The 139,974-nt window shown below is 50.5% G+C and overlaps 4 protein-coding genes and 1 long non-coding RNA gene across 17 annotated transcripts in view; all 5 read right to left on the bottom strand.

The window, feature by feature from the left end:
- LOC119234612 (anthrax toxin receptor-like) overlaps positions 1–13,153 on the bottom strand; it is a 20,528-nt gene extending 7,375 nt beyond the window's left edge. Inside the window, exons 1-11 of the mRNA XM_054690411.1 lie at positions 12,679–13,153; positions 10,456–10,527; positions 9,109–9,180; positions 8,059–8,140; positions 7,938–7,971; positions 6,880–6,959; positions 6,736–6,804; positions 6,126–6,206; positions 5,975–6,035; positions 1,852–1,950; positions 125–194 (exon numbers count right to left, since the gene is read on the bottom strand). Of these exons, the coding sequence (XP_054546386.1) occupies positions 125–194; positions 1,852–1,950; positions 5,975–6,035; positions 6,126–6,206; positions 6,736–6,804; positions 6,880–6,959; positions 7,938–7,971; positions 8,059–8,140; positions 9,109–9,180; positions 10,456–10,527; positions 12,679–12,956 (998 nt within the window). The 5' untranslated portion in view covers positions 12,957–13,153. The remainder of the gene's footprint in view (positions 1–124; positions 195–1,851; positions 1,951–5,974; positions 6,036–6,125; positions 6,207–6,735; positions 6,805–6,879; positions 6,960–7,937; positions 7,972–8,058; positions 8,141–9,108; positions 9,181–10,455; positions 10,528–12,678) is intronic.
- Positions 13,154–29,256: 16,103 nt separating this feature from the next.
- LOC129145004 (uncharacterized) lies at positions 29,257–50,117 on the bottom strand. Of its 3 annotated transcripts, XR_008549962.1 has the most exons (11): positions 49,653–50,117; positions 47,835–47,906; positions 39,514–39,585; positions 38,100–38,198; positions 36,340–36,409; positions 35,702–35,792; positions 34,617–34,733; positions 33,764–33,910; positions 31,638–32,807; positions 30,280–30,371; positions 29,257–29,583 (listed from the first exon to the last, which is right to left on the bottom strand). It is a non-coding gene; the product is annotated as an uncharacterized LOC129145004 (long non-coding RNA). The 3 variants fall into 3 exon arrangements; XR_008549961.1 differs by lacking the exon at positions 30,280–30,371; XR_008549963.1 differs by lacking the exons at positions 30,280–30,371; positions 47,835–47,906.
- A 3,287-nt stretch (positions 50,118–53,404) lies between these two features.
- Positions 53,405–78,754, bottom strand: LOC119234005 (anthrax toxin receptor-like). Of its 3 annotated transcripts, none has more exons than XM_054690326.1 (18): positions 78,525–78,754; positions 71,233–71,304; positions 69,899–69,970; positions 68,866–68,947; positions 68,743–68,776; positions 67,679–67,758; positions 67,535–67,603; positions 67,153–67,233; positions 67,001–67,061; positions 63,208–63,306; positions 60,506–60,575; positions 59,870–59,960; positions 58,780–58,896; positions 57,927–58,082; positions 56,929–56,940; positions 55,769–55,837; positions 54,390–54,482; positions 53,405–53,687 (listed from the first exon to the last, which is right to left on the bottom strand). In XM_054690326.1, exons 1-18 carry the CDS (start codon positions 78,545–78,547, stop codon positions 53,490–53,492), a joined length of 1,479 nt encoding a protein of 492 aa, XP_054546301.1. In that variant the 5' UTR covers positions 78,548–78,754; the 3' UTR covers positions 53,405–53,489. The 3 variants fall into 3 exon arrangements, with proteins under 3 accessions (XP_054546301.1, XP_037352646.1, XP_037352648.1); XM_037496749.2 differs by lacking the exon at positions 78,525–78,754 and adding an exon at positions 73,435–73,963; XM_037496751.2 differs by lacking the exons at positions 69,899–69,970; positions 71,233–71,304; positions 78,525–78,754 and adding an exon at positions 69,047–69,147.
- A 2,914-nt stretch (positions 78,755–81,668) lies between these two features.
- LOC119234007 (anthrax toxin receptor-like) lies at positions 81,669–96,432 on the bottom strand. 4 transcript variants are annotated; one of them, XR_008549960.1, is made up of 16 exons: positions 95,964–96,432; positions 94,093–94,164; positions 92,688–92,759; positions 91,655–91,736; positions 91,532–91,565; positions 90,469–90,548; positions 90,325–90,393; positions 89,942–90,022; positions 89,790–89,850; positions 88,077–88,146; positions 87,426–87,516; positions 86,345–86,461; positions 85,490–85,644; positions 84,065–84,130; positions 82,685–82,777; positions 81,669–81,998 (listed from the first exon to the last, which is right to left on the bottom strand). XR_008549960.1 is itself a non-coding variant. In XM_054690328.1 (13 exons), exons 1-13 carry the CDS (start codon positions 96,239–96,241, stop codon positions 85,615–85,617), a joined length of 1,137 nt encoding a protein of 378 aa, XP_054546303.1. In that variant the 5' UTR covers positions 96,242–96,432; the 3' UTR covers positions 84,700–85,614. The 4 variants fall into 4 exon arrangements, 3 of the variants coding, with proteins under 3 accessions (XP_054546303.1, XP_054546302.1, XP_054546304.1); XM_054690328.1 differs by lacking the exons at positions 81,669–81,998; positions 82,685–82,777; positions 84,065–84,130 and having other exon boundaries at positions 84,700–85,644; XM_054690327.1 differs by lacking the exons at positions 81,669–81,998; positions 82,685–82,777; positions 84,065–84,130; positions 85,490–85,644 and having other exon boundaries at positions 86,051–86,461.
- A 6,517-nt stretch (positions 96,433–102,949) lies between these two features.
- LOC119234004 (anthrax toxin receptor-like) lies at positions 102,950–123,553 on the bottom strand. Of its 6 annotated transcripts, none has more exons than XR_008549956.1 (18): positions 122,747–123,553; positions 120,535–120,606; positions 119,201–119,272; positions 118,153–118,234; positions 118,030–118,063; positions 116,970–117,049; positions 116,826–116,894; positions 116,215–116,295; positions 116,064–116,124; positions 111,938–112,036; positions 110,206–110,275; positions 109,568–109,658; positions 108,484–108,600; positions 107,632–107,778; positions 106,421–106,560; positions 104,991–105,463; positions 104,025–104,117; positions 102,950–103,332 (listed from the first exon to the last, which is right to left on the bottom strand). XR_008549956.1 is itself a non-coding variant. In XM_037496748.2 (15 exons), exons 1-15 carry the CDS (start codon positions 123,022–123,024, stop codon positions 106,486–106,488), a joined length of 1,428 nt encoding a protein of 475 aa, XP_037352645.2. In that variant the 5' UTR covers positions 123,025–123,553; the 3' UTR covers positions 105,853–106,485. The 6 variants fall into 6 exon arrangements, 1 of the variants encoding a protein (XP_037352645.2); XR_008549957.1 differs by having other exon boundaries at positions 105,392–105,463; XR_008549955.1 differs by having other exon boundaries at positions 104,025–105,463.
- Between the last annotated feature and the right edge of the window lie 16,421 nt (positions 123,554–139,974).

The following is a 139,974-nucleotide window of genomic DNA, read 5'->3' as shown; positions in this document are numbered from 1 at the left end:
ATGGGTTGGTCAGGACGATGCCCTGAAGCCTCCCAGAGCAAGTCACATGCTGCCCAGCAGAGGTGACCACACATTCTGCATCTCTTGGGGTCAAAATGCCTGCCTGTCCCAGAGTGGCACTTACTTGGCTGGTACCTCTATCTTCACCCCCGGACACTTTATGCTGGTGTCTTCCACCTGGGTGGCTTTTTTATCTAAAGCAAATGAGACAGGAAGAAAGTCAGTGGACGTGCCCATCCATCCCAGCTCCCGTCTTCCTGCCCTTGGCTGGTGCAGCTCTGCGTGGCAGATGCAGCCTCTCCTCTATGCCCTCTCAGCAGCTGCCCATACTAGCAAGGGCAATGACCTGCGTTCAGTGGGATCTGGCTCTCCAGGGCTTATGTTTGTGGGGCTGGCAGGAAAGCAGGCAATAAAACACAAACAAATGAATTTCCTAGAATTGAAATTATGACATAAATGTTCAAGGTTGGGACACGGAATGGAGGGATCAGGCAGGTGCTAGGAACAAGGTGATCTGTGCAGTCTCGATGAAAACTGAAATATTTATGCATTCAATGAATTCATGCTGGTATTTGTTTCAAAATATTGATTATCCTATTTTGGTAATTACTGATATGAAGAGATGCTGTTTCAAGTTCTTTTTTCAATAATTCTATTTTTTTTTAAATTTTTTGAACATTTACATTAAAATAAGTTATTTGTGAGGATGCTATTCAGGAGCTGAGTGTCATGAGTGAAAGCCAGGGTAAGGTCCAGGGCAGAGTGTTTTGCCCTGTGGGAACAGCAAGTGCAAGCCCCTGAGGTTGTCCTACCTGACCTTGTTGCATACGTAAGATTGAACGTGGAACAGAACTCTTGGTCCTAGAAGAGTTTGGGTTTTAATCTAACGACAATGAGTCTGTTGAGGGGTGAGCCATCTCAGCACAGGCTTTAGACCTCGAAGAAATAAGACCTACCCTGGACCGCATATGGGTATAAAAGCAAAGAGAGTTCAAGGATGCCATGCAGGTTTTGACCAGATTGACTGGGTGATGGTGATGCTATTTACCGACATAGGGAATTTCTGAGGATGGCTAGTGATTTTCTTCCTTTGCATTTGTTTACTGTTATTTTATTTGAGCATGGCAGTCACAAGACTCAAAAGAGCACCCTGAGTTGTGGATCCTGCTTACCTGAGTTCCAATTCTTTCTACCCCTGAACTGTGCGGAAGTGGTGAAGGCCCAGCTGCCATTGCAGTCTGACTTACCCCTCCACACACCCTGGTCAGCTCCACAGGGAGCCACTCCTCCATCATGGAGGAACACCCGATATCCATATGTCGCAGAGCTTACTTAGCGCAGCTGTTACATTGCTCCTGTTTCACGGTAGAGAAAATAGAGCAAGAAGGGAACTTTCACATGGTCAAGGGCACACAGGAATGTGTTCTGTGCCACATCTCAGGACCTGGATCTGGTGCTTGGCCGCCTCTCTCAATCGAAGGTGCATATACCCTCCTGGGAAAGCTACCAGTGCACCTGGCATGTACTCAGAGCCCAGGACTGCTATAAGTTCCACCTGGCCAACTCGTGAGATTGGGGTCCTTGTCTCTCAGGGAAAGTGAGAGATGAGGAAACCATAGGGGACGCAACTCTGAGGGAAGACCCTCCTCACAGGGAGCAGCCCTGAACCCAGACCCTTCGTGGCTCTGGGGATGGATGGATCCCACTCACGTCCCTCCTTCCACTCTCGGTGCTGCCTCTATCCTCCCAGCACCCATAGGGAATGGGCGTCAAGTGTTTGGAGGCATGGTGCCTGAGGGAGACAGCGTCTGTGGGAAATCTGTTACTTGTACAAATCAGAGAGGTACTTACCGAAAAATACGGTGTCACTTATTTGAATTCTGCAAAGAACTTCTTTTTTGTTTTTGGTGTTATGAAAACCTCTTCCAAAGATGCTTACATCATAGTTTCCTGCAAGGGCAACATCCAAAGATGTGTGTAAGGAGGGCTGAGCTGTGCTGTCAGCTGATCTCATACTATGGCAGTCTACCCCCAAATGGAGCCCCCAAGGGACTCCTGCAGGAGGCAGCTGTTCTGACCAATATCTGGGTGTCTCCTGAGGCTCACCTGGTGTTTCTGAGGGGCCACTGTGAGGAGGCTGGTGGAGCTCTTGGGTACTGTCCCCACAGCTGCTAACCAGCACAGCCCATTCAAGGCTCCACCTGGTTCCAACCATGAACAAACCCATCGTGGCTTTCCAGTCTCTAAGTCCTGAGGCTCCCTAAGGGGTGAGGCAGTGCTTTCCATCCTCTACCAGACTGCCACCATAAAGGAGAATGGAGAAAGACAGTACAGGCTGCACCACTCTGCCTCTTGCCTGAAGTGAGCAGACTGGTCTGGCTGCTTGTGAAATTATTTTACGTTTGGGGGTCTGTTTCTCTTCCCTATCTTTTTGTGTGCCTATGGCAGACTGAGGAGCTGAGGAATAAGGTGGGACCCCGGGGAGACAAGCCAGGAGCAGCTGATCCTGTACCAAAGAATACCCCTTCCCTTAGCTGTGAGGGAACAGGATTGTTGAACATGATTGTTCTTCCTCCACTTATTATTGATCCTCTGGGGCCTCCTCACTTCCCTGCCCAGGGATTCATGGAAAGCTCTTCCTTCTGCTGTGTGGGGAGTGACTTGCTAAGGGACATCTGTCCTACCCCTTGATTGGACACTGTGGATCCCCTCTCCTGGAACAAATACCAGGGGACACAGTGACGGCAGCTGTGGGTTTGGCTACAGGGATTTACACAAGATGCAGGGAAGGCCTTCTTGCTGTATGTCAAGGTCATTATTCTCCACTGGTGCCTCAGTCTCATGTCTAGCTAATTCCAGTGCCCTGAGCTTGATTTGCCCAGTTGATACAGTCAATTAATGGAGGAACCAATCAGTCCTAGAATTGCCAGCACCACCTTGAACTTGGCAGTTTGGATTTCTCTTGGATCAAGCCCTCCTCCAGCCATTATTAGTGTGATGGTTGTAAATTCTATGCTTTGAAGAAAATAGACTCTAGGGCTGTGGGCAAAAGTGTGCCTGCTGATTAGTTTTGTAGGCCTTCAAGTGTCTTCAAAAACAATGGGATTCCATGTTTGACTATCAGTACATTTCCCCTGAAATTTCAGATACAATTCTTTTCTGGAAAATAGAACACCTGTCATTGTTGCGTTTATGGTTTTGCATGTCAGTACGGCTGGGGATGGAGCGACTGCCCTCAGAGGCAGGCTCTCTCAGGGACCCATGCCCTGCCTGCCCTCCTCACACCACAGTCAGTCATCCTTGGACTGACATGGCCCACTCGTCTTGCTGATGTCCCTGTGTGGCCCCTGAGCATACCTGCTGGCAGTGTCCCTGTCCTAACAAGGGCCTGAACCACAAGGAGCAGGGGGAGTGCAGAGTCTTTGAAACAGAGAGAGCAGGAACGTCGGCTGAGTGTCCTGTGCTAAGAAATCAAGCATGCGGTACACTCAGGTGGGCTGATGTCCCGAAGCCTCAGGCCCTTTCCTACACAGAGTGGCTCAGTGCAACTTCTCTACCCACTTCTGCCAGGCTGCACCCTCACTGCTCACTCTTCAGCAGGGCCTGCCCACCGTGACAAGGCTGCATATTGAGCCTGGAAAGAGCAGTTGGGGTATCTCTGCCCACATCCTCATCCCCACATGCAGCCTGGCACAGCCTCTTTGGGAGAAAATCCACCTCTTGGCCCCCTTTGAATCTGTTCTCTCCTATTGTGGCTATTCTAATTCTGCCTCACCCCAGGAAAATTCTCTCAAGTGCCCACAGAGAGGTGCAAACCAGGACGTGCTTGGGGCAGGGACTGTGTCCCAACTTATCAGGAAATATCTGATTATCAATCTAGGACACCAAGGAAAGAGGTTTGTCTTTGCATGCTTTGAAAGGGTGGACAATCTAATGTTCCATATGCCCTCCTTTATTAAAAATGCCCTTTGGAAGTGTATGTAGATGGGAGGTAAGCATATAGGATCACCTATTCGTGGTCGTTATATTTGGTAGAGTTCCAATGGGAGAGAGTGGCGAGCAGCTGCCACCAGGATGCAGGGGACTGAGGGGCAGCTGTGATGGTGTGTCTTCACAGGGTCTGTGTTATGCAGTTGTGTGTGTGCATCTGTGAGACTCACACATAATATACCTGCGATGCGAAGATGGGTGCATTTCAAAAAGACAACTCGGGAAAATTGGTCCCTTGTTTATCATAATCAAAATGACAAAGTTGGGGGTAGAAGAGCCTGATGACTCTAATTTGCTTTGGAAACCTTCAAAAATAAGACGGATTGTTGGGAGTCAGAAAGAGAGAGAGGGAGCTAGATAGATAAGTGATAATCTGATAGCTGTTAATGGAGAAATCCAGTTAGAGGATCTCCTGTAGAATTGCTTCCATTTGCTGTAGGTTTGAAAACGTGCAGACAAAAAGATTCAAAGACAATTAGTTTGAATGAGAAAAGTAAGCCTTACAGTTAAGCAGTAGTCATGGTATTACTACTTGAGGAGTGAAGAATGAGAGGCATCTGGGCAGAGCGGGTGGCAGCAGTTGAGTAGAGGACAGTTTACAAGGACAGAGCAGGGATTGCTGGGCCAGGCTGGCAGGGAGTGTGGTGAGGGCTCCTGTCACCTTGGCTGGGTACGATTGGTCTCCGCACCGTCTGGGTTCACATGTTGCTCAGACACTCCTGCCTGGGTGTCTTTCTGGACATGCCCAGAGAAACCAGGCTGCCAGTTGCCTGCACGGGTGGGGACTTAAAACAAGGAAAGACCCATGTGTGCTGTGGGTGGTGGGGCAAGTGTGTTTCTAACCCAGCCCACTTGAGGCACTGCAGGTTACAGGTTCAGAGAAGTCAGGATGAGTCCTGGAGACTCTTCCATCCTGGAAGCTCTGTAGCCACGCCCTCCCCACCTGGGCAAGCATGGACAGAGGAGCCATGGTCAGTCATGGGAATATGAGCGCCACAACTCTTCCTTAAGTCTGCCTGCTTCTATTCTGAGCTGGTCCCTGCACAGTCCACTGGCCTCCCTCTCTCACGGAGCGGAGAGAGGGTATTGATCTTTTTGCCTCTTGGAGAGAGCAGAGGAGCTGGCAGATCTGGGTCCCTTGCTCCATGGGGCTGGCCATGGTCAGCAGAGCTCAGCTGAAACAGCCTTCTGTCTGTCCCGGGTGAGGGTGCTCCAGCCTTCCCGGCAAGGTCACAGAGGCAGAGCCAGCTGTCTGGGTCAGGATGTGGTGGGTCAGGCTGTGTGCTGTTCCCGGGAAGGGCGTGCTTACCCGAGGGGCTCAGCTGTGTACTCCAGGGCTGTGGCAGCACAACCTGCACTCAAAACCCTTACAGAGAGAGGCCTTGTCGCCTCAGGCGGTACCTGGACGTCCTCACTCTAATGCTGCGGGACCCTCTGGGGGAGCAGGCACCCTTGTCTTGGTCCAATTCTCAGGAGAGGCCTTCCTATTAAGCCTGAAGCTCATGTAGCTGGGAGTGATTGCGTGGAGGGACATTGCCCTCATTAGGACACTGGACATTGAAAATTTTCTTCATACACTGATGTTTCAACTCTATATCAGCCCTGTGCTTCTGGGGTGATCCCAAACTGGCTCTGAAATATTTTACTTGTCTGATGTTCTTCGGTTTCATTGCTACTGTATTATTTTTTCCTCGTTTTTAAATTAAACTTTTGATTTTGTGATTAAAAAAAGAATTATACAATCTTATTGTGCTAATCACTTCAAGTTTTATATGTCAAACCATAATGTGATATACCTTCACCTTACATAGAACTGTATGTCAACTCTAGCTCATGAATACTGGGAATAAGAGCATTTACACGTGTGTATGTATATCACACACTAAACGACACAATACACTACATCCATCACACACATCCAAGCACAATGTACAACACACACAAGCACACATGCTTCTGTTTAGAATAGAGACTCAGCTCTTACCTCCCACACAGTAATCTGTCGGTCCCACACTTGTCAGCTCAATGCAGGACTTAGTTGCGAGCTGAAACAGAGAGTTGTTCGGGTCAGGTAAGGTGAAGAGTGGGCATGGTAAGAGCCTCCTCATCCCACCCCCAAACCACCCCTCTCTCACTGAGTCAACGATGTTCCTGAGATCATAGACTCCACTGTCCACACCAACCACGTGCTCCTCGCTGTCTGCAATTGCCAGGAGCTACAAGGAGGAGCAGAAAACTTGGACCCACAGCAGGGGTGAGGACCAGCAGGACACCATCCCAGTGTTTGGGTTCAGGCTTCATGCTGTATGAGACTCAGTGCCCCACCCTATGCTATGGAGCAGCCGCTAGAGGGAGAAGACTCCTTAGCCAACCCACTTTACAGAGAAGGAGACTGAGTCTGGCTAAGCACTTTCCATCCTGGATTCTCACTGCCACAGATGGCAGATCCTGTTTCCTGGAGGCGAGTGCAGCTAATTCAATGGACAAGTTCATGCCTTTCCCGAGAGCAATGAGGAAGCAGTCTCACCAACAAAAACTGCTGACCTCACCAGCAGCCCAACTTTCTGGAATGGAAAGTTCTCCTACCTGTTCCCCAGGTGGGATCATAGAACACAGTTACTAATTTCTGCAGTGGTCACATGCTATCCAGATACTTGGGGTGAGTGGGTTAGAGAACCATCCTCTGGGGGTCCTGCCAAAGCTTTCTACAATGAGACTTCTCAGTTGGCTTCTGTTCTGAATTACCTGATTTTTCACGTAGTTGTTGACACCAACAACGTATACAGTCCCTCCCAGTCGTCGAGTCCTCTGAGCCTAAGACAAAGACCGTGTTAAGTGCAAATCACTAAACATGTGGAGCAAAGGCTGGTCAAGGTGGGCTGGACTCACTTCATTCTTGGTAGCCTCAAAGGACTCTGGCCAAAGTGCTCCATCAATTAGGGAGACAACCATGGAGTGCACTTTCTTTTCTGTGGGAGAAGCAGGAGGTCCTGGTCAGTAAAGGCGCCCAGAGTGACCTGCCACAGGTGTGAAGGCCATGCACTGCCCCAAGTTTCCTCTCCTGAGAGAGGCTGCCAGACCCCAACACCCCCGTTCCTGAGCACCCAGAGGGCTAAGGAGCAGCCGCTGGAGGGAGAAGACTCCTTCGCCAACCCACTTTACAGAGGAGGAGAATGAGCCTGGCTGAGGACTTTCCTTCCTGGATTCTCACTGCCACAGATGGCAGATCCTGTTTCCTGAGGGTGAGTCCAGCTAATTCAATGGGCAAGTTCATGCCTTTCCTGAGAGCAATGAGGAAGCAGCCTCACCAACAAAAACTTGTCCCTCAGGCTCAGAGCAGGCAGAGGCACTACTGCTGGCCCCTTGGGGCCCAGTCAGTCAGAAACAGGGAAGAGATATTTGGGGAGTGGACCTTGAGTCCAGATGTCAGCCTTTCCCCACAGTCTCCCACTTTCACCAGTTGTGCCTGAAGCATCCACCCTACAGACTCAATCCCAACAGAGAGGGTGCTGGGCTGACACAGCTGCTAGCCCTGGGGACACACAGGCCAGCAGGAGCGTCAGCAGAGGGAGACGATGAAGGGGAAGGAGGCAGCTCCGCCATGGGAACGCGGCAGAGTGTGGTCAGCAAGGGGAAAATCAAGAACTTTTATTCCATAAGCGGAGTCTTGTCTCCCCGAGGTGCCCCATGGCCTTTCTCCCTTTTCCACAAGCTCAATGTAGGTCAGGTGCCTCATACTTAATAAACACCAGGAATGTACACCCAGGAGCCCACAAGTCTCAGAATCATCCGGGAAGCTCAGTTTCCCCTCGTGCATGGATGAGGACTCTGGAGTACATATTGTCAGGAAACTTGCACAAGAGTCAGCTCCAAGTGGGGGCCACCAGACTGCTGTGCTTCGGCCGGACTGTCCAGGATCCGGCAGTTTCGAAGTCAGCAGAACTTACCTCCAGAGTTTGCTGTGGAGATCTGCTCATTGACCTGCAAAAACAGGAAGGCTTGTTGAGAGGACTCAGATATTCTGAGCACTTGCTAAAGCAGGATAAATTCTTAGAGCTCTGGCTGTACCGCTTTAAATCCTTCCTGCATGTTTGTGTTTCCGGTAGGCACTGTGTTGCGTAGTTTGTTGAGACCGTCTTCGATTAATTTTCTAAAAACAATAAAATGGGCGTATTGAGGTCGGAAGAAGGGTGGAGTGTTCAAAAAAAGCCCGATCTGTGCTGGCACATTCTGCACTGAGCAGACCGACCGGGACGAGGGAGGCGACTGTCAAGAAACCCAGCCATGGGCCTTTCGCCCACGGTCTTTGTAATTGATCCTGTCTGTACTCATCGCCATATCAGGTTCATCGACCAGCAGGCTTCATGGAGGGCCTGTCGGACCAGCAACAGGCAGAGTGGGGTGCAGTTGTGACTGCGCTAGTGTGAACCCGGAACTCACATTAGGACTGCCAGGACTGCCAGCACCTCAGGGATCCCCAGTGAGGCTCATCACCCTCTACCAGGCAAGGCTGAGTTTGGTAAGTGTCACCCTGGCAATACCCTTACCCTCTCCCTTCCTCCCTGCCCTGGACCGCTGAGGGTTACTTAGAACCCACAGCCTCCTTCCGATCAGGATTGTATCTGAAGGAAGCAGCAAAGCTGCTTTGAGTGCTGACTCCCTACTTCAGAGCTCCTGACAGGGAAGACCTAAGGCCAGGGAAGGGGCCATAAGGGCTGCCCATGCAGGCAGGGGAGCAGTGAGCTGCAGATGGCCACACTTTTGTCCTTTACTAGCTGCTGCTAAGGTAGATAGCAGGTGGGAGTGGGACACAGGTGGGGATGCAGCTCGGATCAGGCTGATCCAAATGAAGATCTGAGCCGGCACAGCAAACCTGGAGCGGCAGAGATTCTCTAGAAACACAGGGGCTGCCAGTGTCAGTGCCGGAATTATCAGAGAGGCTGGGAGTAGATATGGGGGCACAGGGTGGTCATTGAGCTGAAGCCGGCCCCTCCCAGGCAGCAAGCCTGTGGCCTCTGACTGAAACTCCGGACTCCTCTGCCGAGTTTTCCCATTGGCCTCCGTCTTCCCGCTCCCACCACCAGTAGGTCTGCCTTGAGGGAGTGAATCTGAACTTACTTGTCTGAGGTGAGCTTTAGGATGGTGTGGCCCCTTGTGGAGAAGGTGACGATCGAGACCCGCATGTTCGGACTGGGGAGGAAGCACGTGTACGTGAGAGTCATAAACAGAGGTTCAAATGACCCCATGAGCAGCCAGGGAGGGGACACCTGCCTGTCTTCACTTCCCTCTAGCCTGTGACCCCTTCCTGAGTCCCAGAAGTTACCATAAATTTAGTAAAGGATTCTGAGGCCAGCAAATGTGTGGCGATCCAGGGAGACTATCAGGGTGGTGTCCTGCTCTATCTATAGATCCCATCCTCTACCTTTCTCTCTCTCCCTCTCTCTCTCTCTCTCTCTCTCACACACACACACACAGAGGACACACACACACTCACACACAGACACATAAGTGCATGATTCATGCCACACACACACTTGGTGAAGGTCCCTATGCTTGCCCATGAGTAGCCTCCTTCTACTGAAACATTTTTGGAACCTCATGGCCCTTCCCTCCTGGTCTATGTTTCCTTCCTCCCCCCATCTAAGAGACACTATTGTTCCTTTTGCCACTCATTTACATACCTGTGTCCCTTTCCTCTCCCTGCCCACTGTCTTCTGGGTCACCGGCCCCCTTTGTCTGCTAGAGGATTGCTGTCCTAGTCCGTGATGAGCTCCATGTAATGGTAGCTCTGTTTCCCACTCATTTTACCCAGAATTATCAGATGTCTTGGAGCACAATCCTCATCACCCACACTCAGCCCAAGTGTCATTTGTTAATTCCTATTGCTCTCTGCAATCCCGACCCCTTGGTTTGGCTGTATGAGCCCTTTGGCCTTGACCCCAAGCTGTCCTGTCCCAGTCTCAATTGTACCCCTTTGTGAGTTAACAACTCTCTCCCCTAAACAGATCACTCCCTCTACAGGAAGTCTCCTTGATGCTTCTTGTTACCCTGTTTTTCCTCATTCTTAACAGTCCTAGTTCAAATGTCCATATCCTGGGGAAAAACATCCTTGAATTTTCTCTTGCTTTTTCTTTACAGTTGCCCTGAGGGTCCTTTGCCATTTTCTTTGGAACTATTTAAAAAAGTTCTTTTTTTACAGTGTTACTGGTTAGCTGGTTTCTAATCTGTGACATCCTCCAGTCAGTTAGTATTTCCTACACTGTGGCTTGACACCAAGACTGGAAAAATCTGAAGTCTACAGGACCTTTGGAGCCCATGGAAACCGAGTAAACTGCATTTTTGACTGGTTCAGAACTCCACCCGGGGCTTCATGCTGCTGATCCAAGATACCCATGCCCACTGGGTCTAAGCAAACAGGCTCTCTGCCTGGCATTGCAAACGCCCCACCACATGGAGAAGTCATACTTTTGAAACATTTTGAGGAAATCCTCTACGAAGTCGTATATAAATATCCAGTTGGTGTCCACACTTTCTGACCTGAAAATGAAAAATCAATGGAATAGGATGAATTCTTTGTGTTAGCAGAGTTTACCTGAAACCATCCAACAAGCTACTCCCACCCCACAATGCCAGCACACTGTCAGGATGGACGGCACCAATGGAATTTGTGTGCTTGCAACTGGGGGATTCAAGAATGAGACCCTGTGGAAGCAAACAAGGATGGTTGGTTGTGCCACACTAGTTCTAGATAAGACATGAAGGAGGATGCATTTCTGAAAAAAACCTCCTGCATTCTGTATCTGTGACTCTCCTGGTCCTTCGTGTCCTTGGAGAATCACCATGGCCAACTCTCTGCCTCTTTGTTACCAAGCAGCAAGAAAGGTGTCACTACAAGCCTGTTATGAGACACAAAGTCATAACCTGACAAGATCTCCAAGACGTGCAAGAGCTCTCTCTGAGCTGTGGGATCACAAGTGGAGAGGGTGGGAAGAAGCCTGGAGATTTTTGTAGTAACTTTATAACAGTGTTTGATTTTAAATTTGTGTTCAAGTATTTACTTGATAATTGTTAAAATAAAATTAAAAACAAATACTGGTTTCGTGGTGGGATGTGAACAAAAAGGCAGATTTCAAACTCCAAGTCCTAGTTTCTCAAAACAGAGAAACATTCCCCAGAGAAACATTCAACAAACAAGCAGCAGCTAGAAAGGGAAGCAGAATGTACATGAGGAAAGCCCAGTCTGCAAAGGTAGGCAGAAACAGAAGGAAAACAAAAGCTGTAATGTCAATTTGTTACATTTAGGAAATAATAATTTGTCAGTAGCACGTTCTTCCGTATCAGCAATCACTTATAAATATATTGATTTTAATCATATTTTAAATATATTGAATTCATCAAGCAAAGATAGCAGTGTGGTTAGGTGGACAGGTAAGGCCAGTTATGGATGGATTGCCTATAGATATGTATTTCACTTTAACGACAAACAGAGATGGAAAGTGAAGGGATGAAAGAAGATATTTCATATAGGGGAAATAAAACAATATTGGAGAGTCATAATAGACAAGATAGATGTCAAGCCACAATGTTCACATGAGTGAAAGTCATAGTGATAATGAGGTCATCACATCCCAAAGATACTAAAGTGCCCCCAACACCTGTGCACATAAGTATAACAGGTCTGAAGGGGAAAAAAATAACATATTTGTAGACAACTTCAATACCTGACTTTTCAGCAAGGATAAGTCATCCTGAGAGACTCTAGGATGTTGCCTTCAATTCTGTGACACTCTTCCTTCCTGGGAAATGGCATATACCTTCCCTGCTCTCCCCCAGGCCTGTCTGAGGATGGCACAGCAGGGAAAGGGCTTTGGAAACAGCCACGTGCTTCCATGAGGTCACCGACGTCATACCACGGCTACTACTGAAGAGGGGAAGTTAATTCTCAGCCCAGCAGAGGAGCTGGAAACCACCAAGACCGTGTCTCCAAGCCAGTGCCCCGGACCCCTTTCCTTGTTCAAGGTCATAAAGGCTTATATAGAGCCCAGCTTTCTCGGGACCACACCCAGAGAGCAAAGTGTTCAGAAAACACATGGATCGTAGAAGAAAGTAGCAAAAACAGGGGCCTCCCCGGTAGCGCAGCACTTGAGCGCTGGGTTGCGAAGCTGCCCGCAGCTTCTGCAGGGCAGATTCGATCCCCGGCTGCTCCCCAGCCACTGGAGAAGGGTCCCACATGGCGCGCAGACCTCTCCTGCTGCCCGCTGCTCCCCTCAGCAGTGTACTTTGTTCCTTCTGCCTGCTCTGCTCCCCACTCTGGCTCTGGTGAATTCTCTCACCCTCCCGTGCTTCTGCCTGTACCCAGTGTTTGTATAAATAAATAAATAAAAATAAATCTTTAAAAATAAATAAATAAACTTAAAAAAAAAAAGCTGGGATTTTCTAAAAAAAAAAAAAAATTAGCCAAAACACATAGATATCAAAGCAAAGATCTTTCTCTGCACTAAGGCTATAGAAGGCCCAGAGACAACTCAGCAGTCTTTCTGGAGTCCAGTAAAAATGGAGTGATTTGGGTTAGAAACAAAACAAAGCATAAAATGATAACCAAAAACTCAGGACATTATTAACAAGTGCTGAGAATGGAGCTCCCAGTAATGCCCCCCAAGTCTCTGGCCCGGTAGGAAGTCCACTCACTTGTCCAAGATTAAATAGAGGTCAAGATTGCTCTGGCAGGATTTCTTGTGATCTGCCAGCCTCTCCCTGGACCCGGTGTCCTGGCTTTGGCCCTGGCGGGTGCTCTCCCCATCCTGGTTGGTGTTGCTGGGGAGGCTACTCCTGGCCCGAGTGAGGTGGTGGAAATCTAGCCAGGTCGGGGCTCTGTGCTGGTATGCCCCACTGCTTGGCAGCAGAGGGGGCAAAACCAGCAAGAGGAGGAATGCAAGTCCAGGCACCCTGAGGCAGCTGCTTTCCATTTCCTTGGCAGCCCTGGAGGCTGCAAGGGACGCTAACCTCTTTAAGTCAGGCAAGCTGGGACCTACACTCTTTCAAGCAATGTACAGGGGCCTATACCCCTTTAATCAAGTCTTTCCTTTAATCAAGTAACAATAGCTTCTACTAGTAGACCTGCACTAAGGGCAGAGTAGGACTATACTGGGTGGAGACCCCACTGCCTGCCAGGGTGTCTCCCTGACACATAGAGACATAATGCCCTGTGCTGTGATGGACAGGGAGGTTGGCATGGCGACCCTGTGGTGGCTCATGCAGCCCTACGCACTGTCTTGCCTACTGACATTCCCAGGGAGGAGTCAGGGCATCTCTGAAGGGGCTGTGAGAAGAACCTCCATTTGTCCCTTATCCTGAGCCCTCACTGATGGCCATTAAAGTTCTCCAGGAAGCCCAGTCTTTGCAAACTGCCAGAGCATTTGGGTTGGCTCAGACAAGGACATTACTGTGGCTGAGGGGGTCATGGCTAGGAGACCAGAGTGTTATTATGGTCATTTGAGTGAAAACTGATGTCTTCTAGGGAGTTGGAGGATCTAAAATTGAAGAGAGTGATGCAATTTTGTTTGTTTATCCACTGATGTGAATCAACCACCCCAAACTTACTAAGTCAAATAAGAATCACTTTATCATGCTCATAGTTTGCATGGACCACAAATTGAGAGAGAACTCTACTGCCTCGGTTGCTCCATGGAAATCATTGGAACCCCCTGAACTTTCAATTTTATAATCGGCACCCCTTCTCCATTATCCCCAAATCTTCGTAACATTTGATTACAATCATATGGATATGTGTTCCCATTGAGGGAATGGGAACACAATCCAGACTCTCCCTATAAATGACCAAGTCAGTGTCTCCTCTAATTAGGTGTTCATGAAATTTCCCTAAGAGATCTTGACCTCTTTTGTCAAGTGCCTTCTCTGAATGCCTTATCATTTTGCTGCCATTGCTAATGATGTATAAAAAATACAGTTTTTAACCTACTCAAAATGGATTAAAGAACGAGACATAAGACCTGAAACCATAAAATATACAGAAGGAAATCTAGGTGAAACACTACATGACATGCACCTCAAGAGCATCTTTACAGACACATTACCCAAAGCGGTGATAGTGAAAGCAAAGGTAAACAGCTGGGACTACATCAAATTAAAGAGCTTCTGCACAGCAAAAGAGACAGTAACCAAAACAAAGAAAAACCCCACCGACTGGGAGAACATTTTTGCACACAACACTAATGATAAAGGACTGATCACAAAAATCTACAAAGAGCTGACTCATCAGCTCTCAACAAAAACAAAGTATATAATCCAGTCAAAAAATGGGTAGAACTAAAAAAAAAATCTCTCCAAAGATAAAATGCAAATGGTCACCAGGCATATGAAAAAGTGTTCAACATCACTTGGAATCAGGGAAATGCAAATCAAAACTACCATGAGATACCATCTTACACCAGTGAGAATGGCACATATTAAAAAAGCTAACAACAAATGTTGGCAAGATTGTGGAGAAAAAGGAACTCTCCTGCACTGCTGGTGGGAGTGCAAAATTGTTCAACAATTATGGAGGGCTGTGGAGATTCCTCAACCTACTAAAGACAGAGCTTCCATATGATCCAGCAATTTTACTCCTAGGTAAAAATTTACCCAAAGGACACAGAAAAATTAATTCCAAAGGGCACCTGCACCCTATGTTTATAGCAGCACTATTTACAATAGCGAAGCTATGGAAACAACCCAAATGCCCAAAAATAAATGGATCAAGAAGATGTGGTAAATGAAATATTACTCAGCAATCAAAAAAGATAAACACATGCAATTTGCGGCAACATGGATGGAGCTAGAAGGGTTCATGCTCACCGAAATAAGCCAAAGAGAAAAAGAAAAATACTGGATGGTCTCACTCATAGCAGGAATTTAGAAAATCTAAACAAGGGTCCAGGAAAAAGACTAATTATAATAAAGAAAAAATCAAAATCAACAAGCAACTATAAACCAGAGACACACTATGGGGGTGTTGTGGGGAGGCTGCCAGCAGTTTCCCATTTTTTTTTAAAGATTTATTCATTTATGCATACAAGAGCTGAGGTACAGGCCAGAGACATGGGGGTTGAGAGGATTCACCAAAGACAGAGTGGGGAACAGAACAGTCAGACTGACTGAAATACACTGCTGAGGGGAGCAGCGGCGAGACAGGAGAGGTCTGCTGCACCATGTGGGTTGCTCCCTGGCTGGCCTGGGATCAGACTCCTGCTGCAGAGGCTGTGGATTGTTTCACAGTGCGTTGCTTAACCCTTTGCGCCCCCAGGGAGGCCCTGGTTGTGGGAATTTTATGGGGACTACACCTGAGAGGAGAACCCATTCATTGTGACTGGAGTTTTCTTGGTGATAAATCTTTAAATATTCACTGAATCATGGACTGAGTTGTACCTCCATCCACATTCATATTCTGAAGGCCTAATCCCTAATGTGCCTGTGTTTGGAGATGGGGCCTTTAAGAGGCTGACAGTCAGGTTAAATGAGATCATTAGGGTGGGGCCCTAATCCTATAGACCTGGGGGCCCCATAAAGGGAGGACAAGAAATCCAGGCCCAGAGGGAAGCCCCGTGAGGACAAATGGGAAGGCGTCTTCCAGGACCAGGAGCCACCTCTGAGACCAACCAGCTGGCTCTTTGACCTTGGACTTCCAGCCTCCAACTCTGTGAGAAAATAAATGCATGTTGTTTCAACCACCCAGCCCATGGTTCTGTATTACTGGAACCCAAGTAGATGAACACACATGACTGTTTAGTGCTTCTGTTTCTTTTATAAATCATTTTAGACAGGAGTTTGGACATTTGTTCATCAATATTGTTATGAAGTTGTATTTGATATTTATATTTTTGCTTTACCTATGCAAATATCATCTCATCTTATTACTTGTATTCTTTTACTCTCTACGTTGTTTCAATTTTTTTTTTCTGATTATTTAATTGTTCTCAGAAGATTTCATTCTTTGGTGATCATTCATTTTTTCCAATAATTTTGTTTTGTCAATACGTGACCTTGTAGTTTGCTCAGCTTTTGTACTCAAATACACAATAAGGGCATAGAACACAAAACTAAACAAATGGACTCCATTATACTCCATTATACTCCATTTATATCATACTCCATTATATTTGTGTATTTATATTATACTCCATTTTATGAGTTTTTTTCCCATTGAACAAAACTATTATTCATATGAAGAAGACTGTACTGAAAGGAGATCATAAATATTAATCATTCATCCAACAAGAGACTATGTCCAATATCTACAAAGAATTCATGTACATTGATGAGAAAAAAACAACCCCCCCCCAAAAAAAATAGGTAGAAGGATTAAATAGACACCTCTTCAAAGGAGATACGCGGATGACCAAAGGCACATGAAGAAAAGCTCAACATCACGTATCATCAGGGAAACGCAAGTCAAAGCCACAGGGAGTTATCGCCTGGCCTCACCCCTGTGAGAATGGTGCATGTTAAAAAGTGCAGACACAAGTGTTGGCCAGGAGCAAAAGGAACCCTCAGCACCATTGGTGGGAATGGAACTGGGACGGGTCTTGTGGACAACAACATTGGGGTTTCTCAAAATTTAAAAAATACTCTACCACATGCTGCAGCAAATTTTTACTCCTGGGTATCCATATGAAGAATGCAAAATCTCTAACTGAGACACCTGCTGTCTTGTATTCACTGCAGCACTACCCCAGTCAGGTAAGCAACCCAAGTGCCTGTGTGCAGACACTTCGATTAGAAAGATGTGATGCATACACACACACATACACACACACACTGGGTAATCCTTTGCTTCAAGACAAAAATGAAGTCTTTCCATTTGTGGTTCCATGAACGGGACTAGCGAGGGTTATGCTAAGCACAGTGAGTCAGAAGGAAAGTAACAAATACTGGATGATTGTTCGTATAGGCGGAATATTAAGAAACTAAACAACGGACCAAAGTAAAGCAAAATAAAACACATGAATCCAGACTGTAGAATTGAGGCTACCGAAGGGGATGGTGAGAATTGGGGAGCAAAGGAGGAGGGAGACAGAATGAACCGTGGTGGGGTCGTGGGTGCTTTGGTGGTGGCTGTGGTGTGATCACACACATCTGAAGAAGCTGAACCTATACTCCATCCTATACAGTGTGGGAAACCAATGTCACGCAATAAAGAAAAAAAAAAAGCAAAGGAGAATTTTGATAAAATAAAAACACATATTGTATAATTGTGTGTTTCTTCCTTTCTCACCACTGACACAGCCCTGTCTTCAGGGCTTCCCCTGGGCGGGGTGTGTCTGAGCAGCACAAACCCTAGCACTCCTGGGAAGCACATTTCTCTGAGGCCCCTCACCCTGGGGCCCTGGTCACCCCGGCTCTAGGGCCAGGCTACGAGGCAGTGTGCAATATTTGATTTCTCCCCTCAGGTGTAATCCTCATAAAATTACCACACCAAGTCACTCTTGAAGAGTCACTGTAACCTCTTGTGCTCTTCCCTCCCCCGCCCCTGCTGTACAGTTTGCTAGCTCTGTCTTCAACCCCCTTCTTTGGGATCCTGTGGTGAGGCACCATTTAGCACCAATCAGCTCATAGCTCATGCCTGATCGGACCATTCCACAACCCAGGAAGGCAGGGTGGCATAAAAGGGGGGCTGCTGCCTAAAGGGCAGTTGCCTGGCTCTGAGGAGCAACTGCCATAACTGACTTGTGGTGGAGCAGCAGGGTGAGAGAACACCACTGCCCGCTCCTGTGCTGAGGTGGCTGGCTTCCCAAACAACTGGTTCTTCACCCTTGCCCCACTGGGAGCAAGGCCCAGCTCTGGCTGCCTCGGCCAGCACCTGAGTTGGGAGTGGCCAGCCCTGGGATCTCTTGCCTTGTCTGCCTGCTTAGAGGCATCTTCTTACCAGCCAGGATGAAGCTGGAGGCATTTCAGGCCCATGACCTGTCCTAGTTCCCCAACATTGCCCTTGGCATCTTCTGTGTCCACCTGGACTCTGAGGGCCTCTATGTTCTGACATTTGGGAAAAAGAGATTTCGTGAAATAGGATGAAACTAGGTTGTCCATAAGGTAGACATGTGCTAAGAAGGGGAGCCTTCGTCCTCTCTGCCCCAGTTGTATGTGCCCGTCATGTCAGTGAAGCTGAGGCCCCATGTGCCCATGAGTTGCCTTGGGCAGGAGACCTGTCCTGCCAGTCAGCCCTCAGGCTGGAGAGGCACCCCCAGAGGGGGATGAGACAGGGAAGAACAGGTCAACACCTCCCTGAAAGACGGAACCCCAGAGCCAAAGTTGAGGATTTGGGGCAAAGACCTCAGAGACAGCAGACCTTGTGCTCCTTCCCTAGCCACCAGGCTCACTGTAGGCTGCAAGGAGCGCGTTTCTATCCTGGATGGAGGTGCTGGAAGAAAGGAAGAGGGGAGAGCCAAGGAGAAATCCTGGGAAGGGGTCTGCACAAGAAGGGCAGCCAGGAGCATGTGGGTGCTGAGGACAATCACCCATGAGAGTGCAGCAATGGTTTATTGGGGTTCAGGACACCACACCTTCATGTCTGTGCTCCCATCACTGCTTGTCTTTGGAAGATCCTGTCTGTGCTGTAGTTTCCCTCCTGCAACTTACTTAGGTCTTTTTTATGGAGGTTCCTGAAACTGGGGAGATGTCCTGGGGCGGTGGGAGCTTGGGAGAAGTAAGGGCACTGCAGACTATGAGGGCAAGTGGGAATGGCTCAGCCTCCCACAGGAGGAGGCTTTTGTGGGGTTGGGCAGGACTATGGTGGCACTGAGTCCTGAGCAGGCCTGTGACTGGGGCCCGGTGCCTGGCGCTTTAAATAGCTGGGGAGACAGATGTGCTGGCAGGAAGGGGACAGGCCACGAGGGGCAGATCCTCTCCCTTCCTCCCCTCTGCTGGCCATGGCTGAGGACACCTGTCACCTGTCAGAGGGGTGAGGGAAGTGCCCACAAGGAGAAGCAGCTCCAGGTATAAATGAAACTGCTGAGGGGAGCAGCAGTCGAGGAAACTTCATGTGGGTTGTCCCTGGCCAGCTGGGATCAAACTCATTCTGCAGTGCCTGGCGATAGCTTGATAGCACTGTCTTTCATCCCTGAGTCACAGGGATGCCCGGTGTTGAGGAGGTCGGGTTGTGGGCAGGAAAGTGGGTAGCCGGGCATCTTCTCACATCAGGACCGAGTGGGCTGGAGTTCGGGCACTACCACTGTGGGAAGAGAGGACACAGGTCAGTGAGAAACCACTGGAATTGGGAAGAGGAACTTGTGGTTTCCTTGGCTCAAGGGGGCTAGAGCCACAGGCTGGACCTTTGAGGACCCCGTTCCTCTCTCTGGATGTCCTCCTGCCTGGCTGTTCAGGTATTGGGGTGTGCCCAGCCTTCCCAGCCACCCAGGGCTCTGACACTGAACTCCTTTTGCTCATATGTTGACTGTATCTGCATGCCCTGCTGGGGAGCCTGGTGAATAAGGAAATGTTCTGACTAAACGAAAGCCTCAGAGTTCCCCAGGCTACCAGGTGTGTGCTGAGGGGTGTGAATCCATCCCAGCCAGGAAGGCCTCGGCATGCAAGGCAGCAGCTGACCCACAGTCCTGGTGCTGGAGGGGGTAGGGGCACCTACCACCCCAAGTGACTGTTTCTCCAGCCTTTTGATTTAAAATTAGAAGTGCTGGGTAATGTTCCATATTTGTCTCCTGCCATCCTTAAGATGAAAATCAAGGAAAATACGGTCTGCTGTCGAGAACCAGCTGGGAGGCTCCTGAGCACCACGTCTTAGACATTCTTCATGACAGAGGCCTGCACCCCACAGTCCCAGAGGGCAGCTGTCAAGGGCAAAAAGCAAAGGGCCTTGTCCTTGCGGAGCATGCACTTGCCCTCCTTACTTTGCATGTGGGTTGACACGACATCACGGGATGCTGGTTGCAGTTTTGAAAAAAGTTGCACATATTATTCATTGTTTTCTGAAAAGCAGAGGCACCTGTAAGGAAGCTCTGAACTGGCTGCTGCCTCCAGCGGGACAGTGTCCCCTCCAGTTCCCAAAGTCACCTGAGCCCTTGGGACTCCCCACATACTCCTTGGGACAGGATTGTGGCTTTAATTTGCAGCAAGGGGCCTGGAAGCTTCTTGTGTTTTGGGGGGTGAGGTTGAGAGTCAGGGATTGTTCAGGCATTTGGTACAAATTAGTATTTTCTGAGGACAAGCCAGGAGGTGCTAGCAGAGTTAAAGTACAAGGCTGGAGGTGATATGCGGTGTCTCAGAGGGGAACAAGAGGTGCCCGTGGGGTACCTGGGTAGGAGTTAGAAGGAAGGGAGGAGAGGCCTGCACTTGTGAGGCCACCAGGGAAGGCAGGGAAGAGGCTCCATGCCTTGTCAATGTGCAGGGTCCTGCTGACGGAGGGTGGAGAGAAGAGGCAGGTCAGGACAGGCCGACAGTGACCTGGATCCCTGGTGGGGGATCCTAGGGGAGTTCTGGACCCTGCGCTCCAGCTCCATCCAGTGTTTTCAGAGGGGGAGCCATGTCCTCTGAACAGGAACGAGCCCTTGGTCAGGGCTTCCACCTCTCCGGAAGGTGCATTGGGCACCGCTGCTTTGCACACTGAGAGGAAGGCAGGGCTGGCTCTCTTGGGGCCATAGAAGCTCCTGGAGGAAACCGTGGCTCCAACCAGGACCGAGGCAGGACAAGGAGGAGGGGCAAAAAGGGGCAGAAATTGTGGGCTGTTTCTTCCTCCACCCCAGCCATGTGGACTCTATTCTGTGCTAGGACCCCAGTGTGGGATGTGTCTCAGCAGGGCAGGCCCAGCTCTTCCTGGGGAAGGACATTCCCTCAGGCCCCTCCTCCATGTGACCCTTGTCACCAGGGCTGAGGGCAGGAGGACAAGGCAGCGGCTCCTTTCTCACTCTGCTGAGCCGGCTTCTGTGGGAGGCAGGTGCACCAGCATGTCTACTTCATGGGGGAAAGAACTTGACTCAGATTTTCCATCTTCTTACATTTTCTGAATTCATGAACCTTGTGATTTTGTTTCAACTCAAACCTACTTCCTAGGGAATCCAAGTCATTGTTGGGGCTGATAAGATCCTCTGTGTAGTCACTGATTCCACTGAGGGAGAGCCTGGTACTGGAGCCAAGGAGCCAATTCAGTGCCCTGAACACTCATGTCCATCCATGCCATGCCTTCTGGGCCCACCCTGTCTGTCCCTCCCCTTCAGCAGCCCCAACTTGGGCCACAGCTCTCTCCCCAAGGACCCTTCTCACCTCTAGTTGGTTCATGTTGCGCTCTCCACAGGGAACACCACTGCTGGGCAGTTTGGTGTACAGGGTTTCTAGGAAGAGAGAGCTCTTGTCTGGCTGCTCTGGGCTGCATACACATGAGATGTTGCCCCAGCACCTGTCCACTTCTACCCCTCAGCTAACGATTTTTGGGTGGATTCATGGACAACTGAGTTAGCAGCACCCTGTCCTGCCTGGGAGGCCCTGCATGCGAAGCACAAGCAGCCTCTACGTAGGTTGCAAAGATGCTCCTTCCCCAAAAGAGCAGAAAATTCTCTCCTGCCTCCTGAGTTCCACTGGGCTGCCCTTGCAGAAGCCTTGTCTTGGGGCTGTGCAATGTAAAGGTGGACATCGGGGAGTCAGCAGAGGCTGATTGGCCTGGTGTTGGCAGATGCAGTCTCCCTCACCACACTGCAGCAGCACCGAAGCCAGCCTCTGAGTGGGGCCTGCTTCCTAGGTCTCCCCATTATAGGTCACAGTGGCCTGCTGTGCACATTCTGTGGGTCCTCTTTGGGCCTCCTTACCCAGGAGAGCCAAGGCAGCTCTGCTGACCCTTGGTCCCTGGTGTACCTGGCCTAGGCCTCCCTCATAGATCATGGAATGACTGATTCCTTCCACCCTCCTCAGCCCTGAAGTGCTCAAAGGACAAACCCAGTCAATCCCCAATCTGCCAGGAGACATGGAGGAAACCAAAGAAATGCAACCCAACAGGATCAGGCTGCAGGAGGGTGACCAGTACTGTGACCCCAAGGTTCCTTTCCCAACTGCTCACTTAACCCAGGGAAGGACCAGCCAATGACCAATCTTTGGGAACTGATGGTAGCAAAATTAAAGCCCTGGTCATGTCACAGTGGGTCACGGCACTTGCTGAAAGAGTCCATCGCATTAGATAATGTGTCGGGGCTCTGGTATGACTGTGGGCAGCATGGAGAGGCTGTTGTCTGATGATCATTTGAGTCTTAGGTCCTCCCAGGGCCCCTCCCTGCCCCTCTGTCACCCTTGTTCTTCTAGCTCTCTCTGTGCAGGTAGGTGGAGATGGTAGCGTGAAGAGTCGAAATATCCTACAGCTCAGGAAGCCGTTTTGTGAAGGTCTGTGTGGGCATCAGGAATAAAGACACAACTCACCTCACCACTGGCTACTTGTTCTAGAAAGTGAAAGAGACAAACAGGATGAAAGGGCTTAGCAGGGCTCTGGCTGGTCCACGCAGGCAGGAGGGGACTCTGCTCAGCGGGAATGAGTGAGAACTTGGCTTTGGGTGTCACCGCTGGTGTCCAGCCTGGTGCGTCAATGGCCAGCAGGCTGCATGTCCGTGAGCATCCTACTCCTCAGTTATCTGGGGGACGTGGTACCTTCCAGGCCCTGCTCGCTCCTGGCTGCTGCTGTGCCTTCCCCTATGCTCCTCCCTCACTCTCCATCCAGCAGTGTCCTTGCCGCCACCCTGCTGCCCACCACCATGCTCTGCTGCCTCCCTCCCGGCCGGCTGGGCTGTCCTCTGCTATTGCTCTGCTTTATCAGGGCACGTGGTCCCCAGAAGGTGGCATTGTGTGGTCCACCTCGTGCCCGCCCAGCTACCAACATCAGCCCAGACCCCAGACTTAGTTGCTGTAGACAGGCTGGCAGCTGCTTCCTTTCTGTCCTTGTGTGCCCTGGGCAGCACCCCATTACTCAGGAAGAAGATGGAGGGAGGTGGAAGCAGCACTGGGGGTGTGTAAGACACCGCACTGGTTTCTAAAGCTCAACTGCCAAGAGTTTGGGAGTCCTGCTCATTCTGTGTCCCTACGGGGCTCTTGCTTCTTCCCTCAACATCAGAGTCCTCCTCCCAGCCTGTTGTCCACCTGAGCATCAGGACTGGGGGCCATGAGGCAGCCCTGCCTAGGATTCTGGGCCCTTCTCCCCAGGGACCTGGCAGCCCATAGTCCACAGGCCTTGCAAGCACAAGCCAGGAGGCCCCTACCCTGTTGTCTCTCTGCCTGGGAATGGAGGGCATTCTTCTGCTCCTGTGAAGACTCTGCGCTGAGGGGAGCAGCAGAAACCCAGGGCAAATATGATGAATCCCTAGGGGAGTTGTCTGGGCTGAGGGAGGTGTACAGGTTGGGGCACTCACCTTTCTGGAAAAAAAAAATCTCCACAGTAACCAGATCACCGCTGGTGTTAAAATTACACCTAGGACTATTGCCAGTTGATAAGGGTTGATATCAGGAAATTTTATGTTTCTTTTCTTGGGAACTGCTACCACATCTGCCACATCTGGATAGTCCACTGATGCACATTCTGCAGAGAGCACACAGACCAGGAGTGAGGGCCTGGGGCCTCCTAGACCCTCACTACTGAGCAAGCACCCTAGACTCCCATCAGCCCACTCCCATTCTCTGCAGGTTGCCACCTGGACGAAACACAAGTCCTGGGCCCGATTATGCTCAGAGACACCTTGGAAGCGGGGCATACCCACCCACTGGCCCTGCTCAGAGGCTCATTCCAGGGCCATGTCAAGGAAACTCGAAGACTTGTGGGGTGACCACCCTGCCCCACCCCAAGCCCTGGCTGACAGTGCAGGGACACAGAATTGAACAGATACACAGATGGGTTTCTGAGGGAGGGTGGGGGTACAGGAGCACCTTTGAGGTGAGGGTGCAAGAGCAGAGGAGGAAACCCAGGTCCATTGCACAATATGGCCTCCCGTTCTTGTAGGCCCTGAGCTGTAGGCAGAGCTCCTCAATATCTGTGCCTGTGTCCACATGCGAGCAGGAGGTGAGAGGGTTGTGAGGTGTGGAGGGTCATCAAAGTCCTGGCATTGGCCAGGTCCGTGTTGGGGTGAAGGTAGGGGCTGTCTCTGCCTGTCATTCCGAACCAAGGGGTGGTTCTCAGGTGGGTCCCCACACAGTCTCTGCTCAGAGCAGCTGGCGAGAGGAAGGGAGACAGGACATGGGCAATGGAGAACATTAGGCTGGACAAGTGGTGTTGGGGATTAGGAACACTGTGCTCCACGCCAGAGCCCTGAGTCTTGTACAGGCATGTGAGGGCCCACACGGTGCTCACCTATCCAGTGTCCATCTGCATTGTGTCTGCACAACTGCTAAGACCAGCCAGAACTCACATCGGCCCTTCAGAGTCCCACCAAGGCACAGCTCATCTGTCATGGGGCACATTAGAAACGCTCTCAGGAGAGCCTCCAGGCTGGGCACGGCACCGCAGTTCAGCAGCCCTGGGTACCAGGGTGGCAGAGAGTACGGCAAGGTCAGGACTGCTGAACTGCGGTGTGGGCCATCACATGCCTGTACAAGACTCAGGGCTCTGGTAGTGGAGCACGGTGTTCCTATTCCCCAACACCACTTCTCCAGCCTCATGTTCTCCATTGCCCATGTCCTGCTGCCCGGATGATGTGGAACCTGGGAAGGGGCCTGTCACCTTCCTTCCCAGGTGCCCGTGCTGAGCTGAGTCCTGGCAGGGAGGAGTGGCCCAGTCCTGTCGACACCTGCTACTTGTTGGGCCTGTCCTGGGCACTGGTCCTCTCTCTTGCCTCCCTAGCATGACCTCCTCCACAGAGCAGGCTTCTGGGAAGCCCAGAGGGTGACCATGCACCTACCCTGTGACCCCCATAGTCCTTGCTGCTGATATTGAGCCCGATGCTTATGAAGCTGGCACCGTTGTTCAGGCTCACTTCAACAGAGATCTCGCTACAGCACAGAAAGGACAGATGGTGACAGGTGTGCAAATAAGCACAGTTCTTGGTTTCTGGTCAAACCATAGCCCACAGCTCTCCCTACTGTGATGGCTTTAAACATCAGAATTTTGGGGCTACTGGAGTCCTGGGGAGGAGAGCTCACCCCAAGTCCCATGAGGAACACCTCGGTGAAGAGGATGACCAGTGAGGGTCTCTGCATGGGGTCAGATGCTTTGTGGTCAGGAGCTCGGTGACTAGGGAGGCTGAGTGGTGTCACCATCCTGACTCTTGTGTATTTGCATTGTGCTGGCTCCGCTCTGAAGGCTGCTGGGAGTAGAGGAGCCCCACTGGGTCCTTCATCTTCCATATCCTGCCCTCAGCAGGGCCTGGAGCACCTGGCTGCAGCACCTGGATGGCTGCAGCCATCCATCCCTGCTCCGGTCTGCCTACCCTTGGCTGGTGCAAGAGCAACATCATCCCATCCTAAATTCACAGTGGCAAGCAGAGGCCCCACTCTGCTTTGTGGGGTATATTATGAGGAAATAAACCCATCCTTAGCGGGGTGAGGATGCCTGCCCTGGGTGTACAGCATACCCAGGAGATGCTCGGGCCACTCCTCTATTACTTGGGCCCCTCCCCTCCACCCCCAGTTTTGGAGGATAAGTGTAGACCAGTGCTGGAGAAGGTGGGATGTTGTGTTTCTCTGCATGTGTGTGTGTGTGTGTGTGTGTGTGTGGTGGCAGGGGGGGGTGGTTCTCAAAATCTTATGTGGAGACCCTGACTCCTTGGCTGTCCCTGACTTCCCCTCTTCAGGTGTGTGAGCAGGAGGGCCTGAAGGTTCAGAGTCACAGTGTTGCCAGGGCAAGCCATGGCTGCCATTCACCTATGCCTCTTCATGGCTTTCTAGAGAGACTTTGCATCCAGATCTGGGTTGAAGTGGGGCTGCCCCTCACTGACACACCTTATGTTCAATCTGCAAGACAACCCAGCCTGCTGAGAGTGTGACAGGGAAAGGATTGCGGGCTCCCAGCTACCTTGGTGTCCACCTGGGCAGGATGGACTGCATGTGTGCCCTGCAGGATGGTGGCTGAGCCTCCAGGGCCTCCTGGCCCTGCCTACTTTGATCCCCCTTCCTTTGATGACGGGAGGGTCAAGCAGTCCTTTCGGGTCCAGAGCCACAGCTTCTGGCTATGACATTGCTGGCAAATATGTGCTAAAAGGGGTGCCCTCATCCTCTCTGCTCCAAGTTGCCATGTGACCCTCATGTCAGAGTCTCTGAGGCTCCGTGTGCCCATAAGCCACCTTGGCCAGGAGGAGGCCTGTCCTGTCACCTGAGGAACCTGAGACAGGGCTGAGCGGGTGAGCACCTCCCTGAGAGATGGAACCCCAGAGCCAAAGCTGGGCAGTCAGGAATTTGGGCAAAGACCGCAGAGGCAGCTGACACTGTGCTTGTTCCCGAGCCACCACGCTTAATAAGGGCGGCAAGTTGTGCGTATTGAGCCTGGACGGCAGCCCCTGGTGCTGGGAACAAGGACTAGGGAAGAACCAGGGGGATGTCCTGGGAAGGGGCGTGCACAAGAAAGGACCAGCAGGAGCTTGGGGGGTTTTAGTGCTGAAGACAATGACCCATCAGAGTCTAGCAACAGTTTATCGGGGTTTAGCGCACAACACATCAGGGCTCCCATTCACTGAATATCTTTGCAGGATCCTGTCTGTGCTGTAGGTTTCCCTCCTTCAATCTTCTTGGGTTGAAATGGGAATGCACACCCCCCACAGGAGGAGTCTTTGTGGGGTTGGCAGGACTATGGTGGCTCTGAGTCCTCAGCAGGGCTGTGACTGGGGCCAGTCACTGGGAGGTGTCCGCTGTGCAGGGAATCTACTTGACAAGTGAGGATGGTCAGGATACCCGAGAGTCTGCTGGCCTGGCTGTAAGGACTTGCTGGTTTCCATCTAGCTCTTCTGGACCACCGCGTCTCCTCTACAGAGAGGCCCTCAGTTAATAGAGTGGCGCCAGTGAGAAACACAGCTTGCAGGAAGAAGCCACTAAAATTCTCCTGTCCCTCCCCCTGCCCTGGGGTGTGGACTCTGGATCAGGCAGGGTCTATCCTGGCCAGGGTCAGGTGAGGGCAGGCTGTAGCCCAGGCCATAACCAACTTCCTCCAGCACCTTGGGCAGGAAACAACAACCTACCTAGAGCTGCTAGGATAATGAGCAAGTGAGGGTTGCAGGGAGCTGAAAAGGCTGCCTTCAGGGCATGCAGGTGAGGTTGAGAAAGTGGGCCAGATTGCGCTCCCCTGCCCTCTTCCTGCCTGTCTGCATTGTCAGTTGTTGGCTCCTTTCTCATAAACTGCGACAAGGCCAAGGATCAGGAGCCCTTGCTGTTGGGTGGGTTCTCAGTGGATTTGACGTTCCTGGGATAATAGTAGTCCCTGCAGTAGGGAGTAGTGTCAGCCAGGTGCCCAAGATGGCAGAGAGGGAGGAGGGGATGGGTGATTTGGGGAGAAGGCCAGGGGAGTGGCAGGCATCCTCCATGGCTCCCTGAGGCCTGCAGACCATATACTGGGCAGGATGGGCACTGGCAGAGGGAGGGGCGGAGCCAGTCTTCCAGCACAGAGCTGGGTGCCCCATCTGTGTGTCTGCTGCTCATAGCATGAGCTTGGGTGGGAGGCTGTGACCTGGGCAAACATCTGCTGGGTTCCCCCACCCCGCAGCTCCAGTTCTCTGAGTACTTTCTCATGTTTCCAGGTTTGAAAGCATCATCTTCTGGATCCAGAAAGGGAAACATAGCTTCCATGAGTGACAGCGTGATGACAGAAGGTGGTACGTGATGGGCGTGCTGTCAAGTAAAGAGTGAAACAGAAATCTCAGTCACATTTGTTCCATGACTGTTATCACTGGTGTTATAAGATGGAATTTTAAATTGGGCCAGTAAACAAAAATTTCTCAGCACCATCTTCTGGAACAATCAACTCTTCTGTGACATTAACCAAACCAAATTTGGTCAAGGCCTCACATTGCATGACGGGTTTCAGGAAGCTAGTATAGAGTCACTGCTGGTTCTCACTATTGCACCTTGTTTGCTCATGGAGGGAGTCTCTGAATGGGTCGAATTGAAAGTGCTGAGCTCTCCCTTCCCCACATAATTCCAGCACCTTCTATGTGGCCTCCATTGTAAGTTCTCTTATTTCTCTGAAGTGCCTTGTGTCTGGCACTATATACAGCCTGGGAGACAGAAGTGCTGGCAGGAAAGGAACAACTCATGAAGGGCAGATCCTCTCCCTCCCTCTCCTGTGCTGGCCATGGTGGAGGCCCCTGTAACCTGTCAGAGAGGATGGGGTGGGGTAGACAAGGAGAAGCAACTCTAGGTATAAAGGTTTTCAAGGCTAAAAGTCATGTGACATTATATCCCTGCAAATCCATCCACATGCACTTACATAAATCATGGCAGAAATTCTTTTTAATCATGGGGAAAGTTAGTCATCCCTATCCATGCACTCAGTCTATACAAGTGAAAAACCCAAACCTGACATATTTCTACCTTTAGCTGTCTGAGAGAAATTCAACTGAAACATAACACAACATTCAAGGATATTGGGGTGAGAGCACACAGTAGTTCTGATCACTATCAGCGTGCCACAAGGAGAGCTGGCTCTCGTTCAGTAGGGGGACACTCCCTCCAGGGCTCATGGGTTCCTCATGGGGTTCCTTGGGTGGTGTGTCTGCATACGGGGCAGTGTCTAGATGCCCTGTGCTGGGCAGAGCTCCAGGAAATTGTGCTAAATCCCTGTCAGGATACATGGTGGCAAATAGGGGAGATTCACCTTCTCTTAGGGAAGTGGAGAGAATCTTCTAAAATCCTCCTGACTTAGGGGCAGTTTGGGGTATTTGGAAAGACAAGTTGCATTTTCAGTGGGTGAACTTTAGAAGTTCTTGTGTCTTTTTATGACATATCCAGCAAGAGGTCATCAGAAAATGAAAGAAAAATGGAGTGAGGGAGGTGAGACAGTTAAGTACTTCCCTCCCCATAAAAATTGGGAAGGAGAAAGGATTGTATGTTTTTTCAAAGACATTCTGGCATTTTGAAAAGAGCAGAATTTAGCTAAAACTGGATGTGGCCCAGCCCTTGGTGGGTGATGAAGACCAGGCTGTGGGGAGGGGATCATCCATGTGCACAGCCAGAGGACACCGGGGTGCTCTGTCCAGGCAGGAGCAGTGTGGCCACATCCTGCACAGCGGAGCAGGGCTGGCCAGGGAACCACTTCTGCTGATGGACCACATCCAACTCCTTTAACTGTAAACCAAGACTCGACACACCTGTCCACTTAAGCACATAAAGAACTTTATCTTGGATTTGGAGGATTTAATGACTGGGTTATGGGGGTAGGAGTGCCAAAGGGATTGCACCACATCTTCCCATTGCGCCAGGGATCATTGGCAACATCCTGGAGGGCTGCCTGGAGCAGACCGATTGTGGGGGCCGGGAGCATATGGGTCGGGGAGGCTGGGAGCATATGAGTGGGGGAGGTCGGCACGGGGCATATGGGCAATGCGTCCAACAGCAGTTGAGGGGACAGCACGCCAGGCTGGGTTGCAGGCAGCAGCGTGGGTACCTGCGCATCCTCCCTCCTCCGGACCTAAGTAAGGGACATGGCTGTGGGAAGAGAAGAGAGAGGTCAGTGAGAAGCCCTGAAATTGGGAACAGAAACTTCTAGTTTCCTTGGCTTATGGGCGCTGGCCGTAAGGCAGGACCTCTGAGGATGCCCTTCCTCTCCCTGGGGACTCTTCCTTCCTGGGCTCCTATCTGAGACTCTGTTCAGGTATTGGGGTGTGCCCAGCATTCCCAGCCCCAGGGCTCGGACACTGAACTCCTTTTGCTCAGATGTTGACTGTCTCTGCATCCCCTGCCGGGCAGCCTGGGGACTGAGGACATGTTCTGACTAAATGAGGGCCCTAGAGTTCCCCAGGCTTCTCAGGTGTGTGGTGAGGGGTGTGTCTCCATCCCAGCCAGGAGGGCCTCAGCATGGGAGGAGCAGCTGACCCACAGCTCTGGTGCAGGGAGGGGATGGAGGCACCAAGCACTCCCCGTCTGACTGTTCCTCCAGCCTTTTCATTTAAATTTGGAAGTGCTGGGTAATGTTCTAGATTTGTCTCCCCTGCCATCCTTGAGATGAAAATCAAGGAAAACACATGGGTCCCTGTCTAGACTCAGCTGGGAGTTTCCTGAGCACCACGTCTCATTCTTAGACATTTTCTTGACAGATGCCTGTACCCACACTCCCAGAGGGCCGCTGTCAGGAAATAAAGCAAAGGACTCTGGCCATAGGGAGCATCCCTGTACCTTGTTTACCTTGCGCCTGGGCTATGACATATCACTGGGCCCTGGTTGTGGTTTTGTAATATGTTGCACATGATCTGCATGCGCAGAGTGTCCAGTTTGTCCTGGAAAGCAGAAGAGCCTGTGAGGAAGCTCTGAGCTGGCTGCTGCCTCCAGCGGGACAGTGTCCCCTCCAGTTCCCAAAGGCACCTGAGCTCTGTCCCCACAAACTCCCAGGGGGATGATAGTGGCCTTCCCTGTGACAATGGGCCTGCTGTAGGTCAGGGTGTGAGTCAGGAACTTTTAGGGATGTACAAATTAGTGTATTTGCAGGACAAGCCAGGAGCTGCGAGCAGAGCTAAAGTATAAGGCTGGAGGTGATCTGCGGTGACTCGGAGGGGAACATGAGGTGCCCGCGGGGTACCTGGGAAGGAGCTAGAAGGAAGGGAGGAGGAGGCCTGCACTCATGAGGCCCACCAGGGAAGGCAGGGAAGAGGCTCCATGCCCTCAGGGTGTGCAGGGTCCGGCTGACAGAGGATGGAGGGAAGAGGAGGCTCAGGACAGACCGAGAGTGACCTGGAACCCTGGCGGGGGATCCTAGGGGAGCTCTGGACCCTGCACTCTAGCTCTGCCCTGATGTTGTCAGTGGGGGAGCCATGTCCTGGAACAGGAACAAGCCCTTGCTCAGGGCTTCCACCTCTCCGGAACATGTGCTGTATTGCTGTATTGCTCACTGAGAGGAAGGCATTGCTGGCTCTCCTGGTGCCATAGAAGTTCCTGGAGGAAACCATGGTCCCCAAGAGGACCGAGGCAGGACAAGGAGGAGGGGCAAAAAGGGGCAGAAATTGTGGGCTGTTTCTTCCTCCACCCCAGCCATCTGGATTCTATTTTGTGCTGGGGCCCAGTGTGCGATGTGTCTCAGCAGGGCAGGCCCAGCTCTTCCTGGGGAAGGACATTCCCTTCAGGCCCCTCCTCCATTGACCCTTGTCACCCCTTCTGAGGGCAGGTGGACAAGGCAGAGCTCCCTCCCTCACTCTGCTGAGCTGGCTTCTGTGGGTGCCAGGTGCACCAGCATTTCCGCCCAATGGGGGAAAGATCTTGACTCAGATTTCCTGCTTTTATTTTCTGACCTTCATGAACTTGTGATTTTGTTTTAACCCATGCTACTCCCCAGGAGACCCAAGTCATTGATGGGGCTGATGAGAACCGCTGTGAAAGCAGTGATTCCATAAATGTGAGCCCCTTGAGGGGGAGCCTGGTGTTGGAGCCAAGTGAGTAAAGCTCAGTGCCCTGAACACTCCTCTCCATCCAAGCCACATCTTCTGGGCCCAACCTGTTACTCTCCTTTGGAGCCCGACCTACCCACAGTTCCCTGTATTGGCCCAACTCACCTCTAGGTGTCTTGGGTTGTCATCTCCACCACAAGGGACCACCACCGTGGTGCACGTTTGTAAACAAGTTTCCTAGGAAGAGAAAGCTTTTGTCTGGCATTTCTGGGGTTCAGAGACATGAATTGTTCCCCTAGCACCTGTCAACTTCTGGCCCCTCAGCTAAAGTTTGTTGGGAGGATTCAAGGACAACTGATTAGCAGCACTCTGTGCTGCAGGGGAGGCCTTCCGTGGGAAGCAAAAGCAACCTCTACGTATTTTGCAAGGAAGATCCTTCCCCAAATAGACAGCAAATTTTCTCAGGCTGCCTGGGTTTCTGAGGCTGCCCTTTGGAGAGGCCTGGTCTTGGGGTTTTACAATTTAAAGGTGGACTTTGGGGAGGAGCATCAGCAGAGGCTGATTGGCCTGGTGTTGGCTGATGCAGCCTCCCTGACCACAGTGCAGCAGCACCGAAGGCAGCCTCTGAGTGGGGCCTGCTTCCTAGGTCTCCCCTTAATAGGTCACAGTGGCCTGCTGTGCACATTCTATGGGTCCTTTTTGGGCCTCCTTACCGGGGAGAGCCACAGGCAGCTCAGCTGACCTTGGTCCCTGGTGTACTTGGCCTGGGCCTCCCTCACAGTTCATGGGAGGACTGACTCCCTCCGCCCTCCTCAGCTCTTAAGTGCCCAAAGGACAAACCCAGCCAAATCCCAGCCAGCCAGGAGACAGGGAGGAAACCAAAGAAATGCTACCCAACAGGATCAGAGACTGCAGGGGAGTGACCAGTACTGGAACCCTGAGATTCCTTTTCCAACTGCTCACTAAACCCAGGGAAGGACCAGCCAATGACCAATTGTTGGGAACTGACACACAAAACCAAAAGGAAAGCCCTGGTCATGTCACTGTGGATCATGGCACTTGCTGCAACAGCTACTGCAATTTATAGTGTGATGGAGGCTCTGGATCAGACCGTTGGGAGCTTGGAGAGGGTGTCTCTGATGCCATTTTGTGAGTCCTAGGTCCTCCCACTTGTCCCTCCCTGCCCCTCTGTCACCCTGCTTTCTGCCAGCTCTCTCTGTCCAGGTAGGTGGAGATGGTGGGGTGGGAAATAGAGATATCCTACAGCTCAGGCGGCTTTCTTGTGCAGGTCTGTGTGGGCATCAGAAACGAAACGCAACTTAGCACCATCTTGTTCTAGAATGTGAAAAGAGAAACAAGGAGGAAAGGTTTTTGCAGGGCTCTGGCTGGTCCACACAGGCAGGAGGGGACTCTGCTCAGCAGGAGTGAGTGAGAACGTGGCTTTGGGTGTCACTGTGGATGCCCACCCCGGGGGTTGGTGGCCTGTAGGCTGCATGTCCTTAGCACCTGACTCCTCACTTAATTGAGGGACTTGGTACCTTCTAGGCCCTGCTCGCCCTGGCTGCTGCTGTGCCTTCCCCTATGCTCCTCCTTCTCTCTCCATCCAGCAGTGACTTTGCCACTGTCACCGTGCCCTGCTGTCCCTCCCCTCCTGGCTGGGCTGTCCTCTCCTATTGCTCTGCTTTATCAGGGCACGTGGTCTCCAGAAGGTGTCATTGTGTGGTCCACCTCATGCCCGCCCAGGTACCAATGCCAACCCAGACCCCAGACTTTAGCTGCTGTGGACAGGCTGGCAGCTGCTTCCTTTCTGTCCCTGTTTGCCCAGTATGGGCAGCACCCCCTGGCACTCCAGAAGAAGATGGAGGGAGGTGATAGCTGCACAGGGGATGTGTAGATACTGTGTTGGTTTCTAAAGCTCAGCTGCCCAGAGCTTGGGATTCCTGTTCATTCTGTGCCCCTACAGGGCCCCTGCTTCTTCCCTCAACAGCACAGTCCTCCTCTCAGTCTCATGTCCACCTGAGCGCTCAGTACCCGGGGGCCATTAGGCAGCTTGCCAGAGATTGCGGGCCCTTGTCGCCATGGACCAGGCCGCCCATGGCCACAGGCTGTGCTAGCACGAGGCAGGAGGCCCTGCCAGGTTGTCTCTCTGCCTGGAACTGGAGGGCAGAGTCTGTGTCTGCCTTTGCTCCTTGAAGACTGCGCTGAGGGAGCAGCAGAGACCCAGGAGTGCATGTGTTGGGCCCTAGGAGAGTTGTCTGGGCTCAGGGAGGTGTGCAGCTTGGGGTACTCACCTTTCTGCGGTGGAGTAGCCACAAGCACCCTATCATCAGAGGTATTAGTACCAGCATGCACGCAGCCAAGTGGTAAGGGTTGATGTTGGGAAACTGTGATCCTTGATTTCCGGGACCTGCCGCTGCCGCATTGGAAGGGTCAGGTGGCTGCACATTGCAGAGAGAAAACACCAGGAGTGTGGGCCTGGGGCCTCTCGACGCCCACTGCTGAGCACACATTCTAGACTCCCGTCAGCCCACTCCCATTCTCTGCAGGTTGCCACCTGGGCGGAACACAGTACTAGAGCCAACTATGCTCAGTGCCCACCGTGGAGGTGGGACACACCCGCCCCACTGGCCATGCTCAGAGGCTAAGCCAGAGCCCAGTCAAGGAAACCAGAATCCTTGAGGAGTGACCAGCCCAGCCCCAACCCCAAGCCCTGGCTGACAGTGCAGGGACACACAATTGTACACATACACAAATGGGTTTCTGGGGGAGTGTGGGGCCCCCTGAGATTTGGGGGTTCAAGGGCAGAGCAGGAGACCCAGGATCATTGCACATGAGGGCCCCCCTGTCTTATGGATTCTGAGCTGTGGGCTGACAGCCTCAATCTCTTTGCACCTCCGTGTCCACATGTGAGCAGGAGGTGAGAGAATCATGAGGTGTGGAGGGTCATCAGAGTCCTGGCACAGGCCAGGTCCATGTGGGGCTGAGAGAAGGGGCTGTCTCTGGCTGTCGTTCTGAATCTGGTGTGAGTGGGACTCAGGTGGGACCCCACGCAATCTCTGCTCAGAGCAGCAGGCGAGGGGGCGGGAGAGGTGTGGTGCCCAGGGACAGGGTGGAAGAGAGAACGGCAAGGTCAGAACTGCTCACCTGCTGTACCTGGACCAGACCTGCGTTTCTCCTGAGGACTTTCCTCATGGGCCTGATGACAGACGAGCTGTGCGTAGGCAGGAATCCTGAGGGGCTCATGCGCATCCTCTGGCCGGTCTGAGCGGATGTGCAGACACAATGCAGACAACACAGAGATGTCAGCTGGTGGGGACCCTCACAAGCAGGTACAAGACACCGGGCTCTGGCAATCGGGCACCGAAGCCCTGCTCCCCAGCACACTCTTCTCCAGCCTAATGCTTGCCACTGCCATGCCTCACTGCCCTGGGCTATGGTGCCCGGGTGATGGGGGACCTGGAAAGAGCCTGTCGCCTTCGTTCCCCGGTCTCCCTTGCTGAGATGACTCCTGATCCCTCCCAGGGCCCTGATAGCTTCTCCACCCGCTGAGGAGAGAGATGTAGGGAGAGCTGCAGCCAGGACAGCTGAGGAGTGTGGAGAAAGAGGAAGGAGGGGAGGGGGCTAAAGGGATCTGAAAAATGACAGCCAGTGTCCTCAGGGTCCCAGGGGCTGTGATGGTCACACACCAGGCACCAATGCAGAGGAAACGCACCCTGACTGTACAGGGCCCAGCTGTCCCCTCCACATACCCTGTGCCTGGAGCCTGCTGGGAAGGCCCGGTGCCCAGATCCTGGAGTCTGGTTCCTTGCACAGAACCTCCTAGCACCCCCACTGACCCCCGCTGGATGAAGATGGTTCCCCCACTTCCCCACCACAGACCAGGTGAGGGTTGCTGGCAAGACAGTATTTAGCATGGGAAGATCCTCATTTCTGGAATCTGCTTGGGTGCTTATTTCTCCCTTGTATGTGCCTTCAATGACTGTGTTCAGAGAGTAGAGGGCATCTGTCATGCTAAGATGGGTGCACTCCAGAGCTCCTAGAAGCCGCTCAGACATGTCCCAACTCTGATGAAGGGCTAAGGGCATCATTGGCGGGAGATGCCGCCCAGTCCTGCCAGCACCTGCTACTTGCTAGGCCTGTCCTGAGACTCATCCTCTGTCTTGCCTTCCTAAATGACTCCCTCCCCAGGGCAGGCTTCTGGGTACCCCAGAGGGAGACCATGTACTTACCCTGTGACCTCCACAGTCCTTGCTGCTGATCTTGAGCCCGTTGCTGATGAAGCTGGCACCGTTGTTCAGGCTCACTTCAACAGAGATATCGCTAAACACAGAAAGGACAGATGGGGACCACAGGTGCAGGTCGGCACAGCTCTTGGTTTCTGCTCAAACCATAGCCCAAGCTCTCCCTGCTGTGATGGCTTTGAACATCAGGCATTCGGGGCTACTGGAGGGCGGACAGCCTGGGGAGGAGACCCCACCCCAAGTCCCATGAGGTCCACCTCGGTGATGTGGATGACCAGTGAGGAACTCTGCATGGGGTCAGATGCTTTATGGTCACAAGCTCAGTGACCAGGGAGGCTGTGTGGTGTCACCATCCTGACTCTTGTGTATTTGTATTGTGCTGGCTCCACTCTGAAGGCTGCTGGGAGCAGTGGAGCCCACCTGGGTTCCTCATCTTCCACGTCTGTCCTCAGCAGGGGCTGTAGCACAGCAGATCCCTAGGCTCATCGGGGGATCATCAAGATGGGTTGGTCAGGATGATTGCCCTGAAGCCTCCCAGAGCACGTCACATGCTGCCCAGCAGAGGTGGCCCCACATTCTGCATCTCTTAGGGTCAAAATGCCTGCCTGTCCCAGAGTGGCACTTACTTGGCTGGTATCTCTATCTTCACTCCCGGACACTTTATGCTGGTGTCTTCCACCTGGGTGGCTTTTTTATCTAAAGCAAATGAGACAGGAAGAAAGTCAGTGGACGTGCCCATCCACCCCCGCTCCCGTCTGCCTGCCCTTGGCTGGTGCAGCTCTGCGGGGCAGATGCAGCATCTCCTCTCTGCCCTCTCAGAAGCTGCCCGCACCAGCAAGGGCAATGACCTGCGTTCTGTGGGATCCGGCTCTCCAGGGCTTATGTTTGTGGGGCTGGCAGGAAAGCAGGCAATAAAACACAAACAAATTAAATAAATTTCCTAGAATTGAAGTTATGACATAAATGTTCAAGGTTGGGACACGGAATGGAGGGATCAGGCAGGTGCTAGGAACAAGGTGATCTGTGAAGTCTTGATGAAAACTGAAATATTTATGCATTCAATGAATTCATGCTGGTATTTGTTTCAAAATATTGATTATCCTATTTTGGTAATTACTGATATGAAGAGATGCTGTTTCAAGTTCTTTTTTCAATAATTGTATTTTTTTTTCATTTTTTGAACATTTACATTAAAATAAGTTATTTGTGAGGATGCTATTCTGGAGCTGAGTGTCATGAGTGAAAGCCAGGGTAAGGTCCCAGGGCAGAGAGGTTTGCCCTGTGGGAACAGCAAGTGTCAAGCCCCTGAGGTTGTCCTACCTGACCTTGTTGCATACGTAAGATTGAACGTGGAACAGAACTCTTGGTCCTAGAAGAGTTTGGGTTTTAATCTAACGACAATGAGTCTGTTGAGGGGTGAGCCATCTCAGCACAGGCTTTAGACATCGAAGAAATAAGACCTACCCTGGACCGCATATGGGTATAAAAGCAAAGAGAGTTCAAGGATGCCATGCAGGTTTTGACCAGATTGACTGGGTGATGGTGATGCTATTTACCAACATAGGGAATTTCTGAGGATGGCTAGTGATTTTCTTCCTTTGCATTTGTTTACTGTTATTTTATTTGAGCATGGCAGTCACAAGACTCAAAAGAGCACCCTGAGTTGTGGATCCTGCTTACCTGAGTTCCAATTCTTTCCACCCCTGAACTGTGCGGAAGTGGTGAAGGCCCAGCTGCCATTACAGTCTGACTTACCCCTCCACACACCCTAGTCAGCTCCACAGGGAGCCACTCCTCCATCATGGAGGAACACCCGATGTGCGAGTGTCACCAGATAACAGGCTTCCATATGTCGCAGAGCTTACTTAGCGCAGCTGTTACATTGCTCCCGTTTCACAGTAGAGAAAATAGAGCAAGAAGGGAACTTTCACATGGTCAAGGGCACACAGTAATGTGTGCCTGTGCCACATCTCAGGACCTGGATGTGGCCTGCTTGGCCGTCTCTCTCAATCGAAGGTGAAAATTCCCTCCTGGGAAAGATACCAGTGCTCCTGGCATGTACTCAGAGCCCAGGACTAATATAAGTTCCCCTGGTTGACTCGTGAGATTGGGGTCCGTGTCTCTCAGGGAAAGTGAGAGATGAGGAAAGCTCAGGGGGAAGCAACTCTGAGGAAAGACCCTCCTCACAGGGAGTAGCCCTGACCCCAGACACTTTTGTGGCTCTGGGGCTGATGGACCCACCTACAACCCTCCTTCCACTCTCGGTGCTGCCTCTATCCTCACAGCTTCCACAGGGAATGGGCATAGAGTGTTTGGAGGCATGGTGCCTGAGGGAGACAGCGTCTGTGGGAAATATGCTACTTGTACAAATCAGGGAGGTACTTACCAAAAAATACGGTGTCACTTATTTGAAATCTGCAGAGAACATCGTTTTTGTTTTTGGTGTTATGAAAACCTCATCCAAAGACGCCTACATCATAGTTTCCTGCAAGGGCAACATCCAAAGGTGTGTGTAAGGAGGGCTGAGCTCTGTTGTCTGCTGATCTCATCACTATGGCAGTCTACCCCCAAATGGAGCCCCCAAGGGACTCCTGCAGGAGGCAGCTGTTCTGAACCAACATCTGGGTGTCTCCTGAGGCTCACCTGGTGTTTCTGAGGGGCCACTGTGAGGAGGCTGGCGGAGCTCTCGGGCACTGTCCCCACAGCTGCTACCAGCACAGCCCATTCAAGGCTCCACCTGGTCCCAACTATGAACAAACCCATCTTGGGTCTCCAACCTTTAAGTCCTGAGGCTCCCTAAAGGGTGCAGGCCGTGCTTTCCAGCCTCCAACAGACCATCATCATAAACAAGAGTGGAGCAAGACAGTGCAGGCTGCACCACTCTGCCTCTTGCCTGAAGTGAGCAGCCTGGCCTGGTGACTTGTGAAAGGATTTGACGTTTGGGGTCTGCTTCTCTTCCCTATCTTTTTGAGTGTCTATGGCTGACTGAGGAGCTGAGGAACAAGGTGGGACCCCGGGGAGACAAGCAAGGAGCAGCTGACCCTGTACCAAAGAATACCCCTTCCCTTAGCTGTGAGGCAGATCCCTGAACATGATTGTTCTACCCCTCTTACTGACCCTCTGGGGCTGCCTCACTTCCTACCCAGGGATTCATGGAAAGCTCTTCCTTCTGCTGTTTGGGAAGTGACTTGCTAAGGGACATCTGTCCTACCCCTTGATTGGACACTGGGGATCCCCTCCCCTGGAACAAATACCAGGGGACACAGTGACGGCAGCTGTGGGTTTGGCTGCAGGGATTTACACAAGATGCAGGGAAGGCCTTCTTGCTGTATGTCAAGGTCATTATTCTCCACTGGTGCCTCAGTCTCATGTCTAGCTAATTCCAGTGCCCTGGAATTAGCTCTCCAGGCAGGAGAGCAGTGAGCTGCAGATGGCTACACTTTTGTCCTTTACTAGCTGCTGCTAAGGTAGGTAGCAGGTGAGAGTGGGACACAAGTGGTGGGGGAGCTGGATTAGGCTGAGCCAAGTGAAGATCTGAGCCAGCACAGCAAGGCTGAAGCGTCAGAGATTGTCTAGAAACACAGGGGCTGCCAGTGTCAGTGCCGGAGTTATCAGAGGGGCTGGGAGTAGATGCTGGGGGCACAGGGTGGTCTCTGAGCAGAAGCCAGCCCCGCCCAGGCAGCAAGCCTGTGCGCTCCTGACTGAAACTCAGGACTCCACTGCAGAGTTTTCCCCTTGGCCTCCGTCTCCCCCCTCCCACCACCAGCAGGTCTTCCCTCAGGGAGTGAAGCTGAACTTACCAGTCCGAGGTGAGCTGTAGGACGGTGTGGCCCCTTGTGAAGAAGGTGATGATGGAGACGCGCATGTTCGGGCTGGGGAGGAAGCACGTGTATGTGAGAGTCATAAACAGAGGTTCAAATGACCCCATGAGCAGTCAGGGAGGGGACATCTGCCTGTGTTCACTTCCCTCGAACCTGTGACCCCTTCCTGAGTTCCAGGAGCTACCATAAATTTAGTAAAGGATTCTGAGGCCAGCAAATGTGTGGCTCTCCAGGGAGACTGTCAAGGTGGTGTCCTGCTCTATCCCCAGATCCCAACCTCTACTTTTCTCTCTCTCTCTCTCTCTCTCTCTCTCTCTTTCTCTCTCTCTCTCTCTCTCTCACCACACACACACATGGATGGTTCATGCCTCACATACTAGGTGAAGGTCCCTATCCCTACCCCATGAGGGTCTCTAGAAACACATTTTTGTAACACAAAAATGTTACAAATTCTCTGTAACATTTTTTGGAAACTCTAAGCCCTTCCCTCCTGGACTATGTTACTTTCCTGCCTCCATCTAAGAGAAATTATTGTCCCTTCTGCCTCTCATTCACATGGCTCCATCCCTTTTTTCTCCCTGCCCACTGTCTTCTGGGTCACAGGCCCCCTTTGTCTGTTAGAGGATTGCTGCCCTAGTCCCTGATGAACTCCATGTAGCTGTGGTCCTGTTTCCACTCATTTTACCCACAATTACCGGTTTTCCTGGAGCACAATCCTCATCACCCACACTCAGCCCAAGAGTCATTTATAACTTCCTGTTGCTCACGTGAATTGAGGCCCCTGGCTTGGCTGTATGAGCCCTTTGGCTCTTGACGCCAAGCTGCCCTGTCCCAGACTCAGTTGTTCCCCTTCTGTGAGTTAAGCCCTCTGTCCCCCTAAACACATCACTCTCTCCACAGGAAGTCTCCTTGATGCTCTTGTTACCCTGTCCTTCTTCCTAACAGTCCTAGTGCAAATGTCCATAACCTGGGGAAATCCATCCTTGAATTTTCTCTAGGAAGTCTTGCTTTTTCTTTAAAGTTGCCATGAGAGGGGGCGGAGCAACATGGCGGCGAGGAGACGCTGCGAGTAAGATCTCCCATTAAAAAAAGTTAATAGGGAGGAAAAGCGGCAGGTCCCAGTGAGAACTGGGACACGGAAGATAAACGGGTGACTCCAGCAAACTGCCCGAAGAAGAAAGTGGCCATAAAAGAGGACTAGAAGGGAGGGAAGTGCAGAACCCTGCTCCCCTCCCCCGCCCACAGAGGCGGCACTCTCCGACCGGCAGAGAGGAGGAAACAACAAACCAAAACGGCCAACAAGAAAAACGGACGCAGCAAGCGGGACTGGGAGTGGAAAGGAACTATTGCAGCCACCACACCCCGTGAACGGGAGCTGAGGAGAACCCTGCAGGATCCGCCGCGGAGGTGAGCTCCGGGCGCCATTAAAGAGAGACCCCGCCCAGGAGGAGACCAGCACCAGCACACAGCCCCGGCCGCCCGGTAAGCCTGCGCGGAAAGCGGCGTGCTGGAAAAACAGACGCGGATCGGGATTGCGCGGGAAATTGGCGCGGATCTCGCTGAAAAGCAGTGCGGTTGAAAAGCAACCGCGGATCCAGATCGGATCGCAGCTGCCCAGGTCCCCGCGCCTGCGACCTAGGCTTGCGGGGAGACGTGCGGAGGCCCTCCCTGAGTGAGCAGGAACCAGGCGCCCAGGCAGGGGAGCGGGATTCAAAAGGCGCCATTCCCGTGCCACTGATCTGGGCTACAGCCCGCGTCCTGGAACTGAGGGCTTTGGAACTGAGACCCGGGGCACGAAATTAGGGGTGTGGGTTCCCCACGACGGTGGGGCACAAGGCAGACACAGCACCCCAAAGTCGTTGAGGTGTACCCTACCATCCCCGCTCTGCTCCCTATACCACGGGGTGGAAAATCAGCTCCCCAAGGGCTCTAGGAGAGATCTCTGGCGCCACCTAGCGACTTGAAGCCAGCACAGGCTCCTGAAGGAGCTAGTGGCCAGCTGGGGAGTTAGCCCATGCCGGGCCCCTTCTGAACAAGTAGTCTGAGCCCACAGGGAGAGCGAGCACCCACAGCCGGGGCAGACCAAGCGCGCAGAAGAGTGTGCCTGAGACCGGACGCGCAGGGAGTGTGTCCACATCACCATTATAGAATAGGGACATTTCTTCAGTAAAGACTACCTGCAGAAGGCTTCCTCAGGAGCCAGAGGTGAGCGGGGGAAGTTCGCCCACGCCAGACCCCCTCTGGCCTGCCCAGAGGGGGAGCAGGAACCCACCGCCGGGGCAGACCAGGCACACAGGGGAGTGTGTCCCCACATCGGCATTTTAGAACAGGGACCTTTCTCCAGTAAAGACTGCTTGAAACTGACAGATGACTCCTGGAGGAACCAGAGGGGAGCAGAGAAGCCCACCCAAGATGCCGGCCAGTCCCAACAACACAGTGTCCCAACGCATACGGCAAATTAGAAAACAGACAGTAGGGAGGAGAAGAACCACACGCAACCTAGCAACTCTCCAGAGAAAAAGCACACCACAAAAAGAAAACCAGCCCCCAGATTGCAACGACAGTAACTTGGAAGAACTTCTGAGCCTTCCAGAAAGAAAATTTAAAATTGCCGTGATTAAAAAACTGACAGAAGTCATAAAGGAAAACAATGATAAGGGAAAAATAATCAACGATCAGAAGAATGAAATTGAGTCCCTAAAGAGGGAAGTAAAAGAAATGCAGGAGATCAAAGAATTAATGGAAGAACTAAAGAATTCTGGGAAAAGCAATGAAAGCAGAATTGATGAAATGGAAGAACGAATAAGTACTCTTGAAGACACAGAAATAAAAAGAACCAAAACAGAAAAGGAAAGAGAAGTACGAAGGAAAAAGAATGAAGAAAGACTTCGGGAACTATCTGACTCCATGAGGAAAGGAAATATAAGAGTTAAAGGAATACCAGAAGGAGAGGAGAGAGAAGTAGGAACAGAGAAAATATTCAAAGAGATAATTGAAGAGAACTTCCCAAATGTGAAGGAGGAGCTGAAAATTGATATACAAGAAGCAAGAAGAACACCAAACTTCCACGATGAAAGGAAAAATACAGCAAGACACATAATAGTAAAGCTCCCAAGAATCCAGGACAAGGAAAAAATAATGAAGCTGGCAAGAGGGAAGAAACAGATAACATTCAAAGGAAAGCCAATCAGGCTGACATCAGACTTCTCCGAAGAAACACTACGGGCAAGGAGAGAGTGGAGGGACATAGTCAATAGACTCCAAGAAAACAGATGCCAACCAAGAATACTCTATCCCGCAAAGCTCTCCTTCCTCTTTGAAGAAAGAATATGGACTTTCCCAGACAAACAGAAACTCCGGAATTTCATTGCAACTAAACCCCCACTCCAAAAAATACTACAAGGAGTCCTAAAGCCAGAACCTCAGAGGGACGAATAACAATGAAAGAAGGCCAAAAAAAAAAGTTATTAAAAGAATAAATAAATAAAATCAAAGGAAAGACAAACACAATGGCAAATACAGATGTTAACATATCAATATTAACTCTAAATGTAAATGGACTAAACTCTTCAATAAAAAGACACAGAGTTGCAGCCTGGATTAAGAAACAAAACCCAACCTTTTGCTGTCTCCAGGAAACACATTTAGCTACAAAAGATAAAAATAGGCTCAAAGTTAAAGGATGGACCAAAGCAAATGGACCAAAAAAGAAAGCAGGAACAGCTATACTTATATCAGATAAAATAGATTTCAAACTCAAAAAGATAAAAAGAGACCCCAATGGTCACTACATTATGATCAAGGGGACAATACTTCAAGAAGAAATAACACTCATTAACATATACTCACCAAACGAAGGAGCACCAAAATATATCAGACAACTGTTGTCCTCTCTGAAAACAGACATCAGAGAAAACACATACGTAGTGGGAGACTTCAACACACCACTATCAACAATGGATAGATCAACAAGACAAAAAATAAGTAAAGAAACCAAAGCTCTAAATAAGGACCTAGAGCAATTGGGCTTAACAGACATCTATAGAACACTAAACCCCAAAAAAAACGGAGTACACATTTTTCTCAAGCGCACACGGATCATTCTCCAGGATCGATCACATACTGGGGCACAAGACAAACATTAACAGATACACCAAGATTGAAATCATATCAACCATCTTTTCTGACCATGAAGGCGTCAAACTAGAAATAAACCATAAAAAGAAGGCAAGGAACTTTCCTACCTCATGGAGATTAAAAACCACACTACTGGAAGACCCCTGGACTAATGAGGAGATGAAAGAAGAAATTAAAAAATTTTTTGAATTGAACGACAAGGAGGACACCAATATCCTAAATGTATGGGATGCAGCAAAAGCAGTAATAAGAGGAAAATATATAGCAATAGAAGCTCACATCAAGAAACAAGAAAGAACTCAAAGAAACAACCTAATCTCGAAGCTCAAAGATCTAGAAAAAGAACAACAAAAAAACCCAAAACCAGTAGAAGAAAAGAAATAATAAAAACCAAAGCAGAAATAAATGAAATTGAAACTAAAAAAACAATCCAAAAGATCAATGAAACCAAGAGCTGGTTCTTTGAAAAAATCAATAAAATAGACAAACCCCTAGCCAGGCTCACAAAGGAAAAAAGGGAGAAAGCACAAATAAACAGGATCATCAATGAAAGAGGAGAAATCACAACGGACACAGCAGAAATCAAAAGAATAATCAGTAACTACTATGAACAGTTATATGGAAACAAGTTTAACAATCTAGAGGAGATGGACAAATTCCTACAACTCTACAATCACCCAAAGCTAGATAAAGAAGAAATAGAACACCTAAACAGACCAATTACAATTAGCGAAATTGAAATGGTAATCAAAAACCTCCCCAAAAACAAAAGCCCAGGACCTGATGGATTTACAAATGAATTCTACCAAACATTCAGAGACGAATTAGTGCCTATCCTTCACAAACTCTTCCAAAAAATTGAGAAGGAAGGGACAATACCAAACACGTTTTATGAAGCCAACATTACACTAATACCAAAACCGAACAAGGACAACACAAAAAAGGAAAACTATAGGCCAATCTCCCTAATGAACACTGATGCAAAAATCCTCAATAAAATTTTAGCCATCAGAATCCAACAATGTATCCATAAGATAATTCACCACGACCAAGTAGGATTCATTCCAGGGACACAAGGATGGTTTAACATCCGAAAATCAATCAACGTTATCCAACACATCAACAAAAAGAAATATAAAAACCATATGATAATATCAATAGATGCTGAGAAAGCTTTCGACAAAGTGCAACACCCATTCATGATAAAAGCCCTTGAAATTCTTGGGATACAAGGAACATACCTCAACATCATAAAGGCCATCTATGACAAGCCAACAGCCAGTATCATTCTCAATGGTGAAAAACTGAAAGCAATTCCATTAAGATCTGGAACAAGACAAGGATGTCCACTCTCACCACTGCTTTTCAATATAATACTGGAAGTCCTAGCCAGGGCAATAAGACAAGAGAAAGACATCCAAGGAATCCAAATAGGAAAAGAAGAAGTCAAACTATCACTATTTGCAGACGATATGATATTATACATAGAGAACCCCAAAAACTCCACAGAAAAGCTAATTCAACTCATCAATCAGTTCAGTAAAGTGGCAGGATACAAAATCAACACGCAAAAGTCAGTAGCCTTCCTATACACAAACAATAAATCTGAAGAAGAAGAAATCAAAAAAACCATCCCTTTCGTTATTGAAACAAAAAAAAATCAAATATTTGGGAATAAATCTAACAAAAGAGGTAAAGGACCTATACAAAGAAAACTATAAAACACTGTTAAAAGAAATAGAAGAAGACACAAAGAAATGGAGAGATATCCCCTGCTCATGGATTGGAAGAATAAACATTATTAAAATGGCCATCCTTCCAAAAGCAATATACAGATTCAATGCTATTCCAATCAAAATTTCAATGTCATTCTTCAAAGAAATAGAACAATTATTGATGAAATTCATATGGAATCACACAAAACCCCGAATAGCCAAAGCTCTCCTGAAAAAAAAAGAAGGGACTGGAGGCATCACACTCCCAGACTTCAAACTATACTACAAAGCCATAATCATCAAAACTGCATGGTATTGGAACAAGAACAGACATACAGACCAATGGAATCGAATAGAAAATCCAGAAATAAACCCACAGATTTATGGTCAACTAATCTTTGACAAAGGAGCAAAGAATATGCATTGGAGCAAAGAAAGTTTGTTCAATAAATGGTGCTGGGAAAACTGGGTCGCTACATGCAAAAGAATGAAGCTTGACCACTACCTCACACCATACACAAAAATCAACTCAAAATGGATTAAAGAATTAGACATAAGACCTGAAACCATAAAATATATAGAAGGAAATATAGGCGAAACACTACGTGATTTGCACATCAAAGACATCTTTACAGACACATCACCCAAAGCAGTGATAGTGAAGGCGAAGATAAACAGCTGGGACTACATCAAATTAAAGAGCTTCTGCACAGCAAAAGAGACAATAACAAAAACAAAGAGAAACCCCACCAACTGGGAGAACATTTTTGCACCCAACACTAATGATAAAGGACTGATCACAAAAATCTGCAAAGAGCTGATGAGACTCAACAACAACAAAGAAAATAATCCAGTCAAAAAATGGGCAGAAGAGCTAAAAAGAAACTTCTCTGAAGAGGAAATGCAAATGGCCAACAGGCATATGAAAAAATGTTCAACATCACTTGTCATCAGGGAAATGCAAATCAAAACTACCATGAGATACCATCTTACACCAGTGAGAATGGCACATATTAAAAAAACTAGCAACAACAAATGTTGGCGAGGGTGTGGAGAAAAAGGAACTCTTCTGCACTGTTGGTGGGAGTGCAAACTGGTCCAACCACTGTGGAGAGCTGTGTGGAGATTTCTGGACCTACTAAACATAGAGCTTCCATATGATCCAGCAATTCCACTCCTAGGTATTTACCCAAAGGACACAGAAACATCAATTCCAAAGAACACCTGCACCCCTATGTTTATAGCAGCACTGTTTACAATAGCTAAGCTTTGGAAACAACCCAAATGCCCAAAAATAGATGACTGGATCAAGAAGATGTGGTACATATATACCATGGAATATTACTCAGCATTCAAAAAAGATAAACACATGCAATTTGCAGCAACATGGATGGCGCTGGAAGGGATCATGCTCAGCGAAATAAGCCAAAAAGAAAAAGAAAAATACCGGATGGTCTCACTCATAGCAGGAATCTAGAAAACTTAAATAAGGGATCAGGAAAATGAATAACTATAAGAAAGTGAAAATCAAAATCAACAAAAAACTATGAACCAGAGACACTTTTAGGGGGCAGGGGCGGGAGGGGAGGGATTGGGGTCAGAATGGGGGGGCTGCAATTGTATGGGGAATATAACAATAAAATTTATTATCTAATAAAAAAAAATTAAAAAAAAAATAAATAAATAGAAAGCAATTTAATTCAACTTGTACTCACTGGGTGTATACAATATACCTAGTCGGTATAAATATGAGGAAGCACTTAGCTTCAAGAGGGAGACCCTGTGGAGGCAAACTGGGATGGTTGGTTGTGCCACACTAGCTCTAGATAAGACATGAAGTAGGATGCTTTTCTGAAAAAAACCTCCTACATCCTGTAACTCTGACTCTCCTGGTCCTTCAAGTCCTTGCAGAATAACCTTGGCCAGCTCTCTGCCTCTTTCTTATCTAGCAGCAAGAAAGGTGTCAGTACAAGCCCGTTATGAGAAACAAGCTAATCAACAAGCTGATGCAAAAAATTTTAATTCACATGACCGAAAAGAAATTGTTTATTTATGTTAGGATATAAAATAAATATAATTTCTATCACCAAAAAAAAAAAAATAAAGTTGCCATGAGAGTCCTTTGCAATTTTCTTTGGAACTATCTAAACAAGTGTTTTTTTTTTTTTTTTTTTTTTTACTGTGTTACTGTTTAGCTGGTTTCTAATCTGTGACATCCTCTAGTTGGTCAGTATTTCCTACACTGTGACTTGACACCAACACTGTAAACAACCAAAGTCCATAGGACATTTGGAACGATGGAACCAAGAGAACTGCATTTTTAACTGGTTCAGAACTCCACCCGGGGCTTCATGCCTCTGATGCAAGTGACACCCATCTTCACTGGGTCTAAAGAGACAGGCTCTCTGCCTGGCATTGCTAAAGCCCCACCACATGGAGAAGTCATACTTTTCAAATATTTTGAGGAAATCCTCTATGAAGCCATATATAAATATCCAGTTGTTGTCCACACTTCCTGACCTGTGAATGAAAAATCAATGGAATAGGGTGAATTCTTTGAGTTGGCAGAGTTTATCTGAAACTATCCAACATGCTACTCCCACCCCTATGCTGCCGCACACTGTCAGCAACCCCAGGGCCTTCCTGATGGTGACTTTGCTCAGTGTAATGAGGTGGACGGCACCAATGGGATTTGTGTGCTTGCAACTGAGGGATTCAAGAGGGAGACCCTGTGGAGGCAAACTGGGATGGTTGGTTGTGCCACACTAGCTCTAGATAAGACATGAAGTAGGATGCTTTTCTGAAAAAAACCTCCTACATCCTGTAACTCTGACTCTCCTGGTCCTTCAAGTCCTTGCAGAATAACCTTGGCCAGCTCTCTGCCTCTTTCTTATCTAGCAGCAAGAAAGGTGTCAGTACAAGCCCGTTATGAGAAACAAAGTCATAACCTGACAAATTCTCCAAGATTTTCAGGAGGGATCTGAGCTGTGGGATCAGAAGTGGAGACGGTGGGAAAGAAGCCTGGAGTTTTTCGCAGGAACTTCGTAACAGTGTTTGATTTTCATTTTGTGTTCATGCATTTACTTGATAATTGTTAAAATAAATTACAAACAAATGCTGGTAGCATGGCAGGATGCTAACAAAAACGCAGATTTCCAAGCCCCAAGTCCTGGTTTTGACAGAGAAACATTCAACAAACAAGCAGAGGCTACAAAGGGAAGCAGAATGTACATAAAGAAACCCAGTCTACAAAGGTAGGCAGAACAGAAGGAAAACAAAAAGCTATCATGTAAATATATCACATTTAGGAAATGATACATTGTCAGGAGCAAGTTCTTACATATCAATAATCACTCCAAATTTAAAAATATTGAATTCATCAAGCAAAGAGAGCAGTGTGATTAGATGGACACATAAGGCCAGTTATGGATGTGTTGCCTGTAGATACATATTTCACTTTAAATAGAAACAGATGGAATGTGAAGGATGAAAAAGATATTTCATGCAGGGGAAATAAAACAATATTGGATAGTCATAGTGATAAAGAGGTTATCACATCCCAAAGACACAAAATGTGCCCCCAACATTCACACATATATATAATAGGTGAAAGGAGAAAAAACCATATTTGTAGATAACTTCTATACCTAGTTTGTCAGCAGTGGATAAGTCGTCCTGAGTGTCTCTGGGCTACTGCCCTCAACTCTGGGACGCTCATCCTTCCCAGGAGATGGCACACACCCTCCCTGCTCTCCCCCAGGCTGTCTGAGGATGGCACAGCAGGGAAAGGGCTTTGGAAACAGCCACGTGCTTCCATGAGGTCACCGACATCACACCACGGCTACTACTGAAGAGGGGAAGCTAATTCTCAGCCCTACAGGGGAGCTGGGAACGACCAAGGCCGTGTCTCCAAGCCAATGCCCAGACCACTTTCCTTCTTCAAGGTCATAAAGGTTTATATAGAGCCCAGCTTTCTCGGGACCACACCCGAGAGCAAAGTGTTCAGAAAACACGTAGCTCGTGGAAGAAAGTAGCAAAAACACTTAGCCAGCAAAGCAAAGGACTTTCTCGGCAGTGACACTATAGTGAGACAACTCAGTGAGACAAATCAGCACTGATTCTGGAGGCCAGTAAAAATGGAATGATTTGGGTGAGAAACAAAACATAAAATGATAAGCAAAAACCCAGGACATTATTAATCCATGCTGAGAAAGTAGCTCCCTGTAATGCCCCCCAAGTCTCTGGCCCAGTAGGAAGTCCACTCACTTGTCCAAGATTAAATAGAGGTCAAGATTGTTCTGGCAGGATTTCTCGTGATCTGCCAGCCTCTCCCTGGACCCGGTGTCCTGGCTGTGGCCCTGGCGGGTGCTCTCCCCATCCTGGTTGGTGTTGCTGGGGAGGCTTCTCCTGGCCCGAGTGAGGTGGTGGAAATCTAGCCAGGTCGGGGCTCTCTGCTGGTAGGACCCACTGCTTGGCAGCAGAGGGGGCAAAACCAGCAAGAGGAGGAATGCAAGTCCAGGCACCCTAAGGCAGCTGCCTCCCATTTCCTTGGCAGCCCTGGAGGCTGCAAGGGACGCTAACCTCTTTAAGTCAGGCAAGCTGGGACCTATACTCTTTCAAGCAATGTACAGGGGCCTATACCCCTTTAATCAAGTCTTTCCTTTAATCAAGTAACAATAGCCTCTACTAGTAGACCTGCACTAAGGGCAGAGTAGGACTATACTGGGAGGAGGCCCCACTGCCTGCCAGGGTGTCTCCCTGACCCATAGAGACATAATGCCCTGTGCTGTGATGGACAGGGAGGTTGGCATGGCGACCCTGTGGTGGCTCATGCAGCTCTGCTCACTGTCTTGCCTACTGACATTCCCAGGGAGGAGTCAGGGCATCTATTAAGGGGCTGTGAGAGAAACCTCCATTTGTCCCTTATATTGAGCCCTCACTGATGGCCATTAAAGTCCTCCAGGAAGCTGAGTTTTGGCAAACGCCCAGAGCAGAGGGAAGACTCAGAGAAGGACATCACTCTTGGTGGGGCGTCATGGCTTTGAGACCAGAGTGCTGTAATGGCCAATTGAGTGAATACTGCCGTCTTTCAGAGGGTGGGAGCGTCTAGAAGTTGAAGAAAGTGTTGCAATTTTGTTTGTTTAGGAGGGATTCCCCTTATCCACTGATGTATCGACCACCTCAAACTTATTAAGTCAAAGAAGAATCACTTTATCATGTTCATAGTTTGCACGGACCAGAAATTGAGAGAGATCTTTTACTACCTTGTTTGCTCCGTGGAAATCACTGCAACCCCCTGACCTTTTAATTTTAGAAACAACCCCCTATCTCTGTTCTCCCCAAACTTCGTAACATTTGATTACAATCAAATGTTATGATTTCATTGCAATCAAATCATATGGTTTTGGGGATCCATTGGAAGGATATGAATCTGCAATGCAGACTCCTCCTATCAGTGACGAAGGCAGTGTCTCCTCCAATTAGGGGTTCGATGCCTTTCATGATATTTCCTGCTCACAGCACATGGGAATTTGGGTACTGGAGTCAGGAAGAGGGGGTCGGCCAACATGGAGAAGGGGAAATCTCATAGAAGCTCTGCAGCTGGTGCCCCCTGAACACAGTTCAGTCCCTTGAAAATTCCATCTCCTCTGTAGCAGATGCTATAGCGACTTCAACCCATCCCAAATTCACAGTGGCATGCAGAGCCTTGAGTTCTTGTGGACATAGTATGAATTACAAAGGCCAACCTATTCAGGGTGAAGATGCCTCCCCAGGGCAACAGCACACACAGCAGATGCCCTGCCTACTCCTCAATTACTCAGGGAGGGGCATGTGTGCTCCCCCCAGTTTGGTGGTTAAGTATAGACCAGTGACGCATCCAGACGGTGGATCTATGTTATTGTTTGCATGCTGAGAGTGGGAAGGGGAGAAGGCATTGCAGGTTGCCTTGAGAGGACAATGAGGTTAAGAATGGGGGCAAGGATTCAGCTGGAGCTGCCTTCATCTTGCCTTCTCTTCTTTGTAAGTTGTTGGCTCCTTTGTCATAAACTGTGAAAAGGCCAAGGATCAGGAGCCCTTGCTGTTGGGTGGGTTCTCAGTGGATTTGAGGTTCCCTGGGATAATAGTAGTCCTTACGCTAGGGAGCAGTGTCAGCCAGATGCCCAAGATGGCAGAGAGGGAGGAGGGGTTGGGTGATTTGGGGGAAGGGCAGGGAAGTGGCAGGCGTCTTCCACGGCTCTCTAAGGCCTGCAGACCATATACTGGGCAGGGCGGGCACTGGCAGAGGGAGGGGCTGGCCAGTCTTCCAGCACAGAGCTGGGCGCCCCATCTGTGGATCTGATGCTCATAACACGAGCTTGGGTGATATGCTGTGAGCTGGGAAAACATCTGCTGGGTTCCACAACCGTGACAGCCCCAATTCTCCGAGCACTCTCTCGTGTTTCCAGGCTTAAAAGGATCATCTCCAAAGTGCAGAAAGGGGAAAAAGAGCTTCCATGAGTGAAAGCGTGATGACAGAAGCTGGTATATGATGGGTATGCTGTCAAGTAAAGGGTGAAACAGAAATCTCAGTCATATTTGTTCCATGACACTGCCAACACTGAATTTTAAAATGGAATTTTAAATTGGGCCAGTAAACAAAAAGTTCTCAGTGCCATCTTCTGGAACAATTGACAGCTCTGTGACATAAACCAAACCAAAATTTGGCCAAGGCCTCACATTGCATGAAGGGTGTCAGGAGGCGAGTGTGGAGCCGCTGCTGGCTCTCGCTATTTCACCTGCCTTTGCTCATGGAGGGAGTCTCTGAATGGGTCAAATTGAAAGCGCTGAGCTCTCCCTTCCCCACATAATTCCAGCACCTTCTATATGGCCTCCATTTTAAGTTGGCTTATTTCTCTGAAATCCTTGTGCTTGGCATTTAAACATTTTGGGAGTCAGAGTTGCTGGCAGGAAGGGAACAGCCCATGAGGGTCAGATCCTCTCCCTCCCTCTCCTGTACCAGCCATGGGGGAGGTCCATATCACCTGTTAAAGGGGTCATGTTGGGGTCAACAAGGAGAAGCAAATCCAGGTATAAAGCTTTCAAGGCTAAATGTCATGTGACTTAGTGTGCCCCTGCAAATCCATCCACATGCACTTAGACAAATCATGGCAGAAATTCTTTTCAATCATGGGGAAGTTAGTCATCCCTATCCATCCACTCAGTCTATACAAGTGAAAAACCCAAACCTGACATATTTCTACCTTTAGCTTTCTGAGAGAAATCCAACTGAAACATAATACGGCATTCAAGGATATTGAAGACAGTAGTTTAGATCACTATCGGCGTGCTTCAGGGACTGCTGGCTGTGGTCCACTTGGGGGACCCTCCCTCCAGGGCTCATGGGTTCCTCATGGGGTTCCTTGGGTGGTGTGGCTGCATGTGGGGCAGTGCCCAGGTGCCCTGTGCTGGGCAAGGTGCCAGAACACTGTGCTAAATCCCTGTCAGGATACATGGTGGCAAAAGGGGAGATTCACCTTCTCTTAGGGAAGTGGAGAGAATCTTCTAAAATCCTCCTGGGTTTAGGGGCAGTTTGGGGTATTTGGAAAGACAAGTGCACTTTTAATTAGTGAACTTTGGAGGGTCTTTTCTCATATGAAAATAAGATAAAAATGAAAGAAAAGGGAGTGAGGGAGGTGAGACAGTCAAGTGCTCTTCTCTCCATGTATTCTGTGAAGGTGAAAGGATTGTATTTTCTTTCAAGGACATTCTGGCATTTTGCAAAAGCAGAATTTAGCTAAAACCTGATGTGGCCCAGCCCTTGGTGGCTGATGAAGACCAGGCTGTGGGGAGGGGATCATCCATGTGCACAGCCAGAGGACACCGGGGTGCTCTGTCCAGGCAGGAGCAGTGTGGCCACATCCTGCACAGCGGAGCAGGGCTGGCCAGGGAAGCACTTCTGCTGATGGACCACATCCAACTCCTTTGACTGTAAACCAAGACTCGACACAAGTGTCCACTTAAGTACATAAAGAACTTAATATTGGATTTGGAAGATTTAGGGACTGGGCTATGAAGATGGGAGTGGCAAAGGGATTACACCACATCTTCCCATAGGGGCAGGGATCATTGGACACATCCTGGAGGGCTGCCTGGAGCAGACCAATTGTGGGGCTGGGAGCATATGGGTTGGGGAGGTTGACATGGGGTATATGGGCAACGTGTCCAGCAGCAGTTGGAGGGAAAGCACGCGGGGCTGGGTTGAAGGCAGCAGCGTGGGTATCCGCACATCCTCCTACCTAGGGCCCTGAATAGGGAACACGGCTGTGGGAAGAGAAGAGAGAGGTCAGTGAGCAGCACTGGTAATGGGAACAGAAACTTGTGGTTTCAGTGGCTTATGGGGGCTACTCCCACAGGCTGGACTTTGGAGGATGCCATTCCTCTCCCTGGGTGCTCAGTCAGCCTGGGCTCCTATGTGAGACTCTGTTCAGGTATTGGGGTGTGCCCACCCTCCCAGCCACCCAGGCCTCTCACACTGAACCTCTTTCGCTTGGCTGCTGACTGATTCTGCATGCCCTGCCAGGGAGACTGGTGAATAAGGACAAGTTCTGACTAAATGAGGGACCCAGAGTTCCCCAGGCTACCAGGTGTGCTCTGAGGGTGTGTCTCCATCCCAGCCAGGAGGGCCTCAGCATGAGAGGCAGCAGCTGACCCACAGCCCTGGTGCTGGGAGGGGGTAGAGGTACCTACCACTCCCAACAGGCTGATTATCCCGACTTTTCATTTAAATTTAGAAGTGCTGGATAATGTTCTATATTTGTCTCCTGCCATGCTTGAGATGAAAATCAAGGAAAACACACGGTCTGCTGTCAAGAACCAGCTGGTAGGCTCCTGGGCACCATGTGTCCAGGGCACCATGTCTTTGACATTCTTTTGACAGATGCCAGCACCCTAAAGTCCCAGAGGGCAGTCAAGGGCAATAAGCAGAAGGTGTTTCCTTGGGGAGCATCCCTGAGCCCTGCATACCTTGTGCCTGGGCTGACAACACATCGCTGGGCCCCGGTTGCGGTTTTGAAAAAAATTGCCCATGATCTGCATGCGCAAAGTGTCCAGTTTGTCCTGGAAAGCAGAAGAGCCTGTGAGGAAGCTCTGAGCTGGCTGCTGCCTCCAGCGGGACAGTGTCCGCTCCAGTTCCCAAAGGCACCTGAGCTCTGTCCCCACAAACTCCCTGGGATACACTATGGCCTTTACTTGTGCAAGGGACCTGTTTTGGGGGGTGAGGTTGTGGGTCAGGGATTGTTTAGGGATAAATCATTGTTTTTTGCAGGACAAGCCAGGAGCTACTAGTAGAGTTAAAGTACAAGGCTAGAGGTGATATGCAGTGTCTTGGAGGGGAACATTAGGTGTCCGCGGGGGTACCTGGGAAGGAGCTAGAAGGAAGGGAGGAGGAGGCCTGCACTTGTGAGGTCCACCAGGAAAGGCAGGATGAGGCTCCATGCCCTGAGAGTGTGCAGGGTCCTGCTGACGGAGGGTGGAGAGAAGAGGCAGCCCAAGACAGACCGAGAGTGACCTGGATCCCTGGTGGGGATCCTAGGGGAGCTCTGGACCCTGCGCTCCAGCTCCACCCTGGTGTTTTCAGAGGGGGAGCCATGTCCTGTGAGCAGGAACGAGCCCTTGGTCAGGGCTTCCTCCTCTCTGGAAGGTGTGTTGGGCACCGCTGTGTCGCACACTGAGGGGAAGGCAGGGCTGGCTCTCCTGATGCCATAGAAGCTCCTGGAGGAAGCCATGGCCCAACCAGGACAGAGGCATGACCAGGAGGAGGGGCAAAGCCAGGCAGAAATTGTGGGCTGTTTCTTCCTCCACCCCAGCCATCTGGACTCTATTCTTGTGGTGGGGGCCCCCAGTGCGGGATGTGTCTCAGCAGGGCGGCCCAGCACTTCCTGGGGAAGGACATTCCCTCAGGCTCCTCCTCCACGTGGCCCTTGTCACCCTGGGTGAGGGCAGGAGGACAAGGCAGCTGTTCCTTCCCTCCCTCTGCTGAGCTGGCTTCTGTGGGCGTCAGGTGCACCAGCATTTCCACTTAATGGGGGAAAGAATTTGACTCAGAAATTCCTATTTCTTCTACATTCTGACCTTCAGGAACCTAGTGATTTTGTTTTAACCCACTCCTACTGCTCAGGGAACCCAAGTCATTGTTGGTGCTGATGAGAACCTCTGTGTAGTCACTGTTTCCATAAACCTCGGCCCACTGAGTGGAGAGCCAGGTACTGCAGCCAAGGGAGCAAAGTTCAGCTACTTTAAAACTCATCTCCATCCAAGCCATGCCTTCTGGGCCCGCCCTGTCTGTACCTTTCTTCCACAGCCCTAGCCAGGCACATAACACCCTCCCCGAGGGCCCTTCTTACCTCTAGCTGTGTTAGGTTGTCATATCCAGGGACCACCACCGTGGGGCATGTTGGTGGTGCACATGGTTGCTAGGAAGAGAAATTTTTGAGTGGCAGTTCCAAGTGCAGACACATGAGGTGTTGCCCTGGCACCTGTCAACTTCTGGCCCCTCAGCTAAAGCTTGTTGGGAGGATTCAAGGACAACTGATTAACAGCACCTTATACTGCAAGGGAGGCCCTCCGTGGGAAGCACAGGCAAACTCCACATATTTTGCAAAGATAATCCTTCTCCAAAGGGCAAAATATTCTCTCCTGCCCCCGGGGTTTCCTGCGTTGCCCTTTGGAGAAGCCTGGTCATGGGGTTTGACAGTGTAAAGGTGGACATTGGGGAGGAGCATCAACAAAGGCTGATTGGCCCGGTGTTGGCAGATGCAGCCTCCCTGACCACAGTGCTTTGGCACCGAGGCCAGCCTCTGAGTGGGGCCTGCTTCCTAGTTCTCCCCTTTAGAGATCACAGTGGCTCTGCTGTGCAAATTCTATGGGTGCTGTTTGGGCCTCCTTACCCAGGAGAGCCACAGGCAGCTCAGCTGACCCTTGGTCCCTGGTGTACTTGGCCTGGGCTTCCCTCACAGCTCATGCCAGGTAAGACTCCCTCCACCCTCCTCAGCCCTGAAATCCCCAAAGGACAAGCCCAGTCAATCCCCCAACCTGCCAGAAAACAAGGAGGAAACCAAAGAAATGCAACCCAACAGGGTCAGAGACTGCAGGGGGGTGACCAGTACTGGAACCCTGAGGTTCCTTTTCCAACTGCTCACTTAACCCAGGGAAGGACCAGCCAATGAAAAATCTTTGGGAACTGACAAATTTAAAACCAAAAATAAAGCCCTTGTCATGTCACTGTGGATCATGGCACTTACTGAAACAGCTACTTCAATTTATAATGTGACGGAGGCTCTGGATCAGACCTTTGGGAGCATGGAGGGGTGTTGTCTGATGACATTTTGTGAGTCCTAGGTCTGCCCAGGATTCCCTCCCTGCCCCTCTGTCACCCTGCTTTCTGCCAGCTCTCTCTGTCCAGGTAGGTGGAGATGGTGGGGTGGGAAATGGAGATATACCACAGCTCAGGAGGCCTGTTTGTGAAGTCTGTGTGGGCACCAGGAACAAAAAAAAAACAACTCACCACCGTCTTGTTCTAGAAAGTGAAAGAGACATACACAGTTTGAAAGGTTTTTGCAGGGCTCTGGCTGGTCCACACAGGCAGGAGGGGACTCTGCTCAGCGGGAGTGAGTGAGAACATGGTTTGGGTGTCACTGTGGGTGCCCACCCTCTGGGTCTGTGGCCATCAGGCTGCATGTCCCTGAGCACCTGACTCCTCAGTTATCTGAGGGGATGCATTGTCTTCCGGGCCCTGCTCACTCCTGGCTGCTGCTGTGCCTTCTCCTATGCTCTTCCTTCTCGCCATCCAGCAGTGTTCTTACTGCCTCTACCATGCTCTGCTGTCCCCCTATCCTGGCCCGGCTGTCCTCTGCCATTGCTCTGCGCTATCAGGGCTAGTGGCCCCCAGAACGTGGCATTGTGTGGTCCACCTCATGCCCCACCAGGTACCAACACCTGCCCAGACCCCAGACTATAGCTGCTCTGGACAGGCTGGCAACTGCTTCCTTTCTGTCCCTGTGTGCCCGGTATTGACAGCACTCCTTGGCACTCAGGAAGAAGATAGAGGGAAGTGGAAGCACCACTGGATGTGCAGACACCGTGCTGATTTCTTTTTTCTTTTCTTCCCTGCTAATTTCTAAAGTTCGCTGCCCAGAGCTTGGGATTCCTGCTCATTCTGTGCCCCTGCTGTGCCCCTGCTTCTTCCCTCAACAGAGCTGAGTCCTCATCCCAGCCTCTTGTCTGCCTGTACGCTCAGAGTCCAGGGGCCACGAGGCAGCCCTGCCGGGATTCTGAGCCCTTCTCCCCAAGAACCAGGCAGCAAATAGAACATAGACTAACAAGCATGAAGTAGGAGGCCCCTGCCAGGTCATTTCTCTGCCTCGGAATGGAGGGTAGAGTCTGTCTTCCTTTGCTCCTGTTAAGACTGTGCACTGAGGTGAGCAGCAGAGACCAGAGCAGCAGGTGATTGTTCCCTAGAGGAGTTTTCTGGGCTCAGGGAGGTGTGAAGGTTGGGGCACTCACCTTTCTGCTGTGGAGTCGCCACAAGCACCCTATCATCAGAGGTATTAGTAGTATCAGTAATGATGCAGCCAAGTGGTAAGTGTTGATCTTGGAGCGATTTGAGCTTTGGTTTCCAGTTAGTGCGGCTAACATATTGGGAATGGCAGGTGCATTCACCTTCGGCAAAAAGACCACAGACCAGGAGTGAGGGCTTGGGGCCTCCTAGACACCCACTGCCGAGCATGCAGTCTAGACGCCCATCAGCCCACTTTAATTCTCTGTAGATTACCATCTGGGCAGAACACAAGTACTCAGCCCAACTATGCTCAGTGCCCACTGTGGAGATGGGACACACCCGCCCCACTGGCCGTGCTCAGAGGCTCAGCCCAGAGCCCTGTCAAGGAAACCAGAATCCTTGAGGAGAGACCAGCCCAGCCCCCACCCCAAGCCCTGCTTGGCAGTGCAGGGACACAGAATTGTACACATACACAGATGGGTTTCTGGGGGAGGGTGGGGCTCCCTGAAATTTGGGTGTGCAAGAGCAGAGCAGGAGACCCAGGACCATTGTACATGAGCCTCCCTCTCTTGTAGGCTCTGAGCCATTGGCTGAGCTCCTCAATCTCTCTGAGACTCCGTGTCCACATTCGTGAGCAGGAGGTGAGAGGGCCATGAGGTGTGGCGGGACATCAGAGTCCTGGCACAGGCCAGGTCCATGTGGGGCTGAATAAAGGGGCTGTCTCTGGCTGTGGTTCTGAATCTGGGGTGAGAGGGTCTCAGGTGGGACACCACACAGTCTCTGCTCAGAGCAGTAGGCGGGAGAGAGGTGTGGTGCCCGGGAACAGGGTGGCAGAACGGCAAGGTCAGGGCTGCTCACCTGCACTCCGGGGATCTGCCCTGAGTTTCTCCTGAGGACTTTCCTCATGGGCCTGATGACAGACGAGCTGTGAGTCCGCGGGACTCCTGAGTGGCTCATGCGCATCCTCTGGCCGGTCTGAGCGGATGTGCAGACACAATTCAGACAACACAGAGATGTCAGCTGGTGGGGACCCTCACAAGCAGGTACAAGACACCGGGCTCTGGCAATCGGGCACCGAAGCCCTGCTCCCCAGCACACTCTTCTCCAGCCTAATGCTTGCCACTGCCATGCCTCACTGCCCTGGGCTACGGTGCCCGGGTGATGGGGGACAAGGAAAGAGCTTGTCACCTTCATTCCCCGGTGTCCCTTGCTGAGATGACTCCTGATCCCTCCCAGGGCCCTGATAGCTTCTCCACGCGCTGAGGAGAGAGATGTAGGGAGAGCTGCAGCCAGGACAGCTGAGGAGTGTGGGGAAAGAGGAAGGAGGGGAGGGGGTGAAGGCATCAGAAAAATGACAGCCAGTGTCCTCAGGGTCCCAGGGGCTGTGATGGTCACACATGGGGCAACAATGCAGAGGAAACGCACCCTGACTGTACAGGGCCCAGCTGTGCCCAACACATCCCCTGTGCCTGGAGCCTGCTGGGAAGGCCCGGTGCCCAGATTCTGGAGTCTGGTTCCTTGCACTGAACCTCCTAGCACCCCCACTGACCCCCACTGGAATTAAGATGGTTCCCCAACTGCCTCACCACAGAGCAGGTTAGGGTTGCTGTCCAGGCGGTATTTAACATGGGAAGGTCCTCAACACCATTTCTGCAATCTGCTTGGGTGCTTATTTCTCCCTTGTACGTGCCTTCAGTGACAGTGTTCAGAGAGTAGAGGGCGTCTGTCATGCTAAGATGGCTGCACTCCAGGGCTCCTAGAAGCCCCCAGGTATGTTCAAACTCTGATGAAGGGCTATGGGCCTCATTGACAGGAGATGCTGCCCAGTCCTGCCAGCACCTGCTACTTGCTAGGCCTACATGGGCACTGGTCCACTCTCTTGTCTCCCTAGCATGACTCTCTCCTCCGAGCAGGGTCTGGGCAGCCCAGAGGGAATCCATGTACATACTCTGTGACTCCCACAGTCCTTGCTGCTGATCTTGAGCCCGTTGCTGATGAAGCTGGCACCGTTGTTCAGGCTCACTTCAACAGAGATCTCACTAAACACAGAGGGGACAGAAGGGGACCACAAGTGCAGGTTGGCACAGCTCGTGGTTTCTGGTCAAACCATAGCCCACAGCTCTCCCTACTGTGATGGCTCTGAACATCAGGCATTCGGGGCTATTGGAGGGCAGACGGCCTGGGGAGGAGACCCCACCCCAAGTCGCACGAGGTACACCTTGTTGATGAGGATGACCAGTGAGGGACTCTGCATGGGGTCAGATGCTTTGTGGTCACGAGCTCAGTGACCAGGGAGGCTGTGTGGTGTCACCATCCTGACTCTTGTGTATTTGTATTGTTCTGGCTCCACTCTGAAGGCTGCTGAGAATAGAGGAGCCCCCCTGGGTCCCTCATTGTCCATTTCTTTCCGCAACTTGGGCTGCAGCATAGCAGATACCTGAGCTCATCGGGGTAGCTCCAAGATGGGTAGATCAGGACGATGCCCTGAGGCCTCCCAGAGCACGTCACATGCTGCCCAGCAGAGGTGGCCCCACATTCTGCATCTCTTGGGGTGAAAATGCCTGCCTGACCCAGTAGCACTTACTTGGCTGGTATCTCTATCATCACTCCTGGACACTTTATGCTGGTGTCTTCCACCTGGGTGGCTTTTTCATCTAAAGCAAATGAGACAGGAAGAAAGTCAGTGGACGTGCCCATCCACCCCCACTCCCGTCTGCCTGCCCTTGGGTGGTGCAGCTCTGCGGGGCAGATGCAGCGTCTCCTCTCTGCCCTCTCAGCAGCTGCCCATACTAGCAAGGGCAATGATCTGAGTTGAATGGGATCTGGCTCTCCAGGGCTTATGTTTGTGGGGTTGGCGGGAAAGCAGGCCATAAAACACAAAAAAATTAATTAAATGCCAGGGAATTAAAATTGTGACATTAATGAAAAGGGTTGGGACATGGATGGAGGGATCAAGCAGGCACTAGGAACAGGGTGATCTGTGTTATGTTGATGAAAACTGAAATATTTATCCATTAAGTGAATTCATGCTGGTATTACTTCAAAACATTGATTATCTTATTTTGAATTACTGAAATTAAGTGATGCTGTTTCAAGTTCTTTTTTCAATAATTCTATTTTTTAAATGTTTTTGAACATTTTTTTAAAAGATTTATTCATGCATACAAGAGCTGGGGTACAGGCCAGAGATGCAGAAGGTGAGATGATTCACCAGAGACAGATGGGGAGCAGAACAGGCAGACTGACTGAAAAGCACTGCTGAGAGGAGCAGCAGACAAGACAGCAGAGGTCTTCCTCGCCATCTGGGTTGCTCCCTGGCCAGCCGGGGATCGAACTCATGCTGCCCAGGCTGCGGATTGCTTCATAGTGCGGTGTTTTAACCCCTTGTGCGAACAGGGAGGCCCTATTTTGAACATTTTCATTAGAAATAAATTATTTATGAGGGTGCTATCCTGTAACTGTATGTGAAGAGTGAAAGCCAGGGCAAGGTCCCAGGGCAGAGGGTTCTGCCCTGTGGGAACAGCATGTGCCTAGGCCCTGAGGCAGCACTACCTGACTTGTAGAAAAAGTAACATGAAAGGTAGGATGGACGTCATGGTCCTGGAAGAGTTCGGGTTTTAATCTAAGGACAATGAGTCTGTTGAGGGGTGAGCCATCTCAGCACATGCTTTAGACATCAAAGAAATAGGACCTACCCTGGACTGAATATGGGGGTAAAAGCAAAGAGGGATCAAGGATGACATGCAGGTTTTGACCAGCTCAAGTGGGTGATGGGGGTGCTATTTATTGACATAGGGGATTTCTTTCTTCTATGGTTTTGCTTACTGATATTTTAAGTGAGCATGGCAGTCAGAAGACTCAAAAGAGCTCCCTGACTTGTAGTTGTGGATACTGCTTACTTCTGAGTTCTTTCTACCCCTGAATTGTGGCCAAGTTTTGAGGATCAGCTCCCTTTAGAGTCTGATTTACCCTTCCATGCACCCAGGTAGGCTCCGCAGGGCCCCATGCTTCCCCTCTGGGATTTGGAATCAAGGGCCACCTGCTTTTCACCACAGTGATCCATAGGACAATCCTTTCCCTGGCCTTCTGTTTAATTGGACATTTAATGACCCTGGCTGAAACCATGTCTTTGAACTTGTAGACAGATGCAGGCTGGTATGCACAGCCCCGTAGGATCATGATGTTGGGCAAAATGTTTGGATGACTGCTACAGGTGCAAATCCATTCAAAGAAGTGCTAATAGGCCTCTTTTGAGAACCAGGATACTGCATGTAAGGCCCTGCGAACATACGCCCACTCAGAATGCATTACTTCTCTATGACGGAGTTCTCAGTCCCTGCATCACTCTTGAGAAGTATAGAACAAAGGAAAGCTAATTCCCCAAGGCCAGCTACGCATGGTGAGGTTGGGTGTGGCAGTGGCACTCCCTGCTTTATTCTTTGCACCCTTGGCAGCAAGGAGAGATGGGCTAGGAGTGCGCTGGGGAGAGGAGTTGCTCTGGGTTTATCCCATGGTCCTGCAATAGGCATTGATTTAATATCACATCACATGAAATGACATTTTCAAGAGGCTGAGAGAGTGAGGGTTTCGGGAATCCAACTGGACCCCAGACACTCTGTAGGGATGATCACACCCACCTCACCATGAGGGCAGGACACCAGCCTGTCCAAGCTGTGTGCTCCCTCAGGCCGTTCCTCCATCATGGAGGTACACCTGATGTGCGAGTATCGCCAGATAATGCCTTCCATACGTCGTAGAGCTTAGTTAGTGCAGCTGTTATATTGCTCCCGTTTCACAGTAGGGGAAATCGAGCAAGAAGGGAAATTTCATACGGTCATGGTCACACAGGGAATGTGTGCCTGTGCCAGATCCCAGGACCTGCACCTCTGCTTGGCCTCCTCTCTCAATTGAAGGTGAATATTCCCTCCTGGGAAGCTACCAGTGCACCTGGCATGAACTCAGAGCCCAGGACAGCTTCCAGTTTCACCTGGTCGAACCATGAGATTGGGGTCCTTGTCTCTCAGGGAAAGTGAGAGATGAGGAAACCTCGGGGGAAGCAACTGTGAGGGAAGACCCTCCTCACAGGGAACAGCCCTAACCCCAGGCACTTTCATGGCTGGGGATGGATGGGTCCCACCCACGTCCCTCCTTCCACTCTCGATGCTGCCTCTGTCCTCCCAGCACCCATAGCGTATGGGCATCAAGGGTTTTGGAGGCATGGTGCCTGAGGGAAGAGAGCATGTTGTGGGAAATTTGTTATTTGTTCAAAGCAAGGGAGCTACTTACCAAAAAATATGGTGTCACTTATCTGAAATCTGCAAAGAACTTCGTTTTTGTTTTTGGTGTTATGAAAACCTCTTCCAAAGATGCCTACATTGTAGTTTTCTGCAAGGGCAACATCCAAAAGTGTGTGTAAGGAGGGCTGAGCTCTGTTGTCTGCTGATCTGATACTATGGCAGTCTACCCCCAAATGGAGCCCCCAAGGGACTCCTGGAGGAGACAGCTGTTGAACCAACATCTGGGTGTCTCCTGAGGCTCACCTGGTGTTTCTGAAGGGCCACTGTGATGAGGCTGGGTGGAGCTCTCCGGCACTCTCACCACAGCTGCTAACTGGCACAGCCCAACAAGCCTCCACCTAGTCCCATCTCCACAAATAAACCCGATGTGGGTTTACAATCTTTAAGTTCTGAGACTCCCTAAGGGGTGCAGGCAGTGTTTTCCATCCTCCACCAGGGCGCCATCTTAAACAAGATCGGCGAGAGACAACCAAGGATGCACCACTCTGTCTCTGGCTTGAACTGAGCACCCTGGACTTGTTGCTTGTGAAATTACTTGACATATGGGGTCTGTTCTTCCTCACCACCTTTTTGTGTGCCCCTGGCAGACTAGTGAGCTCAGGAATAAGGTGCGACCCAGTGAGACCAAAAGGAGCTGCTGATCCTCTACCAAAGAGTCCCCCTTCCCTTAGCTGTGAGGCAGATCCCTGAAGATGATTGTTCTTCCACTCTTACTGACCCTCTGCAGCCTCCTCTCTTCCCTGCCTAGGGATTCATGGAAAGCACTTCCTTCTGCTGGGTGGGGAGTGATTTGCTAAGGGACATCTGTCCTACCCCCCTTGATTGGACACTGGGGATCTTCTCCCCTAGAATAAATACAAGGGGATACAGTGATGGCAGTTGTGGGTTTGGCTGCCTGGATTTAGACAGGATACTATGAAGGCCTTCTTGCTGTAGGTCAAGGTCATTATCCTGCACTGATGGCTCAATCTCATGTCTAGCTAATTCTAGTGCCCTGTTTTCCCCTATTGTGGCTATTCTACTTCTCGTTCACCCCAGGGAAATTCTGTCAAGTGGCCGCAGAGAGGTCAGAATGAGGACGTGACCAGGGGCAGGGACTGTGTTCCAACTTATTAGGAAGTACCGGAATATCAACCAAAGACACCAAGGTTTGGCTTTTGCATACAGTGGAAGGTGGACAATCTAATGTTCCGTGTGCTCCCGCTTATTGAAAATGCCTTTTGGAAGTGTATGTAGAATGAGATGTTAGCATATAGGATCACCTATATGTTAGAATAGGATCACCTATTCATGGTAGTTATATTTGGTAGACTTACAATGGGACAGACGGGAGAGGCGCTGCCGCCAGGATGCAGGGGACTGAGGGGCAGCTGTGGTGGTGTGTGTCCTCATGGGGTCTGCGTTATGCAGATGTGTGTGTGCATCTGTGAGACTCATAAATAATATACCTGTGATGCGATGATGAGTGCATTTCAAAAAGACAACTCGGGAAAATTGGTCCCTTGTTTGTCATAAGCAGAACGACAAAGTTGGGTGTGGAACAGCCTGATGACTCTAATTTATTTTGAAAACTTTCAAAAATAAGAGGGATTGATGGGGACAGAGAAAGAGAGAGGGAGCTAGATAATAAGTGATAATTAGCTCAGCTCTTAATTGAGAAATCCAGTTAGAGGATCTCCTTGTAGAATTGCTTCCATTTGCTACAGGTTTGGAAACGTGAGTAATGAAAGACTGAAAGACAATCAGATTGAATGAGTAATGCAAGCATCACAGTTAAGCAGTAGTCATGAATTATTGCATGACCAGTGGAGAATGAGAGGAATCTGGGTAGAGCCAGGGGGGCCAAGTGACCAGGAAAAGCTTCTTGGGTCAGTGGACCTGAGAGAAAGATCCTAAAGGACTAGTTGACTGAACCCCGTAAAGCAGGAAAAGGGCTTGCAGGAAGTCTAGCCCGGGCCCAGCCTCTGGGTCCGCAGGGTGAGAGAAGAGGGCATATCTGCAGGGCCTGCTTGTCCATCTGCGGGTCTCACCAACCCAGCCAGGTTGGGATTAGGGAAAGGGCCTTCTCAGCCCTCTTGTGACCTCAGGAGAGTGGGCTGGAGCAAGGACCTTGAGGCAGGGAGGGAGCAGAGGACTCTGCCTGGAATCTGAGGTGTCCTGTGGGGTTGAGGAGGTTGAGCCCTGTGCTCAACTCACCTGTGCCCCAAGGCTCCTTGCCACTATGTGTCTCAGTTGACTCCTCCTGTTTTAGGGAGTGTAGATGTCTGCCTTGAACTTTACCACAAATGACTGTGACGCTGGGTGGCAGCGGTTGACTAGAGGACAGTTTACAAGGACAGAGCAGGGATTGCTGGGCCAGGCTGGCAGGGGGTGTGGTGAGGGCTCCTGTCACCTTGGGTGGGTATGATTGGTCTCCGCACCCCTCTGTGTTCACGTGCTGCTCAGACACTCCTGCCTGGGTGTCTCCCTGGACATGCCCAGAGAAACCAGGCTGCCAGTTGCCTGCATGGGTGGGGACTTAAAACAAGGATAGACCCATGTGTGCTGTGGGTGGTGGGGCAAGTGTGTTTCTAACCCAGCCCACTTGAGGCACTGCAGGTTACAGGTTCAGAGAAGTCAGGATGAGTCCAGAGACTCTTCCATCCTGGAAGCTCTGTAGCCACGCCCTCCCCGCCTGGGCAAACATGGGCAACGGAGCCATGGTCAGTCTTGGGAATATGAGCGCCACGACTCTTCCTTAAGTCTGCCTGCATCTATTCTGAGCTGGTCCCTGCACAGTCCACTGGCCTCCCCTCTCTCACGGAGCGGACGGTGGGTATTGATCTTTCTGCCTCTTGGAGAGAGCAGAGGAGCTGGCAGATCTGGGTCCCTTGCTCCCTGGGCCTGGCCACGGGCAGCAGAGCTCAGCTGGAGCAGCCTTCTGTCTGACCCAGGTGAGGGTGCTCCAGCCTTCCCGGCAAGGACACAGAGGCAGAGTCAGCTGTCTGGGTCAGGATGCGGTGGGTCAGGCTGTGTGCTGTTCCCGGGAAGGGCGTGCTTACCCGTGGGCCTCCTCTGTCTGCTCCAGGGCTGCGGCAGCACAACCTGCACTCACAGGCCCTTACAGAGAGAGGCCTTGTAGCCTAAGGGAAGTGCCCAGACCTCATCATTGCAGTGCTGCAGGACCCTCTGGTGGAGCAGACATCCTCGTCTTGGTCGAGCTCTCAGGAGAGGTCTTCCTGTTAACCCTGAAGCTGATGTCAGCTGGGAGTGTTTGCGTGGAGGGATGCTGGACACCTTATGCCCTTATTAAGACACTGGACTTTGAAATTTTTCTTCATACACTTCATACACTTCATTTCCTCTTCTTCATTTGGCTGATGGGAGGAATACGCTGATGTTTCAACTCTATATCAGCCCTGTGCTTCTGGGGTGATCCCATATTGGCTCAGGAGTATTCTACTTGTCAGATGATCTTGGGTTTAATTGCTACTATGTAATGTTTTTCCTCATTTTTAAATTAAACTTCTGATTTTGTTATTGAAAAAGAATTATACACTCTTATTGTGGTAATCATTTCAAGTTTTATATGTCAAACCATTATGTGATATACCTTCAACTTACATAGAACTGTGTGTCAACTCTAGCTCATGAAAACTGGGAATAAAGAGCATTTACACGTATGTATTCACATCACACATTTAAACTGCACAATACACTACATCCATCACACACATCGAAGCACAACATGCAACACACACAAGCACAAAAGCCTCTGTTTAGAATAGAGACTCAGCTCTTACCTCCCACACAGTGAATGGGCGGATCCACACTTGTAAGCTCAATGCAGGACTTAGCTACAAGCTGGAACAGAGAGCGGATCGGGTCAGGTAAAGTGAAGAGTGGGCATGGTAAGAGCCACCTCATCCCACCCTCCACACCATCCCTCTCTCACTGAGTCAATGATGTGCTTGAGATCATAGAATCCACTGTGCACGCCAACCACATGCTCCTCGCTGTCTGCAATTGGCAGGAGCTACAAGAGGAGCAGAAGTTTTGGACCCACAGCAGGGTTGAGGGGCCAGCAGACAACCATCCCGGACCTGAGGTTCAGACCTCATGCCATGTGAAACTCAGTGCCCCACCCTGGCCAGCAGGCCAACTGTCTGGAATGGAAAGTTCTAACTGTTCCCCAGGTCTGTGGGCTCCAACACAGTTACTCATTTTGCAGTGGTCACATGTTGTCCATTACATGGGGTGGGTTAGAGAGCCATCCTCTGGGTGGCCCTGCCAACGTTTTCCACGAGACTCCTCAGTTGGCGGCTGTTCTGAATTACCTGGTTTTTCACGAAGTTGTTGACACCCACAACATAAACAGTCCCTCCCAGTTGTCGAGTCCTCTGAGCCTAAGACAAAGACCGTGTTAAGTGCAAATCACTAAACATGTGGAGCAAAGGCTGGTCAAGGCGGGCTGGACTCACTTCATTCTTCGTAGCCTGAAAGGACTCTGGCCAAAGTGCTCCATCAATTAGGGAGACAACCATGGAGTGCACTTTCTTTTCTGTGGGAGAAGCAGGAGGTCCTGGTCAGTAAAGGCACCCAGAGTGACCTGCCACAGGTGTGAAGGCCATGCACTGCCCCTGCTTCCTCTCCAGAGAGAGGCTGCCAGACCCCCGCAGCCCCGTTCCTGAGCGCCTAGAGGGCTATGGAGCACCCGCTGGAGGAAGAAGACTCCTTCGCCAACCCACTTTACAGAGGAGGAGACTGAGCCTGGCTGAGGACTTTCCTTCCTGGATTCTCACTGCCACAGATGGCAGATCCTGTTTCCTGAGGGCGAGTCCTGCTAATTCAATGGACAAGTTCATGCCTTTCCCGAGAGCAATGAGGAAGCAGCCTCACCAACAAAAACTTGTCCCTCAGGCTCAGAGCAGGCAGAGGCACTACTGCTGGCCCCTTGGGGCCCAGTCAGTCAGAAACAGGGAAGAGATATTTGGGGAGTGGACCTTGAGTCCAGATGTCAGCCTTTCCTCACAGTCTCCCACTTTCACCAGTTGTGCCTGAAGCATCCACCCTACAGACTCAATCCCAACGGAGAGGGTGCTGGGCTGACACAGCTGCTAGCCCTGGGGACACACGGGCCAGCAGGAGCGTCAGCAGAGGATAGACGATGAAGGGGAAGGAGGCAGCTCCAGCCATGGGAATGCGGCATAGGGTGGTCAGCAAGGGGAAAATCAAGAACTTTTATTCCATAAGCGGAGTATTGTCTACCCGAGGTGCCCCCTGGCCTTTCTCCCTTTTCCACAAGCTCACCTGTAGATCGGGTGCCTCATACTTAATAAACACCAGGAATGTACACCCATGACCGCGCAAGTCTCTGAATGAGCAGGGGGGCTGCCCTTCCCCTCTGCCCTTCCAGACGAGGAGCCTGGAGTACCTATTGGGCAGGAAACTTGCACAAGAGTCAGCTCCAAGTGGGGGCCACCAGACTGCTGTGCTTTGGCCTGACTGTCCAGGATCTGACAGTCTCGAAGTCAGCAGAGCTTACCTCCAGAGTTTGCTGTGGAGATCTGCTCATTGACCTGCAAAAACAGGAAGGCATGTTGAGAGGACTCAGTGATATTCTGAGCACTTGCTAAAGCAGGATAAATTCTTAGAGCTCTGGCTGTACCGCTTTAAATCCTTCCTGCATGTCTGTGTTTCCGGTAGGCACTGTGTTGCGTAGTTTGTTGAGACCGTCTTCGATTTCTTTTCTAAAAAAAATAAAATGGGAGTATTGAGGTAGGAAGAAGGGTGGAGTGTTCTCAAACAGCCCCATCTGTGCTGGCACATTCTGCACTGAGCAGACTGACCTTGACGAGGGAGGCCACAGTCAGGAAGCCGAGCCATGGGCCTTTAGCCAGGGGTCTTTGAAATTGACCTTGTCTGTACTCATCACTGTATCAGGTTCATAGACCCAGCAGGCTTCATGAAGGGTCTGACAATCCACAGGCAGAGTGGGGAGCAGTTGTGACTGCAATAATGTGAACTGGAACTCACAATGGGACTGCCAGCACCTCAGGGGTCCCCAGTGGGGCTCATCACCCTCTACCAGGCAAGGCTGTTTGGTAAGGGTCACCCTGGCAATACCCCTGCCCTGTCCCTTCCTCTCTGCCCTGGACCACTGAGGGTGACTTAGAACTCACAGCCTCCCTCCGATCAGGATTGGATCTGCAGGAAGCAGCAAAGCTGCTTTGAGTGCTGAGTCCCTACATCAGAGCTCCTGACAGGGAAAATCTAAGGCCAGGGAAGGGGCCATAAGTGCTGCCCATGCTGGCAGGGGAGCAGTGAGCTGCAGATGGCCACACTTTTGTCCTTTACTAGCTCTGCTAAGGTACATAACAGGTGGGAGTGGGACATAGTGGTAGGGGAGCTGGATCAGGCTGATCCAAGTGAAGATCTGAGCCGGCACAGCAAGGCTGAGTGGCAGAGATTGTCTGGAAACACAGGAGCTGCCAGTGTCAGTGCCAGAGTTATCAGAGGGGCTGGGTGTAGATGCTGGGGGCACAGGGTGGTCTCTGAGTAGAAACCAGCCCCGTCCAAGCAGCAAGCCTGTGGGCTCCTGACTGAAACTCAGGACTCCTCTGCCGAGTTTTCTCCATGGTCTCCATCTCCCCCCTCCCACCACCAGTAGGTTTGCTTTGAGGGAGTGAATCTGAACTTACTTGTCCGAGGTGAGCTTTAGGATGGTGTGGCCCCTTGTGGAGAAGGTGACGATGGAGACCTGCATGTTCGGGCTGGGGAGGAAGCACGTGTATGTGAGAGTCATAAACAGAGGTACAAATGACCCCATGAGCAGCCTGGGAGGGGACACCAGCCTGTCTTCACTTCCCTCTAGCCTGTGACCCCTTCCTGAGTTCCAGAAGTTACCATAAATTTAGTAAAGGATTCTGAGGCCAGCAAATATGTGGCGATCCAGGGAGACTGTCAGGGTGGTGTCCTGCTCTATCCCTAGATCCCATCCTCTACCTTTCTCTCTTTTTCAATCTCTCTCTCTCTCACACACACACAGGACACACAAACACTCACACACAGACACATAAGTGCATGATTCATGCCACACACACACTAGGTGAAGGTCCCCATGCTTGCCCATGAGTAGCCTCCTTCTACTGAAACATTTTTGGAACCCCATGGCCCTTCCCTCCTGGTCTATGTTTCCTTCCTCCCCCCATCTAAGAGACACTATTGTTCCTTTTGCCACTCATTTACATACCTGAGTCCCTTTCCTCTCCCTGCCCACTGTCTTCTGGGTCACCGGCCCCCTTTGTCTGCTAGAGGATTGCTGTCCTAGTCCCTGATGAGCTCCATGTAACGGTAGCTCTGTTTCCCACTCATTTTACCCAGAATTATCAGATGTCTTGGAGCACAATCCTCATCACCCACACTCAGCCCAAGTGTCATTTGTTAATTCCTATTGCTCTCTGCAATCCCGAACCCTTGGCTTGGCTGTATGAGCCCTTTGGCCTTGACCCCAAGCTGTCCTGTCCCAGTCTCAATTGTACCCCTTTTGTGAGTTAACCCCTCTCTCCCCTAAACAGATCACTCCCTCCACAGGAAGTCTCCTTGATGCTTCTTGTTACCCTGTTTTTCCTCATTCTTAACAGTCCTAGTTCAAATGTCCATATCCTGGGAAAACCATCCTTGAATTTTCTCTTGCTTTTTCTTTACAGTTGCCCTGAGGGTCTTTTGCCATTTTCTTTGGAACTATTTAAAGAAGTTTTTTTTTACAGTGTTATTGGTTAGCTGGTTTCTAATCTGTGACATCCTCCAGTCAGTTAGTATTTCCCACACTGTGGCTTGACACCAAGACTGGAAAAATCTGAAGTCTACAAGACCTTTGGAGCCCATGGAAACTGACTAAACTGCATTTTTGACTGGTTCAGAACTCCACTCAGGACTTCATGCTGCTGATCCAAGATACCCATGCCCCCTGGGTCTAAGCAAACAGGCACTCTGCCTGGCATTGTGAAAGCCCCACCACATGGAGAAGTCATACTTTTGAAACATTTTGAGGAAATCCTCTACGAAGTCGTATATAAATATCCAGTTGGTGTCCACACTTCCTGACCTGAAAATGAAAAATCAATGGAATAGGGTGAATTCTTTGTGTTAGCAGATTTAGCTGAAACCATCCAAAAAGCTACTCCCACCCCACAACGCCAGCACACTGTCAGGATGGACGGCACCAATGGAATTTGTGTGCTTGCAACTGGGGGATTCAAGAATAAGACCCTGTGGAAGCAAACAAGGATGGTTGGTTGTGCCACACGAGTTCTAGATAAGACATGAAGGAGGATGCATTTCTGAAAAAACCTCCTGCATTCTGTATCTCTGACTCTCCTGGTCCTTCGTGTCCTTGGAGAATCACCATGGCCAACTCTCTGCCTCTTTGTTACCAAGCAGCAAGAAAAGTGTCGGTATAAGCTTGTTATGAGTCACAAAGTCATAACCTGAGAGATCTCCAAGACATGCAAGAGCTCTCTCTGAGATGTGGGATCAGAAGTGGAGAGGGTGGGAAGAAGCCTGGAGATTTTTGTAGTAACTTTATAACAGTGTTTGATTTGAAATTTGTGTTCATGTATTTACTTGATAATTGTTAAAATAAAATTACAAACAAATACTAGTTTTGTGGTGGGATGTGAACAAAAAGGCAGATTTCAAACTCCAAGTCCTAGTTTCTCAAAACAGAGAAACTTTCCCCAGAGAAACATTCAACAAACAAGCAGCAGCTAGAAAGGGAAGCAGAATGTACATGAGGAAAGCCCAGTCTGCAAAGGTAGGCAGAAACAGAAGGAAAACAAAGGCTGTAATGTCAATTTGTTACATTTAGGAAATAATAAGTTGTCAGTAGCAAGTTCTTCCGTATCAGCAATCACTTATAAATATATTTATTTTAATCATATTTTAAATATATTGAATTCATCAAGCAAAGATAGCAGTGTGGTTAGGTGGACAGGTAAGGCCAGTTATGGATGGATTGCCTATAGATATGTATTTCACTTTAACGACAAACAGAGATGGAAAGTGAAGGGATGAAAGAAGATATTTCATATAGGGGAAATAAAACAATATTGGAGAGTCATAATAGACAATATATATGTCAAGCCACAATGTTCACATGAGTGAAAGTCATAGTGATAATGAGGTCATCACATCCCAAAGATACTAAAGTGCCCCCAACACCTGTGCACATAAGTATAACAGGTCTGAAGGGGAAAAAAATAACATATTTGTAGACAACTTCAATACCTGACTTTTCAGCAAGGATAAGTCATCCTGAGAGACTCTAGGATGTTGCCTTCAATTCTGTGACACTCTTCCTTCCTGGGAAATGGCATATACCTTCCCTGCTCTCCCCCAGGCCTGTCTGAGGATGGCACAGCAGGGAAAGGGCTTTGGAAACAGCCACGTGCTTCCATGAGGTCACCGACGTCATACCACGGCTACTACTGAAGAGGGGAAGTTAATTCTCAGCCCAGCAGAGGAGCTGGAAACGACCAAGGCCGTGTCTCCAAGACAGTGCCCCGGACCCCTTTCCTTGTTCAAGGTCATAAAGGCTTATATAGAGCCCAGCTTTCTCGGGACCACACCCAGAGAGCAAAGTGTTCAGAAAACACATAGATCGTAGAAGAAAGTAGCAAAAACAGGGGCCTCCCCGGTAGCGCAGCGGTTGAGCGCTGGGTTGTGAAGCTGCCCGCAGCTTCTGCAGGGCAGGTTCGATCCGCGGCTGCTCCCCGGCCACCGGAGAAGACCTCTCCTGCTGCCCGCTGCTCCCCTCAGCAGTGCACTTTGGTCCTTCTGCCTGCTCTGCTCCCCGCTCTGGCTCTGGTGAATTCTCTCACCCTCCCGTGCTTCTGCCTGTACCCAGTGTTTGTATAAATAAATAAATAAAAATAAATCTTTAAAAATAAATAAATAAACTTAAAAAAAAAAAAGCTGGGATTTTCTAAAAAAAAAAAAAAATTAGCCAAAACACATAGATAGCAAAGCAAAGATCTTTCTCTGCACGAAGGCTATAGAAGACCCAGAGACAACTCAGCAGTCTTTCTGGAGTCTAGTAAAAATGGAGTGATTTGGGTTAGAAACAAAACAAAGCATAAAATGATAACCATAAACTCAGGACATTATTAACAAGTGCTGAGAATGGAGCTCCCAGTAATGCCCCCCAAGTCTCTGGCCCAGTAGGAAGTCCACTCACTTGTCCAAGATTAAATAGAGGTCAAGATTGCTCTGGCAGGATTTCTTGTCATCTGCCAGCCTCTCCCTGGACCCGGTGTCCTGGCTGAGGCCCTGGCGGGTGCTCTCCCCATCCTGGTTGGTGTTGCTGGGGGGGCTTCTCCTGGCCCGAGTGAGGTGGTGGAAATCTAGCCAGGTCGGGGCTCTGTGCTGGTATGCCCCACTGCTTGGCAGCAGAGGGGGCAAAACCAGCAAGAGGAGGAATGCAAGTTCAGGCACCCTGAGGCAGCTTCTTCCCATTTCCTTGGCAGCCCTGGAGGCTGCAAGGGACGCTAACCTCTTTAAGTCAGGCAAGCTGGGACCTATACTCTTTCAAGCAATGTACAGGGGCCTATACCCCTTTAATCAAGTCTTTCCTTTAATCAAGTAACAATAGCCTCTACTAGTAGACCTGCACTAAGGGCAGAGTAGGACTATACTGGGTGGAGACCCCACTGCCTGCCAGGGTGTCTCCCTGACCCATAGAGACATAATGCCCTGTGTTGTGATGGACAGGGAGGTTGGCATGGTGACCCTGTGGTGGCTCATGCAGCTCTGCTCACTGTCTTGCCTATTGACATTCCCAGGGAGGAGTCAGGGCATCTCTGAAAGGGCTGTGAGAGGAACCTCCATTTGTCCCTTATCCTGAGCCCTCACTGATGGCCATTTAAGTTCTCCAGGAAGCCGAGTCTTTGCAAACTGCCAGAGCATTTGGGTTGGCTCAGACAAGGACATTATTGTGGTTGAGGGGGTCATAGCTAGGAGACCAGAGTGTTGTTAATCGTCATTTGAGTGAAAACTGATGTCTTCTAGGGAGTTGGAGGATCTAAAATTGAAGAGAGTGATGCAATTTTGTTTGTTTAGAAGGGATTCCACTTATCTACTGATTTGAATCAACCACCCCAAACTTACTAAGTCAAGTAAGAATCACTTTATCATGCTCATAGTTTGCATGGACCAGAAATTGAGAGAGAACTCTACTGCCTCGGTTGCTCCATGGAAATCATTGGAACCCCCTGAACTTTCAATTTTATAATCAGCACCCCTTCTCCATTATCCCCAAATCTTCGTAACATTTGATTACAATCATATGGATATGTGTTCCCATTGAGGGAATGGGAACACAATCCAGACTCCCCCTATAAATGACCAATTAGGTGTTCATGAAATTTCCCTAAGAGATCTTGACCTCTTTTGTCAAGGGCCTTCTCTGAATGCCTTATCATTTTGCTGCCATTGCTAATGATGTATAAAAAATACAGTTTTTAACCTACTCAAAATGGATTAAAGAACGAGACATAAGACCTGAAACCATAAAATATACAGAAGGAAATCTAGGTGAAACACTACATGACATGCACATCAAGAGCATCTTTACAGACACATTACCCAAAGCGGTGATAGTGAAAGCAAAGGTAAACAGCTGGGACTACATCAAATTAAAGAGCTTCTGCACAGCAAAAGAGACAGCAACCAAAACAAAGAGAAACCCCACCAACTGGGAGAACATTTTTGCACACAACACTAATGATAAAGGACTGATCACAAAAATCTACAAAGAGCTGATGAGACTCAACAAAAACAAAATATATAATCCAGTCAAAAAATGGGCAGAACTAAAAAGAAATCTCTCCAAAGAGGAAATGCAAATGGTCACCAGGCATATGAAAAAGTGTTCAATATCACTTGGAATCAGGGAAATGCAAATCAAAACTACCATGAGATACCATCTGATACCAGTGAGAATGGCACATATTAAAAAAGCTAACAACAAATGTTGGCAAGATTGTGGAGAAAAAGGAACTCTCCTGCACTGCTGGTGGGAGTGCAAAATTGTTCAACCACTTGGAAAGCTGTGTGGAGATTCTTCAACCTACTAAAGACAGAGCTTCCATATGATCCAGCAATTTTACTCCTAGGTAAAAATTTACCCAAAGGACACAGAAAAATTAATTCCAAAGGGCACCTGCACCCCTATGTTCATAGCAGCACTATTTACAATAGCGAAGCTATGGAAACAACCCAAATGCCCAAAAATAAATGGATCAAGAAGATGTGGTACATATACACAATGAAATATTACTCGGCAATCAAAAAAGATAAACACATGCAATTTGCGGCAACATGGATGGAGCTAGAAGGGTTCATGCTCAGTGAAATAAGCCAGAGAGAAAAAGAAAAATACTGGATGGTCTCACTCACAGCAGGAATTTAGAAAATCTAAATAAGGGTCCAGGAAAAAGACTAATTATAATAAAGAAAAAATCAAAATCAACAAGCAACTATAAACCAGAGACACACTATGGGGGTGCTTGGGGGGAGGCTGCCAGCAGTTTCCCATTTTTTTTAAAGATTTATTCATTTATGCATACAAGAGCTGAGGTACAGGCCAGAGACATGGGGGGTGAGATGATTCACCAGAGACAGAGAGGGGAAGAGAACAGTCACACTGACTGAAATACACTGCTGAGGGGAGCAGCGGCGAGACAGGAGAGGTCTGCTGCACCATGTGGGTTGCTCCCTGGCTGGCCTGGGATCAGACTTGTGCTGCAGAGCCTGTGGATTGCTTCATAGTGCGGTGCTTAACCCCTTGCGCCCCCAGGGAGGCCCTGGTTGTGGGAATTTTATGGGGACTACACCTGAGAGGAGAACCCATTCATTGTGACTGGAGTTTTCTTGGTGATAAATCTTTAAATATTCACTGAATCATGGACTGAGTTGTACCTCCATCCACATTCATATTCTGAAGGCCTAATCCCTAATGTGCCTGTATTTGGAGATGGGGCCTTTAAGAGGCTGACAGTCAGGTTAAATGAGATCATTAGGGTGGGGCCCTAATCCTATAGACCTGGGGGCCCCATAAAGGGAGGACAAGAAATCCAGGCCCAGAGGGAAGCCCCGTGAGGACAAATGGGAAGGCGTCTTCCAGGACCAGGAGCCACCTCAGAGACCAACCAGCTGGCTCTTTGACCTTGGACTTCCAGCCTCCAACTCTGTGAGAAAATAAATGCATGTTGTTTCAACCACCCAGCCCGTGGTTCTGTATTACTGGAACCCAAGTAGATGAACACACATGACTGTTTAGTGCTTCTGTTTCTTTTATAAATCATTTTAGACAGGAATTTGGACATTTGTTCATCAATATTGTTATGAAGTTTTATTTGATATTTATATTTTTGCTTTACCTATGCAAATATCATCTCATCTTATTACTTGTATTCTTTTACTCTATAAATTGTTTCATTCAGAACCAATTTTTTTCTGATTATTTAATTGTTATCAGAAGATTTCATTCTTTGGTGATCATTCATTTTTTCCAATAATTTGTTTTGTCAATACGTGACCTTGTAGTTTGCTCAGCTTCTGTACTCAAATACACAATAAGGGCATAGAACACAAAACTAAACAAATGGACTCCATTATACTCCATTATACTCCATTTATATCATACTGCATTATATTTGTGTATTTATATTATACTCCATTATATGAGTTTTTTTCCCATTGAACAAAACTATTATTCATATGAAGAAGACTGTACTGAAAGGAGATCATAAATATTAATCATTCATCCAACAAGAGACTATGTCCAATATCTACAAAGAATTCATGTACATTGATGAGAAAAAAACAACCCCTCCCCCCAAAATTGGGTAGAAGGATTAAATAGACACCTCTCCGAAGGAGATATGCGATGACCAAAGGCACATGAAGAAAAGCTCAACATCACGTATCATCAGGGAAACGCAAGTCAAAGCCACAGGGAGTTATCGCCTGGCCTCACCCCTGTGAGAATGGTGCATGTTAAAAAGTGCAGACACAAGTGTTGGCCAGGAGCAAAAGAAACCCTCAGCACCATTGGTGGGAACGGAACTGGGACGAGTCTTGTGGACAACAACATTGGGGTTTCTCAAAATTTAAAAAATACTCTACCACATGCTGCAGCAAATTTTTACTCCTGGGTATCCATATGAAGAATGCAAAATCTCTAACTGAGACACCTGCTGTCTTGTATTCACTGCAGCACAACCCCAGTCAGGTAAGCAACCCAAGTGCCTGTGTGCAGACGAGTGGATTAGAAAGATGTGATGCATACACACACACATACACACACACACTGGGTAATCCTTTGCTTCAAGAAAAAAATGAAGTCTTTCCATTTGTGGTTCCATGAACGGAACTAGCGAGGGTTATGCTAAACACAGTGAGTCAGAAGGAAAGTAACAAATACTGGATGATTGTTCGTATAGGCGGAATATTAAGAAACTAAACAACGACAAAAGTAAAGCAAAATAAACACAAGAATCCAGACTGTAGAATTGAGGCTGTTAGGGGGAAAAAGATGTCCTATAGCTAATTCCATACAGGCTTTGTGGACTCCACCCCCACCCCAGGCCAAAGCCAAAGACACTGGGAACTCGAAATCCCATCACCACCAAAGGGAAGGTGGCTGGGACCTGAGGGTGGGTTAAGCAGCCAGGTTGGTATAAAGCCAGACACGTGGGATTTGGAGGGGTCCCCCATTTTGACTCTCCACCAGCTCGCAACGTCCGGCCAGCTCGGAGAGTGGTTTTTGGGTTTCCAGGTCGGCGGATCGGGTAGGACGCATTAAAGACTTTATTTCCCTATTTTCTCCCTGGGTTGTACATTTTCCTTATTGCCTTTTCCCTTGTAAATAAACCTTTTATTAACCTTTTGTGTGTGCCTGTAGTGGAGTATTAATAAGTCCCTTGTAAGCGTTCAATATCGGGCTGCCCTATAACAAGGCTACCGAAGGGGATGGTGAGAATTGGGGAGCAAAGGAGGAGGGAGACAGAAAGAACCGGGGTGGGGTCGTGGGTGCTTTGGTGGTGGCTGTGGTGTGATCACACACGCCTGAAGAGGCTGAACCTATTCTCCATCCTATACAGTGTGGTAAACCAATGTCATGCAATAAAGAAAAAAAAAAGGAAAGAGAATTTTGATAAAATAAAAACACATATTCTATAATTGTGTGTTTCTTCCTTCCTCACCACTGACACAGCCCTGTCTTCAGGGCTCCCCCTGGGCTGGGTGTGTCTGAGCAGCACAGACCTTAGCACTCCTGGGAAGCACATTTCTCTGAGGCCCCTCACCCTGGGGCCCTGGTCACCCCGGCTCTAGGGCCAGGCTACGAGGCAGTGTGCAATATTTGATTTCTCCCCTCAGGTGTAATCCTCATAAAATTACCACACCATGTCACTCTTGAAGAGTCACTGTAACCTCTTGTGCTCTTCCCTCCCCCGCCCCTGCTGTACAGTTTGCTAGCTCTGTCTTCAACCCCCTTCTTTGGGATCCTGTGGGGAGGCACCATTTAGCACCAATCAGCTCATAGCTCACGCCTGATTGGTCCATTCCGCGACCCAGGAAGGCAGGGTGGCATAAAAGGGACTCTGCTGCCTAAAGGGCAGTTGCTTGGCTCTGAGGAGCAACTGCCATAACTGACTTGTGGTGGAGCAGCAGGTTGAGAGAACACCACTGCCCGCTCCTGTGCTGAGGTGGCTGGCTTCCCAAACAACTGGTTCTTCACCCTTGCCCCACTGGGAGCAAGGCCCAGCTCTGGCTGCCTCAGCCAGCACCTGAGTTGGGAGTGGCCAGCCCTGGGATCTCTTGCCTTGTCTGCCTGCTTAGAGGCATCTTCTTACCAGCCAGGATGAAGCTGGAGGCATTTCAGGCCCATGACCTGTCCTAGTTCCCCAACATTGCCCTTGGCATCTTCTGTGTCCACCTGGACTCTGAGGGCCTCTATGTTCTGACATTTGGGAAAAAGAGATTTCATGAAATAGGAGGAAACTAGGTTGTCCATAAGGTAGACATGTGCTAAGAAGGGGAGCGTTCGTCCTCTCTGCCCCAGTTGTATGTGCCCGTCATGTCAGTGAAGCTGAGCCCCCACGTGCCCATGAGCTGCCTTGGGCAGGAGGAGACCTGTCCTGCCAGTCAGCCCTCAGACTGGAGAGGCAGCCCCAGAGGAAGATGAGACAGAGACGAACAGGTCAGCATCTCCCTGAAAGAGAAAACCCCAGAGCCAAAGTTGGGGATTTTGGGCAAAGACCTCAGAGACAGCTGACACTGTCCCTTCCTGAGCCACCAGGCTCACTGTGGGCAGCAAGGAGGGCGTTTTGAGCCTGGACGGCAGCCTCCGGTGCTGGGAGCAATGAGGAGTGAAAATCAGAGCGAAATCCTTTGAAGATTTCTCTGCACAAGAAAGGACCAGCAGGGGTATATGGGTTTAGGGTGCTGAAGACAATCAGCCATGAGAGAGTGCAGCAATGGTTTATTAGGGTTCAGGGCACCACACATCCATGTCTGTGCTCCCATAATTGGTTGTCTTTGGAAGATCCTGTCTGTGCTGTAGTTTTCCCTCCTTCAAGCTACTTTGATCTTCTTTTGGAGGTTCCTGAGACTGAGGAAATGTCCCTTGGGCGGTGGGAGCTTGGGAGAAGTAGGGGCACCGCAGGGTGTGAGGAAAGTGGGAATGGCACAGCCTCCCATAGGAGGTGGCTTTCGTGGGCTTGGGCAGGACTATGGTGGCTCTGAGACCTGAGCTGGCCTGTGACTGGTGACAGTCACTAGGAGGTGTCAGCTGTGCAGGGAACCTACTTGACAAGTGGAAGGTCAGGAAAGATCACCAGCCTGGCTGTGAGGACTTGCTGCTTTCCTTCTGGCTCTCCTGGTCTACCGTGTCTCCTCTACAGAGAGGCCCTCAGTTAATTGAGTGTCACCAGTGAGAACCACAGCTTGCAGGAAAAAGCCCCAAAAAGCCTCCTGTCCCTCCCCCTGCTCTGGGCATGGACTCTGGATCAGGGTCTATCTGGCCAGGATGAGGGCAGCTGTAGTCCAGGCAATATCCAGCTTACTCCAGCACCTTGGGCAGGAAACAACAACCTACACAAAGCTATTAGGATAATGAGGAAGTGAGGGTTGCAGGGAGCTGAAAAGGCTGCCTTGAGAGCATGCACGTGAGGTTGAGAAAGTGGGCAAGATTTGCACTCACCTGCCTTCTTCCTGCCCTGAAAGTGCTGAGCTCTCCCTTCCCCACATAATTCCAGCACCTTCTATGTGGCCTCCATTGTAAGTTCTCTTATTTCTCTGAAGTGCCTTGTGCCTGGCACTATATACAGCTGGGGAGACAGATGTGCTGGCAGGAAAGGAACAGCCCATGAGGGGCAGATCCTCTCCCTCCCTCTCCTGTGCTGGCCATGGGGTCGGCTGCCTGTCACCTGTCAGAGGGGTTGGGGTGGGGTGGACAAGGAGAAAAAACTCCAGGTATAAATGCTTTCAAGGCTAAAAGTCATGTGACTTCGTGTATCCCTGCAAATCCATCCACATGCACTTACATAAATCATGGTAGAAATTCTTTCCAAACATGGGGAAAGAAGTCATCCCTATCCATCCACTAATTCTACACAGATGAAAAACCCAAACCTGACATATTTCTACCTTTAGCTGTCTGAGAGAAATTCAACTGAAACATAATACAGCATTCAAGGATATGGGGGTGAGGGCAGACAGTAGTTTAGATCACCATCGGCGTGCTTCGGGGACAGCTCACTGTGGTTCACTTGGGGGACCCTCCCTCCAGGGCCAATGGGTTCCGCATGGGGTTCCTTGGGTGCTGTGGTGGCACATGGGGCAGTGCCCAGATGCCCTGTGATGGATAGAGAACCAGGACACTATGCTAAATCCCTGTTGGAATACATGGTGGCAAATAGGGGAGATTCACCTTCTCTTAGGGAAGTGGAGAGAATCTTCTAAAATCCTCCTGCATTTAGGGACAGTTTGAGGTATTTGGAAAGACAAGTTGCACTTTCAGTGGGTGAACTTTGGAGGATCTTGTGTCTTTTTATGACATATCCAGCAAGAGGTCATCAGAAAATGAAAGAAAAAGGGAGTGAGGGAGGTGAGACAGTTATGTACTTCTCTCTCCATAAAATTTGGGAAGGAGAAAGGATTGATGTTTTTTCAAGGACATTCTGGCATTTTGCAAAGACCAGAATTTAGCTAAAACTGGATGTGGCCCAGCCCTAGGTGCCTGATGAAGACCAGGCTATGTATAGGGGATCTTCCATGTGCACAGCCAGAGGACATCGGGGTGCTCTGTCCAGGCAGGAGCAGTGTGGCCACATCCTGCACAGCGGAGCAGGGCTGGCCGGGGAACCACTTCTGCTGATGGACCACATCCAACTCCTTTGACTGTAAACCAAGACTCAATATATGTGTTCACTTACGTACATAGAGAACTTAACATTAGATCTGGAGGATTTAGGGACTGGGCTATGGGGGTGGGAGTGCCAAAGGGATTCCACTGCATGTTCCTATAGGGGCAGGGATCATTGGCAACATCCTGGAGGGCTGCCTGGAGCAGACCAATTGTGGGGGCTGGGAGCTTATGGGTTGGGGAGGTTGACATGGGGTATATGGGCAACGCGTCCAGCAACAGTTGGAGGGAAAGCACGCCGGGCTGGGTTGAAGGCAGCAGCGTGGTTATCCGTGCATCCTCCTACCTAAGGCCCTGAATAGGGAACATGGCTGTGGGAAGAGAAGAGAGAGGTCAGTGAGCAGCACTGGTATTGGGAACAGAAACTTGTGGTTTCAGTGGCTTATGGGGGCTACTCCCACAGGCTGGACTTTGGAGGATGCCATTCCTCTCCCTGGGTGCTCAGTCAGCCTGGGCTCCTATGTGAGACTCTGTTCAGGTATTGGGGTGTGCCCACCCTCCCAGCCACCCAGGGCTCTGACGCTGAACCTCTTTTGCTTGGCTGCTGACTGATTCTGCATGCCCTGCCAGGGAGACTGGTGAATAAGGACAAGTTCTGACTAAATGAGGGACCCAGAGTTCCCCAGGCTACCAGGTGTGCGCTGAGGGTGTGTCTCCATCCCAGCCAGGAGGGCCTCAGCATGAGAGGCAGCAGCTGACCCACAGCCCTGGTGCTGGGAGGGGGTAGAGGTACCTACCACTCCCAACAGGCTGATTATCCAGACTTTTCATTTAAATTTAGAAGTGCTGGATAATGTTCTATATTTGTCTCCTGCCATGCTTGAGATGAAAATCAAGGAAAACACACGGTCTGCTGTCAAGAACCAGCTGGTAGGCTCCTGGGCACCATGTCTTTGACATTCTTTTGACAGATGCCAGCACCCTAAAGTCCCAGAGGGCAGTCAAGGGCAATAAGCAGAAGGTGTTTCCTTGGGGAGCATCCCTGAGCCCTGCTTACCTTGTGCCTCGGCTGACAACACATCGCTGGGCCCCGGTTGCGGTTTTGAAAAAAATTGCCCATGATCTGCATGCGCAAAGTGTCCAGTTTGTCCTGGAAAGCAGAAGAGCCTGTGAGGAAGCTCTGAGCTGGCTGCTGCCTCCAGCGGGACAGTGTCCGCTCCAGTTCCCAAAGGCACCTGAGCTCTGTCCCCACAAACTCCCTGGGATACACTATGGCCTTTACTTGTGCAAGGGACCTGTTTTGGGGGGTGAGGTTGTGGGTCAGGGATTGTTTAGGGATAAATCATTGTTTTTTGCAGGACAAGCCAGGAGCTACTAGTAGAGTTAAAGTACAAGGCTAGAGGTGATATGCGGTGTCTTGGAGGGGAACATTAGGTGTCCGCGGGGGTAACTGGGAAGGAGCTAGAAGGAAGGGAGGAGGAGGCCTGCACTTGTGAGGTCCACCAGGGAAGGCAGGATGAGGCTCCATGCCCTGAGAGTGTGCAGGGTCCTGCTGACGGAGGGTGGAGAGAAGAGGCAGCCCAAGACAGACCGAGAGTGAACTGGATCCCTGGTGGGGGATCCTAGGGGAGCTCTGGACCCTGCGCTCCAGCTCCACCCTGGTGTTTTCAGAGGGGGAGCCATGTCCTGTGAGCAGGAACGAGCCCTTGGTCAGGGCTTCCTCCTCTCTGGAAGGTGTGTTGGGCACCGCTGTGTCGCACACTGAGGGGAAGGCAGGGCTGGCTCTCCTGATGCCATAGAAGCTCCTGGAGGAAGCCATGGCCCAAGCAGGACAGAGGCAGGACCAGGAGGAGGGGCAACGCCAGGCAGAAATTGTGGGCTGTTTCTTCCTCCACCCCAGCCATCTGGACTCTATTCTTGTGGTGGGGGCCCCCAGTGCGGGATGTGTCTCAGCAGGGCGGCCCAGCACTTCCTGGGGAAGGACATTCCCTCAGGCTCCTCCTCCACGTGGCCCTTGTCACCCTGGGTGAGGGCAGGAGGACAAGGCAGCAGTTCCTTCCCTCCCTCTGCTGAGCTGGCTTCTGCGGGCGACAGGTACACCAGCATTTCCACTTAATGGGGGAAAGAATTTGACTCAGAAATTCCTATTTCTTCTACATTCTGACCTTCAGGAACCTAGTGATTTTGTTTTAACCCACTCCTACTGCTCAGGGAACCCAAGTCATTGTTGGTGCTGATGAGAACCTCTGTGTAGTCACTGTTTCCATAAACCTCGGCCCACTGAGTGGAGAGCCTGGTACTGCAGCCAAGGGAGCAAAGTTCAGCTACTTTAAAACTCATCTCCATCCAAGCCATGCCTTCTGGGCCCGCCCTGTCTGTACCTTTCTTCCACAGCCCTAGCCAGGCACATAACACCCTCCCCGAGGGCCCTTCTTACCTCTAGCTGTGTTAGGTTGTCATATCCAGGGACCACCACCGTGGGGCATGTTGGTGCACATGGTTGCTAGGAAGAGAAATTTTTGAGTGGCAGTTCCAAGTGCAGACACATGAGGTGTTGCCCTGGCACCTGTCAACTTCTGGCCCCTCAGCTAAAGCTTGTTGGGAGGATTCAAGGACAACTGATTAACAGCACCTTATACTGCAAGGGAGACGCTCCGTGGGAAGCACAGGCAAACTCCACATATTTTGCAAAGATAATCCTTCTCCAAAGGGCAAAATATTCTCTCCTGCCCCCGGGGTTTCCTGCGTTGCCCTTTGGAGAAGCCTGGTCATGGGGTTTGACAGTGTAAAGGTGGACATTGGGGAGGAGCATCAACAAATGCTGATTGGCCTGGTGTTGGCAGATGCAGCCTCCCTGACCACAGTGCTTTGGCACCGAGGCCAGCCTCTGTGTGGGGCCTGCTTCCTAGGTCTCTGGCTGGTTCACACAGGTAGGAGGGGACTCTGCTCAGCGGGAGTGAGTGAGAACATGGTTTGGGTGTCACTGTGGGTGCCCACCATCTGGGTCTGTGGCCATCAGGCTGCATGTCCCTGAGCACCTGACTCCTCAGTTATCTGAGGGGATGCATTGTCTTCTGGGCCCTGCTCGCTCCTGGCTGCTGCTGTGCCTTCTCCTATGCTCTTCCTTCTCGCCATCCAGCAGTGTTCTTACTGCCTCTACCATGCTCTGCTGTCCCCCTATCCTGGCCCGGCTGTCCTCTGCCATTGCTCTGCGCTATCAGGGCTAGTGTCCCCCAGTACGTGGCATTGTGTGGTCCACCTTATGCCCCACCAGGTACCAACACCTGCCCAGATCCCAGACTATAGCTGCTATGGACAGGCTGGCAACTGCTTCCTTTCTGTCCCTGTGTGCCCGGTATTGACAGCACTCCTTGGCACTCAGGAAGAAGATAGAGGGAAGTGGAAGCACCACTGGATGTGCAGACACCGTGCTGATTTCTTTTTTCTTTTCTTCCCTGCTAATTTCTAAAGTTCGCTGCCCAGAGCTTGGGATTCCTGCTCATTCTGTGCCCCTGCTGTGCCCCTGCTGTGCCCCTGCTTCTTCCCTCAACAGAGCTGAGTCCTCATCCCAGCCTCTCGTCTGCCTGTACGCTCAGAGTCCAGGGGCCACGAGGCAGCCCTGCCAGGATTCTGAGCCCTTCTCCCCAAGAACCAGGCAGCAAATAGAACATAGACTAACAAGCATGAAGTAGGAGGCCCCTGTCAGGTCATTTTTCTGCCTCGGAATGGAGGGTAGAGTCTGTCTTCCTTTGCTCCTGTTAAGATTGTGCACTGAGGGGAGAAGCAGAGACCAGGGCAGCAGGTGATTGTTCCCTAGAGGAGTTGTCTGGGCTCAGGGAGGTGTGCAGGTTGGGGCACTCACCTTTCTGCTGTGGAGTCGCCACAAGCACCCTATCATCAGAGGTATTAGTAGTATCAGTAATGATGCAGCCAAGTGGTAAGTGTTGATCTTGGAGCGATTTGAGCTTTGGTTTCCAGTAAGTGCGGCTAACATATTAGAATGGCAGGTGCATTCACCTTCGGCAGAAAGACCACAGACCAGGAGTGTGGGCTTGGGGCCTCCTAGACACCCACCCCGAGCATGTAGTCTAGACGCCCATCAGCCCACTTTAATTCTCTGTAGATTACCATCTGGGCAGAACACAAGTACTCAGCCCAACTATGCTCAGTGCCCACCGTGGAGATGGGACACACCCGCCCCACTGGCCGTGCTCAGAGGCTCAGCTCAGAGCCCTGTCAAGGAAACCAGAATCCTTGAGGAGAGACCAGCCCAGCCCACCCCCCCCAAACCCTGCGTGGCAGTGCAGGGACACAGAATTGTACACATACACAGATGGGTTTCTGGGGGAGGGTGGGGCCCCTTGAAATTTGGGTATGCAAGAGCAGAGCAGGAGACCCAGGACCATAGTACATGAGCCTCCCTCTCTTGTAGGCTCTGAGCCATTGGCTGAGCTCCTCAATCTCTCTGAGCCTCCGTGTCCACATGTGAGTAGGATGTGAGAGGGTCTTGAGGTGTGGCGGGACATCAGAGTCCTGGCACAGGCCAGGTCCATGTGGGGCTGAATAAAGGGGCTGTCTCTGGCTGTGGTTCTGAATCTGGGGTGAGTGGGACTCAGGTGGGACCCCACACAGTCTCTGCTCAGAGCAGTAGGCGGGAGACAGGTGTGGTACCCTGGAACAGGGTGGCAGAGAGAACGGCAAGGTCAGGGCTGCTCACCTGCACTCCCGGGATCTGCCCTGCGTTTCTCCTGAGGACTTTCCTCATGGGCCTGATGACAGACGAGCTGTGCGTCGGCGGGACTCCTGAGGGGCTCATGCGCATCCTCTGGCAGGTCTGAGCGGATGTGCAGACACAATTCAGACAACATAGAGATGTCAGCTGGTGGGGACCCTCACAAGCAGGTACAAGACACCGGGCTCTGGCAATCGGGCACCAAAGTCCTGCTCCCCAGCACACTCTTCTCCAGCCTAATGCTTGCCACTGCCATGCCTCACTGCCCTGGGCTACGGTGCCCGGGTGATGGGGGACAAGGAAAGAGCTTGTCACCTTCGTTCCCCGGTGTCCCTTGCTGAGATGACTCCTGATCCCTCCCAGGGCCCTGATAGCTTCTCCTCCAGCTGAGGAGAGTGATGTAGGGAGAGCTGCAGCCAGGACAGCTGAGGAGTGTGGGGAAAGAGGAAGGAGGGGAGGGGCTAAAGGGATCTGAAAAATGACAGCCAGTGTCCTCAGGGTCCCAGGGGCTGTGATGGTCACACACCGGGCACCAATGCAGAGGAAACGCACCCTGACTGTACAGGGCCCAGCTGTGCCCAACACATCCCCTGTGCCTGGAGCCTGCTGGGAAGGCCCGATGCCCAGATCCTGGAGTCTGGTTCCTTGCACTGAACCTCCTAGCAACTCCCAGTGGAATTAAGATGGTTCCCCAACTTCCTCACCACAGACCAGGTTAGGGTTGCTGGCCAGGCGCTATTTAACATGGGAAGATCCTCAACACCATTTCTGCAATCTGCTTGGGTGCTTATTTCTCCCTTGTACGTGCCTTCAGTGACAGTGTTCAGAGAGTAGAGGGCGTCTGTCATGCTAAGATGGCTGCACTCCAGGGCTCCTAGAAACCCCCAGGTATGTTCAAACACTGATGAGGGCTAAGGGCCTCACTGATGGGAGATGCCGCCCAGTCCTGCCAGCACCTGCTACTTGCTAGGCCTACATGGGCACTGGTCCACTCTCTTCTCTCCCTAGCATGACTCTGTCCTCCGAGCAGGCTTCTGGGCAGCCCAGAGGGAATCCATGTACATACTCTGTGACTCCCACAGTCCTTGCTGCTGATCTTGAGCCCGTTGCTGATGAAGCTGGCACCGTTTTTCAGGCTCACTTCAACAGAGATCTCGCTAAACACAGAGGGGACAGATGGGGACCACAAGTGCAGGTTGGCACAGCTCGTTGTTTCTGGTCAAACCATATCCCACAGCTCTCCCTACTGTGATGGCTTTGAACATCAGGCATTCGGGGCTACTGGTGGGCAGACGGCCTGGGGAGGAGACCCCACCCCAAGTCTCACGAGGTCCACCTCGTTGATGAGGATGAGCAGTTAGGAACTCTGCATGGGGTCAGATGCTTTGTGGTCACGAGCTCAGTGACCAGGGAGGCTGTGTGGTGTCACCATCCTGACTCTTGTGTATTTGTATTGTTCTGGCTCTGCTCTGAAGGCTGCTGAGAATAGAGGAGCCCCCCTGGTTCCCTCATTGTCCATGTCTGTCCTCAGCTTGGGCTGCAGCACAGCAGATCCCTGAGCTCATCGGCGTAGCTCCCTGAGCTCATCGGCGTAGCTCCAAGGTCAGGACGATGCCCTGAAGCCTCCCAGAGCATGTCACATGCTGCCCAGCAGAGGTGCCCCACATTCTCCATCTCCTGGGGCAAAAATGCCTACCTGTCCCAGAATGGCACTTACTTGGCTGGTACCTCTATCTTCACTCCTGGACACTTTATGCTGGTGTCTTCCACCTGGGTGGCTTTTTTATCTAAAGAAAATGAGACAGGAAGAAAGCCAGTGGACGTGCCCATCCACCCCAATTCCCGTCTGCCTGCCCTTGGCTGGTGCAGCTCTGCGGGGCAGATGCAGCGTCTCCTCTCTGCCCTCTCAGCAGCTGCCTTGAACTTTACCACAAATGACTGTGACGCTGGGTGGCAGCGGTTGACTAGAGGAGAGTTTACAAGGACAGAGCAGGGATTGTTGGACCAGGCTGGCAGGGGGGGTGGTGAGGGCTCCTGTCACCTTCGGTGGGTATGATTGGTCTCCCCACCTGTCTGTGTGTTCACATGCTGTTCAGACATTCCTGCCTGGGTGTCTCCCTGGACATGCCCAGAGAAACCAGGCTGCCAGTTGCCTGCACGGGTGGGGACTTAAAACAAGGAAAGACCCATGTGTGCTGTGGGTGGTGGGGCAAGTGTGTTTCTAACACAGCCCACTTGAGGCACTGCAGGTTACAGGTTCAGAGAAGTCAGGATGAGTCCAGAGACTCTTCCATCCTGGAAGCTCTGTAGCCACGCCCTCCCCGCCTGGGCAAGCATGGGCAACGGAGCCATGGTCAGTCATGGGAATATGAGCGCCACGACTCTTCCTTAAGTCTGCCTGCTTCTATTCTGAGCTGGTCCCTGCACAGTCCACTGGCCTCCCCTCTCTCACGGAGCGGAGGGTGGGTATTGATCTTTCTGCCTCTTGGAGAGAACAGAGGAGCTGGCAGATCTGGGTCCCTTGCTCCCTGGGGCTGGCCTCGGGCAGCAGAGCTCAGCTGGAACAGCCTTCTGTCTGACCCGGGTGAGGGTGCTCCAGCCTTCCCGGCAAGGACACAGAGGCAGAGCCAGCTGTCTGGGTCAGGATGCGGTGGGTCAGGCTGTGTGCTGTTCCCGGGAAGGGCGTGCTTACCCGTGGGCCTCCTCTGTCTGCTCCAGGGCTGCGGCAGCACAACCTGCACTCACAGGCCCTTACAGAGAGAGGCCTTGTAGCCTAAGGGAAGTGCCTGGACCTCCTCACTGCAGTGCTGCGGGACCCTCTGGGGGAGCAGACATCCTCCTCTAGGTCGAGCTCTCAGGAGAGGCCTTCCTGTTAACCCTGAAGCTGATGTCAGCTGGAGTGTTTGCGTGGAGGGATGTTGGTCACCTTATGCCCGTATTAAGACACTGGACTTTGAACTTTTTCTTCACACACTGAAATCATCATTTCCTCTTCTTCATTTGGCTGATGGGAGGAATACACTGATGTTTCAACTCTATATCAGCCCTGTGCTACTGGGGTGATCCCAAATTGGCTCAAAAGTATTCTACTTGTCAGAAGATCTTGGGTTTAATTGCTACTATGTAATGTTTTTCCTCATTTTTAAATTAAACTTCTGATTTTGTTATTGAAAAAGAATTATACACTCTTATTCTGGTAATCATTTCAAGTTTTATATGTCAAACCATTATGTGATATACCTTCAACTTACATAGAACAGTATGTCAACTCTAGCTCATGAAAACTGGGAATAAAGAGCATTTACACGTATGTATTCACATCACACATTTAAACTGCACAATACACTACATCCATCACACACATCGAAGCACAACATGCAACACACACAAGCACAAAAGCCTCTGTTTAGAATAGAGACTCAGCTCTTACCTCCCACACAGTGAATGGGCGGATCCACACTTGTAAGCTCAATGCAGGACTTAGCTACAAGCTGGAACAGAGAGCGGATCGGGTCAGGTAAAGTGAAGAGTGGGCATGGTAAGAGCCACCTCATCCCACCCTCCACACCATCCCTCTCTCACTGAGTCAATGATGTGCTTGAGATCATAGAATCCACTGTGCACGCCAACCACATGCTCCTCGCTGTCTGCAATTGGCAGGAGCTACAAGAGGAGCAGAAGTTTTGGACCCACAGCAGGATTGAGGGGCCAGCAGACCACCATCCCCGACCTGAGGTTCAGGCCTCATGCCATGTGAAACTCAGTGCCCCACCCTGACCAGCAGCCCAACTTTCTGGAAAGGAAAGATCTAACTGTTCCCCAGGTCTGTGGGCTCCAACACAGTTACTCATTTTGCAGTGTTCACATGTTGTCCAGATACATGGGGTGGGTTAGAGAGCCATCCTCTGGGTGGCCCTGCCAACGTTTTCCACGAGACTCCTCAGTTGGCGGCTGTTCTGAATTACCTGGTTTTTCACGTAGTTGTTGACACCCACAACGTAAACAGTCCCTCCCAGTTGTCGAGTCCTCTGAGCCTAAGACATAGACCGTGTTAAGTGCAAATCACTAAACATGTGGAGCAAAGGCTGGTCAAGGTGGGCTGGACTCACTTCATTCTTGGTAGCCTGAAAGGACTCAGGCCAAAGTGCTCCATCAATTAGGAAGACAACCATGGAGTGCACTTTCTTTTCTGTGGGAGAAGCAGGAGGTCCTGGTCAGTAAAGGCGCCCAGAGTGACCTGCCACAGGTGTGAAGGCCATGCACTGCCCCTGCTTCCTCTTCAGAGAGAGGCTGCCAGACCCCCGCAGCCCCGTTCCTGAGCGCCTAGAGGGCTATGGAGCAGCCGCTGGAGGGAGAAGACTCCTTCGCCAACCCACTTTACAGAGGAGGAGACTGAGCCTGGCTGAGGACTTTCCTTCCTGGGTTCTCACTGCCACAGATGGCAGATCCTGTTTCCTGAGGGCGAGTCCTGCTAATTCAATGGACAAGTTCATGCCTTTCCCGAGAGCAATGAGGAAGCAGCCTCACCAACAAAAACTTGTCCTTCAGGCTCAGAGCAGGCAGAGGCACTACTGCTGGCCCCTTGGGGCCCAGTCAATCAGAAACAGGGAAGAGATATTTGGGGAGTGGACCTTGAGTCCAGATGTCAGCCTTTCCCCACAGTCTCCCACTTTCACCTGTTGTGCCTGAAGCATCCACCCTACAGACTCAATCCCAACGGAGAGGGTGCTGGGCTGACACAGCTGCTAGCCCTTGGGACACACAGGCCAGCAGGAGCGTCAGCAGAGGGAAGATGATGAAGGGGAAGGAGGCAGCTCCAGCCATGGGAACGCAGCAGAGTGTGGTCAGCAAGGGGAAAATCAAGAACTTTTATTCCATAAGCAGAGTCTTGTCTGCCCGAGGTGCCCCCTGGCCTTTCTCCCTTTTCCACAAGCTCAACTGTAGATCGGGTCCCTCATATTTAATAAACACCAGGAAAGTACACCCATGACCGCGCAAGTCTCTGAATGAGCAGGGGGGCTGCCCTTCCCCTCTGCCCTTCCAGACGAGGAGCCTGGAGGACATATTGGGCAGGAAACTTGCACAAGAGTCAGCTCCAAGTGGGGGCCACCAGACTGCTGATTCCCCGGCCTGACTGTTGGAACTGACAGTCTCGAAGTCAGCAGAGCTTACCTCCAGAGTTTGCTGTGGAGATCTGCTCATTGACCTGCAAAAACAGGAAGGCATGTTGAGAGGACTCAGTGATATTCTGAGCACTTGCTAAAGCAGGATAAATTCTTAGAGCTCTGGCTGTACCGCTTTAAATCCTTCCTGCATGTCTGTGTTTCTGGTAGGCACTGTGTTGCGTAGTTTGTTGAGACCGTCTTCAATTTCTTTTCTAAAAAAATAAAATAGAGTGTTGCGGTAGGAAGAAGGGTATAGTGTTCTCGAACAGCCCCATCTGTGCTGGCACATTCTGCACTGGGCAGTCCGATCTGGACGAGGGAGGCCACAGTCAGGAAGCCGAGCCATGGGCCTTTAGCCAGGGGTCATTGAAATTGACCTTGTCTGTACTCATCACTGTATCAGGTTCATAGACCCAGCAGGCTTCATGAAGGATCTGACAATCCAAGGCAGAGTGGGGAGCAGTTGTGACTGTGATAATGTGAACTGGAACTCACAATGGGACTGCCAGCACCTCAGGGGTCCCCAGTGGGGCTCATCACCCTCTACCAGGCAAGGCTGATTTTGGTAAGGGTCACCCTGGCAATACCCCTGCCCTGTCCCTTCCTCTCTGCCCTGGACCACTGAGGGTGACTTAGAACTCACAGCCTCCCTCCGATCAGGATTGGATCTGAAGGAAGCAGCAAAGCTGCTTTGAGTGCTGAGTCCCTACTTCAGAGCTCCTGACAGGGAAAATCTAAGGCCAGGGAAGGGGCCATGAGTGCCACCCATGCTGGCAGGAGAGCAGTGAGCTGCAGATGGCCACACTTTTGTCCTTTACTAGCTCTGCTAAGGTACATAACAGGTGGGAGTGGGACATAAGTGGTGGGGGAGCTGGATCAGGCTGATCCAAGTGAAGATCTGAGCCGGCACAGCAAGGCTGAGTGGCAGAGATTGTCTAGAAACACAAGAGCTGCCAGTGTCAGTGCCAGAGTTATCAGAGGGGCTGGGAGTAGATGTTGGGGGCACAGGGTGGTCTCTGAGCAGAAGCCAGCCCCGCCCAGGCAGCAAGCCTGTGGGCTCCTGACTGAAACTCAGGACTCCTCTGCCGAGTTTTCTCCATGGCCTCCGTCTCCCCCCTCCCACCACCAGCAGGTCTGCCTTGAGGGAGTGAATCTGAACTTACTTGTCCGAGGTGAGCTTTAGGACGGTGTGGCCCCTTGTGGAGAAGGTGAAGATCGAGACCCTCATGTTCGGGCTGGGGAGGAAGCACGTGTATGTGAGAGTCATAAACAGAGGTTCAAATGACCCCATGAGCAGCCAGGGAGGGGACACCTGCCTGTCTTCACTTCCCTCTAGCCTGTGACCCCTTCCTGAGTTCCAGAAGTTACCATAAATTTAGTAAAGGATTCTGAGGCCAGCAAATATGTGGCGATCAAGGGAGACTGTCAGGGTGGTGTCCTGCTCTATCCCTAGATCCCATCCTCTACCTTTCTCTCTCTGTCTCTGTCTCTGTCTCTGTCTCTCTGTCTCTGTCTCTCTGTCTCTGTCTCTCTCTGTCTCTCTCTCTCTCTCTCTCTCTCTCTCACACACACACACACACACACACACACATACACACACGGTTCATGCCTCACACTAGGTGAAGGTCCCTATCCCTGCCACATGAGTAGCCTCTATTCTCTGTAACATTTTTTGGAAACTCTAAGCCCTTCCCTCCTGGACTATGTTACTTTCCTGCCTCCGTCTAAGAGAAATTATTGTTCCTTTTGCGACTCATTCACATGCCTCCATCCCTTTCCTCTCCCTGCCCACTGTCTTCTGGGTCACAGGCCCCCTTTGTCTGTTAGAGGATTGCTGCCCTAGTCCCTGATGAACTCCATGTAGCTGTGGTCTTGTTCCCACTCATTTTACCCACAATTACCAGTTTTCCTGGAGCACAATCCTCATCACCCACACTCAGCCCAAGAGTCATTTATAACTTCCTGTTGCTCAGGTGCATTGAGTCCCCTGGCTTGGCTGTATGAGCCCTTTGGCTCTTGACCCCAAGCTGCCCTGTCCCAGACTCAGTTGTTCCCCTTCTGTGAGTTAAGCCCTCTGTCCCCCTAAACACATCACTCTCTCCACAGGAAGTCTCCTTGATGCTCTTGTTACTCTGTTCTTCTTCCTAACAGTCCTATTTCTAGTGTCCATATCCTGGGGATAACTGCCATTAATATTCTCTAGGAATTCTTGCTTTTTCTTAAAAGTTGCCATGAGGGTCCTTTACCATTTTCTTTGGAACTATTTAAACAAGTGTGGGTTTTTTTGTTTTTTTTTTTCAACTGTGTTACAGGTTAGCCTGATCTAATCTGTGACATCCTCCAGTCAATCAGTATTTCTTACACTGTGGCTTGAAACCAAGTCTGGAAACACCCGAATCTCTAGAACCTTTGGAGCCCATGGAAACTGAGTGAACTGCATTTTTGACTGGTTCAGAACTCCACCCGGGGCTTCATGCTGCTGATCCAAGATACCCATGCCCACTGGGTCTAAGCAAACAGGCTCTCTGCCTGGCATTGCAAATGCCCCACCAGATGGAGAAGTCATACTTTTCAAATATTTTGAGGAAATCCTCTACGAAGCCGTGTATAAATATCCAGTTGGTGTCCACACTTCCTGACCTGAAAATGAAAAATCAATGGAATAAGGTGAATTCTTTGAGTTGGCAGAGTTTAATCTGAAACCATCCAACAAGCTACTCCCCCCACCATGCTGCCGCACACTGTCAGCAACCCCAGTGGGCCTTCCTGATGGTGACTTTCGTCAGTGTAATGAGGTGGACATCACCAATGGGATTTGTGTGCTTGCAACTGAGGGATTCAAGAGGGAGACCCTGTGGAGGCAAACAAGGATGGCTGGTTGTGCCACACTAGCTCTAGATAAGACATGAAGTAGGATGCTTTTCTAAAAAAAACCTCCTACATCCTGTAACTCTGACTCTCCTGGTCCTTTGTGTCCTTGGGGAATAACCATGGCCAGTTCTCTGTCTCTTATCTAGCAGCAAGTAAAGTGTAAGTACAGTGTCAGTACCAGTACACTTTACAAAGTAAAGTGTCAGTACAAGTCTGTTATGAGGAACAAAGTCATAACCTGACAAGATCTCCAAGATTTTTAAGAGCTCTCTCTGAGCTGTGGGATCAGAAGTGGAGACGGTGGGAAAGAAGCCTGGAGTTTTTCGCAGGACCTTTGTAACAGTGTTTGACTTTCATTTTGTGTTCATGCATTTACTTGATAATTGTTGAAATAAACGACAAACAAATACTAGTAGCATGGCGGGATGCTAACTAAAAGGCAGATTTCAAAGCTCCAAGTCCTGGTTTCCCCAGAGAAACATTCAACAAACGAGCAGAGGCTAGAAAGGGAAGCAGAATGTACATAAAGAAACCCAGTCTACAAAGGTAGGCAGAACAGAAGGAAAGCAAAAAGCTATCATGTAAATATATCACATTTAGGAAATGATACATTGTCAGGAGCAAGTTCTTACATATCAATAATCACTCCAAATTTAAATATGTTGAATTCATCAAGCAAAGATAGTGCTGTGATTAGATGGACACATAAGGCCAGTTATGGATGTGTTGCCTATAGATACATATTTCACTTTAAAGAGGAACAGATGGAATGTGAAGGAATGGAAGAAGATATTTCATGCAGGGGAAATAAAACAATATTGGATAGTCATAGTGATAAAGAGGTCATCACATCCCAAAGATATAAATTGTGCCCCCAACGTGCCACACATATATATGTACAATTGGTGAAAGGAGAAAAAAACCATATTTGTAGATAACTTCTATACCTAGTTTGTCAGCAGTGGATAAGTCGTCCTGAGTGTCTCTGGGCTACTGCCCTCAACTCTGGGATGCTCATCCTTCCCAGGAGATGGCACACACCCTCCCTGCTCTTCCCCAGGCCTCTCTGAGGATGGCACAGCAGGGAAAGGGCTTTGGAAACAGCCACGTGCTTCCATGAGGTCACCGACGTCATACCACGGCTACTACTGAAGAGGGGAAGCTAATTCTCAGCCCAACAGGGGAGCTGGAAACCACCAAGGCCGTGTCTCCAAGCCACTGCCCCGGACACCTTTCCTTCTTCAATGTCATAAAGGCTTTTATAGAGCCCAGCTTTCTCGGGACCACACCCAGAGAGCAAAGTGTTCAGAAAACACATAGATCATAGAAGAAAGTAGCAAAAACACTTAGCCAGTAAAGCAAAGGACTTTCTTGGCAGTGACACTATGAGAAGGCCCTGAACAACTCAGCAGTGTTTCTGGAGGCCTGTAAAAATGGAGTGATTTGGGTGAGAAACAAAACCAAGCATAAAATGATAACCAAAAACCCAGGACGTTATTAACAAGTTTTGAGAAAGGAGCTCCCTGTATTGCCCCCCAAGTCGATGGCCCAGTAGGAGGTCCACTCACTTGTCCAAGATTAAATAGAGGTCAAGATTGCTCTGGCAGGATTTCTTGTCATCTGTCAGCTTCTCCCTGGACCCGGTGTCCTGGCTGTGGCCCTGGCGGGTGCTTTCCCTATCTTGGTTGGTATTGCTGGAGAGGCTTCTCCTGGCCCGACTGAGGTGGTGGAAATCAAGCCAGGTCGGGGCTCTGTGCTGGTATGACCCACTGCTTGGCAGCAGAGGGGGTAAAACCAGCAAGAGGAGGAATGCAAGCCCCAGAGCCCCAGGGTAGCTGCTTCCCATTTTCTGGGCAGCCCTGGAGGCTGCAAGGGATACTTATTTCTTGAAGTCAGGCAAGCTAGGACCTTCACTGTTTTAAGCAATGTTTAGGGGCTCTACCCCTTTAATCAAGTCTTTCCTTTAATTAAGTAACAATAGCCTCTACTAGTAGACCTGCACTAAGGGCAGAGTAGGACTGATAATACAGCATGGTGGAGGCCACACTACCTGTCAGGGTAATTCCCTAACCCATAGAGACATAATGCCCTGTTTTGTGATGGACAGGGAGGTTGACATGGCGACCCTGTGGTGGCTCACTGCAGCTCTGCTCACTGCCTGCCTACTGACATTCCCAGGCGGGAGTCAGGGCATCTCTGAAGGGGCTGTGAGGAGAACCTCCACTTTCCCTTATCCTGAGCCCTCACTGATGGCCATTAAATCCTCCAGGATGATGAGTCTTGCAAACTCTCAGAGCTGCTGGGGTGGCTCAGAGAGGGACATCACTGTCGGTGGGGCTCATGGCTGGGAAACCAGAGTGCTTAATGGCCATTTGAGTGAACACTGATGTCTTCTAGGGGGTGGGAGGATCAAGAAGTTGAAGAAAGTGGTGCAATTTTGTTTGTGAAGGGGATTCCACTTATCCACTAATGTGAATCAACCACCCCAAACTTACTAAGTCAAAGAAGAACCACTTTATCATGCTCATAGTTGCATGGATCAGATATTGAGAAAGAACTGTACTGCCTTGTTTGCTCCATGGATCATTGGAACCCCCTGAACTTTTAATTTTAGAAGCAGCACCCCATCTCTATTCTCCCCAAACCTTTGTAATATTTGATTGCAATAATAGGGATATGGGGATACATTGGAGGGATGTGAATCTGCAATCCAGACTCCCCCTATCAGTGTCTCCATAAGCAGGTGTTCAATGTCTTTTATGAAATTTCTGTAAGAGATCTTGACCTCTTCTGTCAAGTGCCTTATCTGAATGCCTTATCATTTTGCTGCCATTGTTAATGATGTTAAAAAATACGGTTTTTAAACTGTTTATTGATAGCACAAAGAAATATATTTAACCAGTTTGCTAAAATCTCTTGGTCTAAAACATTTTCTGTAAAATTGTGTCCATAAAAAACCATAAACCAAAAGCTCTGGCTCATTCTCCAGTGAAATGCCACTAGGTCTTTGTGGTGGTATTCTTCATTTGAAAGAACACTTCTAACAGAACCTTAAGAATGATGTTTATTGAAGGCTTTTGGTAGCTACCCTCTTTCTGGTTAGACAATTTCCCTGGCACCCAGAGGGTGTGGGCAGCCATAAGTAAGATTTCTACAAAAACACAAGAGAGTTAATTTTGAATGTGAGATAAGCCATGAATGTATTTTTTTACTGTAAATATATCCCATAAGGACATGTTTCCAGTGGACTGGCCCCTAGAAAAGGCCCTCCCCCAGAATGTAATCATCTCCTAGGTTATCTCTGGCAGCCGCTGATGTCCCAGACCCAGCATACATGCCCCTCTAAGCTCCAGTGCCCCAGTGCCCCTGACCTTGCTCAACTGAACCTTGTAGGACTTGGCAATCTGCTGCCTCAACTTATTGCTTCTCCGAGTGAGCACATCGGTGATGGCCTGCTTTTTGGTCCTTGCAGGGGTGCACAGTGAGCAGCTCCACTGCCCCGATGGGAGGGAAGTGCTGGGGAAGCCCAGAGAGGAGGGGGGGCAGCTGCTTGTTAGTTATGGGGACCTGCACCTGCACACCCAAAAACCAGATGGCTTTCACGATGTAGACAAGACATCTGGACAGAAAATCCATCCTTTCACGCTCCCTTCCACCCACCACTGTAGAGGCAGAGCACAGGCCAAGACTCCAGTGCTGGAATGTGTGGACCTGATGGTCATCTGGTCATGGCTGAGGGATCAGAAAACTGGGTTTGGGTGTCTGCCAGCAATCTGACCTCCCTGTCTCTGCTTTCTCATCTGAAAGTGGAGATAATAGTAAATCTGGGTTGGGAAGCAAGGAGAGGAAAAATCATGATTTCTAGTTTCTTCTAATGGTGCTTCTTCTTGTACCTATTGTCCATTCTGAGCCAGCTAGGGAGTAAACCCTCCGGGGTTAACAGTAGGAGGGCTCTCTGGTCAGCCATGCAAACCCCAAGGACTCAGATCAGCCCTTTCCTGCTCGCAGCACATGGCATTTGGGTACTAGAGACTGAAGAATGGGCCGGCTGATGTGGAGAAGGGAAGTCTCACAGAACCTCTTCAGCTGGTGCCCACTAAGCACAGTTCAGTCCCTCGAAAATTCCATCTCCTCTGTACCAGGTGCAAGAGCAACATCATCCCATCCTAGATTCACAGTGGCAAGCAGAGGCCCCAGTTTTGTGGGGCATACTATGAGGAAAAAAAACCCATCCTTAGTGGAGTGAAGATGCCTGCCCTGGGAGTACAGCATACCCAGGAGATGCCCTAGCCACTCCTCTATTACTTGGGCCCCTCCCCTCCACCCCCAGTTTTGGAGGATAAGTGTAGACCAGTGCTGGAGAAGGTGGGATGTGTGTGATTCTCTGCACGTGTGTGTGTGGGGGGGAGGGGTGGTTCTCATAAAGTTATATGGAGGCCCTGACTCCTTGGCTGTCCCTGACTTCCCCTCTTCAGGTCTGTGAGCAGGAGGGCCTGAAGGTTCAGAGTAACAGTGTTGCCAGGGCAAGCCATGGCTGCCATTCACCTATGCCTCTTCATGGCTTTCTAGAGAGACTTTGCATCCAGATCTGGGTTGAAGTGGGGCTTCCCTTCACTGACACACCTTATGTTCAAACTGCAAGACAACCCAGCCTGCTGAGAGTGTGACAGGGAAAGCATTGCGGTCTCCCAGCTACCTTGGTGTCCACCAGGGCAGGATGGACAGCATGTGTGCCCTGCAGGATGGTGGCTGAGCCTCCAGTGCCTCCTGGCCCTGCCTACTTTGATCCCCCTTCCTTTGATGATGGGAGGGTCAAGCAGTCCTTTCGGGTCCAGAGCCACAGCTTCTGGCTATGACATTGCTGGCAAATATGTGGTAAAAGGGGTGCCCTCATCCTCTCTGCTCCAAGTTGCCATGTGACCCTCATGTCAGAATCTCTGAGGCTCCGTGTGCCCATAAGCCTCCTTGGCCAGGAGGAGGCCTGTCCTGTCACCTGAGGAACCTGAGACAGGGCTGAGTGGGTGAGCACCTCCCTGAGAGATGGAACCCCAGAGCCAAAGCTGGGCAGTCAGGAATTTGGGCAAAGACCGCAGAGGCAGCTGACACTGTGCTTGTTCCCGAGCAACCAGGCTTAATAAGGGCGGCAAGTTGTGCATATTGAGCCTGGATGGCAGCCCCTGGTGCTGGGAACAAGGAGGAGGGAAGAACCAGGGGGATGTCCTGGGAAGGGGCGTGCACAAGAAAGGACCAGCAGGAGCTTGGGGGGTTTTAGTGCTGAAGACAATGACCCTTCAGAGTCTAGCAACAGTTTATCCGGGTTTAGAGCACAACACATCAGGGCTCCCATTCACTGAATATCTTTGCAGGATCCTGTCTGAGCTGTAGTTTTCCCTCCTTCAATCTTCTTGGGTTAAATGGGAATGCACACCCCCCACAGGAGGAGTCTTTGTCGGGTTGGACTCTGGTGGCTCTGAGTCCTCAGCAGGGCTGTGAAAGGGGCCAGTCACTGGGAGGTGTCCGCTGTGCAGGGAATCTACTTGACAAGTGAGGACGGTCAGGATACCCGAGAGACTATGGCCTGGCTGTAAGGACTTGCTGGTTTCCATCTAGCTCTTCTGGACCACCGCGTCTCCTCTACAGAGAGGCCCTCAGTTAATAGAGTGGCACCAGTCAGAAGCACAGCTTGCAGGAAGAAGCCACTAAAACCCTCCTGTCCCTCCCCCTGCCCCGGGGTGTGGACCCTGGATCAGGCGGGGTCTATCCTGGCCAGGGTCAGGTGAGGGCAGGCTGTAGCCCAGGCCATACCCAACTTCCTCCAGCACCTTTGGCAGGAAACAACAACCTACCCAGAGCTGCTAGGATAATGAGCAAGTGAGGGTTGCAGGGAGCTGAAAAGGCTGCCTTCAGGGCATGCTGGTGAGGTTGAGAAAGTGGGCCAGATTGCGCTCCCCTGCCCTCTTCCTGCCTGTCTGCATTGTCAGTTGTTGGCTCCTTTCTCATAAACTGCGACAAGGCCAAGGATCAGGAGCCCTTGCTGTTGGGTGGGTTCTCAGTGGATTTGAGGTTCCTGGGATAATAGTAGTCCCTGCAGTAGGGAGTAGTGTCAGCCAGGTGCCTAAGATGGCAGAGAGGGAAGAGATGGGTGATTTGGGGAGAAGGCCAGGGGAGTGGCAGGCAACCTCCATGGCTCCCTGAGGCCTGCAGACCATATACTGGGCAGGATGGGCACTGGCAGAGGGAGGGGCGGAGACAGTCTTCCAGCACAGAGCTGGACACCCCATCTGTGGGTCTGATGCTCATAGCATGAGCTTGGGTGGGAGGCTGTGACCCGGGCAAACGTCTGCTGGGTTCCCCCACCCCGACAGCCCCAATTCTCTGAGTACTCTCTCATGTTTCCAGGTTTGAAAGCATCATCTCCAGGGTTCAGAAAGGGAAACATAGCTTCCATGAGTGACAGCGTGATGACAGAAGGTGGTACGTGATGGGCGTGCTGTCAAGTAAAGAGTGAAACAGAAATCTCAGTCACATTTGTTCCATGACTGTTATCACTGGTGTTATAAGAGGAATTTTAAATTGGGCCAGTAAACAAAAATTTCTCAGCACCATCTTCTGGAACAATCGTCTCTTCTGTGACATAAACCAAACCAAAATTTGGTCAAGGCCTCACATTGCATGAAGGGTCTCAGGAGGCAAGTGTGGAGTCACTGCTGGTTCTCGCTATTGAACCTGCCTTTGCTCATGGAGGGAGTCTCTGAATGGGTCAAATTGAAAGTGCTGAGCTCTCCCTTCCCCACATAATTCCAGCACCTTCTATGTGGCCTCCATTGTAAGTTCTCTTATTTCTCTGAAGTGCCTTGTGCCTGGCACTATATACAGCTGGGGAGACAGAAGTGCTGGCAGGAAAGGAATAGCCCATGAGGGGCAGATTCTCTCCCTCTCTCTTCTGTGCTGGCCATGGAGGAGGCCCCTGTAACCTGTCAGAGGGGTTGGGGTGTGGTGGACAAGGAGAAACAATTCCAGGTATAAAGGCTTTCAAGGCTAAAAGTCATGTGACTAATTATATCCCTGCAAATCCATCCACATGCACTTACACACATGATGGCAGAAATTCTTTTCAAACATGGGGAAAGTTAGTCATCCCTATCCATCCACTCAGCCTATACAAGTGAAAAACCCAAACCTGACATATTTCTACCTTTAGCTGTCTGAGAGAAATTCAACTGAAACATAACACAACATTCAAGGATATTGGGGTGAGAGCAGACAGTAGTTCTGATCACTATCAGCGTGCCACAAGGAGAGCTGGCTCTCGTTCAGTAGGGGGACACTCCCTCCAGGGCTCATGGGTTCCTCATGGGGTTCCTTGGGTGGTGTGGCTGGCATGTGGGGCAGAGCACAGGACACTGTGAGGATACATGGGGGCAAATATACAGCTGGGGAGACAGATGTGCTGGCAGGAAAGGAAAAGCCCATGAGGGGCAGATCCTCTCCCTCCCTCTCCTGTGCTGGCCATGGGGTCGGCCGCCTGTCACCTGTCAGAGGGGTTGGGGTGGGGTGGACAAGGAGAAAAAACTCCAGGTATAAATGCTTTCAAGGCTAAAAGTCATGTGACTTCGTGTATCCCTGCAAATCCATCCACATGCTCTTACATAAATCATGGTAGAAATTCTTTCCAAACATGGGGAAAGAAGTCATCCCTATCCATCCACTAATTCTACACAGATGAAAAACCCAAACCTGACATATTTCTACCTTTAGCTGTCTGAGAGAAATTCAACTGAAACATAATACAGCATTCAAGGATATGGGGGTGAGGGCAGACAGTAGTTTAGATCACCGTCGGCGTGCTTCGGGGACAGCTCACTGTGGTTCACTTGGGGGACCCTCCCTCCAGGGCCAATGGGTTCCTCATGGGGTTCCTTGGGTGCTGTGGCGGCACATGGGGCAGTGCCCAGATGCCCTGTGATGGATAGAGAACCAGGACATTGTGCTAAATCCCTGTTGGAATACATGGTGGCAAATAGGGGAGATTCACCTTCTCTTAGGGAAGTGGAGAGAATCTTCTAAAATCCTCCTGCGTTTAGGGGCAATTTGGGGTATTTGGAAAGACAAGTTGCACTTTCAGTGGGTGAACTTTGGAGGATCTTGTGTCTTTTTATGACATATCCAGCAAGAGGTCATCAGAAAATGAAAGAAAAAGGGAGTGATGGAGGTGAGACAGTTAAGTACTTCTCTCTCCATAAAATTTGGGAAGGAGAAAGGATTGATGTTTTTTCAAGGACAATCTGCCATTTTGCAAAGAGCAGAATTTAGCTAAAACTGGATGTGGCCCAGCCCTTGGTGGCTGATGAAGACCAGGCTGTGGGGAGGGGATCATCCATGTGCACAGTCAGAGGACACCGGGGTGCTCTGTCCAGGCAGGAGCAGTGTGGCCACATCCTGCACAGCGGAGCAGGGCTGGCCGGGGAACCACTTCTGCTGATGGACCACATCCAACTCCTTTGACTGTAAACCAAGACTCGACACACGTGTCCACTTAAGCACATAAAGAACTTAGTCTTGGATTTGCAGGATTTATTGACTGGTCTATGGGGGTAGGAGTGCCAAAGGGTTTCCACCACATCTTCCAACTGGGCCAGGGATCATTGGCGACATCCTGGAGGGCTGCCTGGAGCAGACCGATTGTGGCGGCTGGGAGCATATGAGTGGGGGAGGCTGGGAGCATATGAGTGGGGGAGGCTGGGAGCATATGGGTCGGGGAGGCTGGGAGCTTATGAGTGGGGGAGGCTGGGAGCTTATGAGTGGGGGAGGTCGGCACGGGGAATATGGGCAACACATCCAGCAGTAGTCGAGGGGACAGCACGCCAGGCTGGGTTGCAGGCAGCAGCGTGGGTACCTGCGCATCCTCCCACCCCTAGAACTGATTAAGGAACATGGCTGTGGGAAGAGAAGAGAGAGGTCAGTGAGAAGCACTGGAACTAGGAAGAGAAACTTCTGATTTCCTTGGCTTATGGGCGCTGGCCCAAGGCAGGACCTCTGAGGATGCCCTTCCTCTCCCTGGGGACTCCTCCTAGCCTGGGCTCCTATCTGAGACTCTGTTCAGGTATTGGGGTGTGCCCAGCATTCCCAGCCCCAGGGCTCAGACACTGAACTCCTTTTGCTCAGATGTTGACCGTCTCTGCATCCCCTGCCGGGGAGCCTGGGGACTGAGAACATGTTCTGACTAAATGAAGGCCCTAGTTCCCCAGATTTCCCAGAAGTGCTGAGGGGTGTGTCTCCATCCCAGCCAGGAGGGCCTCAGCATGGGAGGCAGCAGCTGACCCACAGCCCTGGTGCAGGGTGGGGATGGAGGCACCGAGCACTCCCCATCTGACTGTTCCTCCAGCCTTTTCATTTAAATTTGGAAGTGCTGGGTAATGTTCTAGATTTGTCTCCCCTGCCATCCTTGAGATGAAAATCAAAGAAAATACATGGGTCCCTGTCTAGACTCAGCTGGGAGTTTCCTGAGCACCACGTCTCATTCTTAGACATTTTCTTGACAGATGCCTGTACCCACTCTCCCAGAGGGCTGCTTCAGGAAATAAAGCAAAGGACGCTGGCCTTAGGGAGCATCCCTGTAGCCTGTTTACCTTGCGCCTGGGCTGATAACATATCACTGGGCCCCGGTTGTGGTTCTGTAATATGTTGCACATGATCTGCATGCGCAGAGTGTCCAGTTTGTCCTGGAAAGCAGAAGAGGCTGTGAGGAAGCTCTGAGCTGGCTGCTGCCTCCAGCGGGACAGTGTCCCCTCCAGTTCCCAAAGGCACCTGAGCTCTGTCCCCACAAACTCCCTGGGGGAGGATAGTGGCCTTCCTTGTGACAATGGGCCTGCTTTGTAGGTCAGGGTGTGAGTCAGGAATTTTTAGGGATGTACAAATTAGTATATTTGCAGAACAAGCCAGGAGCTACGAGCAGAGTTAAAGTACAAGGCTGGAGGTGATCTGCGGTGTCTCGGAGGGGAACATGAGGTGCCTGCAGGGTACCTGGGAAGGAGCTAGAAGGAAGGGAGGAGGAGGCCTGCACTCATGAGGTCCACCAGGGAAGGCAGGGAAGGCTCCATGGCCTGAAAGTGTGCAGGGTCCGGCTGACAGAGGGTGGAGAGAAGAGGAGGCTCAGGACAAACCGAGAGTGACCTGGATCCCTGGTGGGGGATCCTAGGGGAGCTCTGGACCCTGCACTCCAGCTCTGCCCTGATGTTGTCAGTGGGGGAGCCATATCCTGGAACAGGAACGAGCCCTTGGTCAGGGCTTCCACCTCTCCGGAAGATGTGTTGGGCACTGCTGTATTGCACCCTGAGAAGAAGGCATTGCTGGCTCTCCTGGTGCCATAGAAGCTCCTGGAGGAAGCCATGGCCCCCAAAAAGGACCGAGGCAGGACAAGGAGGACTGGAAATACCAGGCAGAAATTGTGGCTTGTTTCTTCATCCACCCCAGCCATCTGGACTCTATTTTGTGCTGGGGCCCCAGTGTGGGATGTGTGTCAGCAGGGCGGGCCCAGCTCTTCCTGGGCAAGGACATTCCCTTCAGGCCCCTCCTCCATGGGACCCTTGTCATACCTGCTGAGGACAGGAGGACAAGGCAGCAGCTCCCTCCCTCCCTCTGCTGAGCTGGTTTCTGTGGGTGCCAGGTGCACCAGCATGTCCACCCAATGGGGGAAAGATCTTGACTCAGATTTCCTGCTTTTATTTTCTGACCTTCATGAATTTGTGATTTTGTTTTAACCCACTGCTACTCCCCAGGAGACCCAAGTCATTGATGGGGCTGATGAGAACCGCTGTGAAAGCAGTGATTCCATAAACGTGAGCCCCTTGAGGGGAGAGCCTGGTATTGGGGCCAAGTGAGTAAAGCTCAGTGTCCTGAACACTCCTCTCCATCCAAGCCACACCTTCTGGGCCCAACCTGTTACTCTCCTTCGAGCCCGACCTGCCCACAGCTCCCTCCTACTGGTCCATCTCACCTCTAGGTATCTGAGGTTGTCATCTCCACCACAAGGGACCACCACTGTGGGGCACGTTTGTAAACAAGGTTCCTAGGAAAAGAAAGCTTTTGTCTGGCAGTTCTGGGGTGCAGAGACATGAATTGTTCCCCTGGCACCTGTCAACTTCTGGCCCATCAGCTAAAGTTTGTTGGGAGGATTCAAGCACAACTGATTAGCAGCACTCTGTGCTGCAGGGGAGGCCTTCCATGGGAGCACAAGCAACCTCTACATATTTTGCAAGGAAGATCCTTCCCCAAATGGACAGCAAATTTTCTCAGGCCACCTGGGTTTCTGGGCTGCCCTTTGGAGAGGCCTGGTCTTGGGGTTGTACAATTTAAAGGTAGACATTGGGGAGAAGCATCAGCAGAGGCTGATTGGCCTGGTGTTGGCAGATGCAGCCTCCCTGACCACAGTGCAGCAGCACTGAAGCCAGCCTCTGAGTGGGGCCGGCTTCCTAGGTCTCCCCGTTATAGGTCACAGTGGCCCTGCTGTGCAAATTCTATGGGTCCATTTGGGCTTCCTTAACCGGGAGAGCCACAGGCAGCTTAGCTGACCCTTGGTCCCAGGTGTACCTCGCCTGGGCCTCCCTCACAGCTCATGGGAGGACTGACTCCCTCCACCCTCCTCAGCTCTTAAGTGCCCAAAGGACAAACCCAGCCAAACCCCAGCCAGCCAGGAGACAGGGAAGAAACCAAAGAAATGCAACCCAACAGGATCAGAGACTGCCGGGGGGTGACCAGTACTGGAACCCTGAGGTTCCCTTTCCAACGGCTCACTAAACCCAGGGAAGGACCAGCCAATGACCAATCGTTGGGAACTGACACACAAAACCAAAAGGAAAGCCCTGGTCATGTCACTGTGGATCATGGCACTTGCTGGAACAGCTACTGCAATTTATAGTGTGATGGAGGCTCTGGATCAGACCGTTGGGAGCATGGAGAGGGTGTCTCTGATGCCATTTTGTGAGTCCTAGGTCCTCCCACTTGTCCCTCCCTGCCCCTCTGTCACCCTGCTTTCTGCCAGCTCTCTCTGTCCAGGTAGGTGGAGATGGTGGGGTGGGAAATAGAGATATCCTACAGCTCAGGCAGCTTTCTTGTGCAGGTCTGTGTGGGCATCAGGAACAAAACACAACTCACCACCATCTTGTTCTAGAACGTGAAAAGAGAAACAAGGAGGAAAGGTTTTTGCAGGCCTCTGGGTGATTACACAGGCAGGAGGGGACTCTGCTCAGCGGGAGTGAGTGAGAACGTGGCTTTGGGTGTCACTGTGGATGCCCACCCCAGGGGTTGGTGGCCAGCAGGCTGCATGTCCCTGAGCACCTGCTCCTCAGTTGTCTGAGGGACTCTGTACCTTCTAGGTCCTGCTAGGTCCTGGCTGCTGCTGTGCCTTCCCCTATGCTCCTCCTTCTCTCTCCATCCGGCAGTGACCTTGCCATTGCCACCGTGCCCTGCTGTCCCTCTCTTCTTGGTCGGGGTGTCCTCTGCTATTGCCCTGCTTTATCAGGGCACGTGGTCTCCAGAAGGTGGCATTGCGTGGTCCACCTCATGCCCTCCCAGGTACCAACGCCAGCCCAGACCCCAGACTGAAGCTGCTGTGGATAGGCTGGCAGCTGCTTCCTTTCTGTCCCTGTGTGCCCAGTATGGGAAACATCCCCTGGCACTCAAGAAGAAGATGAGGGAGGTGGTAGCCGCACAGGGAATGTGCAGACAACGTGTTGGTTTCTAAAGCTCAGCTGCCCAGAGCTTGGGAGTCCTGTTCATTCTGTGTCCCTACAGGGCCCCTGCTTCTTCCCTCAACAGCACAGTCCTCCTGCCGGCCTCCTGTCCACCTCCTTCTCCACCAGCTGAGGAGAGAGATGTAGGGAGAGCTGCAGCCAGGAACAGCTGAGGAGTGTGGGATAGGAGGAAGGAGGAGAGGGGGCTAAAGGCATCTGAAAAGTGACAGCCAATGTCCTTAGAACCCGGGGGCCATGAGGCAACGTGCCAGAGATTACGGCCCTTATCCCCATGGACCAGGCCGCCCATGGCCACAGGCTGTGCTAGCACGAGGCAGGAGGCCCTGCCAGGTTGTCACTCTGCCTGGATCTGGAGGGCAGAGTCTGTGTCTGCCTTTGCTCCTTGAAGACTGCGCTGAGGGAGCAGCAGAGACCCAGGAGTGCATGTGTTGGGCCCTAGGAGAGTTGTCTGGGCTCAGGGAGGTGTGCAGCTTGGGGTACTCACCTTTCTGCGGTGGAGTAGCCACAAGCACCCTATCATCAGAGGTATTAGTACCAGCATGCATGCAGCCAAGTGATAAGGGTTGATGTTGGGGAACTGTGAGCCTTGATTTCCGGGACCTGCCGCTGCCGCATTGGAAGGGTCAGGTGGCTGCACATTGCAGAGAGAAAACACCAGGAGTGTGGGCCTGGGGCCTCTCGACTCCCAATGCTGAGCACACATTCTAGACTCCCGTCAGCCCACTCCCATTCTCTGCAGGTTGCCACCTGGGCGGAACACAGTACTAGAGCCAGCCATGCTCAGCGCCCACCGTGGAGATGGAACACACCCGCCCCACTGGCCATGCTTAGAGGCTAAGCCAGAGCCCAGTCAAGGAAACCAGAATCCTTGAGGAGTGACCAGCCCAGCCCCAACCCCAAGCCCTGGCTGACAGTGCAGGGACACACAATTGTACACATACACAGATGGGTTTCTGGGGGAGTGTGGGGCCCCCTGAGATTTGGGAGTTCAAGGGCAGAGCAGGAGACCCAGGATCACTGACATGAGGGCCCCCCTGACTTATAGATTCTGAGCTGTGGGCTGACAGCCTCAATCTCTTTGCACCTCCGTGTCTACATGTGAGCAGGAGGTGAGAGGGTCGTGAGGTGTGGAGGGTCATCAGAGTCCTGGCACAGGCCGGGTCCATGTGGGGCTGAGAGAAGGGGCTGTCTCTGGCTGTCGTTCTGAATCTGGGGTAAGTGGGACTCAGGTGGGACCCCACACAGTCTCTGCTCAGAGCAGCAGGCGAGGGGGCGGGAGAGGTGTGGTGCCCAGGGACAGGGTGGCAGAGAGAACGGCAAGGTCACAACTGCTCACCTGCTGTGCCTGGACCAGACCTACGTTTCTCCTGAGGACTTTCCTCATGGGCCTGATGACAGACGGGTTGTGCGTCGGCGGGAATCCTGAGGGGCCAATGCGTGTCCTCTGGCCAGTCTGAGCGGATGTGCAGACACAATGCAGACAACACAGAGATGTCAGCTGGTGGGGACCCTCACAAGCAGGTACAAGACACAGGGCTCTGGCAATCGGGCACTGAAGCCCTGCTCCCCAGCACACTCTTCTCCAGCCTAATGCTTGCCACTGCCATGCCTCACTGCCCTGGGCTATGGTGCCCGGGTGATGGGGGACAAAGAAAGAGCCTGTCGCCTTCGTTCCCCGGTCTCCCTTGCTGAGATGACTCCTGATCCCTCCCAGGGCCCTGATAGCTTCTCCACGCGCTGAGGAGAGAGATGTAGGGAGAGCTGCAGCCAGGACAGCTGAGGAGTGTGGGGAAAGAGGAAGGAGGGGAGGGGGCTAAAGGGATCTGAAAAATGACAGCCAGTGTCCTCAGGGTCCCAGGGGCTGTGATGGTCACACACCGGGCACCAATGCAGAGGAAACGCACCCTGACTGTACAGGGCCCAGCTGTGCCCAACACATCCCCTGTGCCTGGAGCCTGCTGGGAAGGCCCGGTGCCCAGATCCTGGAGTCTGGTTCCTTGCACTGAACCTCCTAGCACCCCCACTGACACCCGATGGATTAGGATGGTTCCCCTACTTCCCCACCAAGACCAGGTGAGGGTTGCTGGCAAGGCGGTATTTAGCATGGGAAGATCCTCATTTCTGGAATCTGCTTCGGTGCTTATTTCTCCCTTGTACCTACCTTCAATGACTGTGTTCAGAGAGTAGAGAGCATCTGTCATGCTAAGCTGGCTGCACTCCAGAGCTCCTAGAAGCCACTCAAACACGTCCCAACTCTGATGAAGGGCTAAGGGCATCATTGGCGGGAGATGCCGCCCAGTCCTGCCAGCACCTGCTACTTGCTAGGCCTGTCCTGACACTCATCCTCTGTCTTGCCTTCCTAAATGACATCCTCCCCAGGGCAGGCTTCTGGGTACCCCAGAGGGAGAACATGTACTTACCCTGTGACTCCCACAGTCCTTGCTGCTGATCTTGAGCCCGTTGCTGATGAAGCTGGCACCGTTGTTCAGGCTCACTTCAACAGAGATCTCGCTAAACACAGAGGGGACAGATGGGGACCACAGGTGCAGGTCGGCACAGCTCTTGGTTTCTGCTCAAACCATAGCCCAAGCTCTCCCTGCTGTGATGGCTTTGAACATCAGGCATTCAGGGCTACTGGAGGGCAGACGGCCTGGGGAGGAGACCCCACCCCAAGTCCCACGAGGTCCACCTCAGTGATGAGGATGACCAGTGAGGGACTCTGCATGGGGTCAGATGCTTTGTGGTCACAAGCTCAGTGACCAGGGAGGCTGTGTGGTGTCACCATCCTGACTCTTGTGTATTTGTATTGTGCTGGCTCCACTCTGAAGGCTGCTGGGAGCAGTGGAGCCCACCTGGGTCCCTCATCTTCCACGTCTGTCCTCAGCAGGGGCTGTAGCACAGCAGATCCCTAAGCTCATCGGGGGATCACCAAGATGGGTTGGTCAGGACGATTGCCCTGAAGCCTCCCAGAGCACGTCACATGCTGCCCAGCAGCGGTGACCCCACATTCTGCATCTCTTGGGGTCAAAATGCCTGCCTGTCCCAGAGTGGCACTTACTTGGCTGGTACCTCTATCTTCATTCCCGGACACTTTATGCTGGTGTCTTCCACCTGGGTGGCTTTTTTATCTAAAGCAAATGAGACAGGAAGAAAGCCAGTGGACGTGCCCATCCACCCCTGCTCCCGTCTGCCTGCCCTTGGCTGGTGCAGCTCTGCGGTGCAGATGCTGCATCTCCTCTCTGCCCTCTCAGCAGCTGCCCCCGCCAGCAAGGGCAATGACCTGCGTTCAGTGGGATCTGGCTCTCCAGGGCTTATGTTTGTGGGGCTGGTGGGAAAGCAGGCAATAAAACACAAACAAATTAAATAAACTGCCTAGAATTGAAATTGTGACATAAATGTACAATGTTCAGACACGGAATGGAGGGATCAGGCAGGTGCTAGGAACAAGGTGATCTGTGCAGTCTCGATGAAAATTGAAATATTTATGCATTCAATGAATTCATGCTGGTATTTGTTTCAAAAAACTGATTATTATATTTTGGTAATTACTGATATTAAGAGATGCTGTTTCAAGTTCTTTTTTCAATAATTCTATATTTTTTCATTTTTTGAACATTTACATTAAAATAAGTTATTTGTGAGGATGCTATTCTGGAGCTGAGTGTCATTAGTGAAAGCCAGGGTAAGGTCACAGGGCAGAGAGGTTTGCCCTGTGGGAACAGAAAGTGTCAAGCCCCTGAGGTTGTCCTACCTGACCTTGTTGCATACGTAAGATTGAACGTGGAACAGAACTCTTGGTCCTAGAAGAGTTTGGGTTTTAATCTAACGACAATGAGTTTGTTGAGGGGTGAGACATTTCAGCACATGCTTTAGACTTCAAAGAAATAAGACCTACGCTGGACTGTATATGGGTATAAAAGCAAAGAGAGTTCAAGGATGCCATGCAGGTTTTGACCAGATTGACTGGGTGATGGTGATACTATTTACCGACATAGGGAATTTCTGAGGATGGCTAGTGATTTTCTTCCTTTGCATTTGTTTACTGTTATTTTATTTGAGCATGGCAGTCACAAGACTCAAAAGAGCACCCTGAGTTGTGGATCCTGCTTACCTGAGTTCCAATTCTTTCCACCCCTGAACTGTGCGGAAGTGATGAAGGCCCAGCTGCCATTGCAGTCTGACTTACCCCTCCACACACCCTGGTCAGCTCCACAGGGAGCCACTCCTCCATCATGGAGGAACACCCGATATCCATATGTCGCAGAGCTTACTTAGCGCAGCTGTTACATTGCTCCTGTTTCACGGTAGAGAAAATAGAGCAAGAAGGGAACTTTCACATGGTCAAGGGCACACAGGAATGTGTTCTGTGCCACATCTCAGGACCTGGATCTGGTGCTTGGCCGCCTCTCTCAATCGAAGGTGCATATACCCTCCTGGGAAAGCTACCAGTGCACCTGGCATGTACTCAGAGCCCAGGACTGCTATAAGTTCCACCTGGCCGACTCGTGAGATTGGGGTCCTTGTCTCTCAGGGAAAGTGAGAGATGAGGAAACCACAGGGGACGCAACTCTGAGGGAAGACCCTCCTCACAGGGAGCAGCCCTGAACCCAGACCCTTCGTGGCTCTGGGGATGGATGGATCCCACTCACGTCCCTCCTTCCACTCTCGGTGCTGCCTCTATCCTCCCAGCACCCATAGGGAATGGGCGTCAAGTGTTTGGAGGCATGGTGCCTGAGGGAGACAGCGTCTGTGGGAAATCTGTTACTTGTACAAATCAGAGAGGTACTTACCAAAAAATACGGTGTCACTTATTTGAAATCTGCAAAGAACTTCTTTTTTGTTTTTGGTGTTATGAAAACCTCTTCCAAAGATGCCTACATCATAGTTTTCTGCAAGGGCAACATCCAAAGATGTGTGTAAGGAGGGACTGAGCTGTGCTGTCAGCTGATCTCATACTATGGCAGTCTACCCCTAAATGGAGCCCCCAAGGGACTCCTGCAGGAGACAGCTGTTCTGAACCAACATCTGGGTGTCTCCTGTGGCTCACCTGGTGTTTCTGAGGGGCCACTGTGAGGAGGCTGGTGGAGCTCTCGGGTACTATCCCCACAGCTGCTACCAGCACAGCCCATTCAAGGCTCCACCTGGTCCCAACCATGAACAAACCCATCGTGGCTTTCCAATCTCCAAGTCCTGAGGCTCCCTAAGCGGTGCAGGCAGTGCTTTCCAGCCTCTACCAGACTGCCACCATAAAGGAGAGTGGAGCAAGACAGTGCAGGCTGCACCACTCTGCCTCTTGCCTGAAGTGAGCAGACTGGTCTGGCTGCTTGTGAAATGATTTTACGTTTGGGGGTCTGTTTCTCTTCCCTATCTTTTTGTGTGCCTATGGCAGACTGAGGAGCTGAGGAATAAGGTGGGACCCCAGGGAGACAAGCCAGGAGCAGCTGATCCTGTACCAAAGAATACCCCTTCCCTTAGCTGTGAGGGAACAGGATTGTTGAACATGATTGTTCTTCCTCCACTTATTGATCCTCTGGGGCCTCCTCACTTCCCTGCCCAGGGATTCATGGAAAGCTCTTCCTTCTGCTGTGTGGGGAGTGACTTGCTAAGTGACATCTGTCCTACCCCTTGATTGGACACTGGGGATCCCCTCCCCTGGAACAAATACCAGGGGACACAGTGACGGCAGCTGTGGCTTTGGCTGCAGGGATTTACACAAGATGCAGGGAAGGCCTTCTTGCTGTATGTCAAGGTCATTATTCTCCACTGGTGCCTCAGTCTCATGTCTAGCTAATTCCAGTGCCCTGAGCTTGATTTGCCCAGTTGATACAGTCAATTAATGGAGGAACCAGTCAGTCCTAGAATTGCCAGCACCACCTTGAACTTGGCAGTTTGGATTTCTCTTGGATCAAGCCCTCCTCCAGCCATCATCAGTGTCATGGTTGTAAATTCTATGCTTTGAAGAAAAAAGACTCTAGGGCTGTGGGCAAAAGTGTGCCTGCTGATTAGTTTGTAGGCCTTCAAGTGTCTTCAAAAACAATGGGATTCCATGTTTGACTATCAGTACATTTCCCCTGAAATTTCAGATACAATTCTTTTCTGGAAAATAGAACACCTGTCATTGTTGCGTTTGTGATTTTGCATGTCAGTACGGCTGGGGATGGAGCGACTGCCCTCAGAGGCAGGCTCTCTCAGGGACCCATGCCTTGCCTGCCCTCCTCACGCCACAGTCAGTCATCCTTGGACTGTCATGGCCCACTCGTCTTGCTGATGTTCCTGTGTGGCCCCTGAGCATACCTGCTGGCAGTGTCCCTGTCCTAACAAGGGCCTGAACCACAAGGAGCAGGGGGAGTGCAGAGTCTTTGAAACAGAGAGAGCAGGAACGTCGGCTGAGTGTCCTGTGCTAAGAAATCAAGCATGTGGTACACTCAGGTCGGCTGATGTCCCGAAGCCTCAGGCCCTTTCCTACACATAGTGGCTCAGTGCAGCTTCTCTATCCACTTCTTTCAAGCTGTACCCTCACTGCTCACTCTTCAGCAGGGCCTGCCCACCGTGACAAGGCTGCATATTGAGCCTGGAAAGAGCAGTTGGGTACCTCTGCCCGCATCCTCATCCCCACATGCAGCCTGGCACAGCCTCTTTGGGAGACAATCCACCTCTTGGCCCCCTTTGAATCTGTTCTCTCCTATTGTGGCTATTCTAATTCTGCTTCACCCCAGGGAAATTCTCTCAAGTGCCCACAGAGAGGTGCGAACCAGGATGTGCTTGGGGCAGGGACTGTGTCCCAAATTATCAGGAAGTATCTGAATATCGATCAAGGACACCAAGGAAAGAGGTTTGTCTTTGCATACTTTGAAAGGGTGGACAATCTAATGTTCCATGTGCCCTCGTTTATTAAAAATGCCCTTTGGAAGTGTATGTAGATGGGAGGTAAGCATTTAGGATCACCTATTCATGGTCGTTATATTTGGTAGAGTTCCAGTGGGAGAGAGTGGAGAGCAGCTGCCGCCAGGATGCAGGGGACTGAGGGGCAGCTGTGATGGTGTGTGTCTTCACAGGGTCTGTGTTATGCAGTTGTGTGTGTGCATCTGTGAGACTCACACATAATATACCTGCGACGCGAAGATGCGTGCATTTTGAAAAGACAACTCGGGAAAATTGGTCCCTTGTTTATCATAATCAAAATGACAAAGTTGGGGGTAGAAGAGCCTGATGACTCTAATTTGCTTTGGAAACCTTCAAAAATAAGACGGATTGTTGGGAGTCAGAAAGAGAGAGAGGGAGCTAGATAGATAAGTGATAATCGGTTAGCTGTTATTGGAGAAATCCAGTTAAAGGATCTCCTGTAGAATTGCTTCCATTTGCTGTAGGTTTGGAAACGTGCAGACAAAAAGATTCAAAGACAATTAGTTTGAATGAGAAAAGCAAGCCTTACAGTTAGGCAGTAGTCATGGTATTACTACTTGACAAGTGAAGAATGAGAGGCATCTGGGCAGAGAGGGTGGCAGCGGTTGACTAGAGGACAGTTTACAAGGACAGAGCAGGGTTTGCTGGGCCAGGCTGCCAGGGAGTGTGGGGAGGGCTCCTGTCACCTTGGCTGGGTACGATTGGTCTCCGCACCTGTCTGTGTGTTCACATGCTGCTCAGACACTCCTGCCTGGGTGTCTCCCGGGACATGCCCAGAGAAACCAGGCTGCCAGTTGCCTGCACGGGTGGGGACTTAAAACAAGGAAAGACCCATGTGTGCTGTGGGTGGTGGGGCAAGTGTGTTTCTAACACAGCCCACTTGAGGCACTGCAGGTTACAGGTTCAGAGAAGTCAGGATGAGTCCTGGAGACTCTTCCATCCTGGAAAGCTCTGTAGCCACGCCCTCCCCGCTTGGGCAAGCATGGGCAGCTGAGCCATGGTCAGTCATGGGAATATGAGAGCCACGACTCTTCCTTAAGTCTGCCTGCTTCTATTCTGAGCTGGTCCCTGCACAGTCCACTGGCCTCCCCTCTCTCACGGAGCTGAGAGAGGGTATTGATCTTTCTGCCTCTTGGAGACAACAGAGGAGCTGGCAGATCTGGGTCCCTTGCTCCCTGTGCTGGCCACGGGCAGCAGAGCTCAGCTGGAGCAGCCTTCTGTCTGACCCGGGTGAGGGTGCTCCAGCCTTCCTGGCAAGGACACAGAGGCAGAGCCAGCTGTCTGGGTCAGGATGCAGTGGGTCAGGCTGTGTGCTGTTCCCGGGAAGGGCGTGCTTACCTGTGGGGCTCAGCTGTGTACTCCAGGGCTGTGGCAGTACAACCTGCACTCAAAACCCTTACAGAGAGAGGCCTTGTCGCCTCAGGCGGTAGCTGGACGTCCTCACTATAGTGCTGCGGGACCCTCTGGGGGAGCAGGCATACTTGACTTGGTCCAATTCTCAGGAAAGCCTTCCTATTAAGCCTGAAGCTCATGTAGCTGGGAGTGATTGCGTGGAGGGACATTGCCCTTATTAGGACACTGGACATTGAAAATTTTCTTCATACACTGATGTTTCAACTCTATATCAGCCCTGTGCTTCTGGGGTGATCCCAAACTGGCTCTGAAATATTTTACTTGTCAGATGTTCTTCAGTTTCATTGCTACTGTATTATTTTTTCCTCAATTTTAAATTAAACTTTTGATTTTGTTATTAAAAAAAGAATTATACAATCTTATTGTGCTAATCACTTCAAGTTTTATATGTCAAACCATAATGTGAAATACCTTCACCTTACATAGAACTGTATGTCAACTCCAGCTCATGAATACTGGGAATAAGAGCATTTACACGTGTGTATGTATATCACACATTTAAACGACACAATACACTACATCCATCACACACATCCAAGCACAATGTACAACACACACAAGCACACATGCCTCTGTTTAGAATAGAGACTCAGCTCTTACCTCCCACACAGTAATCTGTCGGTCCCACACTTGTCAGCTCAACGCAGGACTTAGCTGCGAGCTGAAACAGAGAGTTGTTCGGGTCAGGTAAGGTGAAGAGTGGGCATGGTAAGAACCTCCTCATCCCACCCCCAAACCACCCCTCTCTCACTGAGTCAACGATGTTCCTGAGATCATAGAATCCACTGTCCACACCAACCACGTGATCCTCGCTGTCTGCAATTGCCAGGAGCTACAAGGAGGAGCAGAAAACTTGGACCCACAGCAGGGGTGAGGACCAGCAGGACACCATCCCAGTGTTTGGGTTCAGGCTTCATACTATGTGAGACACAGTGCCCCACCCTATGCTATGGAGCAGCCGCTAGAGGGAGAAGACCACTTAGTCAACCCACTTTACAGAGGAGGAGACTGAGCCTGGCTGAGGACTTTCCTTGCTGGATTCTCAAGGCTACAGATGGCAGATCCTGTTTCCTGAGGGCGAGTGCAGCTAATTCAATGGACAAGTTCATGCCTTTCCCGAGAGCAATGAGGAAGCAGTCTCACTGACAAAAACTGCTGACCTCGCCAGCAGCCCAACTTTCTGGAATGGAAAGTTCTCCCACCTGCTCCCCAGGTGGGCTCATACAACACAGTTACTAATTTCTGCAGTGGTCACATGCTGTCCAGATACTTGGGGTGAGTGGGTTAGAGAACCATCCTCTTGGGGGCCCTGCCAAAGCTTTCTACAATGAGACTTCTCAGTTGGCTTCTGTTCTGAATTACCTGATTTTTCACGTAGTTGTTGACACCCACAACGTAAACAGTCCCTCCCAGTTGTCGAGTCCTCTGAGCCTAAGACAAAGACCGTGTTAAGTGCAAATCACTGAACATGTGGAGCAAAGGCTGGTCAAGGCGGGCTGGACTCACTTCATTCTTCGTAGCCTGAAAGGACTCTGGCCAAAGTGCTCCATCAATTAGGGAGACAACCATGGAGTGCACTTTCTTTTCTGTGGGAGAAGCAGGAGGTCCTGGTCAGTAAAGGCGCCCAGAGTGACCTACCACAGGTGTGAAGGCCATGCACTGCCCCTGCTTCCTCTCCTGAGAGAGGCTGCCAGACCCCGGCACCCCTGTTCCTGAGCGCCTAGAGGGCTATGGAGCAGCCGCTGGAGGGAGAAGACTCCTTCGCCAACCCACTTTACAGAGGAGGAGACTGAGCCTGGCTGAGGACTTTCCTTCCTGGATTCTCACTGCCAAGGATGGCAGATCCTGTTTCCTGAGGGCGAGTCCAGCTAATTCAATGGACAAGTTCATGCCTTTCCCAAGAGCAATGGGGAAGCAGCCTCACCAACAAAACATATGTCCTCGGGCTCAGAGGAGGTTGGGGCACTACTGCTGCCCCTTGGGGCCCAGTCAGTCAGAAACCAGGGGCAGAGATATTTGGGGAGTGGACCTTGAGTCCAGATGTCAGCCTTTCCCCACAGTCTCCCACTTTCACCTGTTGTGCCTGAAGCATCCACCCTACAGACTCAATCCCAATGGAGAGGGTGCTGGGCTGACACAGCTGCTAGCCCTGGGGACACACAGGCCAGCAGGAGCGTCAGCAGAGGGAAGACGAGAAAGGGGAAGGAGGCAGCTCCAGCCATGGGAACACGGCAGAGTGTGGTCAGCAAGGGGAAAATCAAGAACTTTTCTCCCATAAGCGGAGTCTTGTCTGCCCGAGGTGCCCCCTGGCCTTTCTTCCTTTTCCACAAGCTCAATGTAGGTCAGGTGCCTCATACTTAATAAACACCAGGAATGTACACCCAGGAGCCCACAAGTCTCAGAATCATCCGGGAAGCTCAGTTTCCCCTCGTGCATGGATGAGGACTCTGGAGTACATATTGTCAGGAAACTTGCACAAGAGTCAGCTCCAAGTGGGGGCCACCAGACTGCTGTGCTTCGGCCTGACTGTCCAGGATACGACAGTCTCGAAGTCAGCAGAACTTACCTCTAGAGTTTGCTGTGGAGATCTGCTCATTGACCTGCAAAAACAGGAAGGCATGTTGAGAGGACTCAGTGATATTCTGAGCACTTGCTAAAGCAGGATAAATTCTTAGAGCTCTGGCTGTACCGCTTTAAATCCTTCCTGCATGTTTGTGTTTCCGGTAGGCACTGTGTTGCGTAGTTTGTTGAGACCGTCTTCGATTTCTTTTCTAAAAACAATAAAAAGGAGTATTGAGGTCGGAAGAAGGGTGGAGTGTTCTCAAACAGCCCGATCTGTGCTGGCACATTCTGCACTGGGCAGACCGACCTGGACGTGGGAGGCGACTGTCAAGAAACCAAGCCATGGGCCTTTCGCCCAGGGTCTTTGGAATTGATCTTGTCTGTACTCATCGCTATATCAGGTTCATAGACCAGCAGGCTTCATAAAGGGCCTGTCTGACCAGCAACAGGCACAGTGGGGAGCAGTTGTGACTGTGCTAGTGTGAACCCGGAAACACATTAGCACTGCCAGGACTGCCAGCACCTCAGGGGTCCCAGTGGGGCTCATCACCCTCTACCAGGAAAGGCTGAGTTTGGTAAGGGTCACCCTGGCAATACCCTTGCCCTCTCCCTTCCTCCCTGCCCTGGACCGCTGAGGGTTACTTAGAACCCACAGCCTCCCTCCGATCAGGATTGGATCTGAAGGAAGCAGCAAAGCTGCTTTGAGTTTTGAGTCCCTACTTCAGAGCTCCTGACAGGGAAGACCTAAGGCCAGGGAAGGGGCCATAAGTGCTGCCCATGCAGGCAGGGGAGCAGTGAGCTGCAGATGGCCACACTTTTGTCCTTTACAAGCTGCTGCTAAGGTAGATAGCAGGTGGGAGTGGGACACAGGTGGGGATGCAGCTCGGATCAGGCTGATCCAAGTGAAGATGTGAGCCGGCACAGCAAACCTGGAGTGGCAGAGATTGTCTAGAAACACAGGGGCTGCCAGTGTCAGTGCCAGAGTTATCAGAGGGCCTGGGAGTAGATGCTGGGGGCACAGGGTGGTCATTGACCTAAAGCCGGCCCCTCCCAGGCAGCAAGCCTGTGGGCTCCTGACTGAAACTCAGGACTCCCCTGCAGAGTTTTCCCCGTGGCCTCCATTCCCCGATCCCACCACCAGTAGGTCTGCCTTGAGGGAGTGAATCTGAACTTACTTGTCCGAGGTGAGCTTTAGGACGGTGTGGCCCCATGTGGAGAAGGTGACGATCGAGACCCGCATGTTCGGACTGGGGAGGAAGCACGTGTACATGAGAGTCATAAACAGAGGTTCAAATGACCCCATGAGCAGCCAGGGAGGGGACACCAGCCTGTCTTCACTTCCCTCTAGCCTGTGACCCCTTCCTGAGTTCCAGAAGTTACCATAAATTTAGTAAAGGATTCTGAGGCCAGCAAATATGTGGCGATCCAGGGAGACTGTCAGGGTGGTGTCCTGCTCTATCCCTAGATCCCATCCTCTACCTTTCTCTCTTTTCCTCTCTATCTCTCTCACACACACACACAGGACACACACACACTCACACACAGACACATAAGTGCATGATTCATGCCACACACACACTAGGTGAAGGTCCCTATGCTTGCTCATGAGTAGCCTCCTTCTACTGACTCTATTTTTGGAACCACATGGCCCTTCCCTCCTGGTCTATGTTTCCTTCCTCCCCCCATCTAAGAGACATTATTGTTCCTTTTGCCACTCATTTACATACCTGAGTCCCTTTCCCCTCCCTGCCCACTGTCTTCTGGGTCACCGGCCCCCTTTGTCTGCTAGAGGATTGCTGTCCTAGTCCCTGATGTGCTCCATGTAACGGTAGCTCTTTTTCCCACTCATTTTACCCCGAATTATCAGATGTCTTGGAGCACAATCCTCATCACCCACACTCAGCCCAAGTGTCATTTGTTAATTCCTATTGCTCTCTGCAATCCCGACCCCTTGGCTTGGCTGTATGAGCCCTTTGGCCTTGACCCCAAGCTGTCCTGTCCCAGTCTCAATTGTACCCCTTTTGTGAGTTAACCCCCTCTCCCCTAAACAGATCACTCCCTCCACAGGAAGTCTCCTTGATGCTTCTTGTTACCCTGTTTTTCCTCATTCTTCACAGTCCTAGTTCAAATGTCCATATCCTGGGGAAAACCATCCTTGAATTTTCTCTTGCTTTTCTTTACAGTTGCCCTGAGGGTCCTTTGCCATTTTCTTTGGAACTATTTAAATAAGTTTTTTTTTACAGTGTTACTGGTTAGCTGGTTTCTAATCTGTGACATCCTCCAGTCAGTTAGTATTTCCTACACTGTGGCTTGACACCAAGACTGGAAAAATCTGAAGTCTACAGGACCTTTGGAGCCCATGGAAACTGAGTAAACTGCATTTTTTACTGGTTCAGAACTCCACCCGGGGCTTCATGCTGCTGATCCAAGATACCCATGCCCACTGGGTCTAAGCAAACAGGCTCTCTGCCTGGCATTGCGAAAGCCCCGCCACATGGAGAACTCATACTTTTGAAACATTTTGAGGAAATCCTCTACGAAGCCGTACATAAATATCCAGTTGGTGTCCACACTTCCTGACCTGAAAATGAAAAATCAATGGAATAGGGTGAATTCTTTGTGTTAGCAGAGTTTACCTGAAACCATCCAACAAGCTACTCCCACCCCACTACGCCAGCACACTGTCAGGATGGACGGCACCAATGGAATTTGTATGCTTGCAACTGGGGGATTCAAGAATGAGACCCTGTGGAGGCAAACAAGGATGGTTGGTTGTGCCACACGAGTTCTAAATAAGACATGAAGGAGGATGCATTTCTGAAAAAAACCTCCTGCATTCTGTATCTGACTCTCCTGGTCCTTCGTGTCCTTGGAGAATCACCATGGCCAACTCTCTGCCTCTTTGTTACCAAGCAGCAAGAAAAGTGTCACTACAAGCCTGTTATGAGACACAAAGTCATAACCTGACAAGATCTCCAAGACGTGCAAGAGCTCTCTCTGAGCTGTGGGATCACAAGTGGAGAGGGTGGGAAGAAGCCTGGAGATTTTTGTAGTAACTTTATAACAGTGTTTGATTTGAAATTTGTGTTCATGTATTTACTTGATAATTCTTAAAATAAAATTACAAACAAATACTGGTTTCGTGGCGGGATGTGAACAAAAAGGCAGATTTCAAACTCCAAGTCCTAGTTTCTCAAAACAGAGAAACATTCCCCAGAGAAACATTCAACAAACAAGCAGAAGCTAGAAAGGGAAGCAGAATGTACATGAGGAAAGCCCAGTCTGCAAAGGTAGGCAGAAACAGAAGGAAAACAAAGGCTGTAATGTCAATTTGTTACATTTAGGAAATAATAAGTTGTCAGTAGCAAGTTCTTCCGTGTCAGCAATCACTCCAATGTTAAATATATTGAATTCATCAAGCAAAGATAGCAGTGTGGTTAGGTGGACAGGTAAGGCCAGTTATGGATGGATTGCCTATAGATATGTATTTCACTTTAACGACAAACAGAGATGGAAAGTGAAGGGATGAAAGAAGATATTTCATATAGGGGAAATAAAACAATATTGGAGAGTCATAATAGACAATGTAGATGTCAAGCCACAATGTTCACATGAGTGAAAGTCATAGTGATAATGAGGTCATCACATCCCAAAGATACTAAAGTGCCCCCAACACCTGTGCACATAAGTATAACATGTCTGAAGGGGAAAAAAATAACATATTTGTAGACAACTTCAATACCTGACTTTTCAGCAAGGATAAGTCATCCTGAGAGACTCTAGGATGTTGCCTTCAGTTCTGTGACACTCTTCCTTCCTGGGAAATGGCATATACCTTCCCTGCTCTCCCCCAGGCCTGTCTGAGGATGGCACAGCAGGGAAAGGGCTTTGGAAACAGCCACGTGCTTCCATGAGGTCACCGACGTCATACCACGGCTACTACTGAAGAGGTGACGTTAATTCTCAGCCCAGCAGAGGAGCTGGAAACGACCAAGGCCGTGTCTCCAATACAGTGCCCCGGACCCCTTTCCTTGTTCAAGGTCATAAAGGCTTATATAGAGCCCAGCTTTCTCGGGACCACACCCAGAGAGCAAAGTGTTCAGAAAAAACATAGATCGTAGAAGAAAGTAGCAAAAACAGGGGCTTCCCCCGTAGCGCAGCGGTTGAACGCTGGGTTGCGAAGCTACCCACAGCTTCTGCAGCACAGGTTCGATCCCCGGCTGCTCCCCAGCCACCAGAGAAGTGTCCCACATGGCGCGCAGACCTCTCCTGCTGCCCACTGCTCCCCTCGGCAGTGTACTTTGTTCCTTCTGCCTGCTCTGCTCCCCGCTCTGGCTCTGGTGAATTCTCTCAACCTCCCGTGCTTTTGCCTGTACCCAGTGCTTGTATAAATAAATAAATAAAAATAAATCTTTAAAAATAAGTACATAAATAATCTTAAAAAAAAAAAAACCATCTGGGATTTTCTAAAAAAAAAAAAAAAAAAGTAGCCAAAACACATAGATATCAAAGCAAAGATCTTTCTCTGCACTGAGGCTATAGAAGGCCCAGAGACAACTCAGCAGTGTTTCTGGAGTCCAGTAAAAATGGAGTCATTTGGGTTATAAACAAAACAAAGCATAAAATGATAACCAAAAACTCAGGACATTATTAACAAGTGCTGAGAATGGAGCTCCCACTAATGCCCCCCAAGTCTCTGGCCCGGTAGGAAGACCACTCACTTGTCCAAGATTAAATAGAGGTCAAGATTGCTCTGGCAGGATTTCTTGTGATCTGCCAGCCTCTCCCTGGACCCGGTGTCCTGGCTGTGGCCCTGGCGGGTGCTCTCCCCATCCTGGTTGGTGTTGCTGGGGAGGCTTCTCCTGGCCCGAGTGAGGTGGTGGAAATCTAGCCAGGTCGGGGCTCTCTGCTGGTATGCCCCACTGCTTGGCAGCAGAGGGGGCAAAACCAGCAAGAGGAGGAATGCAAGTCCAGGCACCCTTAAGCAGCTGCTTTCCATTTCCTTGGCAGCCCGGGAGGCTGCAAGGGACGCTAACCTCTTTAAGTAGGCAAGCTGGAACCTACACTCTTTCAAGCAATGTACAGGGGCCTATACCCCTTTAATCAAGTCTTTCCTTTAATCAAGTAACAATAGCCTCTACTAGTAGACCTGCACTAAGGGCAGAGTAGGACTATACTGGGTGGAGACCCCACTGCCTGCCAGGGTGTCTCCCTGACCCATAGAGTCATAATACCCTGTGCTGTGATGGACAGGGAGGTTGGCATGGCGACCCTGTGGTGGCTCATGCAGCTCTGCTCACTGTCTTGCCTACTGACATTCCTAGGGAGGAGTCAGGGCATCTCTGAAAGGGCTGTGAGAAGAACCTCCATTGGTCCCTTATCCTGAGCCCTCACTGATGGCCATTAAAGTTCTCCAGGAAGCCGAGTCTTTGCAAACTGCCAGAGCATTTGGGTTGGCTAAGACAAGGACATTACTGTGGCTGAGGGGGTCATAGCTAGGAGACCAGAGTGTTGTTATGGTCATTTGAGTGAAAACTGATGTCTTCTAGGGAGTTGGAGCATCTAAAATTGAAGAGAGTGATGCAATTTTGTTTGTTTAGAAGGGATTCCACTTATCCACTGATGTGAATCAACCACCCCAAACTTACTAAGTCAAATAAGAATCACTTTATCATGCTCATAGTTTGCATGGACCAGAAATTGAGAGAGAACTCTACTGCCTCGGTTGCTCCATGGAAATCATTGGAACCCCCTGAATTTTCAATGTTATAATCAGCACCCCTTCTCCATTATCCCCAAATCTTCGTAACATTTGATTACAATCATATGGATATGTGTTCCCATTGAGGGCATGGGAACACAATCCAGACTCTCCCTATAAATGACCAAGTCAGTGTCTCCTCTAATTAGGTGTTCATGAAATTTCCCTAAGAGATCTTGACCTCTTTTGTCAAGTACCTTCTCTGAATGCCTTATCATTTTGCTGCCATTGTTAATGATGTATAAAAAATAGTTTTATCCTACTCAAAATAGATTGAAGAACGAGACATAAGACCTGAAACCATAAAATATACAGAAGGAAATCTAGGTGAAACACTACATGACATGCACCTCAAGAACATCTTTACAGACACATCAACCAAAGCGGTGATAGTGAAAGCAAAGATAAACAGCTGGGACTACATCAAATTAAAGAGCTTCTGCACAGCAAAAGAGACAGCAACCAAAACAAAGAGAAACCCCACAGACTGGGAGAACATTTTTGCACACAACACTAATGATAAAGGACTGATCACAAAAATCTACAAAGAGCTGATGAGACACAACAAAAACAAAGTATATAATCCAGTCAAAAAATGGGCAGAACTAAAAAAAAATCTCTCCAAAGATAAAATGCAAATGGTCACCAGGCATATGAAAAAGTGTTCAATATCACTTGGAATCAGGGAAATGCAACTCAAAACTACCATGAGATACCATCTGACACCAGTGAGAATGGCACATATTAAAAAAGCTAACAACAAATGTTGGCAAGATTGTGGAGAAAAAGGAACTCTCCTGCACTGCTGGTGGGAGTGCAAAATTGTTCAACCACTTGGAAAGCTGTGTGGAGATTCCTCAACCTACTAAAGACAGAGCTTCCATATGATCCAGCAATTTTACTCCTAGGTAAAAATTTACCCAAAGGACACAGAAAAATTAATTCCAAAGGGCACCTGCACCCCTATGTTTATAGCAACACTATTTACAATAGCGAAGCTATGGAAACAACCCAAATGCCCAGAAATAAATGGATCAAGAAGATGTGGTACATATACACAATGAAATATTACTCAGCAATCAAAAAAGATAAACACATGCAATTTGCGGCAACATGGATGGAGCTAGAAGGGTTCATGCTCAATGAAATAAGCCAGAGAGAAAAAGAAAAATACTGGATGGTCTCACTCACAGCAGGAATTTAGAAAATCTAAATAAGGGTCCAGGAAAAAGACTAATTATAATAAAGAAAAAATCAAAATCAACAAGCAACTATAAACCAGAGACACACTATGGGGGTGCTTGGGGGGAGGCTGCCAGCAGTTTCCCATTTTTTTTAAAGATTTATTCATTTATGCATACAAGAGCTGAGGTACAGGCCAGAGACATGGGGGGTGAGATGATTCACCAGAGATAGAGAGGGGAAGAGAACAGGCAGACTGACTGAAATACACTGCTGAGGGGAGCAGCAGAGAGACAGGAGAGGTCTGCTGCACCATGTGGGTTGCTCCCTGGCTGGCCGGGGATCAGACTTGTGCTGCAGAGCTTGTGGATTGTTTCATAGTGTGGTGCTTAACCCCTTGCGCCCCCAGAAAGGCCCTGGTTGTGGGAATTTTATAGGGACTACACCTGAGAGGAGAACCCATTCATTGTGACTGGAGTTTTCTTGGTGATAAATCTTTAAATATTCACTGAATCATGGACTGATTTGTACCTCCATCCACATTCATATTCTGAAGGCCTAATCCCTAATGTGCCTGTGTTTGGAGATGGGGCCTTTAAGAGGCTGACAGTCAGGTTAAATGAGATCATTAGGGTGGGGCCCTAATCCTATAGACCTGGGGGCCCCATAAAGGGAGGACAAGAAATGCAGGCCCAGAGGGAAGCCCCATGAGGACATATGGGAAGGCGTCTTCCAGGATGAGTAGCCACCTCTGAGACCAACCAGCTGGCTCTTTGACCTTGGACTTCCGGCCTCCAACTCTGTGAGAAAATAAATGCATGTTGTTTCAACCACCCAGCCCGTGGTTCTGTATTACTGGAACCCAAGTAGATGAACACACATGACTGTTTAGTGCTTCTGTTTCTTTTATAAATCATTTTAGACAGGAGTTTGGACATTTGTTCATCAATATTGTTATGAAGTTGTATTTGATATTTATATTTTTGCTTTACCTATGCAAATATCATCTCATCTTATTACTTGTATTCTTTTACTCTCTACGTTGTTTCATTCAGAACCAATTTTTTTTCTGATTATTTAATTGTTCTCAGAAGATTTCATTCTTTCGTGATCATTCATTTTTTCCAATAATTTTGTTTTGTCAATACGTGACCTTGTAGTTTGCTCAGCTTTTGTACTCCAATACACAATAAGGGCATAGAACACAAAACTAAACAAATGGACTCCATTATACTCCATTTATATCATATTCCATTATATTTGTGTATTTATATTATACTCCATTATATGAGTTTTTTTCCCATTGAACAAAACTATTATTCATATGAAGAAGACTGTACTGAAAGGAGATAATATTTATTAATCATTCATCCAACAAGAGACTATGTCCAATATCTACAAAAATTCATGTACATTGATGAGAAACCCCCCCCCCAAAAAAAAATGGGTAGAGGGATTAAATAGACACCTCTCCGAAGGAGATATGCGGATGACCAAAGGCACATGAAGAAAAGCTCAACATCACGTATCATCAGGGAAACGCAAGTCAAAGCCACAGGGAGTTATCGCCTGGCCTCACCCCTGTGAGAATGGTGCATGTTAAAAGTGCAGACACAAGTGTTGGCCAGGAGCAAAAGGAACCCTCAGCACCATTGGTGGGAACGGAACTGGGACGAGTCTTGTGGACAACAACATTGGGGTTTCTCAAAATTTAAAAAATACTCTACCACATGCTGCAGCAAATTTTTACTCCTGGGTATCCATATGAAGAATGCAAAATCTCTAACTGAGACACCTGCTGTCTTGTATTCACTGCAGTACAACCCCAGTCAGGTAAGCAACCCAAGTGCCTGTGTGCAGACGAGTGGATTAGAAAGATGTGATGCATACACACACACATACACACACACACTGGGTAATCCTTTGCTTCAAGAAAAAAATGAAGTCTTTCCATTTGTGGTTCCATGAACGGAACTAGCGAGGGTTATGCTAAGCACAGTAAGTCAGAAGGAAAGTAACAAATACTGGATGATTGTTCGTATAGGCAGAATATTAAGAAACTAAACAACGGACAAAAGTAAAGCAAAATAAACACAAGAATCCAGACTGTAGAATTGAGGCTGTTAGGGGGAAAAGGATGTCCTAAAGCTAATTCCATACAGGCTTCGTGGACTCCACCCCCACTCCAGGCCAAAGCCAAAGACACTGGGAACTCCAAATCCCATCACCACCAAAGGGAAGGTGGCTGGGACCTGAGGGTGGGGTTGAGCAGCCAGGTTGATATAAAGCCAGACACGTGGGATTTGGAGGGGTCCCCCATTTTGACTCTCCACCAGGTCGCAGCGTCCCGCCAGCTCGGAGAGTGCTTCTTGGGTTTCCAGGTCAGCGGATCGGGTAGGACGCATTAAAGACTTTATTTCCCTATTTTCTCCCTGGGTTGTACATTTTCCTTATTTCCTTTTCCCTTGTAAATAAACCTTTTATTAACCTTTCATGAGTACCTGTAGTGGAGTATTAATAAGTCCATTGTAAGTGTTCAATATCGGGGCTGCCCTATAACAAGGCTACCGAAGGGGATGGTAGAATTAGGGAGCAAAGGAGGAGGTGGACAGAATGAACCGTGGTGGGGTTGTGGGTGCTTTGGTGGTGGCCGTGGTGTGATCACACACGCCTGAAGAGGCTGAACCTATACTCCATCCTATACAGTGTGGTAAACCAATGTCACGCAATAAAGAAAAAAAAAAAAGCGAAGGAGAATTTTGATAAAATAAAAACACATATTCTATAATTGTGTGTTTCTTCCTTTCTCACCACTGACACAGCCCTGTCTTCAGGGCTCCCCCTGGGCTGGGTGTGTCTGAGCAGCACAAACCCTAGCACTCCTGGGAAGCACATTTCTCTGAGGCCCCTCACCCTGGGGCCCTAGTCACCCCGGCTCTAGGGCCAGGCTACGAGGCAGTGTGCAATATTTGATTATTTGATTTCTCCCCTCAGGTGTAATCCTCATAAAATTCCCACACCAAGTCACTCTTGAAGAGTCACTGTAACCTCTTGTGCTCTTCCCTCCCCCGCCCCTGCTGTACAGTTTGCTAGCTCTGTCTTCAACCCCCTTCTTTGGGATCCTGTGGGGAGGCACCATTTAGCACCAATCAGCTCATAGCTCACGCCTGATTGGTCCATTCCGCGACCCAGGAAGGCAGGGTGGCATAAAAGGGACTCTGCTGCCTAAAGGGCAGTTACCTGGCTCTGAGGAGCAACTGCCATAACTGACTTGTGGTGGAGCAGCAGGGTGAGAGAACACCACTGCCCGCTCCTGTGCTGAGGTGGCTGGCTTCCCAAACAACTGATTCTTCACCCTTGCCCCACTGGGAGCAAGGCCCAGCTCTGGCTGCCTCGGCCAGCACCTGAGTTGGGAGTGGCCAGCCCTGGGATCTCTTGCCTTGTCTGCCTGCTTAGAGGCATCTTCTTACCAGCCAGGATGAAGCTGGAGGCATTTCAGGCCCATGACCTGTCCTAGTTCCGCAACATTGCCCTTGGCATCTTCTGTGTCGACCTGGACTCTGAGGGCCTCTATGTTCTGACATTTGGGAAAAAGAGATTTCGTGAAATAAGATGAAACTAGGTTGTCCATAAGGTAGACATGTGCTAAGAAGGGGAGCGTTCGTCCTCTCTGCCCCAGTTGTATGTGCCCGTCATGTCAGTGAAGCTGAGCCCCCACGTGCCCATGAGCTGCCTTGGGCAGGAGGAGACCTGTCCTGCCAGTCAGTCCTCAGACTGGAGAGGCAGCCCCAGAGGAAGATGAGACAGAGACGAACAGGTCAGCATCTCCCTGAAAGAGAAAACCCCAGAGCCAAAGTTGGGGATTTTGGGCAAAGACCTCAGAGACAGCTGACACTGTGTCCCTTCCTGAGCCACCAGGCTCACTGTGGGCAGCAAGGAGGGCGTTTTGAGCCTGGACGGCAGCCTCCGGCGCTGGGAGCAATGAGGAGTGAAAATCAGAGCGAAATCCTGGGAAGGGTCTGCACAAGAACGGACCAGCAGGGGTATATGGGTTTAGGGTGCTGAAGACAATCAGCCATGAGAGAGTGCAGCAATGGTTTATTAGGGTTCAGGGCACCACACATCCATGTCTGTGCTCCCATAATTGGTTGTCTTTGGAAGATCCTGTCTGTGCTGTAGTTTTCCCTCCTTCAAGCTACTTTGATCTTCTTTTGGAGGTTCCTGAGACTGAGGAAATGTCCCTGGGGCGGTGGGAGCTTGGGAGAAGTAGGGGCACCGCAGGGTGTGAGGAAAGTGGGAATGGCACAGCCTCCCATAGGAGGAGGCTTTCGTGGGCTTGGGCAGGACTATGGTGGCTCTGAGACCTGAGCTGGCCTGTGACTGGTGACAGTCACTAGGAGGTGTCAGCTGTGCAGGGAACCTACTTGACAAGTGGAAGGTCAGGAAAGATCACCAGCCTGGCTGTGAGGACTTGCTGCTTTCCTTCTGGCTCTCCTGGACTACCGTGTCTCCTCTACAGAGAGGCCCTCAGTTAATTGAGTGTCACCAGTGAGAACCACAGCTTGCAGGAAAAAGCCCCAAAAAGCCTCCTGTCCCTCCCCCTGCTCTGGGGCATGGACTCTGGATCAGGGTCTATCTGGCCAGGATGAGGGCAGCTGTAGTCCAGGCAATATCCAGCTTACTCCAGCACCTTGGGCAGGAAACAACAACCTACACAAAGCTATTAGGATAATGAGGAAGTGAGGGTTGCAGGGAGCTGAAAAGGCTGCCTTGAGAGCATGCATGTGAGGTTGAGAAAGTGGGCAAGATTTGCACTCACCTGCCTTCTTCCTGCCCTGAAAGTGCTGAGCTCTCCCTTCCCCACATAATTCCAACACTTTCTATGTGGCCTCCATTGTAAGTTCTCTTATTTCTCTGAAGTGCCTTGTGCCTGGCACTATATACAGCTGGGGAGACAGATGTGCTGGCAGGAAAGGAACAGCCCATGAGCGGCAGATCCTCTCCCTCCCTCTCCTGTGCTGGCCATGGGGTCGGCCGCCTGTCACCTGTCAGAGGGGTTGGGGTGGGGTGGACAAGGAGAAAAAACTCCAGGTATAAATGCTTTCAAGGCTAAAAGTCATGTGACTTCGTGTATCCCTGCAAATCCATCCACATGCTCTTACATAAATCATGGTAGAAATTCTTTCCAAACATGGGGAAAGAAGTCATCCCTATCCATCCACTAATTCTATACAGATGAAAAACCCAAACCTGACATATTTCTATCTTTAGCTGTCTGAGAGAAATTCAACTGAAACATAATACAGCATTCAAGGATATGGGGGTGAGGGCAGACAGTAGTTTAGATCACCATCGGCGTGCTTCGGGGACAGCTCACTGTGGTTCACTTGGGGGGCCCTCCCCCCAGGGCCAATGGGTTCCTCATGGAGTTCCTTGGGTGCTGTGGCGGCACATGGGGCAGTGCCCAGATGCCCTGTGATGGATAGAGAACCAGGACACTGTGCTAAATCCCTGTTGGAATACATGGTGGCAAATAGGGGAGATTCACCTTCTCTTAGGGAAGTGGAGAGAATCTTCTAAAATCCTCCTGGTCTTAAGGACAGTTTGGGGTATTTGGAAAGACAAGTTGCACTTTCAGTCGGTGAACTTTGGAGGATCTTGTGTCTTTTTATGACATATCGAGAAAGTGGTCATCAGAAAATGAAAGAAAAAGGGAGTGAGGGAGGTGAGACAGTTAAGTACTTCTCTCTCCATAAAATTTGGGAAGGAGAAAGGATTGATGTTTTTTCAAGGACAATCTGGCATTTTGCAAAGAGCAGAATTTAGCTAAAACTGGATGTGGCCCAGCCCTTGGTGGCTGATGAAGACCAGGCTGTGGGGAGGGGATCATCCATGTGCACAGCCAGAGGACACCGGGGTGCTCTGTCCAGGCAGGAGCAGTGTGGCCACATCCTGCACAGCGGAGCAGGGCTGGCCAGGGAACCACTTCTGCTGATGGACCACATCCAACTCCTTTGACTGTAAACCAAGACTCAACACACGTGTCCACTTAAGCACATAAAGAACTTAACATTAGATCTGGAGGATTTAGGGACTGGGCTATGGGGGTGGGAGTGCCAAAGGGATTCCACCGCATCTTCCCATAGGGGCAGGGATCATCGGCAACATCTTGGAGGGCTGCCTGAAACAGACCAATTGTGGGGGTTGGGAGCATATGGGTTGGGCGGGTCAGGAGCATATGAGTAGGGGAGGTCGGCACTGGGCATATGGTCAACGCGTGCAGCAGCAGTTGAGGGGAAAGCATACCCGGCTGGGTTGCAGGCAGCAGCGTGGGTACCTGCGCATCCTCCCACCGCTAGACCTGAGTAAGGAACATGGCTGTGGGAAGAGAAGAGAGAGGTCAGTGAGAAGCACTGGAATTGGGAACAGAAACTTCTGGTTTCCTTGGCTTATGGGGGCTGGCCCAAGGCAGGATCTGTGAGGATGCCCTTCCTCTCCCTGGAGGCTGCTCCTGCCTGGGCTCCTATCTGAGACTCTGTTTAGGTATTGGGGTGTGCCCAGCATTCCCAGCCAACCAGGGCTCTGACACTGAACTCCTTTAGTTCAGATCTTGACTGTATCTGCATGTCCTGCATGGAAGCCTGGGGAATAAGGACATGTTCTGTCTAAGTGAGGGCCCTGGAGTTCCCCAGGCTTCCCAGGTTTGTGCTGAGGGTGTGTCTCCATCCCAGCCAGGAGGGCCTCTGCATGGGAGGCAGCAGCTGACCCACAGCCCTGGTGCAGGGTGGGGATGGAGGCACCGAGCACTCCCCATCTGACTGTTCCTCCAGCCTTTTCATTTAAATTTAGAAGTGTTGGGTAATGTTCTAGGGTTGTCTCCTGCCTTCCTTGAGATGAAAATCAAGGAAAATACATGGTCTGCTGTCGAGACTCAGCTGGGAGGCTCGGGAGCACCAAGTCTCTTTTCTTAGACATTTTCTTCATAGATGCCTGTACCCACAGCCCCAGAGGGTTGCTGTCAGGAAATAAAGCAAAGGGCGCTGGCCATAGTGAACATCCCTGTGCCTTGCTTACCTTGCGCCTGGGCTGATACCATATCACTGGGCCCCGGTTGTGGTTTTGTAATATGTTGCACATGATCTGCATGCACAGCATATCGTTTGTCCTAGAAAACAAAAGAGCCTATGAGGAAGCTCTGAGCTGGCTGCTGCCTCCAGCGGGACAGTGTCCCCTTCAGTTCCCAAAGGCACCTGAGCTCTGTCCCCACAAACTCCCTGGGAGAGGATAGCAGCCTTCCTTATGACAATGGGCCTGTTTTGTAGGTGAGGATTTGGGTCAGGGATTGTTTAGGGATGGTACAGATTAGTATATTATGCAGGACAAGCCAGGAGCTACTAGTAGAGTTAAAGTACAATGGTCAGAGGAGATATCTGGTGTCTTGGAGGGAAACATGATATGCCTGTGGGGGTACAAGGGAAGGAGCTAGAAGGAAGGGAGGAGGAGGTCTGCACTTGTGAGGCCCACCAGGGAAGGCAGGGAAGAGGTTCCATGCCCTGTCAGTGTGCAGGGTCCTGCTGACGGAGGGTGGAGAGAAGAGGCAGGTCAGGACAGGCCGAGAGTGACCTGGATCCCAGGTCGGGGATCCTAGGGGAGCTCTGGACCCTGCACTCCAGCTCTGCCCTGGTGTTTTCAGAGGGGGAACCATGTCCTGTGAACAGGAACGAGACCTTGGTCAGGGCCTCCTCCTCTCTGGAAGGTGTGTTGGGCACCGCTGTCTCACACTGAGAGGAAGACAGGGCTGGCTTTCCTGGCGCCATAGAAGCTTCTGGAGGAAGCCATGGCCCAACCAGGACAGAGAAAGACCAGGAGCAAAGGGGCAAAGCCAGGCAGAAATTGTGGGCTGTTTCTTCCTCCACCCCAGCCATCTGGACTCTATTCTGTGCTGGGGCCCCAGTGCAGGATGTGTCTCACAAGGGCTGGCCCAGCTTTTCCTGGGGAAGGACATTCCCTTCAGGTCCCTCCTCCACGCGACCCTTGTCACCCCTTCTGAGGGCAGGTGGACAAGGCAGCGGCTCCTTTCCTCCCACTGCTGAGCCAGCTTCTGCGGGCGGCAGGTGCACCAGCATTTCTACTTAATGGGGGAAAGAACTTGACTCAGAAATTCCTTCTTTTATGAGTGAGACCATCCGATATTTTTCTTTTTCTTTCTGGCTTATTTCGCTGAGCATGATCCCTTCCAGCGCCATCCATGTTGCTGCAAATTGCATGTGTTTATCTTTTTTGAATGCTGAGTAATATTCCATGGTGTATATGTACCACATCTTCTTGATCCAGTCATCTATTTTTGGGTATTTGGGTTGATTCCAAAGCTTAGCTATTGTAAACAGTGCTGCTGTAAACATAGGGGTGCAGGTGCACTCATAGCAGGAATCTAGAAAACTTAAATAAGGGACCAGAAAAATGAATATCTATAAGAAAGTGAAAATCATAATTAACAAACAACTATGAACCAGAGACACTTTATGAGGGGAGGGGGGCGGGATTGGGGTCAAAATAAAGGGGTTGCAAATGTTTGGGGAATATAAAAATAAATTAAAATTAAAAAAAAAAAAGAAATTCCTTCTTTTATTTTCTGACCTTCATGAACCTAGTGATTTTGTTTTAACTCACACCTACTGCCCAGGAAACCCAAGTCATTGTTGGGGCTGATGAGAAACTTTGGGCAGTCACTGATCCATGTATGTGGGTCTAGTGAAGGGAGAGCCTGTTACTGGAGCTAAAGGAGCAAAGCTCAGTGCCCTGAACACTCATCTCCTTTCAAGCCATGCCTCTTGGCCCAACCTGTCTGTATCTCTCCTATTGCAGCCCCAACCTAGCCACAGCTCCCTCCCCAATGGCCCATCTCACCTCTAGGTGTCTAATGTTGCCATCTCCACCACAAGGGACCACCACCATGGGGCATGTTGTAAACAAGGTTTACAAGGTTTACAAGGTTACAACCTTGTTGTAAACAAGGTTCCTAGGAAGAGAAAGCTTCTGTTTGGCAGTTCCCGGGTGCAGACATGAATTGTTCCCCTGGCACCTGTCAACTTCTGGCCCATCAGCTAAAGTTTGTTGGGAGGATTCAAGCACAACTGATTAGCAGCACTCTGTGCTGCAGGGGAGACCTTCCATGGGAAGCACAAGAAACCTCTACATATTTTACAAGGAAGATCCTTCCCCAAATGGACAGCAAGTTTTCTCAGGCTGCCTGGGTTTCTGGGGCTGCCCTTTGGAGAGGCCTGGTCTTGGGGTTGTACAATTTAAAGGTAGACATTGGGGAGAAGCATCAGCAGAGGCTGATTGGCCTGGTGTTGGTAGATGCAGCCTCCCTGACCACAGTGCAGCAGCACCGAAGGCAGCCTCTGAGTGGGGCCGGCTTCCTAGGTCTCCCCGTTATAGGTCACAGTGGCCCTGCTGTGCAAATTCTATGGGTCCATTTGGGCTTCCTTAACCGGGAGAGCCACAGGCAGCTTAGCTGACCCTTGGTCCCAGGTGTACCTCGCCTGGGCCTCCCTCACAGCTCATGGGAGGACTGACACCGTCCACCCTCCTCAGCTCTTAAGTGCCCAAAGGACAAACCCAGCCAAACCCCAGCCAGCCAGGAGACAGGGAGGAAACCAAAGAAATGCAACCCAACAGGATGAGAGACTGCAGGGGGGTGACCAGTACTGGAACCCTGAGATTCCTTTTCCAACTGCTCACTTAACCCAGGGAAGGACCAGCCAATGACCAATCGTTGGGAACTGACACACAAAACCAAAAGGAAAGCCCTGGTCATGTCACTGTGGATCATGGCACTTGCTGGAACAGCTACTGCAATTTATAGTGTGATGGAGGCTCTGGATCAGACCGTTGGGAGCATGGAGAGGGTGTCTCTGATGCCATTTTGTGAGTCCTAGGTCCTCCCACTTGTCCCTCCCTGCCCCTCTGTCACCCTGCTTTCTGCCAGCTCTCTCTGTCCAGGTAGGTAGAGATGGTGGGGTGGGAAATAGAGATATCCTACAGCTCAGGAGGCTTCCTTGTGAAGGTCTGTGTGGGCATCAGAAACAAAACACAACTCACCACCATCTTGTTCTAGAACGTGAAAAGAGAAACAAGGAGGAAAGGTTTTTGCAGGCCTCTGGGTGATTACACAGGCAGGAGGGGACTCTGCTCAGCGGGAGTGAGTGAGAACGTGGCTTTGGGAACGTGAGTGAGAAGGTGAGCGCCCACCCTGGAGGGTTGGTGGCCAGCAGGCTGCATGTCCCTGAGCACCTGACTCCTCAGTTATCTGAGGGACTCAGTACCTTCTAGGCCTTGCTTGCTCCTGGCTGCTGCTGTGCCTTCCCCTATGCTCCTCCTCCTCTCTCCATCCAGCAGTGACCTTGCCACTGCCACCGTGCCCTGCTGTCCCTCTCCTCCCCGCCTGGCTGTCCTCTGCTATTGCTCTGATTTATCAGTGCACGTGGTCCCCAGAAGGTGGCATTGTGTGGTCCACCTCATGCCCGCCCAGGTACCAACACCAGCCCAGATTGTAGCTTCTGTGGGCATACCAGCAGCTGCTTCCTTTCTGTACCTGTGTGCCCAGTATGGGCAGCACCCCATGGTACTCAGGAAGAAGATGGAGGGAGGTGGAAGCAGCACTGGGGATGTGCAGACACCTTGCTGGTTTCTAAAGCTCAGCTGCCCAGAGCTTGGGAGTCCTGCTCATTCTGTGCCCCTACAGGGCCCCTGCTTCTTCCCTCAACAGCACAGTCCTCCTCCCAGACTCTTGTCGACCTGACTACTCAGAGCCTGGAGGTCATGAGGCAGCCCTGACCGAAATTGTGGGCCCTTATCCCCAGGCAGCACATAGTCCACCAGCTGTGTAAGCACAAGGCAGGAGGTCCCAGTCAGGTTGTCTCTGCCTGGGACTGGAGGGCAGAGTCTGTGTCTCCCTTTGCTTCTTGAAGACTGCACTGAGGGAGCAGCAGAGACCCAGGAGTGCATGTGTCAGGTCCCCAGGAGAGTTGTCTGGGCTCAGGGAGGTGTTCAGGTTAGGGCCCTGACCTTTCTGTGGTGGAGTTGCCACAAGCACCCCATCACAAGAGGTATTAGTAGTACCAGCATGCATGCAGCCAAGCGGTAAGCTTCGATGTTGGGGAAATGTGTGCCTTGACTTCCGGGACCTACTGCCGCCACACTGGGAACAGTGGGTGGCTGCACATTCTGCAGAGAGAACATAGACCAGGAGTGTGGAACTGGGGCATCCTAGATATGCACTGCTGAGCACGAATTCTAGACTCCCGTCAGCCCACTCCCATTCTCTGCAGGTTGCCACCTGGGCAGAACACAGTACTAGACCCGAGTATGCTTAGCGCCCATCATGGAGGTGGGACATACCGCCCCACTGGCCGTGCTCAGAGGCTAAGCCCAGAGCCCAGTCAAGGAAACCAGAATCCTTGAGGAGTGACCAGCCAAGCCCCCACTCCAAACCCTGGCTGGCAGTGCAGGGACACACAATTGTACACATACCCAGATGGGCTTCAGGGGGAGGGTGGGGCTCCCTGAGATATTGGGGTGCAAGAGCCGAGCAGGAGACCCAGGACCATTGCACATGAGGGCCCTCTCTCTTGTAGGCTCTGTAGCCATGGGCTGACCTCCTCAATCTCTCTGCACCTCCATGTCCACATGTGAGCAGGTGGTGAGAGGGTCGTGAGGTGTGGAGGGTCATCAGAGTCCTGGCACAGGCCAAGTCCATGTGGGGCTGAGAGAAGGGGCTGTCTCTGGCTGTGGTTCTGAATCTGGGGTGAGTGGGACTCAGGTGGGACCCCACAGTCTCTGCTCAGAGAAGCAGGTGAAGGAGCGGGAGAGAGGTGTGATGCCCAGGGACAGGGTGGCAGAGAGAACGGCAAGGTCACAACTGCTCACCTGCTGTACCTGGACCAGACCTGCGTTTCTCCTGAGGACTTTCCTCATGGGCCTGATGACAGACGAGCTGTGTGTCGGCGGGACTCCTGAGGGTCTGATGCGTGTACTCTGGCCGGTCTGAGCGGATGTGCAGACACAATGCAGACAACACAGAGATGTCAGCTGGTGGGGACCCTCACAAGCAGGTACAAGACACCGGGCTCTGGCAATCGGGCACCGAAGCCCTGCTCCCCAGCACACTCTTCTCCAGCCTAATGCTTGCCACTGCCATGCCTCACTGCCCTGGGCTATGGTGCCCGGGTGATGGGGGACAAAGAAAGAGCCTGTCGACTTCGTTCCCCGGTGTCCCTTGCTGAGATGACTCCTGATCCCTCCAGGGCCCTGATAGCTTCTCCACCCGCTGAGGAGAGAGATGTAGGGAGAGCTGCAGCCTGGACAGCTGAGGAGTGTGGGAAAAGAGGAAGGAGGGGAGGGGCTAAAGGGATCTGAAAAATGACAGCCAGTGTCCTCAGGGTCCCAGGGGCTGTGATGGTCACACACCGGGCACCAATGCAGAGGAAACGCACCCTGACTGTGCAGGGCCCAGCTGTGCCCAACACATCCCCTGTGCCTGGAGCCTGCTGGGAAGGCCCGGTGCCCAGATCCTGGAGTCTGGTTCCTTGCACTGAACCTCCTAGCACCCCCACTGACCCTCGCTGGAATTAAGATGGTTCCCCAACTTCCTCACCACAGACCAGGTTGGGGTTGCTGGCCAGGCGGTACTTAACATGGGAAGATCCTCAACACCATTTCTGGAACCTGCTTGGGTCTCTCATTTCTCCCTTGTACATGCCTTCAATGACTGTGTTCAGAGAGCAGAGGGCGTCTGTCATGCTAAGAAGGCTGCACCCCAGGGATCCTAGAAGCCACCCAGACATGTCCCAACTCTGATGAAGAGCTAAGGGCCTCATTGGCAGGAGATGCCACCCAGTCCTGCCAGCACCTGCTACTTGCTAGGCCTGCCCTGGGACTGGTCCTCTCTCTTGACGCCCTAGATGACTCTCTCCCCCACGCAGGCTTCTGGGCAGCCCAGAGGGAGACCATGTACTTACCCTGTGACTACCACTGTCCTTGCTGTTGATAGTGAGCCGTTGCTGATGAAGCTGGCACCGTTGTTCAGGCTCACTTCAACAGAGACCTTACTAAACACAGAGGGGACAGATGGGGACCACAGGTGCAGGTCAGCACAGCTCTTGGTTTCTGGTCAAACCATAGCCCACAGCTCTCCCTTCTGTGATGGCTTTGAACGTCTGGCATTCAGGGCTACTGGAGGGCAGACAGCCTGGGGAGGAGATCCCACCTCAAGTCCCATGAGGTCCATCTCAGTGATGAGGATGACCAGTGAGGGACTCTGCGTGGGGTCAGATGCTTTGTGGTCACGAGCTCAGTAACCAGGGAGGCTGTGTGGTGTCACCATCCTGACTCTTGTGTGTTTCCATTGTGCTGGCTCCGCTCTGAAGGCTGCTAGGTGTAGAGGAGCCCCCCTGGGTTCCTCATTTTCCACGTCTGTCCTCAGCAGGGGCTGCAGCACAGCAGATCCCTGAGCTCATTGGGGTAGCTCCGAGATGGGCAGGTCAGGACGATGCCCTGAAGCCTCCCAGAGCACGTCACATGCTGCCCAGCAGAGGTGGCCCCACATTCTGCATCTCCTGGGGCAAAAATGCCTGCCTGTCCCAGAGTGGCACTTACTTGGCTGGTACCTCTATCTTCATTCCCGGATACTTTATGCTGGTGTCTTCCACCTGGGTGGCTTTTTTATCTAAAGCAAATGAGACAGGAAGAAAGTCAGTGGACGTGCCCATCCACCCCTGCTCCCATCTGCCTGCCCTTGGCTGGTGCAGCTCTGCGGGGCAGATGCAGCGTCTCCTCTCTGCCCTCTCAGCTGCTGCCCGCACCAGCAAGGGCAATGATCTGAGTTGAATGGGATCCGGCTCTCCAGGGCTTAAGTTTGTGGAGTTGGCGGGAAAGCAGGCCATAAAACACAAACAAATTAAATAAATGCCAGAGAATTAAAATCGTGACATAAATGAACTGTGTTGGGACTCGGAATGGAGGGAATCAGGCAGGCACTAGGAACAAGGTGATCTCTGCTATCTTGATGAAAACTGAAATATTTTCTTTCTTTAAAAAAATTATTTATTTATTTATGCAAGCACTGGGTACAGTCAGAAGCGGGAGGGTGAGAGAATTTACAAGAGCCAGATCGGGGAACAGAACAGGCAGACAGGGCCTGCCCTGGTGGCGCTGGTGGTTTAGTGCCTCACTGTGAAGCTGTCTGCAGCTTCTGCAGTGCAGGTTCAATCCCGGTCAGCCGGCGAGTGTCCCACATGGCACAGCAGACCTCTCCTGTCGTGCCCGCTGCTCCCCTCAGCAGTGCATTTCATCAGTCTGCCTGTTCTGTTCCCCACTCTGTCTCTGGTGAATCCTCTTACCCTCCTGTACCTCTGGCTTGTACTCCAGCTCTTGTATAAATCAATCAATCAATCAATCAATCAATCAATCAATAAATCTCTAAAAAAAAAAAGAAACAGGCAGACCGATGAAATACACTGCTGAAGGTAGCAGCGGGCGAGACAGGAGAGGTCTGTCACGCCATGTGGGACCCTCACCGCCAGCTGGTGATCGAACCGGTGCTGCAGAGGCTATGGGCAGCTTCGCAGCCCAGCACTCAACTGCTGCACCAGGGGAGGCCCGAAAACTAAAATATTTATGCATTAAATGAATTCATGCTGGTATTTGTTTAAAAAAATTGCTTATCTTCTTTTGATAATTACTGAAATTAAGTGATGCTGTTTCAAGTTCTCTTTTCAATAATTCTATTTTTTAAATATATTTTCAAAATTTTTTTAAAAATTTGTTTATTTATGCATACAAGACCTGGGGTGCAGTCCAGAGATGCGGTTGGTGAGGATTCAACAGAGACAGAGTGGGGAACAGAACAGGCAGACCGAAATACACTGCTGAGGGGAGCAGTGGACGAGACAGGAGAGGTCCGCTGCATCATGTGGGTTGCTCTGTGGTCGGCGGGTATCGAAC

The sequence above is a fragment of the Talpa occidentalis genome, unplaced genomic scaffold (genome assembly GCF_014898055.3).
Source record: "Talpa occidentalis isolate TD23 unplaced genomic scaffold, MPIMG_talOcc4v2.1 talOcc4.8, whole genome shotgun sequence".
NCBI classification, from domain to species: Eukaryota; Metazoa; Chordata; class Mammalia; order Eulipotyphla; family Talpidae; genus Talpa; species Talpa occidentalis.
This window is presented reverse-complemented; position numbering and strand designations above follow the sequence as displayed.

What these genes read in the sequence shown, in the direction of transcription:
- LOC119234007 (XM_054690327.1), bottom strand. Translation starts at nt 96,241, where the DNA reads ATGGGAAGCAGCTACCCTGGGGCTCTGGGGCTTGCATTCCTCCTCTTG. An exon ending in TTCCTCAAAATATTTGAAAA is followed by an intron (nt 92,760 to 94,092) that starts GTATGACTTCTC and finishes CTTCCTCCCCAG; the next exon opens with CCCGAACATGAGGGTCTCGA. An exon ending in CTCCACAGCAAACTCTGGAG is followed by an intron (nt 90,549 to 91,531) that starts GTAAGCTCTGCT and finishes CTTCTCCCACAG; the next exon opens with AAAAGAAAGTGCACTCCATG.
- LOC119234005 (XM_037496749.2), bottom strand. Translation starts at nt 73,712, where the DNA reads ATGGGAAGAAGCTGCCTCAGGGTGCCTGAACTTGCATTCCTCCTCTTG. An exon ending in GGCAGATCCCCGGAGTGCAG is followed by an intron (nt 58,083 to 58,779) that starts GTGAGCAGCCCT and finishes TTTTTGCCGAAG; the next exon opens with GTGAATGCACCTGCCATTCC. An exon ending in GTTGTCAGCCCAGGCACAAG is followed by an intron (nt 53,688 to 54,389) that starts GTATGCAGGGCT and finishes CTCTTCCCACAG; the next exon opens with CCGTGTTCCCTATTCAGGGC.
- LOC119234004 (XM_037496748.2), bottom strand. Translation starts at nt 123,024, where the DNA reads ATGGAAAGCAGCTGCTTAAGGGTGCCTGGACTTGCATTCCTCCTCTTG. An exon ending in CTCCACAGCAAACTCTAGAG is followed by an intron (nt 117,050 to 118,029) that starts GTAAGTTCTGCT and finishes CTTCTCCCACAG; the next exon opens with AAAAGAAAGTGCACTCCATG. An exon ending in ACAACTACGTGAAAAATCAG is followed by an intron (nt 116,296 to 116,825) that starts GTAATTCAGAAC and finishes TCCTCCTTGTAG; the next exon opens with CTCCTGGCAATTGCAGACAG.